Below are 144,179 nucleotides of genomic sequence, written 5' to 3' on the forward strand. Positions count from 1 at the left end.
GTTGGACAACCGTGGACCTCTGAAATTTATAGTGTTCTCTGATTGTGCATATTGCACCTCTGCTCTTCACTTATTCTATTCTGCATTTTCTTTCATATCGTTCACTCCAATACGTTGTTATTTCATTTTGCAGATTTGGGACCTGGCCCACCAGTATTTTCAACGTATATATTATTTGATATCCCTCTCGTTTCCTTTCTAATGAGTACATTTGGAGAGCTTTGAGACGATCCCAATAATTTAGGTGCTCTATTGCGTCTATGTATGCAGTTTATGTCCTCTGTATTCCCTCTATTTCAGCAATCTCTCCTGCTCTGTAGGGCAAAGTGAGCACTGAGTAATATTCAAGCTGGAACAGCACAAGTGATTTGAAGAGTACAACCATTGTGATTGGATCTCTGGATTTGAAAGTTCTCATAATTCCTAGTATAATATTTCTGGCTGATGGAATGTTTGCTTGGTTATGCTCCCTAAAGGTTAGGTCGTCAGACATCATTATTCCCAAATCCTTTACATTCTGTTTCCCTGCTATTATGCTTTAATACCCAGAATTATGTTTAAGGTCCTTATTTTTACTGTACCTGGAATTTATCACTGTTAAACATCGTGATATTGTCTGTTGCAAAGGCAAAAACTTTATTATTATTTGTTTGAAGTTTTTCAATGTTTTGAACAGAAGTACTGTTATTTTCATGCTGATTTTTGTGTCATCTGCAAAGGTTGATACGAAGCTATGACTTGTATTTGAGTCTATATCTGATATGAGAATAAGGAAAAGCAGTGGTGCAAGGACTCTATCCTGAGGAATAGGACTTTTAACTGCACTTGGACTTGATTTTATGTGGCTTACTTATACTTTTTGCGACAGAAAACTGAGTATCCAGCGTCCTGCTTTACCAGTTATTTCCATTGCCCTCATTTTGTGTGCTATCACTCTATGATCAAATTTATCAAATGCCTGTGGGAAGTCCGTGTATACCACATCTGCATTCTGTTTTTCTTCTAATACCTCAATGATTTTGTCGTAATATTCAAGTAGCTGTGAGAAGCATGATCTTCCTGCTATAAATCCATGTTGTCAGGGGCTGTGGAGGTCATTGGTTTCCATGAAACTAGTGACCTGACTCCTGATCACTTTCTCAAATACTTTAATAACAGTATGTGGGACGTTAGTGCAACTGGTCTATAAATCTTTGCCAATGCTTTGCTTCCTCCTTGGTGTAAGGGGGCTATATCTGCTGCTTTAAGCGCATCTGGTGTCTCCTCCGTGTCCAAGTTCTTCCTCCACAGTATACTGAGAGCCTGTGCTACTGGCACCTTGTATTTCTTTATAAAAATTGAATTCCATGAGTCTAGCCCAAGGGCTGAGTACATGAGCATGTTGCCAATTTCCCTTTCAAAATCTGCCACGCTCGTGTGATAAAAGATATATTTACAGGGGGCTTGTATATCACGCTTAGAGAAATTGTTTAGATCTTCCACTTTCATGCTGTGTTTTTGGAGTGCTAAACATGTCCCCATACTGTTTTTTTAGGATTTCGCTAATTTCTTTGTCATTCTCCAGGTAAGTCCACTATGGGCTAGCCATAACTCGCTCCTGTGCTAGGTAACTCCACTTACGGGCTCACCATAACCCGCTCCTGTGCCAGGGAAGTCCACTACGGGCTCACCCTGGCCCACTCCTGTGCCAGGTAATTCAAGTACGGTCTCACTATGGCCCGCTCCTGTGCCAGGTAAGTCTACTTGCGGTCTCCATGACAACCTGTCCTCTTAAAAAGAACGTCGCTTTTGGCCGTTTGCCTGTATGGCCGAATATGGACGCAATTTGAAAATGAAAAATAAATTTGAGATTCTTTTTTTTAACAACAGTAAGTTATGGGTCCTCTGATAGGTTAGGTGGGCAGGAAATTCTTATAAATCTTCAAAACGGTATGAAAAACGTCAATGTAAAGTTGCCTCTTCTACGATTGCCGAGTAAGCCGGAGGACTCAAACAGAAAACGGGACAGTACGTCACTTTTGTGAGTCGATTTCATTTCAAATTACGTCCAAATTTGACCATAGTGCGCATACGAGCCAAAAGTGACGTTATTTTTAAGAGGACGGGTTGCACCATAACTCGCTCTCGTGCCAGATAAGTCCACTATGGGCTCATCATAACCAGCTCCTGTACCAGGTAATTCCACTATGGGCTCACCATAACCTGCTCCTGTGCCAGGTAAGTCCACTACGGGCTCACCATACCCCGCTCCTGTGCAAGGTAAGTCCACTTACGGGCTCATTATAACCCGCTCCTGTGCCAGGTAAGTCCACTACGGGCTCACTATATCCCGCTCCTGTGCCAGGTAAGTCCACTACAGGCTCACCATAGCCCGCTCCTGTGCCAGATAAGTCCCCTACGGGCTCAGTATAGTAAGCTCCATTGTCCGGTAAGTCCGCTTCGGGCTCACCATAGTCCGCTCCTGTGCTAGGTAAGTCGACTACGGGCTCACCATAGTCCGCTCCTGTGCCAGTGCACTACAGGCTCCTTCTGTACAGAAGCATAGTCCGCTTCTGTACCACGTAAGTTCTCTATGGGCTCACTATAGCCAGCTCCTGTGCCAGGTAAATCCACTTACGGGCTCACCATGTCCTGCTCCTGTGTCATATAAGTTCACTACGGCTCACAATAACCCGCTCCTGTGCCAGGTAAGTCCACTACGGGCTCACCATATCCTGTGCCAGGTAAGTCCACTACGGGCTCACCGTATCCTGTGCAAGGTAAGTCCACTACAGGCTCACAATAGCCCACTCCTGTGCCAGGTAAGTCCACTATGGGCTCACTATAGCCCGCTCCTGTGCTAGGTAAGTCCACTACGGGCTCACAATAGTACGCTCCCCTGCTAGAAAAGGCCTTCTACGGGCTCACCATAGTTGCTATGCCTTCCCGACTTTGTGCCTTCTTTGATAATTACTTACTTACATAATCCGCTCCTGTGCTAGGTAATTCAACTACAGGCTCACAACAGCCCGCTCCTGTGCCAGGTAAGTCCACTACGGGATGACCATAGCCCGGTCCTGTGCCAGGTAAACCTACAAGGGGCTCACCATAGCCCGCTCCTGTGCCAAGTAAGTCCGGTCCGCTACAGCTTCACCACAGTCCGCTCCTGTGCCAGGTAAGTCCAATTTGGGTTCACCATAGCTCGCTCCTGTGCCAAATAAGTCCACTACAGGCTCACCATAGCCCGCTCCTGTGCCAGATAAGTCTCCTACGGGCCCACTATAGCAAGCTCCTGTGCCAGGGTAAGTACGCTAGAGGCTCACCATAGTCCGCTCCTGTGCCAGGAAAGTCGACAACGGGCTCACCATATCCAGCTCCTGTGCCAGGTAAGTCCAGTACAGGCTCACGATACCACGCTCCTGTGCCAGATAAGCCTACTACGGGCTCACTGTAGTAAACTCCTGTGCCAAATAAGTCCACTACGGGCTCACCAAAACCTGCTCCTGTCCCAAGTCCACTACTCGCTGACCATGGTCCGCTCCTGTGCCAGGTAAATCCACTACGGGCTCACCATGGCCCGCTACTGTGCCAGGTAAGTTCACTACGGGTTCACCATGGCCCGCTTCTGTGCCAGGTAAGTCCACTACAGGCTCACCATTGACCGCTCCTGTGCCAGGTAATTGCACTACGGGCTCACAATAGCCCGCTCTTGTGCCAGGTAAGTCCACTACAGGCTCACCATAACCCGGTCCGGTGCCAGCTAAATTCACTACGGGTTCACCATAGCCCGCTCCGGTGCCAGGTAATCCACTACGGGCTCACCATAGCCCGAGCTATTTGAAAGTTTTTGTTCCGAGTAGCTGAATCTTCAACAACTACAACATCAGGTCATATATACAGTTAGTGATAAACATTCTATAATGCTCATTAAGGTCAATTTATTTCTATGATATTCAGTTTGAATCCTTTTTCAGAACCTCATAATTGCACAATTAAATTTTATTTACATTTACAAACATAGGTACGAGGACATTTATGCAGCTACCCTAGACTACCTTAATATTCTCATCTATGTCAATGATGTATATGACAAAAATGGTAAGTCCCAAAATAGACCCTTATGGCACCCCAGTTATCACATTTCTAATTTCTAGAATACGTGAAGGGTTACATAGTTTGCCTCAAGAACAAACTACAGGACAGTTCCTCATGTAGCAGGATCATGTGAGCAGTAGTCTGCATTCCCAAACATTGCCGCTATTGTGAGCATATCCTAAAGAGCACGAATGTGGAAAGAGTAATTAAAGCTTCAGGGACCTCATACTGGGAGATCTGAAGGGTGTGATGACTGGACATTCAGTGATGTAGTGTGCGAGATTATGTCCCAGTTTCTTATCCCAGAGGGTGCACCTAGAATGCTCAGGATTGGGGGACGAGTCACTTGCCAATTGAAGAGGGGGAAACGAAAGAGGGGAAATGAAAAAGAGGGGACAGTAAAAATACGAGTAAACCGAGGGAGAAGGGATAGGGGACAGAGGGGAAAAAAGGGGGATAAAGAAGGGTTCCAAGGGACATTAGGCAGCGTGGTTCACGAGTCGTTGAGCAGAGGGAGACCTGGTTAATGACGGCGGGGCGAGCCCGACCCTCCAAACCGGTAGTCACGGGAGGCAGAGGGTGAGGGCCCTGAGTGACGTACCTAGGGTAAAGTTCGAGGGGCGAGGTCCCTAAGGTGAGATTATCAGCAACCATTTGAGGCGTCTTGGGGGTAGCCCCAATTACTCACTTTCGGTTGATAAACCACTTTTGGTGGCGGTAACACCAGTGGATGAGCTCAACACCACAATGAACGCGCTACACAGACACACACACAGCAGTGACGTGGTGAAGGCTGACTCCATACACAGTTTCAAATGTAGATATGATAGAGCCCAGTAGGCTCAGGAATCTGTACACCAGGAGATTGACGGTTGAGAGGCGGGACCAAAGAACTAGAGCTAAACCCCCGTAAGAACAACTAGACGAGTACACACACACACACACGAACTCAAGGTAGAACCGCGCGCCAGCTAGGTTCTCGTTGCTAAGATCCTGCAATACTTGCAACACTAACGGTGTCGGTGAAGGAACACATGTCAACATGTCCCGAGAGTGGGGTGGACTCTGCACATCACGGCCCAGTATGCGCGAGGGTTTTTGGTAATTATAAGCTACACACTGCCAGGATTACTGCATCAGGGAACACAATTAGGGGAGATTCCTCAAGGTTAATCCAGTCAGATCATGTCAACAACTCACACTTACTACCATTGAACACTTAGCGCGGTTCGCTGCTGGGCTCTAGACCTGTCGATTGTGGCGAGTACTGACCTGCAACTAGTAAGAACTATATATATATATATATATATATATATATATATATATATATATATATATATATATATATATATATATATATATATATATATATATACATATATATATACATATATATATATATATATATATATATATATATATATATATATATATATATATATATATATACATACATATATATATATATATATATATATATATATATATATATATATATATATATATATATATATATATATATATATATATATATATATATATATAGGAAGGGAGTACCACCTCTGGCTGGAAGAAGGGGGACCCATAGCCTCGGAGGAAACCACACATAACGCATTGGAGGGAATGTGGGTCCCCTCCAATACAGTTTCTGTGTGCTTTTCTCCTACCACCCCCTTCCCCTTTTTTTTTCCTTTATTGTGTATTTAAAGGTTACAAAACATACAAGACAAATGCCTAAAGGTTATGGATCTCTTGAAGCTCCTCCGCTTCTGGACAGGAACCGAGGACGCAGCAAGCATTTTCCTTCTGGATCGCCACACTGAGACGCTGAAATAAAAAACTGGAAGCCCTTGGGTCTCTGGTGACGTCAATGAGCTTGGACCCCAATTCCTTGAGAAATCCCAAGGCACTCTTGCCCCAGGGGCCATGCGTCTCAGACGCTATGGGAACAAAGAGGTATTGACCTTCCAGTCGCCTGTACTTGAGTGATTTTGCTGTTTCCCTGTGGTTGGCCGCCCCACCTGCTTGATCAGCTCCGAAGTGTACATAGGTGTCAGCCAGGGTGGATACACATGTGTAGTCCCACACCAACTGTCTACCCTCCTTCCATTAGTATATGGTGATGCCATCAGGGCGAAGTGCTGGGAAATCCGGGTTTTGGACCCCTAGGATGCGAGGTTCTCTCTCCGCTGGGCACCCAGCTGAGACGAGGCTTCTCTTGATGATGTCATTGACCTCGTTGTGTCTTGCATGCCAGCCCTTTGTGCTTCCGCAATGCAACCCATGCAGTCCGTATTGGTCTGCTTCCACCCTGTTGCAAATACACTTGTATATATATATATATTTATATATATATATATATATATATATATATATATATATATATATATATATATATATATATATATATATATATATATATATATATATATATATATGTTATATTTATATACTGTATGTGGCATATATGCCTGGAGACCGCAGGTATGTTGGCGACATTTTCACACAGGTACCTGATGTCAAACATCTGCAAGAGCTGAAAGAGGCATTTAAGCAGAATTCTGTGTTGCGTTTCACTTACGAGATGGAGAAGGATGGGAAGCTGCTCTCTCTAGATTTAACAGTCATAGAAAGGAGCGGAAGTTTCCATACTGCAGTCTACACTAAGGAAACAAACATAGAAATGTTCCTCAATGCCAACAGTGACTGCCCAGACAGGTTCAAGAGGAGTGTTGTTAACGCTTATGTCGACCGTGCTCTCAGCCACAGCTCAGGATGGAAGCAAGTCGATGAAGACCTCTGTAGGGTAGGGTTTCTCGTAGAAAAAGATCACCAGTACAACTTCGTCCCAATAGGATCTGAGGCCCTTGATCCATGGGGAGAGAGAGCGCAAGGAGGTTTTTTAAGGATTTTGGTTCCAGGCTCATTGACACTACCAGAGCCTTGTACAAGACTATGGGTTCTCCCCTAGGTGTCCTGTTAGCGAACTTCTACAAGAGTACCATCGAACAAAAGGTCTTAGTCGACATGAACTTGAAACTGGCCATATACTGCAGGTATGTTGACGACATTTTTACACAGGTACCTGAAGTCAGACATCTGCAGGAGCTGATGGAGGCATTTGAGCGGAATTCTGTGTTGCGTTTCACTTACGAGATGGAGAAGGATAGGAAGCTGCCCTTTCTAGATGTAACAGTCATGGAAAGGAGCGGAGGTTTCCACACTGCAGTCTACACTAAGGAAACAAACATAGGAATGTGCCTCAATGCCAACAGTGACTGCCCAGACAGGTACAAGAGGAATGCTGTTAACGCTTATGTCGACCGTTCTCTCAGTTACAGCTCAGGATGGAAGCAAGTCGATGAAGAACTCTGTAGGGCAAGGCAGGTCCTAGTCAACAACGGCGTCTCCAATGGTTTCGTTGAAGACATCATAAGAAGGAAGGTGAAACGCCATGCAACCTCTGAACAGACAACTAACACAACACCTGTACCCCCTATTAGACTATTTTACAGGAACTTCTTTTCCACAGCTCATAAAATGGACGAAAGGGTCCTGAAAGAAACGTTGTTGATAGAAACGTTATCCCTACAGACAAAAATCAGAAGATACAATTGACGATTTACTATAAAACCAAGAAAACGGCCAACCTACTCATGAGAAACTCTCCAGACACAAAGCAGAACGCTTTAAAAGAGACCAATGTCGTCTATGCCTTCAAATGCCTACTTGGGGACGGTAAGCCTCAAAGAACTCAGTATATAGGCAAGACAACAACATCTCTTTCCAGGCGATTAACGATGCATAAGCAACAGGGCTCCATTAAGGAACATATAATCTCTTCCCACAAGCAGACCATCACCAGAGAAGTCTTAACAAAAAGCACAGAAATCATCGATAGTTACAGCGATAGCAGGCGGCTTGATATCTGCGAGGCACTACACACTAAGAAGTCAACACCAGCAGTCAACAGTAAATTAATGCACAACTATATTCTACCCACTTCAAAACTCAGTACCAATATATAAGCATCAAGAAATATGGGCTAATAGACCCTTTGCATTTACTTCCATTCTTCTCCTTTAAATTTACCCAATATTACCCAATATTTCGTGTTCTATCTTGTGTTGAAAGTTTGTTTTCACTTCATCCAAATGCAGGTATATAAAATGAAAAGTCGTTTGAATTATAGCATAGTAGAACTCTGTTTAGTGTTTGCAGATTATAGTTGTGTGTGTGTAAACAAAAGTGTTTGAAAATGTAATATGTAATTATGAAACGCGTTCAAGTGTCGCGTCAGACTAGAAATAAAAATGAATTTTGGAGAATTGATTTTCCAATTACTATCGACAGTGAAAAGAAACATAAGAAATATTTAAAAAATTCGTGTTAGAATTATTAATCTTACTTTTTCGGTCATATTTAATAATATATATATATATATATATATATATATATATATATATATATATATATATATATATATATATATATATATATATATATATATATATATATATATATATATATATATATGTGTGTATATCACGAAAATAAACACGTGATTAAGAATGTGACAATGTCAGACCACGGAGGAAAATGAAACAGGAATTTCCTTAAGTACTTTCGTATATTAAATACATCTTCAGAAGGAATCTTCCTTCTGAAGATGTATTTAATATACGAAAGTACTTAAGGAAATTCCTGTTTCATTTTCCTCCGTGGTCTGACATTGTCATATATATGTCGTACCTAGTAGCCAGAACGCACTTCTCTGCCTACTATGCATGGCCCGATTTGCCTAATAAGCCATGTTTTCATGAATTAATTGTTTTTCGACTACCTAACCTACCTAACCTAACCTAACCTAACTTTTTCGGCTACCTAACCTAACCTAACCTATAAAGATTGATTAGGTTAGGTTAGGTAGGGTTGGTTAGGTTCGGTCATATATCTTCGTTAATTTTAACTCCAATAAAAAAAAATTATCTCATACATAATGAAATGGGTAGCTTTATCATTTCATAAGAAAAAAATTTGAGAAAATATATTAATTCAGGAAAACTTGGCTTATTAGGCAAATCGGGCCTTGAATAGTAGGCCGAGAAGTGCGTTCTGGCTACTAGGTACGACATATATATATATATATATATATATATATATATATATATATATATATATATATATATATATATATATATATATATATATATATATATATATATATATATATATATATATATATGTCGTACCTAGTAGCCAGAACTCACTTCTAAGCCTACTATTCAAGGCCCGATTTGCCTAATAAGCCAAGTTTTCCTGAATTAATATATTTACTATAATTGTTTTCTTATAAAATGATAAAGCTACCCTTTTCACTATGTATGAGGTCAATTTTTTTTTATTGGAGTTAAAATTAACGTAGATATATGACCAAACCTAACCAACCCTACCTAACCTAACCTAACCTATATTTATAGGTAAGGTTAGGTTAGGTAGCCAAAAAAAGCTTGGTTAGGTTAGGTTAGGTAGGTTAGGTAGACGAAAAAACATTAATTCATGGAAACTTGGCTTATTAGGCAAATCGGGCCTTGCATAGTAGGCTGAGAAGTGAGTTCTGGCTACTAGGTACGACATATATATATATATATATATATATATATATATATATATATATATATATATATATATATATATATATATATATATATATATATATATATATATATATATATATATTAGTATATTTTGGTAGCAGTCTTTCCTGTAGACATATATTATTAAATATGACCGAAAAAGTAAGATTAATAATTCTAACACGAATTTTCTCAATCTTTCGTACATTACGCTTCACTGTTGGAGGTAAATAAAAAATCACTTCTCCAAAATTCATTTTTATTTCTAGTCTGACGCGACACGGGCGCGTTTCGTAAAACTTATTACATTTTCAAAGACTTCACAAATACACAACTGATTAGAACTTACGTATCTCTGATTTTATATCTACATTTGAGTGAGGTGGGAGGGGTGATGTGGCATTAACACAAGACAGAACAAGAGGGGATATTAATAGGGTATTAAAAGTATCAACACAAGACAGAACAGAAACAATGGGTATTGAATAGAAGTGTTTGTAGAAAGCCTATTGGTCCATATTTCTTGATGCTTCTATATTGGAGCGGAGTCTTGAGGTGGGTAGAATATAGTTGTGCAATAATTGGCTGTTGATTGCTGGTGTTGACTTCTTGATGTGTAGTGCCTCGCAAACGTCAAGCCGCCTGCTATCGCTGTATCTATCGATAATTTCTGTGTTGTTTACTAGGATTTCTCTGGCGATGGTTTGGTTATGGGAAGAGATTATATGTTCCTTAATGGAGCCCTGTTGCTTATGCATCGTTAACATCGTTATGTTCCTTGCGCCTTCAGCCTGAAGTCTCCAAAGGAATTTGTGGACTTACTGCGGGGCACACGGGCCACAGGGATAAGAGCCTCGTTGGACGTAGAATCGCTGTTTACCAACGTACCTGTGGACGAGACAATCGGAATGATAGCCGACAGAGTGTATCGTGATCCAGCCTGTACTCCTCTTGACATGCCAGAAAGTATTCTGAGGAAACTACTCCAAGCTTGTACTAAAGAGGCACCCTTCTTGAGCCCGGATGGGCACATGTATAAGCAAGTAGATGGGGTCGCCATGGGTTCTCCCCTAGGTGTCCTGTTTGCAAACTTCTACATGGGTACCATCGAGCAAAAAGTCTTAGTCGACATGAACTTGAAACCGGCCATATACTGCAGGTATGTTGACGACATTTTTACACAGGTACCTGATGTCAGACATCTGCAGGAGCTGAAGGAGGCATTTGAGCAGAGTTCCGTGCTGCGTTTCACTTACGAGACGGAAAAGGATGGGAAGCTGCCTTTTCTAGATGTAACAGTCATGGAAAAGGGCGGAGGTTTCCACACTGCAGTCTACACTAAGGAAACAAACATAGGAATGTGCCTAAATGCCAACAGCAACTGCCCTGACAGGTACAAGAGGAGTGTTGTTAACGCATACGTCGACCGTGCTCTCAGCCACAGCTCAGAATGGAAGCAAGTCGACGAAGAACTCTGTAGGGTAAGGCAGGTCCTAGTCAATAACGGCTTCTCCAATGGTTTCATCGAAGACATCATAAGAAGGAAAGTGAAAAGCCATGCAACCTCTGAAGAGACAACTAACACAACACCTATACCCCCTATTAGACTATTTTACAGGAACTTCTTTTCCACAGCTCATAAAACGGAGGAAAGGGTCCTGAAAGATATTGTTAATAGAAACGTTATCCCTACAGACAAAAATCAGAGGATACAACTGACGATTTACTATAAAACCAGAAAAACGGCCAGCCTACTCATGAGAAACTCTCCAGACACAAAACAGAACACTTTAAAAGAGACTAACGTCGTCTATGCCTTCAAATGCCCTCTTGGGGACTGTAAGCTCCAAAAAACCCAGTATATAGGCAAGACAACAACATCTCTTTCTAGGCGTTTAACGATGCATAAGCAACAGGGCTCCATTAAGGAACATATAATCTCTTCCCATAACCAAACCATCGCCAGAGAAATCCTAGTAAACAACACAGAAATCATCGATAGATACAGCGATAGCAGGCGGCTTGACGTTTGCGAGGCACTACACATCAAGAAGTCAACACCAGCAATCAACAGCCAATTATTGCACAACTATATTCTACCCACCTCAAGACTCCGCTCCAATATAGAAGCATCAAGAAATATGGACCAATAGGCTTTCTACAAACACTTCTATTCAATACCCATTGTTTCTGTTCTGTCTTGTGTTGATACTTTTAATACCCTATTAATATCCCCTCTTGTTTTGTCTTGTGTTAATGCCACATCACCCCTCCCACCTCACTCAAATGTAGATTTAAAATCAGAGATACGTAAGTTCTAATCAGTTGTGTATTTGTGAAGTCTTTGAAAATGTAATAAGTTTTACGAAACGCGCCCGTGTCACGTCAGACTAGAAATAAGAATGAATTTTGGAGAAGTGATTTTTGATTTACCTCCAACAGTGAAGCGTAATGTACGAAAGATTGAGAAAATTCGTGTTAGAATTATTAATCTTACTTTTTCGGTCATATTTAATAATATATATATATATATATATATATATATATATATATATATATATATATATATATATATATGTGTCGTACCTAGTAGCCAGAACGTACTTCTCAGCCTACTATGCAAGGCCCAATTTGCCTAATAAGCCTAGTTTTCATGAATTAATGTTTTTTCGACTACCTAACCTACCTAACCTAACCTAACCTAACGTTTTCGGCTACCTAACCTAACCTAACCTATAAAGATAGGTTAGGTTAGGTTAGGTAGGGTTGGTTAGGTTCGGTCATATATCTACGTTAACTTTAACTCCAATAAAAATAAATTGACCTCATACATAATGAAATAGGTAGCTTTATCATTTCATAAGAAAAACATTAGAGAAAATATATTATTTCAGTAAAACTTGGCTTATTAGGCAAATCGGGCCTTGCATAGTAGGCTGAGAAGTGAGTTCTGGCTACTAGGTACGACATATATATATATATATATATATATATATATATATATATATATATATATATATATATATATGTCGTACCTAGTAGCCAGAACTCACTTCTCAGCCTACTATTCAAGGCCCGATTTGCCTAATAAGCCAAGTTTTCCTGAATTAATATATTTACTATAATTTTTTTCTTATGAAATGATAAAGCAACCCTTTTCTCTATGTATGAGGTCAATTTTTTTTTATTGGAGTTAAAATTAATGTAGATATATGACCGAACCTAACCAACCCTACCTAACCTAACCTAACCAATATTTATAGGTAAGGTTAGGTTAGGTAGCCAAAAAAAGCTAGGTTAGGTTAGGTTAGGTAGGTTAGGTAGACGAAAAAACATTAATTCATGAAAACTTGGCTTATTAGGCAAATCGGGTCTTGAATAGTAGGCTGAGAAGTGCGTTCTGGCTATTAGGTACGACATATATATATATATATATATGTATGTATATATATATATATATATATATATATATATATATATATATATATATATATATATATATATATATATATGTATGTATATATATATGTCGTACCTAGTAGCCAGAACTCACTTCTGAGCCTACTATGCAAGGCCCGATTTGCCTAATAAGCCAAGTTTTCATGAATTAATTGCTTTTCGACTACCTAACCTACCTAACCTAACCTAACCTAACGTTTTCGGCTACCTAACCAAACCTAACCTATAAAGATAGGTTAGGTTAGGTTAGGTAGGGTTGGTTAGGTTTGGTCATATATCTACGTTAATTTTAACTCCAATAAAAAATAATTGACCTCTTACATAATGATATGGGTTGCTTTATCATTTCATAAGAAAAAAATTAGAGAAAATATATTAATTCATGAGAACTTGGCTTATTAGGCAAATCGGGCCTTGCATTGTAGGCTGAAAAGTGAGTTCTGGCTACTAGGTACGACATATATATATATATATATATATATATATATATATATATATATATATATATATATGTATGTATATATATATATATATATATATATATATATATATATATATATATATGTATGTATATATATATATATATATATATATATATATATACATATATATATATATATATATATATATATATATATATATATATATATATATATATATATATATGTCGTACCTAGTAGTCAGAACTCACTTTTTGGCCTACTATGCATGGCCCGATTTGCCTAATAAGCCAAGTTTTCCTGAATTAATATATTTTTTCTAATTTTTTTCTTATGAAATGATAAAGCTACCCATTTCATTATGTATGAGGTCAATTTTTTTTTATTGGAGTTAAAATTAACGTAGATATATGACCGAACCTAACCAACCCTACCTAACCTAACCTAACCTATCTTTATAGGCTAGGTTTGGTTAGGTAGCCGAAAAAGTTAGGTTAGGTTAGGTTAGGTAGGTTAGGTAGTCGAAAAACAATTAATTCATGAAAACTTGGCTTATTAGGCAAATCGGGCCTTGCATAGTAGGCTGAGAAGTGCGTTCTGGCTACTAGGTACGACATATATATATATATATATATATATATATATATATATATATATATATATATATATATATATATATATATATATATGTCGTACCTAGTAGCCAGAACTCACTTCTCAGCCTACTATGCAAGGCCCGATTTGCCTAATAAGCCAAGTTTTCATGAATTAATGTTTTTTCGTCTACCTAACCTACCTAACCTAACCTAACCTAGCTTTTTTTGGCTACCTAACCTAACCTTACCTATATATATAGGTTAGGTTAGGTTAGGTAGGGTTGGTTAGGTTCGGTCATATATCTACGTTAATTTTAACTCCAATAAAAAAAAATTGACCTCATACATAGTGAAAAGGGTAGCTTTATCATTTCATAAGAAAAAAATTATAGTAAATATATTAATTCAGGAAAACTTGGCTTATTAGGCAAATCGGGCCTTGAATAGTAGGCTGAGAAGTGAGTTCTGGCTACTAGGTACGACATATATATATATATATATATATATATATATATATATATATATATATATATATATATATATATATATATATATATATATATATATATATATATATATATATATATATATATATTATTAAATATGACCGAAAAAGTAAGATTAATAATTCTAACACGAATTTTTTAAATATTTCTTATGTTATATATATATATATATATATATATATATGTCGTACCTAGTAGCCAGAACTCACTTCTCAGCCTACTATTCAAGGCCCGATTTGCCTAATAAGCCAAGTTTTCCTGAATTAATATATTTACTATAATTTTTTTCTTATGAAATGATAAAGCAACCCTTTTCTCTATGTATGAGGTCAATTTTTTTTTATTGGAGTTAAAATTAACGTAGATATATGACCGAACCTAACCAACCCAACCTAACCTAACCTAACCTATATTTATAGGTAAGGTTAGGTTAGGTTGCCAAAAAAAGCTAGGTTAGGTTAGGTTAGGTAGGTTAGGTAGACGAAGAAACATTAATTCAGGAAAACTTGGCTTATTAGGCAAATTGGGCCTTGCGTAGTAGGCTGAGAAGTGCGTTCTGGCTACTAGGTACGACATATATATATATATATATATATATATATATATATATGTCGTACCTAATACCCAGAACGCACTTCTCAGCCTACTATGCAAGGCCGGATTTGCCTAATAAGCCAAGTTTTCCTGAATTAATATATTTTCTCTAATTTTTTCTTGTGAAATGATAAAGCTACCCATTTCATTATGTATGAGGTCAATTTTTTTTTATTGGAGTTAAAATTAACGTAGATATATGTCAGAACCTAACCAACCCTACCTAACCTAACCTAACCTATCTCTATTGGTTAGGTTAGGTTAGGTAGCCGAAAAAGAAAGGTTAGGTTATGTTAGGTAGGTTAGGTTGTCGAAAAACAATTAATTCATGAAAACTTGGCTTATTAGGCAAATCGGGCCTTGCATAGTAGGCTGAGAAGTGCGTTCTGGCTACTAGGTACGACATATATATATATATATATATATATATATATATATATATATATATATATATATATATATATATATATATATATATATATATATATATGTTTCATTGAATATGACCGCATATTCTGTATTTATTATTTTCTGGTTTAGGGCTTCTATCCCTCTAACTATTTTCTTAGCATCAGGGCTTAATTGAAATAGGAGTTCTCCAAAACTCATTTTCGTACTTTTAAGGTGAAGAAAAGAGGTGATTTACTATAGTGTATTACACTTATTTGTATAATTTGCACGACGTTTCGAACCTCCATGGTTCATTCTCAAGTGAACAGATCTTGCAATACTAGTTGATTTTATACCCGCATTAGGTCAGGTGATAATACAATGAAGGTGAAAACTTGGGGGGATACATAAGGGATAAACATAGGGGCTGCAGAAGGCTTATTGGCCCATACGAGGCATCTCCTATCTAAACACAAAGATTAATCCAGTGTAATTGGCCTGTTATGTTCGACATTGTCTTCTGTGTTGGCATCGATATGTTCTTGTCTTGTCCTTACTCTCATGGTGGGTAGAGTAAATAGTTCCGTGATTTGGGTGTTCATGGTAGGTCGCTCTATTCTTATGTAAATTGCCTCAAGAATTTGTAATCTTCTTGAATCTTGGGTTTTGTCTATTATGCAAGTATTCTTGTTCAACATTTATCTTGTTAGATTAATGTCATGGGCTTGTCTCATGTGATTCCTAGGGGCACCAGATTGAAGATGGCATGTCAAACGCCTCGTCAGCTTGGTCGACGTCATACCTATGTACTTACATTGAAGGTTACATCCTTCGTGGGGGCAAGTGTACATGTATACAACGCTTGACTGCTGTAGAGGGTTCTCCGTCGGCTTCGGGCTGTTTTTGATAAGGAGTTCGGAAGTCTTCTTGGTTTTGTAGAATATTATCAGGTTTATGTTTTGGTTAGGAGTAGTGCTTTTTACTCCTTTACGGATTATTTCTTTCATTATTCTTTCCTCTTTTATATGTTCACTGTGCATGGTTGATTTGTAATATAATTTTATTGGGGGTGTTGTGGTTTCTGTTCTAGGTTCTGAATTATACCAACGGTCCAAGTGTCTTCTTATAGCAGCGTTTATTTCCGCGTTGCTATATCCGTTGTTCACCAATACCTGAGTTACTCTTTCAAACTCTCTACTCACGTTGCTCCATTCAGAGCAGTGGGTAAGCGCTCGACGAATATAAGCATTGAGAACACTGGCTTTGTATCTTTACTTTAACCTGACTTCTTATGATCTTACCCAGGACCAACGAGACCTCTTAAATCTTGGTCTAAATTGTCAATTCTTATCTAAACCAAAGGTGCATCAAAAACGCCTGGAAATCGAAATACTTCTGGACGATATCCATAAGCTAGAAGACAACAAAAAAGTCATCACCACTGACACACTTCAAGCTGAACTACTTGCAGAAGCAGGGAAAAAACGAGGAACATATTCATCTACAATCTTAACCCCACGACTCAAAGAAGCAGCGAAACAACTAAAAAATCTGAAAGACGTAACAATAAGAAAAGCCGACAAAACAGCAGCATATGTATTGATTCCTACCCATGAATACATGAACAAAATTAGCGACATCCTAAGTGACGACTCCAAATTTCAACGAATTACGAGGAACCCCGTAGAAGACCTTAAGCGGAAAGTAAACAAAACAATTACAGCAATCAACGCAAAGAAAGGTAGTGTGCATTTCAATAAACTTCAAGGCGACTATGGCTTAGGATATGCCTACAGCAATGTTAAGACGCATAAACCAGGTAACCCACTACGCCCTATAATCAGCCAAATACCAACCCCAACTTATCACCTGGCAAAGAAACTCAATGAACTCCTAACTCCATACACTCCAAGTAAGTTTAGTCTACAATCATCAGCAGATTTCCTAGAATTGATCAAATCTACCCAGCCCGATGGAATCATCGCTTCCCTGGACGTTGAATCCCTTTTTACCAACGTCCCAGTCGACACAACCATAGGAATGATACTGGACAGAGTATACAGAGTCGAGAGCACCCCCAAATTAGACATACCTGAGCCACACTTGAAAAGTCTTCTCGAAGCATGTACAAAGGAAGCCCCTTTCATCAGTCCACAAGGAGACATGTATTTACAAATAGACGGAGTAGCAATGGGCTCCCCCTTAGGAGTTTTATTTGCTAATTTTTATATGGGAACCATCGAAGATAGGGTCTTCAGTAGCAGACAAAAACCAACTGTATACTGCCGTTATGTAGATGACATATTCGTAATAGTAAAAGACTCAGATGAACTAATTGACCTAAAAAGACACCTAGAGAGAGAGTCAGTACTCCGATTTACACATGAAAATAGTGAAAATAACAGTCTGCCATTCTTGGATGTACTAATAACAAAAACAGGAACCTCTTTAAGCACCAACGTATATACCAAGCCCACCAACATAGGATTATGCCTGAACGGTAGAAGTGAGTGCCCCCAAAGATACAAAGCCAGTGTTCTCAGTGCTTATATTCGTCGAGCGCTTACCCACTGCTCTGAATGGAGCAACGTGAGTAGAGAGTTTGAAAGAGTAACTCAGGTATTGGTGAACAACGGATATAGCAACGCGGAAATAAACGCTGCTATAAGAAGACACTTGGACCGTTGGTATAATTCAGAACCTAGAACAGAAACCACAACACCCCCAATAAAATTATATTACAAATCAACCATGCACAGTGAACATATAAAAGAGGAAAGAATAATGAAAGAAATAATCCGTAAAGGAGTAAAAAGCACTACTCCTAACCAAAACATAAACCTGATAATATTCTACAAAACCAAGAAGACTTCCGAACTCCTTATCAAAAACAGCCCGAAGCCGACGGAGAACCCTCTACAGCAGTCAAGCGTTGTATACATGTACACTTGCCCCCACGAAGGATGTAACCTTCAATGTAAGTACATAGGTATGACGTCGACCAAGCTGACGAGGCGTTTGACATGCCATCTTCAATCTGGTGCCCCTAGGAATCACATGAGACAAGCCCATGACATTACTCTAACAAGAGAAATGTTGAACAAGAATACTTGCATAATAGACAAACCCCAAGATTCAAGAAGATTACAAATTCTTGAGGCAATTCACATAAGAATAGAGCGACCTACCATGAACACCCAAATCACGGAACTATTTACTCTACCCACCATGAGAGTAAGGACAAGACAAGAACATATCGATGCCAACACAGAAGACAATGTCGAACATAACAGGCCAATTACACTGGATTAATCTTGGTGTTTAGATAGGAGATGCCTCGTATGGGCCAATAAGCCTTCTGCAGCCCCTATGTTTATCCCTTATGTATCCCCCCATGTTTTCACCTTCATTGTATTATCACCTGACCTAATGCGGGTATAAAATCAACTAGTATTGCAAGATCTGTTCACTTGAGAATGAACCATGGAGGTTCGAAACGTCGTGCAAATTATACAAATAAGTGTAATACACTCTATAGTAAATCACCTCTTTTCTTCACCTTAAAAGTACGAAAATGAGTTTTGGAGAACTCCTATTTCAATTAAGCCCTGATGCTAAGAAAATAGTTAGAGGGATAGAAGCCCTAAACCAGAAAATAATAAATACAGAATATGCGGTCATATTCAATGAAACATATATATATATATATATATATATATATATATATATATATATATATATATATATGTATTGGAGGGGATCTAAACATTCCCTCTAATGCGTTATGCGTGGTTTCCTCCGAGGCTATGGGTCCCCCTTCTTCCAGCTAGAGGTGGTACCCACTATATATATATATATATATATATATATATATATATATATATATATATATATATATATATATATATATATATATATATATATATATGTCGTACCTAGTAGCCAGAATGCACTTCTCAGCCTACTATGCAAGGCCCAATTTGCCTAATAAGCCAAGTTTTCATGAATTAATGGTTTTTCGTCTCCCTAACCTACCTAACCTAACCTAACCTAACGTTTTCGGCTATCTAACCTAACCTAACCTATAAAGATAGGTTATGTAGGTTATATATATATATATATATATATATATATATATATATATATATATATATATATATATATATATATATATATATATATATATATATATATATATATATATATTAGGTAGGGTTGGTTAGATTCGGTCATATATCTACGTTAATTTTAACTCCAATAAAAAAAATTGACCTCATACATAATGAAATGGGTAGCTTTATCATGTCATAAGAAAAAAATTAGAGAAAATATATTAATTCAGGAAAACTTGGCTTATTAGGCAAATCGGGCCTTGCATAGTAGGCTGAGAAGTGCGTTCTGGCTACTAGGTACAACATATATATATATATATATATATATATATATATATATATATATATATATATATGTCGTACCTAGTAGCCAGAACGCACTTTTTGGCCTACTATGCAAGGCCCGATTTGCCTAATAAGCCAAATTTTCCTGAATTAATATATTTTCTCAAATTTTTTTCTTATGAAATGATAAAGCTACCCATTTCATTATGTATGAGGTCAATTTTTTTTATTGGAGTTAAAATTAACGTAGATATATGACCAAACCTAACCAACCCTACCTAACCTAACCTAACCTATCTCTATAGGTTAGGTTAGGTTAGGTAGCCAAAAAAGTTAGGTTAGGTTAGGTTAGGTAGGTTAGGTTGATGAAAAACAATTAATTCATGAAAACTTGGCTTATTAGGCAAATCGGGCCTTGAATAGTAGGCTGAGAAGTGCGTTCTGGCTACTAGGTACGACATATGTATATATATATATATATATATATATATATATATATATATATATATATATATATATATATATATATATATATATATATATATATATATATATATATATATATATATATATATATATATATATATATATATATATATATATATATATATGTCGTACCTAGTAGCCAGAACTCACTTCTCAGCCTACTATTCAAGGCCTGATTTGCCTAATAAGCCAAGTTTTCCTGAATTAATATATTTACTATAATTTTTTTCTTATGAAATGATAAAGCAACCCTTTTCTCTATGTATGAGGTCAATTTTTTTTTATTGGAGTTAAAATTAATGTAGATATATGACCGAACCTAACCAACCCTACCTAACCTAACCTAACCAATATTTATAGGTAAGGTTAGGTTAGGTAGCCAAAAAAAGCTAGGTTAGGTTAGGTTAGGTAGGTTAGGTAGACGAAAAAACATTAATTCATGAAAACTTGGCTTATTAGGCAAATCGGGTCTTGAATAGTAGGCTGAGAAGTGCGTTCTGGCTATTAGGTACGATATATATATATATATATATATATATATATATATATATGTATGTATATATATATATATATATATATATATATATATATATATATATATATATATATATATATATATATATATATGTATGTATATATATATGTCGTACCTAGTAGCCAGAACTCACTTCTGAGCCTACTATGCAAGGCCCGATTTGCCTAATAAGCCAAGTTTTCATGAATTAATTGCTTTTCGACTACCTAACCTACCTAACCTAACCTAACCTAACGTTTTCGGCTACCTAACCAAACCTAACCTATAAAGATAGGTTAGGTTAGGTTAGGTAGGGTTGGTTAGGTTTGGTCATATATCTACGTTAATTTTAACTCCAATAAAAAATAATTGACCTCTTACATAATGATATGGGTTGCTTTATCATTTCATAAGAAAAAAATTAGAGAAAATATATTAATTCATGAAAACTTGGCTTATTAGGCAAATCGGGCCTTGCATTGTAGGCTGAAAAGTGAGTTCTGGCTACTAGGTACGACATATATATATATATATATATATATATATATATATATATATATATATATATATATATATATGTATGTATATATATATATATATATATATATATATATATATATATATATATATATATATGTATGTATATATATATATATATATATATATATACATATATATATATATATATATATATATATATATATATATATATATATATATATATATATATATATATATATATATATATATATATATATGTCGTACCTAGTAGCCAGAACTCACTTCTCAGCCTACTATGCAAGGCCCGATTTGCCTAATAAGCCAAGTTTTCATGAATTAATGTTTTTTCGTCTACCTAACCTACCTAACCTAACCTAACCTAGCTTTTTTTGGCTACCTAACCTAACCTTACCTATATATATAGGTTAGGTTAGGTTAGGTAGGGTTGGTTAGGTTCGGTCATATATCTACGTTAATTTTAACTCCAATAAAAAAAAATTGACCTCATACATAGTGAAAAGGGTAGCTTTATCATTTCATAAGAAAAAAATTATAGTAAATATATTAATTCAGGAAAACTTGGCTTATTAGGCAAATCGGGCCTTGAATAGTAGGCTGAGAAGTGAGTTCTGGCTACTAGGTACGACATATATATATATATATATATATATATATATATATATATATATATATATATATATATATATATTATTAAATATGACCGAAAAAGTAAGATTAATAATTCTAACACGAATTTTTTAAATATTTCTTATGTTATATATATATATATATATATATATATATATATATATATATATATATATATATATATATATATATATATATATATATATATATATATATGTCGTACCTAATACCCAGAACGCACTTCTCAGCCTACTATGCAAGGCCGGATTTGCCTAATAAGCCAAGTTTTCCTGAATTAATATATTTTCTCTAATTTTTTCTTGTGAAATGATAAAGCTACCCATTTCATTATGTATGAGGTCAATTTTTTTTTATTGGAGTTAAAATTAACGTAGATATATGTCAGAACCTAACCAACCCTACCTAACCTAACCTAACCTATCTCTATTGGTTAGGTTAGGTTAGGTAGCCGAAAAAGAAAGGTTAGGTTATGTTAGGTAGGTTAGGTTGTCGAAAAACAATTAATTCATGAAAACTTGGCTTATTAGGCAAATCGGGCCTTGCATAGTAGGCTGAGAAGTGCGTTCTGGCTACTAGGTACGACATATATATATATATATATATATATATATATATATATATATATATATATATATATATATATATATATATATATATATATATATATATTTGTTTCATTGAATATGACCGCATATTCTGTATTTATTATTTTCTGGTTTAGGGCTTCTATCCCTCTAACTATTTTCTTAGCATCAGGGCTTAATTGAAATAGGAGTTCTCCAAAACTCATTTTCGTACTTTTAAGGTGAAGAAAAGAGGTGATTTACTATAGAGTGTATTACACTTATTTGTATAATTTGCACGACGTTTCGAACCTCCATGGTTCATTCTCAAGTGAACAGATCTTGCAATACTAGTTGATTTTATACCCGCATTAGGTCAGGTGATAATACAATGAAGGTGAAAACTTGGGGGGATACATAAGGGATAAACATAGGGGCTGCAGAAGGCTTATTGGCCCATACGAGGCATCTCCTATCTAAACACAAAGATTAATCCAGTGTAATTGGCCTGTTATGTTCGACATTGTCTTCTGTGTTGGCATCGATATGTTCTTGTCTTGTCCTTACTCTCATGGTGGGTAGAGTAAATAGTTCCGTGATTTGGGTGTTCATGGTAGGTCGCTCTATTCTTATGTAAATTGCCTCAAGAATTTGTAATCTTCTTGAATCTTGGGTTTTGTCTATTATGCAAGTATTCTTGTTCAACATTTATCTTGTTAGATTAATGTCATGGGCTTGTCTCATGTGATTCCTAGGGGCACCAGATTGAAGATGGCATGTCAAACGCCTCGTCAGCTTGGTCGACGTCATACCTATGTACTTACATTGAAGGTTACATCCTTCGTGGGGGCAAGTGTACATGTATACAACGCTTGACTGCTGTAGAGGGTTCTCCGTCGGCTTCGGGCTGTTTTTGATAAGGAGTTCGGAAGTCTTCTTGGTTTTGTAGAATATTATCAGGTTTATGTTTTGGTTAGGAGTAGTGCTTTTTACTCCTTTACGGATTATTTCTTTCATTATTCTTTCCTCTTTTATATGTTCACTGTGCATGGTTGATTTGTAATATAATTTTATTGGGGGTGTTGTGGTTTCTGTTCTAGGTTCTGAATTATACCAACGGTCCAAGTGTCTTCTTATAGCAGCGTTTATTTCCGCGTTGCTATATCCGTTGTTCACCAATACCTGAGTTACTCTTTCAAACTCTCTACTCACGTTGCTCCATTCAGAGCAGTGGGTAAGCGCTCGACGAATATAAGCATTGAGAACACTGGCTTTGTATCTTGTACGTTGTACTTTAACCTGACTTCTTATGATCTTACCCAGGACCAACGAGACCTCTTAAATCTTGGTCTAAATTGTCAATTCTTATCTAAACCAAAGGTGCATCAAAAACGCCTGGAAATCGAAATACTTCTGGACGATATCCATAAGCTAGAAGACAACAAAAAAGTCATCACCACTGACACACTTCAAGCTGAACTACTTGCAGAAGCAGGGAAAAAACGAGGAACATATTCATCTACAATCTTAACCCCACGACTCAAAGAAGCAGCGAAACAACTAAAAAATCTGAAAGACGTAACAATAAGAAAAGCCGACAAAACAGCAGCATATGTATTGATTCCTACCCATGAATACATGAACAAAATTAGCGACATCCTAAGTGACGACTCCAAATTTCAACGAATTACGAGGAACCCCGTAGAAGACCTTAAGCGGAAAGTAAACAAAACAATTACAGCAATCAACGCAAAGAAAGGTAGTGTGCATTTCAATAAACTTCAAGGCGACTATGGCTTAGGATATGCCTACAGCAATGTTAAGACGCATAAACCAGGTAACCCACTACGCCCTATAATCAGCCAAATACCAACCCCAACTTATCACCTGGCAAAGAAATTCAATGAACTCCTAACTCCATACACTCCAAGTAAGTTTAGTCTACAATCATCAGCAGATTTCCTAGAATTGATCAAATCTACCCAGCCCGATGGAATCATCGCTTCCCTGGACGTTGAATCCCTTTTTACCAACGTCCCAGTCGACACAACCATAGGAATGATACTGGACAGAGTATACAGAGTCGAGAGCACCCCCAAATTAGACATACCTGAGCCACACTTGAAAAGTCTTCTCGAAGCATGTACAAAGGAAGCCCCTTTCATCAGTCCACAAGGAGACATGTATTTACAAATAGACGGAGTAGCAATGGGCTCCCCCTTAGGAGTTTTATTTGCTAATTTTTATATGGGAACCATCGAAGATAGGGTCTTCAGTAGCAGACAAAAACCAACTGTATACTGCCGTTATGTAGATGACATATTCGTAATAGTAAAAGACTCAGATGAACTAATTGACCTAAAAAGACACCTAGAGAGAGAGTCAGTACTCCGATTTACACATGAAAATAGTGAAAATAACAGTCTGCCATTCTTGGATGTACTAATAACAAAAACAGGAACCTCTTTAAGCACCAACGTATATACCAAGCCCACCAACATAGGATTATGCCTGAACGGTAGAAGTGAGTGCCCCGAAAGATACAAAGCCAGTGTTCTCAATGCTTATATTCGTCGAGCGCTTACCCACTGCTCTGAATGGAGCAACGTGAGTAGAGAGTTTGAAAGAGTAACTCAGGTATTGGTGAACAACGGATATAGCAACGCGGAAATAAACGCTGCTATAAGAAGACACTTGGACCGTTGGTATAATTCAGAACCTAGAACAGAAACCACAACACCCCCAATAAAATTATATTACAAATCAACCATGCACAGTGAACATATAAAAGAGGAAAGAATAATGAAAGAAATAATCCGTAAAGGAGTAAAAAGCACTACTCCTAACCAAAACATAAACCTGATAATATTCTACAAAACCAAGAAGACTTCCGAACTCCTTATCAAAAACAGCCCGAAGCCGACGGAGAACCCTCTACAGCAGTCAAGCGTTGTATACATGTACACTTGCCCCCACGAAGGATGTAACCTTCAATGTAAGTACATAGGTATGACGTCGACCAAGCTGACGAGGCGTTTGACATGCCATCTTCAATCTGGTGCCCCTAGGAATCACATGAGACAAGCCCATGACATTACTCTAACAAGAGAAATGTTGAACAAGAATACTTGCATAATAGACAAACCCCAAGATTCAAGAAGATTACAAATTCTTGAGGCAATTCACATAAGAATAGAGCGACCTACCATGAACACCCAAATCACGGAACTATTTACTCTACCCACCATGAGAGTAAGGACAAGACAAGAACATATCGATGCCAACACAGAAGACAATGTCGAACATAACAGGCCAATTACACTGGATTAATCTTGGTGTTTAGATAGGAGATGCCTCGTATGGGCCAATAAGCCTTCTGCAGCCCCTATGTTTATCCCTTATGTATCCCCCCATGTTTTCACCTTCATTGTATTATCACCTGACCTAATGCGGGTATAAAATCAACTAGTATTGCAAGATCTGTTCACTTGAGAATGAACCATGGAGGTTCGAAACGTCGTGCAAATTATACAAATAAGTGTAATACACTCTATAGTAAATCACCTCTTTTCTTCACCTTAAAAGTACGAAAATGAGTTTTGGAGAACTCCTATTTCAATTAAGCCCTGATGCTAAGAAAATAGTTAGAGGGATAGAAGCCCTAAACCAGAAAATAATAAATACAGAATATGCGGTCATATTCAATGAAACATATATATATATATATATATATATATATATATATATGTATTGGAGGGGATCTAAACATTCCCTCTAATGCGTTATGCGTGGTTTCCTCCGAGGCTATGGGTCCCCCTTCTTCCAGCTAGAGGTGGTACCCACTATATATATATATATATATATATATATATATATATATATATATATATGTCGTACCTAGTAGCCAGAATGCACTTCTCAGCCTACTATGCAAGGCCCAATTTGCCTAATAAGCCAAGTTTTCATGAATTAATGGTTTTTCGTCTCCCTAACCTACCTAACCTAACCTAACCTAACGTTTTCGGCTATCTAACCTAACCTAACCTATAAAGATAGGTTATGTAGGTTATATATATATATATATATATATATATATATATATATATATATATATATATGTCGTACCTAGTAGCCAGAACTCACTTCTCAGCCTACTATGCAAGGCCCGATTTGCCTAATAAGCCAAGTTTTCATGAATTAATGTTTTTTCGTCTACCTAACCTACCTAACCTAACCTAACCTAGCTTTTTTTGGCTACCTAACCTAACCTTACCTATATATATAGGTTAGGTTAGGTTAGGTAGGGTTGGTTAGGTTCGGTCATATATCTACGTTCATTTTAACTCCAATAAAAAAAAATTGACCTCATACATAGTGAAAAGGGTAGCTTTATCATTTCATAAGAAAAAAATTATAGTAAATATATTATTTCAGGAAAACTTGGCTTATTAGGCAAATCGGGCCTTGAATAGTAGGCTGAGAAGTGAGTTCTGGCTACTAGGTACGACATATATATATATATATATATATATATATATATATATATATTAGGTAGGGTTGGTTAGATTCGGTCATATATCTACGTTAATTTTAACTCCAATAAAAAAAATTGACCTCATACATAATGAAATGGGTAGCTTTATCATGTCATAAGAAAAAAATTAGAGAAAATATATTAATTCAGGAAAACTTGGCTTATTAGGCAAATCGGGCCTTGCATAGTAGGCTGAGAAGTGCGTTCTGGCTACTAGGTACAACATATATATATATATATATATATATATATATATATATATATATATATATATATATATATATATATATATATATATATATATATATATATATATATATATATATATATATGTCGTACCTAGTAGCCAGAACGCACTTTTTGGCCTACTATGCAAGGCCCGATTTGCCTAATAAGCCAAATTTTCCTGAATTAATATATTTTCTCAAATTTTTTTCTTATGAAATGATAAAGCTACCCATTTCATTATGTATGAGGTCAATTTTTTTATTGGAGTTAAAATTAACGTAGATATATGACCAAACCTAACCAACCCTACCTAACCTAACCTAACCTATCTCTATAGGTTAGGTTAGGTTAGGTAGCCAAAAAAGTTAGGTTAGGTTAGGTTAGGTAGGTTAGGTTGATGAAAAACAATTAATTCATGAAAACTTGGCTTATTAGGCAAATCGGGCCTTGAATAGTAGGCTGAGAAGTGCGTTCTGGCTACTAGGTACGACACATATATATATATATATATATATATATATATATATATATATATATATATATATATATATATATATATATATATATATATATATATATAACTTTAGAACACTTTCCCACCAGGAGACTCGAACCCTAGCCAGCACAGAATCCTTCCAGCAACTGGCATAACAGGTACGCCTTAACCCGCTCCACCACCTGCTCAGACCGGGTTAAGGCGTACCTGTTATGCCAGTTGCTGGAAGGCTTCTGTGCTGGCTAGGGTTCGAGTCTCCTGGTGGGAAAGTGTTCTAAAGTTGTATACTTCACTCTCGTGTTTAGGAGGGTTGTGCCTTAAATATATATATATATATATATATATATATATATATATATATATATATATATATATATATATATATATATATATATATATATATATATATATATATATATATATATATATATATATGTCGTACCTAGTAGCCAGAACTCACTTCTCAGCCTACTATTCAAGGCCTGATTTGCCTAATAAGCCAAGTTTTCCTGAATTAATATATTTACTATAATTTTTTTCTTATGAAATGATAAAGCAACCCTTTTCTCTATGTATGAGGTCAATTTTTTTTTATTGGAGTTAAAATTAACGTAGATATATGACCGAACCTAACCAACCCTACCTAACCTAACCTAACCTATATTTATAGGTAAGGTTAGGTTAGGTAGCCAAAAAAAGCTAGGTTAGGTTAGGTTAGGTAGGTTAGGTAGACGAAAAAACATTAATTCATGAAAACTTGGCTTATTAGGCAAATCGGGCCTTGAATAGTAGGCTGAGTAGTGCGTTCTGGCTATTAGGTACGACATATATATATATATATATATATATATATATATATATATATATATATATATATATATATATATATATATATATATATATATATATATATGTCGTACCTAGTAGCCAGAAAGCAATTCTCAGCCTATTATGCAAGGCCCGATTTGCCTAATAAGCCAAGTTTTCCTAAATTAATTTATTTTCTTTAATATTTTTTCTTATGAAATGATAAAGCTACCCATTTCATTATGTACGAGGTCAATTTTTTTTTATTGGAGTTAAAATTAACGTAGATATATGACCGAACCTAACCAACCCTACCTAACCTAACCTAACCTATCCTTATAGGTTAGGTTAGGTATGGTAGCCGAAAAAATTAGGTTAAATTAGGTTAGGTAGTAGAAAAACAATTAATTCATGAAAACTTGGCCTATTAGGCAAATTGGGCCTTGCGTAGTAGGCTGACAAGTGCGTTCTGGCTACTAGGTACGACATATATATATATATATATATGTCGTACCTAGTAGCCAGAATTCACTTTTTGGCCTACTATTCAAGGCCCGATTTGCCTAATAAGCCAAGTTTTCCTGAATTAATATATTTTTTCTAATTTTTTTCTTATGAAATGATAAAGCTACCCATTTCATTATGTATGAGGTCAATTTTTTTTATTGGAGTTAAAATTAACGTAGATATATGACCGAACCTAACCAACCCTACCTAACCTAACCTAACCTATCTTCATAGGTTAGGTTTGGTTAGGTAGCCGAAAAAGTTAGGTTAGGTTAGGTAGTCGAAAAACAATTAATTCATGAAAACTTGGCTTATTAGGCAAATCGGGCCTTGCATAGTAGGCATAGAAGTGAGTTCTGGCTACTAGGTACGACATATATATATATATATATATATATATATATATATATATATATATATATATATATATATATATATATATATATATATATATGTATATATATATATATATATATATATATATATGTCGTACCTAATAGCCAGAACGCACTTCTCAGCATACTATGCAAGGCCCGATTTGCCTAATAAGCCAAGTTTTCATGAATTAATGTTTTTTTAGACTACCTAACCTACCTAACCTAACCTAACCTACCTTTTTCGGCAACCTAACCCAACCTAACCTATGAAGATAGGTTAGGTTAGGTTAGGTAGGGTTGGTTAGGTTCGGTCATATATCTACGTTAATTTTAACTACAATAAAAAAAATTTGACCTCATACATAATGAAATGGGTAGCTTTATCATTTCATAAGAAAAAAATTAGAAAAAATATATTAATTCAGGAAAACTTGGCTTATTAGGCAAATCGGGCCTTGAATAGTAGGCCAAAAAGTGAGTTCTGGCTACTAGGTACGACATATATATATATATATATATATATATATATATATATATATATATATATATATATATATATATATATATATATATATATATATATATATATATGTCGTACCTAGTAGCCAGAACTCACTTTTTCGCCTACTATTCAAGGCCCGATTTGCCTAATAAGCCAAGTTTTCCTGAATTAATATATTTTCTCTAATTTTTTTCTTATGAAATGATAAAGCTACCCATTTCATTATGTATGAGGTCAATTTTTTTTTATTGGAGTTAAAATTAACGTAGATATATGACCGAACCTAACCAACCCTACCTAACCTAACCTAACCTATCTTTATAGGTTAGGTTGGGTTAGGTAGCCGAAAAAGTTAGGTTAGGTTAGGTTAGGTAGGTTAGATAGTCGAAAAACAATTAATTCATGAAAACTTAGCTTATTAGGCAAATCGGGCCTTGCATAGTAGGCTGAGAAGTGAGTTCTGGCTACTAGGTACGACATATATATATATATATATATATATATATATATATATATATATGTCGTACCTAGTAGCCAGAACTCACTTCTCAGCCTACTATTCAAGGCCCGATTTGCCTAATAAGCCAAGTTTTCCTGAATAAATATATTTACTATAATTTTTTCCTTATGAAGTGATAAAGCTACCCATTTCACTATGTATGAGGTCAATTTTTTTTTATTGGAGTTAAAATTAACGTAGATATATGACCGAACCTAACCAACCCTACCTAACCTAACCTAACCTATATATATAGGTAAGGTTAGGTTAGGTAGCCAAAAAAAGCTAGGTTAGGTTAGGTTAGGTAGGTTAGGTAGACGAAAAAACATTAATTCATGAAAACTTGGCTTATTAGGCAAATCGGGCCTTGAATAGTAGGCTGAGAAGTGCGTTCTGGCTATTAGGTACGACATATATATATATATATATATATACACTAGGGGATTTAGGGTGTTGGCAGTGATTTAGAGTGTTGACAGTGATTTAGGGGGTTGGCAGTGATTTGAAGTGTTGGCAGTGATTTAAGGTGTTGGCAGTGATTTAGAGTTATTGACAGTGATTTAGGGCGTTGCAGTGATTTTGAGTGTTGGCAGTGATTTAGAGTTATTGACAGTGATTTAGGGCGTTGCAGTGATTTTGAGTGTTGGCAGGGATTTAGGGACTTGACAGTTATTTAGAGTGTTGGCAGTGATTTAGGGGTTGGCAGTGATATAGAATTTTGGTAGTGATTTAGAGTGTTGGCAATGATTTAGGGTGTTGGCAGTGACTTAGGCGGTTGGCAGTGATTTAGATGGTTGGCTGTGATTTAAAGTGTTGACAGTGATTTAGAGTGTTAGCAGTGATTTAGGAGGTTGGCAGTGATTTGAAGTGTTGGCAGTGATTTAGAGTGTTGACAGTGATTTAGTGTTGGCGGTGATTTAAGGTGTTGGCAGTGATTTAGAGTTATTGACAGTGATTTAGGGCGTTGCAGTGATTTAGAGTTATTGACAGTGATTTTGAGTGTTGGCAGTGATTTAGGGTGTTGCAATGATTTGGGGTATTGGAAGTGATTTAGGGTGTTGGCAGTGATTTAGAGTGTTGACAGTTATTTAGGGGGGTTGGAAGTGATTTAGGGGGTTGGCAGTGATTTAGAGTGTTGGCAGTGATTTAGTATGTTGGCAGTGATTTAGGGTGTTGACAGTGATTTAGAGGGTTGGCAGTGATTTAGAGTGTTGGCAGTGATTTAGGGGGTTAGCAATGATATACAGAACTGGTAGTGATTTAGAGTGTTGGTAATGATTTAGGGGGTTGGCAGTGATTTAGAGTGTTGGCAGTGATTTAGGGTGTTGGGAGTGATTTAGGGGGTTGGCAGTGATTTGGAATGTTGGCAGTGATTTAGGGGGGTTAACAGTGAATGAGAGTGTTGGCAGTGATTTGGTGTTAGCAGTGATTTATGGGGTTAACAGTGATTTAGAGTGTTGGCAGTGATTTAGAGGGTTAATAGTGATTTAGAGTGTTGCAGTGATTTAGGGGGTTGGCAGTGATTTAGGGAGTTGGTAGTGATTTAGAGTGTTGCTGTGGTTTAAGGTTTTGGCAGTGATTTAGGGTGTTGACTGTGATTTATGGGGTTTTTAGGTATTTAGGGAGTTGGCAATGATATAGAGTGTTGCAGTGATTTAGGGGGTTGGCAGTGATTTGGAGTGTTGGCAGTGATTTAGAGTGTTGGCAGTGATTTAGAGTGTTGCAGTGATTTAGGTTGTTGGCAGTGATTTAGGAGGTTGGACGTGATTTAGGGGGTTGGCAGTGATTTAGGGGGTTGGTAGCGATTTAGGGAGTTGTATTGATTTAGAGTGTTGCCGTGGTTTAGGGAGTTGACAGTGATTTAAGGGGTTGGCAGTGATTTAGGGAGTTGTAGTGAATTAGAGTGTTGCCGTGGTTTAGGGAGTTGACAGTGATTTAGGGGGTTGTGGGGAGTGTTAGTGAGGTCATGGAGGAGAAGGTGTGGTCTTGCTATAATAACCCCCGCGAGGGTTACACTCTCACGCAGTTCCGACTCACGACTCAGCCTGACTCACTTGACTCCCCTGACTCAGCCTGACTCACCTGACTCACCTGACTCAGCCTGACTCACCTGACTCACTTGGGTAAGTCTGACTAAGCATGACTCAGCCCCTTCACTGTCTTCCTCTGTAACTGGCAATCCCACACGCCCAGGTGAGGGGGAAGAACAAGAACAAGCCGCCGCAGTAGCACGAACACCACAACAAAGAACGCTGAAGAACAGTATGAACACGTCACTCCCGAACGCACAAAATCCTCTTCGGTTAAAAAATGTTTTTATTTTATTTAATTTATAATTTCTTTATGTGTTAATTATGAAGAAGTAATAAATAATCAAAAGGTAATTTCAGCCAGACATTCTCTCTAATTATAAAGTGATAACTATCAGTACAAGTCTTCAATTTTGATTCTGACTGCAGCCCTCATGCTCCATGCAGTGTCATGGCAGTGACGCAATATGTAACTGTTGTGTCATGGCAGTGACGCAATATGTAACTGTTGTGTCATGGCAGTGATGCAATATGTAACTGTTGTGTCATGACAGTGACGCAATATGTAACTGTTGTGTCATGACAGTGACGCAATAAGTAACTGTTGTGTCATGGCAGTGACGCAATATGTAACTGTTGTGTCATGACAGTGACGCAATATGTAACTGTTGTGTCATGACAGTGACGCAATAAGTAACTGTTGTGTCATGACAGTGACGCAATATGTAACTGTTGTGTCATGACAGTGACGCAATAAGTAACTGTTGTGTCATGACAGTGACGCAATATGTAACTGTTGTGTCATGACAGTGACGCAATATGTAACTGTTGTGTCATGACAGTGACGCAATATGTAACTGTTGTGTCATGACAGTGACGCAATAAGTAACTGTTGTGTCATGGCAGTGACGCAATATGTAACTGTTGTGTCATGGCAGTGAAGCAATATGTAACTGTTGTGTCATGGCAGTGACGCAATATGTAACTGTTGTGTCATGACAGTGACGCAATATGTAACTGTTGTGTCATGACAGTGACGCAATAAGTAACTGTTGTGTCGTGACAGTGACGCAATATGTAAATAGTAGGCATCCTTCGAACTCAGAAGAGTATGGAGTTGCGTTCTGGTTGTCAGTCCTGGTTACAGCGTCTGGTGTCACTGATGAGGCCAATCAGAGAATGGCAATCCATCCCAGACTACAAAATTCTCTACAAAAGTGATCATAGGGAGACATGATCACTACCTACAAAATTCTCAGAGGAATTGACAGAGTATCTTGAGAGGTTATCTTGAGATAATTTCGGGGCTTTAGTGTCCCCGCGGCCCGGTCCTCGACCAGGCCTCCACCCCCAGGAAGCAGCCCGTGACAGCTGACTAACACCCAGGTACCGATTTTACTGATAGGTAACAGGGGCATAGGGTGAAAGAAACTCTGCCCATTGTTTCTCGCCGGCGCCTGGGATTGAACCCAGGATCACAAGTCCAGCGTGCTGTCCGCTCGGCCGACCGGCTCCCCATCGGGTAGATAAGGATAAACATTTTAACATTGGTGAAACGCGAACAAAGGGACACAGGTGGAGACTGAGTCCCCAAATGAGCCACAGGGACGTTACAAAGAACTTTTTCACTGTCAGAGTAGTTAACAGATGGAATGCATTAGGCAGTGATGTGGTGGAGGCTGACTCCATACACAGTTTCAAGTGTAGATATGATAAAGCCCAGTAGGCTCAGGAACCTGTACACCAGTTGATTGACAGTTGAGAGGCGGGACCAAAGAGCCAGAGCTCAACCCCCGCAATCACAACTAGGTGAGTACACTGACCATCCCACACTGACCATCCCACACTGACCATCTCACACTGACCATCCCACACTGACCATCCCATACTGACCATCCCACACTGACCATCCCACACTGACCATCCCACACTGATCACCTCACACTGACCATCCCACACTGACCATCCCACACTGACCATCCCATACTGACCATCCCACACTGACCATCCCACACTGACCATCCCACATTGACCATCCCACACTGACCATCCCACACTGACCATCCCACATTGACCATCCCACACTGACCATCCCACATTGAGCATCCCACACTGACCATCCCATACTGACCATCCCACACTGACCATCCCACATTGGCCATCCCACACTGACCATCCCACACTAACCATCTCACACTGACCATCCCACACTGACCATCTCACACTGACCATCCCACACTGACCATCCCACACTGACCATCCCACACTGACCATTCCTCATTGACCATCCTACACTGACCAGCCCACACTGACCATCCTTCACTGAACACAAGCGAAGTCTGATCCTGGTATGTCTTCCTGACTATCGGCTTTTCTTTGTCTCAAAAACTTGTTGAGCGTCTTAAACCTCTCAAAACTCTTGTTGGCAAAGGATTTGACATTAACATAAAATATGCTCGTAGTTTATATATTGCCTTTATACGATCTGTTATTGATTATTATGCCTTGCATCTTCTTAATTTTTTCTCCTAAACAATTACATGGCCTAGATGTAGTCCAGTACGATGCCATGCGCATCATCCTGGGTTGTCCTAGAACTGTTAGAATTGTTAACATGAGAAAGGAACTAAAATTACCTTCCATTTATGAAAGAATAGTTCTATTTAGTACTGTTTTGCGCCAAAACTTTGAAAAATAATGTTCCCTCAGCTCTATTCCAATTAAATTGAGATCCATTCTAAACAATTCTGACTGTTCCCTCACTTCGCCGCAAAAAGCTCCTTACAGTGTGTGGCTCAGTTGTTGTGCCTATAATTTTCTGAAACTGAATATGTCTCTTAATCCTGATAAAACTGTTCACTATATTCCCCCTTGGAAAGATGTGCAGGTCTTTTTGCATTATACCCCCATCAGTGTAAAACAAATGTATAACTCTGAAACTATGAGATTTTAACATTAAAAGCCATTGACAGTCATCTTCAAAATCTCAAACTAACAGAATCCTATGCCTTTACTCTGTGCAGTTAAGCACTGGTAGAACAGGTTGTGCATGTGCAGTATATAAAGGGAATGGAATGATCATGTCTAGTACACAGAGATTGAACAACTGGGCAAGCACGACACGGACCGAGCTATTGGGTATTTATATAGCCACTGAATACCTTAAGCTCAATGGTGGTGGAGCGATATTCTGTGAATCTAAAAGTACTCTGCAGTCCTTAAATAACCCGTCACAATTTATATCTGGAGTAGCTTGAAATATTAAATGGAATGTAATTTTTGCCAATGATACTAACTATTGTATAAAATTTGTGTGGATCCCATCCCATGTTGGAGTTGAAAAACATGACTTTGTAGATCGATTGACCAATGAGGCTTGCAGGAAAGAAGGCACTGATTATGACTTTGGACTATCTAATGCAATTATTAGAAACATACAAATTAAAGAAATTAATTCAGATTTAGAAAAACTAAGAAATACACAGAAACCTGAAAGCTGCAGTATTAAAAGTTATGACAAGTTTTGTAATAATAGGTATTTGTATGGTCAGCACAGTAACCGGACCAGGCAATGTGATGTAGTCATTGCGCGAATTCGCCTTGGCTATAGACACATCTAGCAGGTTAGTGAGGCTGAGCAGAATACTCAGATTGAAAACTCTGTGATAAACCTTTAATGCATTCACTAGAACACTATATTGTTGAATGTGAAACCGTAAAAGATGTTAGACCTCCTGGCCTATTGTACCACCAACTGTGTAACTATTTCATTGAATATGGTGTTCTGGACGACATCCTAACAGTTTATCCAAAATTTGCTTGTCCATTTTAAAGAATGAAGAACAATTTTATTTATTTTACTTCTAAGCTGCATCACTTATGAACCCATCCCTGTGCATATGTGGCAGTGCACAATAGAAAGTTGTTTTTACATATTCATTGTAACCATGACAAATATGTTTTTCAGCCTATCGTTTAGACCTTTTGTCTTGTGTATGACCCTCTGTTCTGTGTGGGCAGTGAATACCAGCATTTTCCTCACTTTAATAAGACTTATTTGAAATCCTCAGATTAGGCAAAATTGCAATTAAATTTGTCAATAAAGATGTTAATCTATATAAATAAAAATGCAAATGTTCCTTTGCTCAAAATCGCTAATCTCCGAAAGTTCTTCAATGATTGCTCTGCAATTTTTCCACAAACGTTCCATTCGCATCCAAGCGGATTTTTATATACATACTAAATAGATGTCACGTCTGTGACAGGAAAAACATTCTTTAAAAAAAAACTGTATTTTTCTTGTGCTGTTCATGTGAGGGAAATCTTCGAAACCTCTTTACCGATTGCTTTGAAATATGGAAACAACGTTGCATTCGAATAGGCGCGTGTTTTCATATACCTACTATATGCATATCTCACCTGTGACGGGAAAAAACATGACTTTTTGTAAAACAGCGCCATCTGTATGACGTAAGAGCAACACACGCTGTAATTTCCGAAAATTCTTCACCGATTGCTTTGAAATTTTGACACAACGTTCCATATAAATGCGCGCATGTTTTTATATATCTACTATATAGATGCCACACCTGTGACAGGTAAAAACATTTTTTTTTTTTTAAATGGCAGCATCTGTTGCACGTAATAGCAACACACACTATATTAAAATGTTACAATTCCGTTTCAATGTTTCTGATTGCATTGATAAATGGAATTTTCATAGATTTTGATTGTTTTTCATTTTGATTATTTATTTTGTGTGACATTGCGTTGGAATTGAGCTGTGTTGTTTACCATACCATTCATTTCGTAAGTATAAGTATAGATGCCACACCTGTGACAGGTAAAACCACGCTTTTTTTAAGAAACAATGCCATCTGTTGCACGTAAGAGCAACACACGCTATATTAAATATGTTACAATTCCATTTCAATGTTTCTGATTCCATTGATAAATTGAATTTCCATAGATTTCGATTTATTTTCATTTTGATTTAATAATTTTGAGTGACGTTGCATTGGAATTTGGCTGTGTTGTTTACCATACCGTTCATTTTGTGAGTATTCTTTATTTTTTTTTATTTCTTCATTGTTTTTCAATTAGTTTTTTTAACTGTCCTTCTAATTTTTCAGTGATTGGGAACATCAGATCATTTGATGTTCCCAATTTTCTGATGGGAACAGCAGATAAATTGGGAATGCATCGGACAAGGGAGTAGGGAATGGTGGGGACGACAAGGAGAGAGGGGAGTTGGGGATAGTGGGGACGAGGGGAAAGGGGAATATAGAATGGTGGGGAGGACAAGGGGACAAGGGAGTGGGGGATGGCGAGGAGGTTTAGGGGACAGGGGAGGAGGGAATGGTAGGGAAGACGAGGGGATGGGGGGAGTGGGAGATGGTCGGTAGGACGAGGGGATGGTGGCGTGGAGAATAGTTGGGAGGACGAGGGGACGGTGGAGTGGGGGGATTGTGGGGAAGACAATGGGACGAGGAAGGAGTTAATGGTGAGGAGGACGAAGGGATGGGGGAATGGGAATGGTTGGGAGGACGAAGGGACGGGAGAGTAGGGAATGGTTTGGAGGACAAGGGGACGGGGGAGAGGGGAAAGGTGGGGAGGACTGGGGGATAGTGGAAGATTGCTGTGGCTCAGCAACGCACATGCATTGCTGAGCCACAGCAACGCGTGGCCGGGTACAGCTAGTAAAAAATAAATCTGTATCTTTGCCTCCGATTGCTTGTCTCCTCGAACCTGGAGAGACCTTTCTGAACAGACCACCTCTAGGCTGATCGGCCAAACTGTTGTTGTTGGGTGCATAGTTTGGTTTTCAACCTCCCCCCTCCCCCCCTCCGCACCCTGTGAGGTTAACGGGCCGATAAGGTTAACTGCCGTGACATTAACACCAGAGAGTTTGTTGGTTTACAATGTTTTAATTTGTAGAGCGTTTGTAGGTTTACAGCCTAATGTGAAGAAGGGTTTGTGAGTTTACATTGTATTATGTCCAAGAGAGTTTGGTGGGGTACAGTGTCTTATGTTAGAGATGACTGGTATACAGTGTATTTAGACAAGGGAGAGGAGAATCACACCAGATGCGTACCAACCCCCCCGGCACAGCCGCCCGAGGAAGCGTCGACTGTGCGGGGGTTCTCAAGTCACCGCAGGACCGGAAATATGACGCTGCGGTCGATAGTGTTACAATAGCTGGGGACATGGATTGTGAGGACAGGTTCCCCCAGCTGGGGTGTCCAGGTATCTTGGACATCCCAGCTGGCCATCCCTCATCCCGTAACACACATATGGAGCCTGATGAGTGGACAGCGCTCGGGATTCGTACTTTTAGGATCTGGGGATCGATCCCCAGCGGAGGCGGAAACAAATGGGCAGAGTTTCTTTCACCCTGATGCCTCTTTTCACCTGGCAGTATATAGGTACCTGGGGGTTAGACAGCTGCTGCGGACTGCTTCCTGCGGGTGTGTGCGCGTGTGTGGAAAAAAATGACAAATCAGTTGATTGACAGTTGAGAGGCGGGCCCAAAGAGCCAGAGCTCAACCCCACAAGCACAACTAGGTAAGTACACACATGCTCTTGTTTCTCTTCTCCATTTCTTTTCCCCTTTCATCATCCCTTTCATATTCCTTCTTCTATTTTCTCTTCCTGCTTGTCCTCTTTCCTTTCCCTCCGTCAGAGGCGACGCCTTCAGTGAATTAAACAGTGACCTTCGATTCCTGAGACCAGCCTAGAGTGGCCCCAGGGGGGGGGGGGTCTGGCCCCATGGGCATCTATTGGGGCTGGAGGGGATGTGTGGGTTGTGGATGGGGGTTTTGAGGCGGGAAAGTGTTATGGGGACTGGAAGGGAAGGTTTATGGGTGGTTGTTTACATATAATAATAATAATAATAATACTGTGGGAGGCACAGTATAGTGACGGGTCACTATATTCACCCCAGCACTGTGGTCTCTCAACCGTTGGCGCACACAACGAGTCCTGCCTTGGTAAACTAGAGGACGCCGGTTCGAGCCCCATTACATGCTGAGGAAATCAATACTGAACAGCAAACCCGTCTTGACATAATTTTTGCGTATGCAAATTTCTGGAGAGTTTTACAAGGCGGAGGACGTTGGAGGTGGATAGGATCTTTAAGTGTGGATGGACGCCGTTGATAGGGTGTGTTGCCGCTGGTAGATGGGGCGTAGATGGTAGGAGTAGAACAACTGTGGGTAGGGGTGTTATGGTGTGGATAGCTCTAGAGATGGAAGTTGGTGCTGGCCAGGAGGTTAACTGTGAAGGTCAAATGTGGTCAATGTTGGAGGTGCGTGGAGATTTTCTCATTCATACATCATGTAATTGCGATGTCATAGTACACACACACACACACACACACACACGTTGGTACCCCTCTCTGGTCAATTCTTCAGGTGTACAGAGGTAAAATATTAACAAATTCTTGTTCAGTATATCAGATACATTTGAAATATCAAAGGGGCTCCTTTTGGGTAGAGGTTGACATTTTACGGGACCCCCGTAACACACGCACGCACACACGCACGCACACGTACGTTTGCAAGCACACACGCACGCACACGTACGTTTGCAAGCACACACGCACGCACACGTACGTTTGCAAGCACACACACGTACGTTTGCAAGCACACATGCATGCAAGCACACACACGCACACGCAAAAACAAACACATGCACACACATATACGTCCAGTCAGGCTAGAAGGGATTAACACCTTTCGTGGAAGGGGGGATAAAACCTCACTCATAATCCACCCCCTCTCTTACCCCTTCTCTTACCCCCCTCTCTTTCCTGCCGTAATCTGAAGACAACACCTCGCCCACCTCCTCTTAAGGCCCATCACACGCGCACGCATGCACACACACACTTTCTCTCTGTTTTCTCTCTCTCTCTCTCTCTCTCTCTCTCTCTCTCTCTCTCTCTCTCTCTCTCTCTCTCTCTCTCTCTCTCTCTCTCTCTCTCTCTCTCTCTCTCTCTCTCTCTCTCTCTCTCTCTCTCTCTCTTGCTCTCTTTCTCTTGCTCTCTCTCTCTTGCTCTCTCTCTCTTGCTCTCTTGCTCTCTCTCTCTCTCTTGCTCTCTCTCTTGACAAGGGGACAAAATGGCAGGAGGACGCAACAAGGACACAGGGAACAGCCAAAGTGACCAAACGAAGGTAATGTTAACCCAAGTTCTGGAGAACTTCAGGAGAGAGATACATGAAATGAGGATTACAATTAACAACCTGCAAAGTGAGCTGACATCAGCAAGGGACGAGATCAAATCCCTCACAGAGAAAACTAAAGAGATCGAGCATCAGATTATCATCCAAAGGGAAGGTGGGAATGTTGCATTGGAAGGAAATGCCTCTGTACCTGAAACATTTGCGGAAAGACTGAAAAAGAGCTCAGAAGCAATGGACACAGTGAAGGAGGTAGCCATGCAAGCAGCTACCTCACAGGAAGCAGCAAGGTGCACCACTCAGCTGCTGGAGAGAAAAAGATTAGTGGTAGTTGTAGGCATCAAAGAACAGGAAGGATCCAACAGGCAAGAATGGAATAGCAAGGATAGAGAGGCAGTACATGGGCTACTGAAGGGGGTTACAGATGGAAGGGGCTGAACAAAACATTGAGAAGGTTTTCAGGTTGGGCTGGTACAACAAGGACAGAAACCGACTTATAAAGGTGGTGTTTACAAACGAAACCATGAAGAAGGATATTCTCGAAAGGAAGAGTCGTCTGCAGCATGTGGAGGGATACAAAAAAGTATTCCTGCAGAGGGACAGGACGAAGGAGGAGAGAGCCAGGGCAGCAGAGGCAAGGAGGAAGCGCAGGGAGAGAGGAGCAAACCAGGAAATCACAGCCTCCAACACAACAGTCCCAGAGACCGGAGGGGAACCCAAAACCAGCATCCCAGCAACACCAGAAGGGAGGGCAACACCACCACCCCCTTCTGCATAGAAACCCTCCCTTCCCCTCACCCTACCTGCCCCAACCCAACCCTAAATTCTGACCCTGTCACCCCTTCCCCATTCCCATCATGTCCCCCCTCCTACCTTTCCCCCCTTGTCCCCCCTCCCCCTTCATCCCATACCCTCCCTATCCTTCCTCCCCCCTCACCCCGTATCTTCCATGTCCCCCCCTATCTCCTTAACCCACTTATGGGACACGGTGCCAGACTTATGGGACTCGGTGCCATACTTATGGGACACGGTGCCATACTTAGACATCATGTACATAGCACACTTTATCCTGTGTCCTCACTGTATTAATGTATCATCATACACGATTCACCCATCAACACATGGCCCCATCTACCACACACACAACACATGGCCCCATCTACCACGCACACAACACATGGTCCCATCTACCACACACACAACACATAGTCCCATCTCCCACACACACAACACATGGTCCCATCTACCACACACGTCAACACATGGCCCCGTTTCCCACACACGTCAACACATGGCCCCGTATCCCAAACACATCAACACATGGCCCCGTCTCCCAAACACATCAACACATTGCCTTGTCTCCCAAACACATCAACACATGGCCCCGTCTCCCAAACACATCAACACATGGCCCCGTCTCCCAAACACATCAACACATGGCCCCGTCTCCCAAGCACATCAACACATGACCCCGTCTCCCAAACACATCAACACATGACCCCGTCTCCCACACACATCAACACATGACCCCGTCTCCCACACACATCAACACATGACCCCGTCTCCCAAACACATCAACACATGACCCCGTCTCCCACACACATCAACACATGACCCCGTCTCCCACACACATCAACACATGGTACCATCAATACGCACTATACATCACTGCGTGTCACCGCCCCATTAGGAATATCACTGCATATAACTACGCCACGCACATCATTCCATGCTTGTATTCAGTCATACATTTTATATATACATTTCATATACATATACTTGTATTCAGTATATACATTTTCTTCTGTCCTCCATGGACAGGATGAGAGATCTGTTAAAAATGTAGTTCGTGGACTTATTGAACAATCAACCACAGAAGGTGATCATAGTGCTTTTAAAATGCTAAGCTAACTTACAGACATAAATACATAGATACACAGATTTTCGTCTGCCCTACATAAAGTATTCAATGTGTCTTTTACATAGAGTCATTAATGTGCAATTTACAAATGTGAAATGCAATTCTGACCATCTTCTACATATCCTTAATACACTTACATACACACACACACACACACATACATTTATGTAACTGAAAACTCACACCCCAGAAGTGATTCGAACCCATACTGCCAGAAGCAATGCATCTGATGTACAGGATCCTTTAACCACTCGACCAATACGTTTTCAGTGGTTAAGGGATCAGTTCCATATATGCCTGGGGACCGTTCAGGCTTGTTCGCATACATTTATGTGTGTGAGACATACATTTATGTCCCTCCTACTCTGACAGGGTAAGGTAGCTGCTATATAAACTAGTGTGTTATTAAACACTTACCCACTGAATGTGATTAAGATGCTTTTACAAGCTCAGGTTATATAGTTACATCACATACATTGTATAACCGATACATTACATGGTCAATCTTCGTTACTTGTCCAGTATATCATAAAGTGTCCAAGTATTCATATAGTATTTACAGAGTTTAGCATACCTCATCCCAGGACACCGAAAGTTAGTCAATATGGGACATTGTACACTATAATGTTCAAGGGAGTGTATGTTTTCATGTTCACAAAGTTGACACATGGTGTATTCTACACTTTCACAGAGTTGACACATGGTGTATTGTAAGCTTTCACAAAGTTGACACATGGTGTATTGAACACTTTCACAAAGTTAACACATGGTGTATTTTACGCTTTCACAAAGTTAACACATGGTGTATTGTACACTTTCACAAAGTTGACACATGGTGTATTGAACACTTTCACAAATTTAACACATGGTGTATTTTACGCTTTTACAAAGTTATTACATGGTGTATTGTACACTTTCACAAAGTTGACACATGGTGTATTCGACATTTGAGTTTTGAGAAAGCTGCCAGATACGTCTATATCCTAGGCGTATTCTGGCCACTATAACATCACACTGCCGAGGTCTTGCTCTATTAGTTCCATATGTGAATGTCTCCTCACGATATTTATCATAATGATTAATGCTGCAACTTTCAGGCCTTTGTGAATTTGTTAGGTCAGGGAGATTTTCATTAAACATTTGTTTAATTTAAATATTATTAAGTATTCTCTTTGTCACTGCTAATGAAACCCCCATATCAATGTCTACCACTGTTTCTACAGGCTGTTCTTGCAAGCATATCAACAGTGTCATGCTTTAAGATGCCAACATGTGATCGACTGGAATATAATTTCAAATCTGTTTTCTTTAGCAGCTAAAACATTTATTCAAGGTAAGGGTGAGGAGGGTGTATGTGTTGCGTGCGCTGAGCCTCGGGCAAGGAGGTCGACCTCCGTAATTACTCCACCCTGGTGGTGGAGGACCACATCGATACGTGCTGGGTAGTTGTCTGCATTACTCCACACTACTGCTGCTGCTGCTGTGGGGGTAGGGGTACTGCTGCTGTGGTGGGGGTATGGGTACTGCTGCTGTGGTAGGGGTATGGGTATTGTTGCTGTGGTGGGGGTAAGGGTACTGCTGCTGTGGTGGGGTATGGGTACTGTTGCTGTGGTGCGGGTATGGGTACTGCTGCTGTGGTGGGGTATGGGTACTGTTGATGTGGTGGGGGTATGGGTACTGCTGCAGTGGTGGGGGTATGGGTACTGCTGCTGTGGTGGGGGTATGGGTACTTCTGCTGCTGTGGGGGTATGGGTACTGCTGCTGTGGTGGGGGTATGGGTACTGCTGCTGTGGTGGGGGTATGGGTACTGCTGCTGCTGTGGTGGGGGTATGGGTACTGTTGCTGTGGTGGGAGTATGGGTACTGTTGCTGTGGTGGGGGTATGGGTACTGCTGCTGTGGTGGGGGTATAGGTACTGCTGCTGTGGTGGGGGTATGGGTACTGCTGCTGTGGTGGGGTATAGGTACTGCTGCTGTGGTGGGGGTATGGGTACTGCTGCTGTGGTGGGGGTATAGGTACTGCTGCTGTGGTGGGGGTATGGGTACTGCTGCTGTGGTGGGGGTATGGGTACTGTTGCTGTGGTGGGGGTAGGGGTACTGCTGCTGTGGTGGGGGTATGGGTACTGCTGCTGTGGTGGGGGTATAGGTACTGCTGCTGTGGTGGGGGTATGGGTACTGCTGCTGTGGTGGGGGTATAGGTACTGCTGCTGTGGTGGGGGTATGGGTACTGCTGCTGTGGTGGGGGTATAGGTACTGCTGCTGTGGTGGGGGTATGGGTACTGCTGCTGTGGTGGGGGTATGGGTACTGTTGCTGTGGTGGGGGTATGGATACTGCTGCTGTGGTGGGGGTATGGGTACTGCTGCTGCTGCTGTGGGGGTATGGGTACTGCTGCTGTGGTGGGGCGTATGGGTACTGCTGCTGTGGGGGTATGGGTACTGCTGCTGTGGTGGGGGGTATGGGTACTGCTGCTGTGGTGGGGGTATGGGTACTGCTGCTGTGGTGGGGGTATGGGTACTGCTGCTGTGGTGGGGGGATGGGTACTGCTGCTGTGGTGGGGGTATGGGTACTGTTGCTGTGGTGGGGGTATGGGTACTGTTGCTGTGGTGGGGGTAGGGGTACTGTTGCTGTGGTGGGGGTATGGGTACTGCTGCTGCTGCTGTGGGGGTATGGGTACTGTTGCTGTGGTGGGGGTATGGGTACTGTTGCTGTGGTGGGGGTAGGGGTACTGTTGCTGTGGTAGGGGTAGGGGTACTGTTGTTGTGGTGGGGGTATGGGTACTGTTGCTGTGGTGGGAGTATGGGTACTGTTGCTGTGGTGGGAGTATGGGTACTGCTGCTGTGGTGGGGGGTATGGGTACTGCTGCTGTGGTGGGGGTATGGGTACTGCTGCTGTGGTGGGGGTATGTGTACTGCTGCTGTGGTGGGGGTATGGGTACTGTTGTTGTGGTGGGGGTAGGTGTACTGTTGCTGTGGTGGGGGTATGGGTACTGTTGCTGTGGTGGGGGTATGGGTACTGTTGCTGTGGTGGGGGGTATGGCTACTGCTGCTGTGGTGGGGGTATGGGTACTGTTGTTGTGGTGGGTGTAGGGGTACTGTTGCTGTGGTGGGGGTAGGGGTACTGTTGCTGTGGGGGGGGTATGGCTACTGCTGCTGTGGTGGGGGTATGGGTACTGCTGCTGTGGTGGGGGTATGGGTACTGCTGCTGTGGTGGGAGTATGGGTACTGTTGCTGTGGTGGGGGTATGGGTACTGCTGCTGTGGTGGGGGTATTGGTACTGCTGCTGTGGTGGGGGTATGGGTACTGCTGCTGTGGTGGGGGTATAGGTACTGCTGCTGTGGTGGGGGTATGGGTACTGCTGCTGTGGTGGGGTTATGGGTACTGCTGCTGTGGTGGGGGTATGGGTACTGCTGCTGTGGTGGGGGTATGGGTACTGTTGCTGTGGTGGGGGTATGGGTACTGCTGCTGTGGTGGGGGTATGGGTATTGCTGCTGTGGTGGGGGTATGGGTACTGCTGCTGTGGTGGGGGTATGGGTACTGTTGCTGTGGTGGGGGTATGGGTACTGTTGCTGTGGTGGGGGTATGGGTACGTACTGCTGCTGTGGTGGGGGTATTGGTACTGCTGCTGTGGTCAGGGTATGGGTACTGCTGCTGTGGTGGGGGTATGGGTACTGTTGCTGTGGTGGGGGTATGGGTACGTACTGCTGCTGTGGTGGGGGTATGGGTACTGCTGCTGTGGTGGGGGTATGGGTACTGCTGCTGTGGTGGGGGTATGGGTACTGCTGCTGTGGTGGGGGTATGGGTACTGCTGCTGTGGTGGGGGTATGGGTACTGTTGCTGTGGTGGGGGTATGGGTACTGCTGCTGTGGTCAGGGTATGGGTACTGTTGCTGTGGTGGGGGTAGGGGTACTGTTGCTGTGGTGGGGGTAGGGGTACTGTTGTTGTGGTGGGTGTAGGGGTACTATTGCTGTGGTGGGGGTAGGGGTACTGTTGCTGTGGTGGGGGTATGGCTACTGCTGCTGTGGTGGGGGTATGGGTACTGCTGCTGTGGTGGGGGTATGGGTACTGCTGCTGTGTCCTAGGTTACCCGTGTTAGTGTTCCACCCATGCTAAATAGATTGTCTCTGTCCACTCTGTTAATTCCTCTGAGAATTTCGTAGGTGGTGATCATGTCTCCCTTTCCTCTTCTGTCTTCCAGGGACGTGAGGTTTAGCGCCCGTAACATTTCTTTATAGCTCCTACCTCTAAACTATGGAACTTGTCTGGTAGCATACCTTTAAATCTTTTCTAAATTTGTCTTGTGTTTAAATTGGTATGGATAAAGGTTGAAGCTGCATACTCCAGGACTGGTCTGACATATGTGGTATATAAGGTTCTGAATGATTCATTGTGTGGTTGTGTCATGTCATTTTTCACGTAGAACCTTTGTAACAAAATATAATTTATTACCATTGTCGTGAGCTACACAACTATTGTAAAGAAATATACAACAATAAATAGAACAATAGACTAAAGGCCGCCACAGACAACAGTCAGAGCCTACACAGCTGGCCGCCACAGACAACAGTCAGGGCCGACACAGCTGGCCGCCACAGACAACAGTCAGAGCCTACACAGCTGGCCGCCACAGACAACAGTCAGGGCCGACACAGCTGGCCGCCACAGACAACAGTCAGAGCCTACACAGCTGGCCGCCACAGACAACAGTCAGGGCCGACACAGCTGGCCGCCACAGACAACAGTCAGGGCCGACACAGCTGGCCGCCACAGACAACAGTCAGGGCCGACACAGCTGGCCGCCACAGACAACAGTCAGGGCCGACACATCTGGCCACCACAGACAACAGTCAGGGCCGACACAGCTGGCCGCCACAGACAACAGTCAGGGCCGACACAGACAACAGTCAGGGCCGACACATCTGGCCACCACAGACAACAGTCAGGGCCGACACAGCTGGCCGCCACAGACAACAGTCAGGGCCGACACAGCTGGCCGCCACAGACAACAGTCAGGGCCAACACAGCTGGCCACCACAGACAACAGTCAGAGCCGACACATCTGGCCACCACAGACAACAGTCAGGGCCGACACAGACAACAGTCAGGGCCGACACAGCTGGCCGCCACAGACAACAGTCTAGTCACCGGCCTTAGTGGTGGTATCTCACGGCCTGTGAATGTTTCTCCTTCATGCCTGGTTCTTGAAGGTATACTTCTCCTTCATGCCTGGTCCTTGAAGGTATACTTCTTTTTCATGCCTGGTCCTTGAAGGTATACCTCTCCTTCATGCCTGGTCCTTGAAGGTATACCTCTCCTTCATGCCTGGTCCTTGAAGGTATACCTCTCATCTGGCGTGTTGTGCTGGTAATTCCCTTTTTGAGGTTACCAACAGTTTTTGCCTCCTTGTCTTGAGTGGTTCCCGGGGCTCACTTAATTTCCAATAAATTTCCAAATGGTGTTCTTCCACCCATGATGAAGAGCTTTGTCTTCCTCCAGTGGGCCACTGTACCTTCTCATTTAGTAGTCAGCTGTAATTACTACTAGCACGATCTTCCCCAACTCTCACTAATTAACACTCGTTCTCATATAACCTGAATGTTTACCTTGGGATTTATATGTACAAATATAGATAATTGTAACAAATGGAACACGTACGGCGTCCATCGCCAACCCTTATTAATGGTTAATAACATGATGCAAGAAATTAGGGTCAGATGTCCACGTGGTCACACCAAGACCACCAGCCTGGCAATTCCAGCCTGGCACTACCAGCCTGGCAGTACTGCCGCTCCTGCTGTCTCGTGAGGGATATAAGACTGTGAGTGCCATGTTCTAGACACCTTCCTCTTACTCACACCCCAAACCTACTCACCCATGCTCAAATATGGATGTCTGCTTTAATTACCATTAAGCTCTATCAGGCACACAGTGTAAGCTTCAACAGCTGTGGGGAGACCTTCATGTGAAGCCCAGACGGAACTTGGAGTATACCTGGAGTATACCGGAGTATACCTGGAGTATACTGTGGAAGAAACGTACACGAAAGACTACATGGACAGTGAAATATGGATCCCAAATTATAATCTATATAGATGTGACAGAGTAATTAGCTCAAGTGGAGGAGTAGGTCTGTATATTAAAGAGGAACTGACATGCACAGAGCTCCTGAACTCGATCAATGAGGTGGTAGAGGTACTTGGAATCAGGGTAGAAAATACAAATTTAATTATTATTCTAATACACAAACCGCCAGATGCAACAGATGAGGAATTCACTGAACAGATCCACAAAATAGAGAATATCCTTGATAACCTCGCAAGCCCATTACTAGATATTGTCTTCCTTGGAGACTTCAATCTACTCAGTTTAAAATGGGGAATATTAAATAATACCATTATAGCAGATTCCGTGATAAATTCTCGCTCAATCAGCACATTATAGAACCAACTAGGTACGAAAACACGCTGGACCTGATATTCAGAAACAATGATGAGATAATCAGAGATATTATAATCTCAGACACTACGTACTCGGACCATAAGATCATTCAAGTGCAAACTAACATTAATAACGGTAGTAGGTCCAAGACAAACAACAAGCGAGAAGGGTTATTCAGCAAATTCAATTTTAATAATAAAAGGATAGACTGGGAGAAAATAAACAGGGAACTTACAAACATTCAATGGGAAACTGTTCTAAGTAATAAAAATCCTATACAAGGAATAGAAAAACTGACTTCTGAAGCATATGAAGTCTGTCTGAATCATGTTCCTTTGAGGAAAGGTCAGAAAGAGGTCCATCGTAGAAAGAGAACGCAGACGACACTGCAAAAGAAGAAAATAAATAACAGAAATGCTTAAGCAGACACGATTTTCAATACAAAAAAAGAATAATTTAAAGAGGGAGATTGAAGAAATCGAACAGAGACTGAAGCATTCATTATCAGATTGAAGAAAGGCAACCAGAATAGAAAGCAAGTCAAGAAATAAAGAAAAACCCAAAATAATTTCTCCCGACGCCTTTGATTTGCTAAATCAAAAGCAAAAATCACTGTCAGTATTGGACCTATTCGTACAAGTGAAGGTTTATACACGGAGGATGATAAAGAAATTAGTGAAGTTCTAAAAAAGCAGTATGAGGACATGTTTAACACTAAAAAAACAGCATGAAAGTGGAAGATCCGGAAAACTTCTTTATGCGTGATATCCAAGCCCCCTGTAAATATAACTGATATCAACACGAGCGTGCCAGATTTTTAAAGGGAAATTGACAATATGCCCATGCACTCAGCCACGGAACCAGGCTCATGGAATTCAATATTTATAAAGAAATGCAAAGTGCCAGTAGCTCATGCACTTAGTATAGTGTGGAGGAAGAACTTGGAGACGGAGAAGATACCAGATGCGCTTAAATCAGCAGACATAGCCCCTCTACACAAGGGAGGCAGAAAAACATTGGCAAAGAATAATAGACCAGTTGCACTTACGTCCCACATAATAAAAGTATTTGAGAGAGTGATCAGGAGTCAGGTCACTAGTTTCACAGAAACCAATGACCTCCACTACCTAGGCTAACATGGATTTAGACCGGGAAGATCATGCATCTCACATTGTAATTTTAAGGTGTGAAGGATAGTTGTAATTGTTAATGTAATTATCGCCGTTGAGATCTGATAAAGACCTTTTGTGCACTCTGCAATATTTTTGCGCTACCACTCACAGGATGGGTATGGGGTACATAATAAACCATATGTCTCCGGCGGCAACAATCAAAATCAATCTCACAGCTACTTGACCATTGACCACTACGACATAATCATTGACGCATTAGAAGAAAAACAGAATGCAGATGTGGTCTACTCGGATTTCGCAAAGACATTCTATAAATGTAACCATGGAGTGATAGCACACAAAATGAGGTCAATGGGAATAACTGGTAAAGAAGGACGGTGGCTACTCAGTTTCTGTCGAACAGAACACAAAGAGTAAGTCAACCGTATTGTTACGGTATCGACACCGTCGCTGGAGTATGGAGTGGCGATTTCAACACCATCTATTGGTCTGCACTCCAACGGCTACAATTTACAATTTTAATTCCCCGGTGGAAGGGTGTTATCCAAGAGTCACCCAGTATACTGTCTGTCTAGCTAATGACGATTTATGTCCACTGAGGTGACATATAAAGGCAATTGTGCTGTGGAGGGCAGTTCACCTTGGGAATCCAAGAACTCTTGACTTGGTCCTGTGAGAGGACAAAGTGGCTGCCGTCGGTTACAGCAGTGTGTTAGCTGCAAGTTTATGCAGTGTTGAATGGGCCGACCTACCCAAGATTGGCCAGGAAGAGTCACGCGACGACTGTGGTGCGTCTGTTGAGAAGTGCTGCTAGCGAACTGCTAGAGACTTCTGCTAGGGTGTTAGCTACCCCTGTATGTGATTGTTAGAGACCACTGTCAGCATGTTTTGAAACCCTCTGCCAGTGTGAATCTGGAGAGTGGAGGTGGGGTGTTGGCTCATCGTGAATATACGATGTGTGGACTGGCCAATGATGCAGAAGGTGAACTTGCCGGTGTTTACCATTAGGAGTGGACGACGTATACCTGGAAAGTGGATTCACCGGGATTGATGAACACTGCCGAAGTATTGTGTCCTGAGTGAAAGAGACACTTTGTAAATACGTGTAGTAATACTTTAATATTATATTTATAGTGGTGAAGGTGTTAATATATTGGTGAAGGTGGAATAGTGTATTGTTTACCCCCCCTTTTTTATTCATTGCACTACTACTTGCCACAGCCACAGCTTGAAAGCTTAACACCGACTTGCGGTTGGATATAGAAGAAGAGGTTATAACAGCAAGAACCAGGTTACTGGCCCAAAGTGGCTGTAACCATTATAAAATCGAGTCCAAGCACAGTTTAAAGCTCTGTACCTCAGGGCACAGTCCTTGCATCACTGCTTTCCTTATTCTCATATCAGATATAGACTCAAATACAAGTCACAGCTTCGTATCATCCTTTGTAGATGACACAAAAATCAGCACGAAAATTACCTCTGTTGAAGACATTGAAAAACCACAAGCAGATATTATTAATGTTTTCGAGTGGGCAGCAGAAAATAACATGATGTTTAACAGTGATAAATTCCAGGTACTCAGGTACGGTAAAAATGAGGACCTTAAACATAATACAGGGTACAAAACACAATCAAATGTGCCCATAGTAGGAAAACAGCATGTAAAGGATTTGGGAATAATGATGTCTGACAACCTAACGTTTAGGGAGCATAACCAAGCAAGTATTGCGTCAGCCAGAAAAATGATCGGATGGATTACGAGAACTTTCAAATCCACGGATCCCATCACAATGGTTGTACTCTTCAAATCACTTGTGCTGTTCCGTCTTGAGTACTGCTCAGTGCTCACTTCCCCCTTCAGAGCAGGAGAGATTGTTGAAATAGAGGGCGTACAGAGAACACATGCGACATACATAGACGCAATAGAGCACCTAAATTATTGGGATGGTCTCAAAGCTCTCCAAATGTACTCGCTAGTAAGGAGACGAGAGAGATATAAAATAATATACACATGGAAAATACTGGAGGGGACATGTCCCAAATCTACGCAGTAAAATAATAACATACTGGAGTGAACGATATGGAAGAAAATGCAGAATAGAACCAGTGAAGAGCAGAGGTGCCATAGGCACGATCAGAGAGCACTGTATAAACATCAGAAGTCCGCGGTGGTTTAATTAACATCATCCCAGCGAGCATAAGAAATATTGCGGGAACAATTATGGACATCTTCAAGAGAAAACCCAGATAGTTTTCTTCAAGGAATGCCGGACCAACCGGGCTGTGGTGGATACGTGGGCCTGCGGCACGCTTCAACTAATAGCCTGGTGGACCAAGCTCTCTCAAATCAAGCCTGGCCTCGGGCCGGGCATGGGGAATAGAAGACCTCCCAGAACCCCATCAAGCAGGTATACCTGGAGTAAACCTAGAGAATATCTGGAAAGGGTTCTGGAAGTTCTTCTAATCCTCAAACCCGGCCCCGGGTCTGGCTTGTCTTGTCCTCAAAGCAACACGTCCAACAGGCTGTGGCATGGAGCGGCCCGCAGGCCCACATCTCCACCACGATCCGTATAGTCCGGAACATCTTGCAGGAACTTGTCTAACTTTGTCTTGAAGGAGTCTGCTTTTATTCCGGTAATATTAATTATGCTTCCTGAGAGGATATCAAACAGCTGTGGATCTCTGATGCTCAGACAGTGTTCTATGATTGTATCTGTGGCACCTTTACTCTACAGTGTTGTGTCAGTGGCACCTTTACTCTACAGTGTTGTGTCAGTGGCACCTTTACTCTACAGTGTTGTGTCAGTGGCACCTTTACTCTACAGTATTGTGTCTATTGCACCTCTACATTACAGTATTGTGCCTATGGCACCTCTACTCTACAGTGTTGTGTCTATGGCACCTCTACTCTACAGTGTTGTGTCTATGGCACCTCTACTCTATAGTATTGTGTCCATGGCATTTCTACTCTATAGTATTGTGTCTATGGTACCTCTACTCTATAGTATTGTGTCTATGGTAGCTCTACATTACAGTATTGTGTCTATGGTACCTCTACTCTATAGTATTGTGTCTATGGCACCTCTACTCTACAGTGTTGTGTCTATGGCACCTCTACTCTACAGTATTGTGTCAGTGGCACCTCTACTCTGCAGTATTGTGTCTATGGCACCTCTACTCTACAGTATTGTGTCAGTGGCACCTCTACTCTGCAGTATTGTGTCTATGGCTCCTCTACTCTACAGTATTGTGTCAGTGGCACCTCTACTCTGCAGTATTGTGTCTATGGCACCTCTACTCTACAGTATTGTGTCAGTGGCACCTCTACTCTGCAGTATTGTGTCTATTGCACCTCTACTCTACAGTATTGTGTCAGTGGCACCTCTACTCTGCAGTATTGTGTCTATGGCACCTCTACTCTAAAGTGTTGTGTCAGTGGCACCTCTACTCTGCAGTATTGTGTCTATGGCACCTCTACTCTACAGTATTGTGTCTAAGGCACCTCTACAGTATTGTGTCTATGTCACCTCTACTCTACAGTGTTGTGTCAGTGGCACCTCTACTCTACAGTGTTGTGTCTATGGCACCTCTACTCTACAGTATTGTGTCTATGGCACCTCTAATATACAGTATTGTGTCTATGGCTCCTCTACTCTACAGTGTTGTGTCTATGGCACCTATGCTCTACAGTGTTGTGTCTATGGCACCTATGCTCTACAGTGTTGTGTCTATGGCACCTCTAATATACAGTATTGTGTCTATGGCACCTCTACATTACATTATTGTGTCTATGGCACCTCTACTCTATAGTATTGTGTCTATGGCACCTCTACTCTATAGTATTGTGTCTGTGGCACCTCTACTCTATAGTATTGTGTCTATGGCACCTCTACATTACAGTACTGTGTCTATGGCACCTCTACTCTGCACTATTGTGTCTATGGCACCTCTACTCCATAGTATTGTGTCTATGGAACCTCTAATCTACAGTATTGTGTCTATGGCCCCTCTACTCTACAGTATTGTGTCTATGACACCTCTACTCTACATTATTGTGTCTATGGCACCTTTACTCTACAGTGTTGTGTCTATGGCACCTCTACTCTACAGTGTTGTGTCTATGGCACCTCTGCTCTATAGTATTGTGTCTATGGCACCTCTACTCTATAGTATTGTGTCTATGGCACCTCTACACAACAGTATTGCGTCTATGGCACCTCTACTCTATAGTATTGTGTCTATGGCACCTCTACTCTACAGTGTTGTGTCTATGGCACCTTTACTCTACAGTGTTGTGTCTATGGCACCTCTACTCTACAGTGTTGTGTCTATGGCACCTCTACTCTACAGTATTGTGTCTATGGCACCTCTTCAATAAAGTATTGTGTCTATGGCACCTCTACTCTACAGTATTGTGTCTATTGCACCTTTGCTCTATAGTATTGTGTCTATGTCACCTCTACTATATAGTATTGTGTCTATGGCACCTCTACTCTATAGTATTGTGTCTATGGCACCTCTACATTACAGTATTTTGTCTATGGCACCTCTATATTACAGTATTGTGTGTATGGCACCTCTACTCTGCAGTGTTGTGTCTATGGCACCTCTACTCTATAGTATTGCATCTATGGCACCTCTTCTCTACAGTATAGTGTCTATGGCACCTCTACTCTATAATATTGTGTCTATGGCACCTCTACATTACAGTATTGTGTCTATGGTACCTCTACTCTACAGTATTGTGTCTATGGCACCTCTACTCTATAATATTGTGTCTATGGCACTTCTACTCTATAGTATTATGTCTATGGCCCCTCTACTCTACAGTATTGGGTCTATGGCACCTCTACATTACAGTATTGTGTCTATGGCACCTATATATTACAGTATTGTGTCTATGGCACCTCTACTCTGCAGTATTGTGTCTATGGCACCTCTACTCTGCAGTATTGTGTCTATGGCACATCTACTATGCAGCACTGTGTCTATGGCACCTCTACTCTACAGTATTGTGTCTATGGCATCTCTCCTCTGTAGTATTGTGTCTATGGCACCTCTACTCTGCAGTATTGTCTATGGCACCTCTACTCTGCAGTATTGTGTCTATGGCACCTCTACTCTGCAGTATTGTGTCTATGGCATCTCTCCTCTGCAGTATTGTGTCTATGGCACATCTACTCTGCAGCACTGTGTCTATGGCATCTCTACTCTACAGTATTGTGTCTATGGCACCTCTACATTACAGTATTGTGTCTATGGCACCTCTACTCTGCAGTATTGTGTCTATGGCACCTCTACTCTTCAGTACTGTCTATGGCATCTCTACCCTACAGCACTGTGTCTATGGCACCTCTACTCTGCAGTATTGTGTCTATAGCACCTCTGATCTACAGTACTGTTCATGGCACCTCTACTCTACAGTATTGTGTCTATGGCACTTCTGCTCTACAGTACTGTCTATGGCACCTCTACTCTACAGTATTGTGTCTATGGCACCTCTACAATATTTTCTGACACCTCTACTCTACAGTATTGTGTCTATGGCACCTCTACAGTATTGTGTCAATGGCACCTCTACAGTATTGTGTCTATGGCACCTCTACAGTATTGTGTCTATGGCACCTCTACAGTATTGTGTCAATGGCACCTCTACAGTATTGTGTCTATGGCACCTCTACAGTATTGTGTCTATGGCACCTCTACTCTACGGTATTGTGTCTATGGCACCTCTACAGTATTGTGTCTATGGCACCTTTACTCTACAGTATTGTGTCTATGGCACCTCTACATTACAGTATTGTGTCTATGGCACCTCTACTCTACAGTATTGTGTGTATGGCACCTCTACTCTACAGTATTGTGTCTATGGCACCTCTACTCTACAGTAGCCATATTCCGCATTTTCTAGCATATCTTTCTCTCCAGTATGTTGTTATTTTACTGTTTAAATTTGGGACCAGGCCATACAGTATCTTCCAGGTATATATTATGTGACAACTCTTTCGTCTCTTTTTCTAGAGGACAATTTGAGAGCTTTGTGAATTTAAGTGCTTATCGTCTCTGCGTGCTGTATACGTTGTCTGTATTCCCTCCATTTCAGAAATGTCTCCTGCTCTGAAGGGAGAAGAGAGTACCGAGCAGTACTCATGGCGGGATATCACCAGTGATTTGAGTAGTACTAACATTCAGGGATCCTTGGATTTGAAAGGCCGGCCGTGCTATGCCTCTGTGTGGGACATCTGGGGCCTCTGATGTTCATAGAGTTCTCTCTCAAAGTACCTGTTGCACCTCTGCTTTTCAACGGGAGTATTCTGCACATCCTGCCATGCCTCCTGGTCTCATGAAATGTTATTTACCTCTGCAGATTTGGGATCAACCCCTCTAATATTTTCAAAAGTGTAAATTATTATGTATCTCTGCCGCCTGCGCTTTAGAGAATACAGATTAAAAAATGGTAATCGGATCCAATAATTTAGACGTTTTATCGAGTGGATTCTTTCAGTTAATTATTATTATTATTATTATTATTATTATTATTATTATTATTATTATTATTATTATTATTATTATTATTATTATTATTATTATTATATTATTTTCTATCACATATATGGTAACACATTTGATGCTATCAGTAAAGGCTCTCTGCACGCTCTCCAGGTCAACAGTTTCTCCAGCTGTGAAATTGACTGTTAGTGAGTGAAACAATATTCCACTCCAGAGAGCACTTGTGTTTTGAAACCAAACCCTGATATGGCACCCCTTATTTGAAAGGTTTTCATTATCAAATCTGTCCTTTTTCTTGCAATTATGACAGCTACTTTATTGTGTTCTTTAAAGGTAAAGTCTTTCGACATGATGACGACCAGTTTTCTTACACTTATTAAATGCCTTTGCTGTCTAGGTATACAATATCTCCATTCCGTTTATATCTTAATGTTTCGTGATATGTCATGGTGGTTGGGTAATTGCGAAAGGCTGGATCTTCCCGATATAAGTCCATGATGACTTGGGTTGTGAAGGTCATTGTTATCCATGAAACTGGTGATCTGAGTCCTAATCACTCTTTCAAATCTTGTACTATATGTGATGTTAGTGTCACTGGTCTATAGATTTTAGCTAATGCTTTGCTACTTGTGTCATGGAGCTAAAGCTGCCGCATGAAGTGCTTCTCGTAACTCGCCTCTATCAAAAGCTTTTTCTCCAAACTACACTGAGCGCTTGTGCTACCGATACTTCACATTTCTCTATGGATATGGAATTTCAGGAATCTGGATCCAGGACTGAGGGGCTATAACCCTTACCCTGTCAAAGTAGGAGAAACATAAATGTATCTGTATGTGTGTATATATATATATATATATATATATATATATATATATATATATATATATATATATATATATATATATATATATACATATATATATATATATATATATATATATATATATATATATATATATATATATATATATATATATATATATATACATATATATATATATATATATATATATATATATATATATATATATATATATATATATATATATATATATATATATGTATATATGTGTGTATGTATGTATGTGTATTGAGGATATGTGGAAGCTGGTCAGAATTGTATTTCCCCCTTTGTAAACGGACATAAGTGACATCATGTAAAACGACACATCGAACATTGTTTATGTAGGGCAGATGTAAATCTGTGTATTTATGTATCTCTGTATGTAGGTTATATTAATATTTTATAAGCACTATAATCACCCTCTGCAGTTGATTGTTCAATAAATCACTAAATTATATGTTTAATGACTTTAACCATCCCCATGGAGGACAGAAGAAAATGTATATATGCTGGTTAGCATGGTAAATGTGTGGCCACGTCTGTGGAAGGAAATAATAATAATAATAATAACAATAAAAACAAAACTCCCTGACCTTACCAGTGGCCCTTGTTCCCCCTCCCCCGTCCATTTACCCATAGCTCCGGTCCTTCCCCCCCGGAACATTTACCCATGATCACTGTCTCCTGTCCTTTGACCTCTTACCCGTAACCCTAACCTCCCCTCCCCTTGACCTTTAACCCGTGGCGCCGACCCCTTTCTAGGAAAGGTGACAACACCGTTACTGCGTCACCTGGTCACCCTGAGCCCGTCTCCTGGGCTGTCACCTGAGCCGTGATAGTGGTGGTGGTGACACAAGGCCCTGGGAGCCTGTGTGTGGATATTACCATTGAGAAATATCATTTGAGGCAATGAGGTGACCTGGCACTAATACCTTGGCACCATTACCACTAATGGCACGGCGGAGAGCGAGGCGAACATGCAAGGTAGTCAGGGTTAAGGATCACAGTACTCACACCTGTACCAACTACCACCCGTCTTGTTAAGCGGGGCAACGCTTGCACGGGACACAAGTATTGCATGTCCACTACCAAACATACACAGCTTATATAAACATTGCAAGATCTTTAACACAGACAGTATAGACAAGTGTCGCATAGCCAAACACAAACCGTGTATTTAAGTAGTGCATGACCTAAAACAAACATACACAGTATACATGAATACTGCATGGCCTTAGCCTAAAAGCAAAATAGTAGTAAAGAGTTATGTTTTAAAACAAGTCGTAAAAATTCTAAGATGATAGATAGCGGCGCTGCTGTCTATCATCTGTGAAGACGACCACAAATTATCTGCTTCTGTCTCAACTGCTGACATTGACAGTCATGTGTACACACGTGTGTCAGCAGGGGGACCTTGACAGTCAGTTGTACACACGTGTGTCAGTAGGGGGACCTTGACAGTCAGATGTAGACACGTGTGTCAGTAGGGGGACCTTGACAGTCAGATGTACACACGTGTGTCAGCAGGGGGACCTTCACAGTCAGATGTACACACGTGTGTCAGCAGGGGGACCTTGACAGTCAGATGTACACACGTGTGTCAGCAGGGGGACCTTGACAGTCAGGTGTAGACACGTGTGTCAGTAGGGGGACCTTGACAGTCAGATGTACACACGTGTGTCAGCAGGGGGACCTTGACAGTCAGATGTACACACGTGTGTCAGCAGGGGGACCTTGACAGTCAGGTGTACACACGTGTGTCAGCAGGGGGACCTTGCCAGTCAGATGTACACACGTGTGTCAGCAGGGGGACCTTGACAGTCAGATGTACACACGTGTGTCAGCAGGGGGACCTTGACAGTCAGGTGTACACACGTGTGTCAGCAGGGGGACCTTGACAGTCAGGTGTACACACGTGTGTCAGCAGGGGGACCTTGACAGTCAGATGTAGACACGTGTGTCAGTAGGGGGACCTTGACAGTCAGATGTAGACACGTGTGTCAGTAGGGGGACCTTGACAGTCAGATGTAGACACGTGTGTCAGTAGGGGGACCTTGACAGTCAGATGTAGACACGTGTGTCAGTAGGGGGACCTTGACAGTCAGATGTAGACACGTGTGTCAGTAGGGGGACCTTGACAGTCAGATGTACACACGTGTGTTAGTAGGGGGACCTTGACAGTCAGGTGTACACACGTGTGTCAGCAGGGGGACCTTGACAGTCAGATGTACACACGAGTGTCAGTAGGGGGACCTTGACAGTCAGGTGTACACACGTGTGTCAGTAGGGGGACCTTGACAGTCAGATGTACACACGTGTGTCAGTAGGGGGACCTTGACAGTCAGATGTACACACGTGTGTCAGTAGGGGGACCTTGACAGTCAGGTGTACACACGTGTGTCAGTAGGGGGACCTTGACAGTCAGGTGTACACACGTGTGTCAGTAGGGGGACCTTGACAGTCAGGTTTTCACACGTGTGTCAGCAGGGGGACCTTGACAGTCAGGTGTAGACAAGTGTGTCAGTAGGGGGACCTTGACAGTCAGGTGTACACACGTGTGTCAGTAGGGGGACCTTGACAGTCAGGTTTTCACACGTGTGTCAATAGGGGGACCTTGACAGTCAGGTGTAGACAAGTGTGTCAGTAGGGGGACCTTGACAGTCAGGTGTACACACACACATGTTTGAGTACCAGGCCCCACGTAAGTGCCTGGAGCCAGGTACTGGAACCGATTAGGCTATTCAGTGCTTTGTGTGTGTGTGTACGAATATATCTATGTATGCATGCATGCATGTATGTATGTATGTATATTTGTATAAATGTGTATTAGCGTGACCCAAGGTTAACAAGGACGTAACAACAGGACTTGATCCCGCTTTCGTCTAACACATGTAGATGGAGTGGGAGTGTATTGACTTAGTTGCGCTTGCGGGGGTTGAGCTCTGGCTCTTTCGGCCCGCCACTCAACTGTCAATCAATCAACTTATTTTTTTTTCTACACACGCACACAGGAAACAATCCGTAACAGTTGTCTAACAACCAGGTACCTATTTACTGCTAGGTAACATGGGCCTCAGGGTGAAAGAAACCCCTGCCCATTTGTTTCCACCATCACCGGGGATCGAGCCACGGTCTACAGAACCACGTACCCCGAGTGCAGTCCACTCAGCCACCAGGTGCTCCTCCAGTGTTTTGACCTATCACTGACTACAGACAAGTGTTGCTGAAGTGGAAGTGTACTGACCTATCACTGACTACAGGCAAGTGTTACTGATTAGTCGTTGTGTCTGTATAATGGGGGTCAATATGATGTCTCTTGCTATTGTGATCTTACTGTTGATGATCTCATTAATTCACAAATAATAATAATCATCAATATCAGTATTACTTATAACATCTCCTCATAGGCCAGTTGATCACAAGGGAACACTGGCAGAGAACAGTAGAACTCGTCCACAGGTAATGCACAGGACATAACTGATGCTACACAGTTATCCCTAAACAGTCAAACTGTCCGCCTGGGACCCTAGGGTGTGTAGATAGTCAGCCATGGTGGCTACCACACCTTATGCTAAGACTAGCCACTGTAACTGTTGACAAATGACTACTACCACCTCACCGCCTTTATGTTACATCACACTGATTGCAGTATCATCCGTCCACAAGGTATATTGGCCACGGTTCAACAGCATTTGATACATGACGAATGATAACTTTATCTTTTGTTTCTCACCTTATGAGATACATGAATACTTTCTGTAACGGAACCACTGTGAGTCGTTAATCAACACGGTTTTCTATAATCGTGTGCAGTATTACTCCTTTAATACCTCGTAGGCGGCTCAATGACATATTATTTTTATTTTTATATTTACACTAGCTGCACCCGGCCACGCGTTGCTGTGGCTCAGCAACGCATGTGCGTTACTGAGCCACAACAACCTTCCCCCTGTCACCCAGTCCTCCCCACAATTCCCCCCTCCTCTGTCCCCTCGTCCTCCCAACCACTCCTCACTTCCCCATCCCCTCGTCCTCCCAACCATTCCCCATTTCCCCATCTAATCATCCTCCCCACCATTCCCACTCCCTCCCCCATCACCTCGTCCTCCCCAAAATCCCCCCACTCCCCTGTCCCCTTCTCCTCCCCACCATTCCTCATTCCCTCGTCCGATGCATTCCCAAATGATCTGATGTTCCCATCAGAAAATTGGGAACATCAAATGATCTGATGTTCCTATAACATATAAATAAAAACATAATGAAATATAAGAAAAACAGTTAAAAAAAAATGACAAAAAATATAAAATAAACAAATAAATTATACTCACAAAATGAACGGTGTGGTAAACAACAGAGCTCAATTCCTATGCAGTGTCACACAAAAATAATCAATCAAAGTGAAATAAATCGATATCTATGAAAATTAAATTTATCAATGAAATCGCAAACATTGAAATGAAATCATAACATATTTAGTATAGCAAGTATTGCTCTTACGTGTAACAGATGGCGCTATTTTTTAGAAAAAAACATGTTTTTACTTGTCACAATTGTGGCATCTAAACTTATACTCATGAAATGAACGGTATGGCAAACAACACAGCTCAATTCCAACGCAATGTCACACAAAATAGTTAAATTAAATGAAAATAAATCGAAATCTATGAAAATTCAATAGTGTGTGCTGCTATTACGTGCAACAGATGGTACTGTCTTTGAAAGAAATTATGTTTTCACCTGTCACAGGTATGGCATCAATATAGTAGGTATATAAAAACACGTGCGTATTCAAATGGAACGTTGTCAAAATTTCAAAACAATTGGAGAAGAACTTTAAGAGAATACAGCGTGTGTTGCTCTTACATCCAACAGATCGCAGTTTGTTTTTTTAAATCATGTTTCTTCCTGTCACAGGTGAGGTATGTATATAGTAGCAAATAAAAACACGTTCCTATTTGAATGCAATGTTCTTTCAAAATTTCAAACCAATCGGTAAAGAGGTTTCGAAGATTTCCCCTCACATGAAACACAGTTTTTCAAAAAACATGTTTTTCTCGTCACAGGCGTAACATCTATATAGTATGTATATAAAAACCCGCTCGGATGCGAGTGCAACCATGTGTGAAAATTTCAAAGCAATCTGTGAAGAACTATCGGAGATTAGCGATTTTCAATAAATGAACAATTACATTTTTATTTATATAGATGACAATGGCATACGAATAAATTACAATTAAAGAGCGCACTAAAGCACCACTACAAAACAAAATACTGTACAATGGACACATTACAGAATACACCACAAACACAAGAACATACTCAACAACACGGGAAATATCCAAAAGACAGACAGAGCAATCATCAAACATTCAAGACAAGCAAACAACACAAGACACGGAACCGGCCAGGAGCCGGAACCAATACATAAAAAGCACAGAAGAACCCGGTCTTTCCGAGTCCGACTGTATTAATATGTACATATTCGCTGTACATATTAGGAAATTTGGTATCGTCTGGTGCATCCTTTCCTAGGATGCACCAGACGATGCCGCTTCCACATAGCCCATTCCTCTGGAGAAGGGGAGAATACCCTTAAAGTCTCTGGGACGACGCATAAAGTACGGAAGGCCCTGCAAATCCAAAAAGTCCTTCGGGCGAGCGTCCGCTCGTCCTTCCGGAGGACCACCACCATGTCTCTGCTCACCACACTTGACACAGCAGGAGTAACAACCCCTACTCTAGGGAGCCTTCAGCCGAGGCGGTATGAGGGGTAGGGCACCCACACCAGCATCCCTTCCGCCGCATGTACATCTGCCTCCACTACCAGGCACCCCAACAGCCTCAGGCAAACTCTTGTCGTCCGAAGACAGGTAGCAGCAAAATTCCACTCATCTGCCTAGTTGGGACCCTCTGGGGGCAGATCAGTCGAAGAACACCTCGAGTGCTTAGGGTCGGGCCGCAGGTCATCCGAACTGTCCACCGCCAATGTATCAGAATCCCTAGAAATGCAGGGAAGCCGTGCCCGGTCACGTGAGCCAAAGGCATATAAGACCTCAGCAGCAATGACGACATAGGGGACCGGCCCATGCACAACAGGAGGCAGCGACCCCCTACAACCCACCAGCACGGCAGGCAGGGAAGCCGGGCAATCAGTAATGGGAGCCAAAAGAGAACTGTCCTCAACAGCTGCAGAAAGGGTAGATAGAGGCTTCGAGCACGCCGAAACCGGATCAACTGAAGAAGTGTCCACATCAGCTGCAAAAGTGGGTGGCGGGGGAGGAACTACCCGTTGCACCACACCCACACGGGCAACACACGGCTGCTGCAGAACTAAAAAACGACGATCGCACAGCAACCGGCGAGCGACCCCCACCAGCCGCATCCTCAACAGCAGGTTCCCGCAGAGACTCGATATCCACGGACACACCCATATCCACACCTCCAGAAGCCTCGGCAACAACCAGCAGAGGACTCAGCCTGGTGCCCCGGCATTCCGCAACAGAAGCAGGTCCGCGGCTGCCGGGGATAATACACAAGTAGATAATATTCCATCACCTTGATGGACGATGAGATGTCAGACCGAAGCCGCTTTTCCAGCGTTCGAATTCCATTTTGAACGCCCCTCAAGCGACTGGAGGAAATAACATGCATTATCAAGGACAACATCTCCCAAACTGGCCAAAGTACCATCATAACAACACCTCCGGAAACTCGATAGGGGCACCGTGGACACTGATGTAAGTAGAGGCGCCATACCTTGTGGCAGTAATACCTATCTCTAGTTCATTGGTTACGCTTTTATTTCATTCTCGCGTATTGGTACCATAATTTAACTCAGTATATGTTGCCACGAGGACTACGTTGTATGGGGTGACCTAACTACTATTTACGTCACTTGACTATAATACGCTGCAGGTGATTTTCGGGCCAAGAGGAGACAACGGAGGGTCAGGCACACAGCTGGAACGTCTAGCTGTCATGGGGCGCCGTATGGCTTAGCAAGGACCTCTATTACAGGTGTTAGACCTTAATCAATAAAAGTGTGCAGGTGTTTGCAAAAGTTGTGTGGCCTGCCCATAAGTGTAGGCAAGATAAATATATTTAATGATGTTCTCAGCGTGTGATATTGCGCTATGAAAAAAGTTGAAGTTCATACATAAAAACTAAGCTTCATAAAAAAGTACCAGCTAATACACATTTGCCATTTTTCTAGGAAGCTGTCAACTGTCAGGGCAACAACAACCATTCATCAACAACTTGGGTCATAACCAGTTACCACAACCTTGTGACCAACCACACTGTGTTACCTGGCACGGGTTAGACTCTAGCTCCTGTCCAACCCGGCCTCTTAACTAGCATCTCTCACTTTGCTCACTTTGCACGCCTTGCTCCCTGACGTACAAATTACAATGATCTAAGAAAAGTGGCGTCTCACAAGCATCCACGTTATCGATGCATCGACAGATTAGGTGAGGAGGGTTGCTTGGGTTCGTATGTTTCTGCTCAGGTTAGCACATTGTATTATGTACGTTGTGGCAAGTCAAGAGAACGGGTCTAGACGGCACCAACCAACCTGAGGCCACCTGTCCTCACACTTTACGCACCATCACTCTGAAGCCGTCGACCAGAGCGTTAAAATCCCGGGGGTTTAGTGACCTCAGAGGCACCACTATACTGAGGCTGACCCCGACGACCCCACCTCTGGTTACACACACCCGCTTCATATATTATGTCTGAAAGATACTGAGAACATCGTCTTAGAGACGCACCAATGCCAGGCACAGTGACAGGTGGGAGGTCAACGCATACGTCAGGGCTCTAGAGATGACGCATACGTCAGGGCTTATGAGACGACGCATACGTCAGGGCTCTAGAGAAGATGCATACGTCAGGGCTCTAGAGAAGATGCATACGTCAGGGCTCTAGAGAAGATGCATACGTCAGGGCTCTAGAGAAGATGCATACGTCAGGGCTCTAGAGAAGATGCATACGTCAGGGCTCTAGAGAAGATGCATACGTCAGGGCTGTAGAGACGACTCATACGTCAGGGCTCTAGAGACGACTCATACGTCAGGGCTTATGAGACGACGCATACGTCAGGGCTCTAAAGAAGATGCATTCGTCAGGGCTCTAGAGACGACGCATACGTCAGGGCTCTAGAGATGACGCATACGTCAGGGCTCTAGAGACGACGCATACGTCAGGGCTCTAGAGACGACGCATACGTCAGGGCTCTAGAGACGACGCATACTTCAGGGCTCTAGAGACGACGCATACGTCAGGGCTCTAGAGACGACGCATACGTCAGGGCTCTAGAGACGACGCATACTTCAGGGCTCTAGAGACGACGCAAACATCGGTGCTCTAGAGACGACGTATACGACAGGACTGACTGCATGGGGTCACACTCAGCTACCTCCATCACCCCCGGCAAAGAGATTCTTCTCATACTTTCATGAGAGGCAATGACAGAATGAGGAGGAAGGAAGAGAATGGGCCGGGATGCGAGGACGGGTTGAGGGATCTATGCACAGCCACCTGCACTATCCCGGATCGAACGACGACCCTGCAAGAAGCATAGTGTCATGTATCCCTAACCTTTAAACTAAATAACCCAGTGGGCAGTGTACCCGTTGGTAGGTGTATTGTGTCCGCTGGTGTGTGTGTGTATTGTGTCCGCTGGTGTGTGTGTGTATTGTGTCCGCTGGTGTGTGTGTGTATTGTGTCCGCTGGTGTGTGTGTGTATTGTGTCCGCTGGTGTGTGTGTGTGTATTGTGTCCGCTGGTGTGTGTGTGTATTGTGTCCGCTGGTGTGTGTGTGTATATTGTGTCCGCTGGTGTGTGTGTGTATATTGTGTCCGCTGGTGTGTGTGTTGTGTCCGCTGGTGTGTGTATTGTGTCCGCTGGTGTGTGTATTGTTCACGTGAAGCCCTAATTTATACTGAGGTGATAACCTCACACAGAGGTTATCACAGCTGGTGATAGCCTTGTAGGGGCTGGGAGGGGGAAGAGAAAGGGACGAAATGGAAAGAAAATGAATAATGAAATAATGAGTGAGGGTTTGGGATGAGGGAGGTAGAGAGGTGGAAGGGAGGTGGGAGGAGGAGTGGAGTCTGGGAGTAGTGAGAAGTGGTGAGGTAGAGAGATAAGAAGGAGGGGTAAGGCAGGAGTGATCAGGGTATAGGGAAAGTTAGAGGGAGGAAGAGAATGGGTCACTAAAGTAACTCCCAGGTCACTCAACTTTAACGACTAAGCTTATATCAGGTTGATTTTCAGCTTAAGTCAGGTGTTTACCAGGTGTCAGCTTGAGGGGGTGCACAAGGGCGCTCCTCCCCCCCCCCCCCCTCCTCTTCCTGACAACAGTAAGGTGGCAGTGTTTTGGTGACTCAGAAATGTTTGACCGGAAGCAATCTTCTTAACCATAGAGGTCGATATGCGCAGCGGACGTCAATATTACCGTAGTTTAATTATAACTAATACGTCCCATTTCTAGCAGATTGATTCCATTGAAAAGGTGAGGTTGTAGAGTGTTGTTGCATAGATGGCGGAGAGAAAGAGCGGGAGGTGGTGAGGCAACTGTACGTGGGACCATGCTATCGTCTTTACCCTCCCACCGCCCCTCCCTTCCACGGCCCTCTCTCCCACGGCCCTCCTTCCCACGGTCCCTCCCTCTCACGACCCAGGCAGGTGTCTGCCAACCCCAGGTCCACCTCACCTCTCCGCCATGACCATCACTGCTCCAATGTTTATAAGCTCACTGAGGCACCGGAATCTGCGGGAGACATCTCCCGTCCACGAGGCTAACCATAGCCCGTGCTTCTTGCCCCGCTCCTGTGCCAGGTAAGTTACGGGCTCACCATAGTCCGTGCTACTGGAACTTATTGTTCTGAGTAGCGAATCTTAAACAACAACACCGGAATCTGTTCGCTGTGGGCGATAGCGTCTCTATAAACTAGTTTAGTAACTCGTGGTCACATTTTATAACAATTCCATACTTCTAATACAGTATATCTCGACCTTTTTTCCCCTATCCCCACTCTTGTTATTTTGTAAACTTTATATAAATCAATCGTCCCCAGATTAGTCGTATTGAAGTTAAAAAGACATTTGACTTTGTTAATATTTATTCACTGTGAGCCTTTGACAAGATTTTATTGACTGTACTAAAGTCACATTCAACCAAATATGAAGTATGAGAACACTAGAGCACTACTGCACTACAGCACTACAGCACTTTAGCCATTGCGGACCAAGTATTTGTATACAACTTCTTGGTTGTATTTGACAACCAGAGTTTAGACATTCCAGATTTTTCAAATTTGTTTTTGCATTCCTCATTGCATTTTAGTTCAATAAGCTTTTCGTGGATGTTTTCACTCACAGATTCTGCATTACAGCCAAAATGATCCAACGTTCATTGCTTAACTTCACTAAACTATTTTATCTGCAAATTGGCTATTCAATTCTTCTTTCAGTGACAAATAATCTTGTCAATAAATTTTTAAGATCTTTACCTGAGAGATGTCCAATTATTTGTGTTAACCAGGACATGCTGCTAGAGTGCTTCTTTTGTAAATTGGTTCGAAAAATGCTTTTGTTTTCAGTTTAGGCTTCCAGACCATATTGACATCCTAGCAACGTATATCATTTACCTTCAAGCCAAAGTGAATCTTCAATGAGTTTTCGACCAGTCCGCAGCATACAGCAGATGTTACATCTATGGTTCTTGATGTTCTCTGCCAAGTCAGATTCTGCCACTTCCCAAGAAAATAAATATCGTATGAAATAGGCTTACAACTATGGCTAGGCAGTTTCCTTTTGAAAACCATCGAACTTGTGTGTGCTTTCAGAATGCGTCACGGCATTCTGGAGAACGCCCGAAGCCTCCAGGAACAGCATTCGGCCACCAGAACCCAGCAGGGGAACACGCTGTGCCATCGAGCTTCGGGCGAGCCAGTTCCACCGAAGTCAGGAGGTACAGTACCATTTGTAACCAAGAAACAGCAAGATACCGAAGTTCTGGTGAACCTTAGCTGTGTAGTAGGAGTTTACATCGTACTGGAAGTTACTTACGACGCAATGACGATACTAGGACAAGCCAGACAACGTGTTTCGACTGTAGCAATGAGGGATCCAGTCAGGTGTAAGATGACTAGCAGTGAGGGATCCAGATGTGTGGAGTCAGGTGTAAGGTGACTAGCAGTGAGGGATCCCGGTGTGTGGAGTCAGGTGTAAAGTGATGAGCAGTGAGGGGAAGGAAGGATTCTCCAATGGTTTCGTTGAAGACATCATAAGAAGGAAGGTGAAACGCCATGCAACCCTCTGAAGAGACAACTAACACAACACCTGTACCCCCTATTAGACTATTTTACAGGAACTTCTTTTCCACAGCTCATAAAACGGAGGAAAGAGTCCTGAAAGATATTGTTAATAGAAACGTTATCCCTACAGATAAAAATCAGAAGATACAATTGACGATTTACTATAAAATAAAAAAAAACGGCCAACCTACTCATGAGGAACTCTCCAGACACAAAGCAGAACGCTTTAAAAGAGACCAATGTCGTCTATGCCTTCAAATGCCCACTTGGGGACTGTAAGCCTCAAAGAATTCAGTATATAGGCAAGACAACAACATCTCTTTCCAGGCGATTAACGATGCATAAGCAACAGGACTCCATTAAGGAACATATAATCTCTTCCCAAACCAGACCATCACCAGAGAAGTCTTAACAAACAACACAGAAATCATCGATAGATACAGCGATAGCAGGCGGCTTGACATCTGCGAGGCACTACACATCAAGAAGTCAACACCAGCAATCAACAGCCAATTAAGGCACAACTATATTCTACCCACTTCAAGACTCCGCACCAATATAGAAGCATCAAGAGGAAGTATGGGCCAATAGGCGCTATGCAGTTACTTCCATTCTTCCCTCTCATTTATCCAATTTATACCCATTGTTCCGTGTTCTGTCTTGTGTTGTAAGTTTGTTCACCTCATCCAAAACTGTTGCAACATATCACCTCACCCAAATGCGAGTATATAAGACAAGCTGTTCAGTGTTAGCATAAGTAGCACTCTGTTTAGTGTTCTCAGGTTACAGGTGTGTGTGTGTAAACTAAAGTCTTTGAAAATGTAATAAGTTATTACGAAACGCGTTCAAGCGTTGCGTCAGACTAGAAATAAAAATGAATTTTGGAGAATTGATTTTTCAATTACCATCGGCAGTAAAAAGAAACATAAGAAATATTGAGAAAATTCGTGTTAAAATTATTAATCTTACTTTTTCGGTCATATTTAACAACGTAATCTTATACTTGACTAGATATGGACTCCACGCTGGAGCTGCATACTCCAGGATTGGTCTGACATATGTGGTATAGAATGTTCTGAATGATTCCTTACTCAAGTTTCTAAATGCCGTTCGTATGTTGGTAAACCTGGCGTATGCCGCTGATGTTATCCTCATGATATGAGCCTCAGGGGACAGGTCTGGCGTGATATCAACCCCCAAGTCTTTCACTCTCTCTGACTCTTGTAGAATTTCATCTCCCAAATAATTCCTTGTATCTGGTCTCCTGCTCCCTACCCCTATCTTCATTACATTACATTTGCTTGGATTAAATTTTAACAACCACTTGTTCGACCATTCCTTCAGTTTGTCTAGGTCTTCTTAAAGCCTCAAGCAGTCCTCCTCTGTCTTAATTCTTTTCATAATTTTGACATCGTCAGCAAACATTGAGAGGAATGAGTCTATACCCTCCGGAAGATCATTAACGTATATCAGAAACAAGATAGGACCGAGTACAGAGCTCTGTGGGACTCCACTGGTGACTTCACGCCAATCTGAGGTCTCACCCCTCACTGTAACTCTGTGCTTCCTATTGCTTCGGAACTCCCTTATCCACTGGAGCACCTTACCAGTCACTTCTGCCTGTCTCTCCAGATTATGTACCAGCCTCTTATGGGGGACTGTGTCAAAGGTTTTCCGACAGTCCAAGAAAATGCAGTCCGCCCAGCCATCTCTTTCTTGCTTAATCTTTGTCACCTGGTCGTAGAACTCTATAAAGCCAGAAGGCAAGATTTACCCTCCCTGAACCCAAGTTGGCGATGTTTCACGAAGTCCCTTCTCTCCAGATGTGTTACTAGGTTTTTTCTCACGATCTTCTTCATCACCTTGCATCGTAATACAAGTCAAGTACTCACCTAGTACACACACACACACACACACACACACACACACACACACACACACACACACACACACACACACACACACACACACACACACACACACACACACACACACACACACCTGACAGATGAATAATTTGACCACAAAATACCATGGGACACAGACCTCAGAGCTAAGTCTGAACAAGACATGATGGACTATGTCACCCAAAAGTGTCAGGAGGCAGTAGGTGCTGTGTGTGTGTGTGTGTGTGTGTGTGTGTGTGTGTGTGTGTGTGTGTGTGTGTGTGTGTGTGTGTGTGTGTGTGTGTGTGTGTGTGTGTGTGTGTGTGTGTGTGTGTGTACTCACCTAGTTGTGCTTGCGGGGTTGAGCTCTGACTCTTTGGTCCCGTCAATCAACAGGTGTACAGGTTCCTGAGCCTATTAGGCTCTATCATATCTACACTTGAAACTGTGTATGGAGTCAGCCTCCACCACATCACTTCCTAATGCATTCCATTTGTCAACCACTCTGACACTAAAAAAGTTCTTTCTAATATCTCTGTGGCTCATTTGGGCACTCAGTTTCCACCTGTGTCCCCTAGTGCGTGTGCCCCTTGTGTTAAACAGCCTGTCTTTATCAACCCTGTCGATTCCCTTGAGAATCTTGAATGTGGTGATCATGTTCCCCCTAACTCTTCTGTCTTCCAACGAAGTGAGGTTTAATTCCCGTAGTCTCTCCTCGTAGCTCATACCTCTCAGGTCGAGTACTAGTCTGGTGGCAAACCTTCGAACCTTTTCCAGTTTAGTCTTATGCTTGACTAGATATAGACTCAATGCTGGAGCCGCATACTCCAGGATTGGTCTGACATATGTGGTATATAATGTTCTGAAAGATTCCTTACACAAGTTTCTAAAGGTCGTTCTTATGTTAGCCAGCCTGGCATATGCTGCTGATGTTATCCTCTTGATATGAGCTTCAAGGAACAGGTCTGGCGTGATATCAACCTCCAGGTCTTTCTCTCTCTCTGACTCTTGAAGTATTTCATCTCCCAAATGGTACCGTGTATCTGGTCTCCTGCTGCCTACCCCTATCTTCATTACATTACATTTGCTTGGGTTAAACTCTAACAGTCATTTGTTCGACCATTTCTGCAGCTTGTCCATTTCTTCTTGAAGCCTCAAGCTGTCCTCCTCTGTCCTAATCCTTCTCATAATTTTGGCGTCGTCAGCAAACATTGAGAGGAATGAGTCCATACCCTCTGGGAGATCATTTACGTATATCAGAAACAGGATAGGTCCAAGTACAGAGCCCTGTGGGACTCCACTGGTGACTTCACGCCAGTCTGAGGTCTCACCCCTCACTGTAACTCTCTGCTTCCTATTGCTTAGGTACTCCCTTATCCACTGGAGCCCCCTACCAGTTACTCCTGCCTGTTTCTCCAGCTTATGCATGAACCTTTTATGGGGTACTGTGTCAAAGTCTTTCCGACAGTCCAAAAAAATGCAGTCCCCCACCCCTCTCTTTCTTGCTTAATCTCTGTCACCTGATCGTAGAATTCTATCAAACCTGTAAGGCATGTGTGTGTGTGTGTGTGTGTGTGTGTGTGTGTGTGTGTGTGTGTGTGTGTGTGTGTGTGTGTGTGTGTGTGTGTGTGTGTGTGTGTGTGTGTGTGTGTGTGTGTGTGTGTGTGTGTGTGTGTATGTGTGTGTGTGTGAACAATATATTATATAACACACTGAGATATAGGACTGTTTACCATCTGATACAGAAAGTGTTGAGAGATTACTTACTACGGTCGTCTTGGTGACACGTAAGGTGGTGTAGTTATATTTATATTATATTTTTATTGTTTGATTATTGTGTTGTGTTGTAGTGTCAAGTGACACCTTGTTATTGTTTCGTATGTGTCATAAAACGATACCAAGGTATTATAATTATTTAAGTGTTTATTATCATTGTCTTTGACTGGTAACTGTCTGCGTGACATTGAGATTAACCTAAATTAATTAAGTGAGTGTTGACTGTCTGAGTGAGAGAGGAATATAACGTATATAAATTGAGTTTCAATTAATTAATTGTGATTTAATGTCTTGGTGACATTGTTATATTAAAGTAATTAATTGTTGTTGTTGTGACTGTCTTGGTGACAGTGTTCTTTTGTATTTATTTACGTGTGCGTGAACTTGTTGAGTTGGTGAAGTGTTGTGACACTGCCAGTGGCGACGAGTGCAGTAATTGCCAAGAGTGTTCATGAAGTGTTCAGGTTAGTTCACTATTGTTCATGACCTGTCCAGTGTGTCAAAGGGTCGAGACGGTTGTGTCTCTCACACCTGTCAGAGTGGTGGTAACGGAGTCCTGCTACGAGCAGGTGTTTTGACAGTTGTTGAGGTGACACTCTTGAGTAACGTAACTAGTAGGGGTAACTGTGTATTAGGTAGTTGTTGAATATACCTATTTTTGCTAAGACACGCGCCGTGATTCATCATTCTGCAGCACTGCCTTCCCCCCCCCCCCACCCGTCCCCATTTTTCATCACCTGCTACTTGACATTGTCATTAATTTGTGTTGGCTCAGGATCCAGCCCAGAGCATATGGTGGTGGGTATGTGGGCCTGCGGGTTGCTCCAAGCAACAACCTGCTGGACCAAACTCTCACAAGTCAAGCCTGGCCTCGGGCCGGGCTTGGGGAGTAGAAGAACTCCCAGAACCCCATCAACCAGGAGCCTCAAACACTGAATATAAAATTAGTTGTGATGACCCATCCGCTACCTGCTAGATGTGTTTGCAAGCAAGTTGCAGAGAGAACCGCCTAAGTGTGGAATGTCTAGTATTGCTTGTGGAATTGAACACTGCCCTGACCCTCATCTCCACCTGAAGTACTTGAATCTTTGGCGTCTTACTCACGCCTCCGGAGTGTATTCAGTTGTTTGTCGAAGGTAAACAAATTAATCAACATCCCAATAACCAGTAAATCTCCCATCTGGCAGCCCAGGGTGGTGCTAAACTTGTGTGGGGGAAATTAATCATTTCACACCTGAGGGCAAATGTGGGGGCTAAGAAGTGTATAAGGGAAAAAGGGAATATATTTTTACACTATTCTACTTGAACCTTTCACTAGAAATTATCTTATTAAATTATCAGGGTTTTCTTTACGTTACGGAATCTGGTGGACTCCTGGGTTATACTCACCGTTCTGACCTCTACTCACTTAACCTTCCAATTACTCACTCCTCTTATTTATTTACTTATTTATTGTTTTATATATATACAAGAAGGAACATTGGGTTGAAAGAATACATAACACTGGAGTTATGTAACACTGGTGTTATGTAACACTGGTGTTATGTAACACTGGTGTTATGTAACACTGGTGTTATGTAACACTGGTGTTATGTAACACTGGTGTTATGTAACACTGGTGTTATGTAACACTGGTGTTATGTGACACTGGTGTTATGTAACACTGGTGTTATGTAACACTGGTGTTATGTGACACTGGTGTTATGTAACACTGGTGTTATGTAACACTGGTGTTATGGAGGAAGAGAAGAAATTTACTCTGTGTTGGAATAAGTAAAGATACTCAAACGTGGCTTGATCACTCCGTAGAGGTGTCCGGTATATTTCCATATAAAATTAATGCAGATGTACCTAATGTGTTAATAAAAAAAAAAAATATATTTCTGCTGCACAAATTCTAAATATGTTAATAAAATAATGTTTGTTTACACAAATTCCTACAGAGGCGTGAGGTGTGCGAGTGAAGAGTGAGCCTCTGGCACCAGGATAACTATGACGGCCTGCACCGCGTAGTCCAGTATTAACCTGCGTACTCTAATTACTGCTGTTCGCTAGTCACTGGGGACACAACACACCACTACAAGTTCACCAAGTATCCACGGTTGACAATTAAATTGTTCGTAGGACTTGCCTGACTGTTAGTGCAGTGTTCCAGCATCAACCACGATGTCGCTGCTGGTCTCTTAGGTGTAAACTGCCCTACACTCTACAGTACACGTTATAGAGTACAGTTACTCCAGTCACTCCACGTTGGTCGTTGGTACACCTCCCACAGGAGACACTCTGGGCCTCTGGAGTTACAGTCACCGGCCCCTGCTTGCCACCACTCCCCCCCTCCCCCATCAACCCTCCACTAAATTATAAACTTATAAACTGTCAAGTTATAATAGAGGTTCGTAAAGACTGACACAAACAATTATGACTAATAACTACATTCAAGGCTGTAACATTCCATCAGTACTTGTCGACCAGCTGATGATTAATGGATTGATTCAGTGAATCAATGGATTGAGGACTGTTGGATTGATTTATAAATCAAAACTTATATCACAAATCCAGTTCCAAGCGAGATCTTGCCCGCTTGTCCCGCTCCACTGCCAGGCATAACCCATTGACCGAGTGTACTAAGAAATGTATTACATTGTGAATTATTGTATTCAAGCACTAGCAAGCGCCGAGGCACATGTCACGTATGGTCCCTGCGACTCTCCTCTCGTGAGGGACTGTAACATTCTGGGCCAAGACACTCCGGGTTGGAGCTGGATTTGGAAATAATGGGATAAAAATATCTCTATTAGGGATGAACTTCGAAATCCTGCAATCGAAAAAGTACTGTAACTTCTGAACCTTTATATCCTGGTAGGGCAAAGGGTAACCTAACCTATGTTAGCCTAACCTAACCTATGTTAACCTAACGAAGCCTATGTTAGCCTAACCTAACCTATGTTAACCTAGTTAACCTAACCTAACCAATGTTACCCAAACCTAATCAATGCTGACTAAACCTACTAAATTCTAACCCTAATCAATGTAATTGGACAGAACCGCTATTCAACACTATTGAAAGCAACATCAATGTAAAAGAACAAATCCACAGGGGCCGTGACGAGGATTCGAACCTGCGTCCGGGAGCATCCCAGACACTGCCACTGAATGACACTGACACTGTCTGGGATGAATGCCACTGGCAGTATCTGGGATGCTCCCGGACGCAGGTTCGAATCCTCGTCACGGCCCTTGTCGATTTATTCATTTGATGCATCACGTTAGTGTGATCTCTGTGCGTGATCAATGTAAAAGATTTAGGAGTAATCATGCCGTAAGTCCTTACTTCCAGGGAACTAGACAAAATTTCTATCACAGCATCAAGAAAAATTACAGGTTGGATAACAAGGACCTTCCACACCAGAGATGCCTCGCCAATGACGATACTGTTCTCTAGAGTGTAATATAGTTGCACACTAAGAGTCCCATTCACTGGAGACATTGCTGACCTAGAGAGTGTGCAAAGATCTTTTACTGCTAGAATCCATTCAATAAAACATCTAAATTATTGGTATCGTTTAAAAATGTTAAATCTGTATTCTCTTGAACGCAGGCGGGAGAGATACATAATTATTTATACGTGGAAAATAGTAGAGGGGCTGGTCCCAAACCTGCACACAGAAATAACATCACATGAGACCAGAAGGCATGGCAGGATGTGCAGAATACCCCCGTTGAAGAGCAGAGGTGCAACAGGTACTCTTAGAGAGAACCCTATCAACATCAGAGGGCCCGAGACTGTTCAACACGCTTCCACTACACATTAGGGGCATAACTGGCCGACCTCTCACAGTATACAAGAGAGAACTATCAACATCAGAGGCCCGAGACTGTTCAACACGCTTCCGCTACACATAAGGGACATAACTGGCCGACCCCTCACAGTGTTCAAGAGAGAACTATCAACATCAGAGGCCCGAGACTGTTCAACATGCTTCCACTACACATAAGGGGCATGACTGGCCGACCCCTCACAGTGTTCAAGAGAGAACTATCAACATCAGAGGCCCGAGACTGTTCAACACGCTTCCGCTACACATAAGGGACATAACTGGCTGACCTTTCACAGTGTTCAAGAGAGAACTATCAACATCAGAGGCCCGAGACTGTTCAACACGCTTCCACTACACATAAGGGACATAACTGGCCGACCCCTCACAGTGTTCAAGAGAGAACTATCAACATCAGAGGCCCGAGACTGTTCAACACGCTTCCGCTACACATAAGGGACATAACTGGCCGACCCCTCACAGTGTTCAAGAGAGAACTATCAACATCAGAGGCCCGAGACTGTTCAACACGCTTCCGCTACACATAAGGGACATAACTGGCCGACCCCTCACAGTGTTCAAGAGAGAACTATCAACATCAGAGGCCCGAGACTGTTCAACACGCTTCCGCTACACATAAGGGACATAACTGGCCGACCCCTCACATTGTTCAAGAGAGAACTCCACAAACACCTTTAAAGTAAACATATACATGTATATATATATCTATCACATACTATCACTATCACACCTGTGACACTTAGCACTATAACACCTGTGACACCTGACACACCTGTGACACTGATGACATAATAAATAACAAACTTTAATGAGTAATTTGGCAACACCTGGAGTTTAGGAAGACGCACTTGGGCAGAGTGGGGAGACGCACTTGGGCAGAGTGGGGAGACGCACTTGGGCAGAGTGGGGAGACGCACTTGGGCAGAGTGGGGAGACGCACTTGGGCAGAGTGGGGAGACACTCTTGGGCAGAGTGTGAAGAGACACTTACAAACTGGAGGGGACAAATGATTGCAGTTCACAAACACCTGTACAGGTGTCTACCATAAATTACAGCTCAAATATCAAGCTTTTGTTACCATAACTGAAAACTACTTTATTAGGAAAGTAATTTGCTTTTATGTGTACACAAAGCAGGTGTTGAGAGGTGTAGGCTACGCAGGTGTTTAAGTATATTGACTAAGCAGGTGTTTACATGTGCACACTTGACAGGTGTTTTAACAACAATCACAGCCAGAGTACTTACCGGAGTATTCATATTTTATTACAAATTAACATCATGAAGCAGAAGACTCCTAGATGGCCATACAACAACAACAACAACAACAACAACAACAACAACAACAACAACAATAGGGGATGTATTGCGTCCACCCCTGAGAGAGAGTCAGCTCTCTCTCGTCTCCATGAGCGGCGAGAGTGGTGGCAGCCGCGCACAGCTGGGATCAAGTCTATTGTATTTGTATGTAATGTCGCTCATGATGATGCCCACCAGGGCCACACTACCCACCAGGGCCACACTGGCCACCAGGGCCACACTGGCCACCAGGGCCACACTGGCCACCAGGGCCACACTGCCCACCAGGGCCACACTGCCCACCAGGGCCACACTGGCCACCAGGGCCACACTGCCCACTAGGGCCACACTACCCACCAGGGCCACACTGCCCACCAGGGCCACACTGGCCACCAGGGCCACACTGGCCACCAGGGCCACACTGCCCACCAGGGCCACACTGCCCACCAGGGCCACACTGCCCACCAGGGCCACACTGGCCACCAGGGCCACACTGCCCACTAGGGCCACACTACCCACCAGGGCCACACTGTCCACCAGGGCCACACTGGCCACCAGGGCCACACTGGCCACACTGGCCACCAGGGCCACACTGCCCACCAGGGCCACACTACCCACCAGGGCCACACTGCCCACCAGGGCCACACTGGCCACCACGGCCACACTGGCCACCAGGGCCACACTGGCCACCAGGGCCACACTGACCACCGGGGCCACACTGACCACCAGGGCCACACTGGCCACCAGGGCCACACTCTACTGGGACAGTCTCTGCATTAATAATAACGTTATATAATCCTCTAACTCGTAATTTATAATCAAAAGGTTTATAGAGACGTACGTGTGTGTGTGTGTGTGTGTGTGTGTGTGTGTGTGTGTGTGTGTGTGTGTGTGTGTGTGTGTGTGTGTGTGTGTGTGTGTGTGTGTGTGTGTACAGAGGCGGTAAGAGAACATGACCACTTACTCTGGTGACGTTGAATGTGGCGTTGTAGCTGAAGGTGAGGTGGACGAAGGAGGCGAAGGCTTCCTTGTAGGTGATAGTGAAGTCCTCGGGAGGCGGGGGTGGGGTGGAGGGGGTGGTGGTGGGGCCGGTGAAGATGTGCGCCTCTGTAGTCAGTCCCGAGGGTATGGCAGCAGCACACCACACCCCTGGCACGCAGCACGCCCACACCCACGCCCACACCCACGCCCACGACACACTCACGGCTCGACGAGGCTTGTACATGGTGAGGGTAGCTTTAGCCAGCATGAGGTCAGATGAGGCTTGGCTATAGGCGAGTGATGAGGTGAGCATTAAGCCTACACAAGTCGCACATTACTCCACCAGTAGCCTGTCGCACCTTCTCTACCACGCTGCCTTCTCCAGCAGGTAGTCTCTCATCTCTCACTCTGGCTCTCATGTCTACAAGTAGCCAGGTGGTCAGCCAGGCTTGAGCAAAATAGCCATACGACTGTTCGAGCCCCTGGAAGGGTCCTAGGCAGCTCTTACAAGTAGCAGGTTTATATGTTTACACAGTAGGTCTGTGGACTCTGTACTCCAGAGCCTGCCTCGTGTCACAGACAGTTACTGAAGTAGTATATGCCCCACACACTCTGGACAGTTACTGAAGCGGTATATGCCCCACACACTCTGGACAGTTAATGAAGTGGTATATGCCCCACACACTCTGGACAGTTACTGAAGCGGTATATGCCCCACACACTCTGGACAGTTACTGAAGCGGTATATGCCCCACACACTCTGGACAGTAATGAAGTGGTATATGCCCCACACACTTTGGACAGTTAATGAAGCGGTATATGCCCCACACACTCTAGACAGTTACTGAAGCGGTATATGCCTCACACACTCTGGACAGTTACTGAAGCGGTATATGCCTCACACACTCTGGACAGTTACTGAAGCAGTATATGCCCCACACACTCTGGACAGTTACTGAAGCGGTGGACTCTGGACAGCCGCGATGGAAAGATCCTCTTGTCGCAAGTCCAGCTTGAAGACAGGTGTTGGGTGTTCATATCCTGGTTAACTTGCGTACCCCGACACGCGCTCCAGGTGGGCAGGTGTGGGGAGGGGGCGCTGAGGGCACCACAAGTGTGAGGGGGGCACTCGGGGCACCACAAGCGTGAGGAAGTCAAGGAGCCAGAGCTCAGACCTGCACCAGCAACGCTCAAGCACTGACCCACACCACGCTATAACCTGCCTCGCAGCCTCGCCCCCTACCCGCCCTCCACCCCCCCCCCCACCCACACCCGCCACCAGCCCTACCACCGCCCCCCCCCACACACACACCCAGTGTTTCCACAGGACTACTGTGTTGTGAGGAAAGAGAGAGAAGGAAGAGGAGGTGGTGGTGTAGCTCTGCTAGTAAGAAAAGGCTGGAATTTTGAAGAGATGGTTATTCAGGGCTGTGAAGGTTTCAGTAACTACATAACTGGTACCATAGCAATTGGAGGACTAAAACGTATAGTCGTTATGTATAACCCCCCACCAAATGACAGAAGACCCAGCCATTAATATGATAGAAACAACATGGCCACGATTAACATAATAGAGAGAGCAGCTTCTGTCGCTAGCAGGAATGGATCTGGACTACTAATCATGGGAGACTTCAACCATGGGAAGATAGATTGAAAGATCAGAGATCCACGTGGAGGACCAGACACATGGAGACCTAAGCTGCTGGACGTGGCAACAAGAATCTTTCTAAGCCAACACATCAAGGGACCAACAAGAATGAGAGGGGGAGATGAACCATCCATGCTTGTTCTGATATTTACCCTAAATGAGTCGGATATAAGGGAAGTTAAATTGGAAGCAAGCTTGGGAATGAGTGATCACCGTGTATTTATCTGAGTACCTGGTAAAACTAGGATTTATCTCCCCCAAATAAGAACTAGGAAACAAAAGGCTGGCGTTCCAAAACGGGAATTATGAGGATATGAGAAGTTTCCTAAGGGATATACCAAGGGACACAGACCTCAGAGCTAAGTCCATACAAGACATGATGGACTATGTCACCCAAAAGTGTCCGGAGGCAATAAACAGGTTCATCCCGGCCCAAAAGGAAAAATCCGAGAATCAAAAGAAGAATCCATGGTTTAGCAAGGCATGTATGGAAGAAAAGGGACTGAACAAAAAGGCGTGGAGGAACTTCCGAAATAACGGAACACCAGAAGGTAGAGAGAGAGATACCAGAGAACCAGGAATGAATATGTTAAGTGTGAGAAGAGAAGCTGAGAAAAATTATGAAAATGATATAGCAAACAAAGCCAAGACCGAACCAAAGCTACTCCACAGTCACTTCAGGAGAAAACAACAGAGAAAGAAAAGGTGAGGACACTTAGAATGTGTGAATGTGTTACGGCCCTCTCGGGACGCAACGGGGTTCTTACTCTGATGTAGTTAGAGAAAGATATATATCCGGCCCCAAGCCAGTAGAGGCTATCAAGGGATGCGATCCGTGACGCAAGTAACTTAAAGGGAGTAGGGAAAGAAAGGTAAGAACTTAATATAATATAATATAACCTTCACCATTTAAATATATAAAAGTAAAACGTACACAAGGGGGAAGGGTATTAACACTTTACAAGGGGATCGTGCACAATCTAGTCTTCTGCTGGAGACTATGGATCCTCGAAGCTAGGTGCTGAGTCCGCGGTGCTTTCTTCGTGGCCTCAAGACGTGTCCTCTGAGAACGCCGAGTCTACCCTGGCCACAGGTCAGCCACAACACAGGTCCACTGGGGGCACCGTCGTGGAGGCCGTCAACCACACGTCCAGCAGGTCTGCTGGCAGGTACTGAGCCACCAAGGCTGGTACGGCCACTCCACGAACGATATAAGGGGTACGCCCTAGACAGGAGTCTCGTGTGATATCACCAATCACCCTCCTGTCCTCAATACCCCAGTGGATTATCGTCTCCAACCGTCGGTCCCGGGTAAATCCTTCCACTGCCACTCCACTGGCAGGCTTAACACACCACAGTGTTCTTCCGGGGGGACGACGTCACGACAGCTGCAGCAAACTTCACTGTATGGAGACTGGCTGCCTCGGGTAGACTGACTACACCTTCAACACAGTGGTCCCAGGTCGGCTCTGTAAGCAGACACGTCATTAATAACTGGGACACTAATACACCACACTCACAGGCTCAGATACAAACGCCCGACATATCCACTCCATAGATGGCGTTGTCTTCGGAGCACCACCTCACCAGAGGTCAGGAGCGGCGGTGTTGAGCGCTGAACCAGACTGGAAACTGGTCCTCGAGGCCAGTACACGCTGTCCTCACTAGGTGTCGTCGTTCGTTTGGCGGGGGTTTCGGGAGCTGACCCACAGATGGCGTGTTTGTCACTGCTCCAGGCTAGGACGCTGGATCCGGGTTCGTAACACCTCCCCACCAAAAAGAATTTGGTTTGGGGTTCTATAAAAAACACAAACCAAATTAGCAGGGCGACACAACTCCAAATGGACTTACTTATACTATGAACTGGAGTGATGAGGTTGTCTTGTCCACAGAACTTTTCTACTAGCCATTTCCGGCACAACGGGAGCTTGCAGATAGAAGGCAATGATCTGCCCGACGTAATCTTCCACGTCTCCCACGTCTCCACTGCGATGTCAAGCAGGGGCATCATCTCACCTCTCTCGAGTACGGATTGGTTTCGACACGATCTGGGGTGACTCGACACTTCCCTATGTCGTGGCACCGATGATGGCTGACCCCAGACGGCATTTCTGGTGCCGGTCCGATGGTCCTTCAGGGAGATAGGAACCTGGAATACAGGGGTCTGATAATTCAGAGTGATCGCGACAGTGGGTAAGTCAATACTTACAGCATACCCTACTAGGTTCACACCTAGTCCCAACAGGGCTGCTTGTACGTCGCAGATGGCATTCACTCTGCCACCGTCAGGTCGACCAACGTTCCGCATAACGCTGTGTTGAGGCTCAGCAATCACGCGGGGGGTGTCCACCTGTCGGAAACAGTCACTCATATTATTACATGTCGTACCTCCTGTATCAATTATCACCTTCCAGGTCCCTCCTTCAACTGCGACACCTGCAGTACAAATCTCCAATCCCTGGGACCTCTTCACGATGTTCATGGGAGCCATCATTCCTCGGGTCGTCCACCGGTCCTCACTGAGAGCACAAACAAGAACACATACGAAAAACAAACAAAATACCGATAGGAAACATTTGGTAAGTCGAGGGATAAGTTCCCTGAGCTTGTCATGTCCATAGCCGGCACCATCCACTAGCCTGGCTTGGACCAAAGAGGGCATTAGACCTTTTGAACACACCTCACATACCTCTGACGTCTGGGGAATCCCTGGCTGGTCCACTACACGCTGTAACTTGCCATACTGCAAGCACACCTCAGCCTTCGCTCCAGACTCGTTGGTATCCGTAGGTGTCTGCACACAAGGCCTCTTTTCTAGCTCAGGTACTTCTGCCATCGTAACCTCATGTTCCCTGTCGAGAGAAGAATCAGGAGACACTGCTAGATAACTGTCGATCTGCGGGGGAGAGGACAAATTAGACATGTTCAAATCCGGGTCTGTCTTTACCTGGACATTACCATTGCCTGTTACCTCAGACTGTGTTGTTCCGGTAGACTCGTCCGCAACCTTGGGATGATTGATGCTCCAATCTGTCACCAAGTCGTTGGCTAGTACCACGTCAATCCCAGCCACAGGGAGGGTATCGACTACTGCCAACTCACATGTGCCGCTGAAATAAGGCGAGTCGAGATGTACTGGCACTAAGGGGGCGATGTACTGCGTCCTTGGAAACCCAACCAGGACAACCTCTTGTCTCCCGTCCACACTTACTCCCTCGGGTACCGAGCTCTTCATGATCAGGGACTGGGCTGCTCCACTATCTCTGAGCACTACTACAGATCTACCAGTATGATCACTCGTTACATACCCGGTTGAAGTGTGAGGGGTCAACAAACTTGGTCCTTCATGCGTCGTCGTCGACTGGCTTCCTGCTGGTGATGTTCCACAGCTCATCAACATCACCTCCCTTCGTGCACTGCCACCTCTTCTGCCTCGGCACCTAGCAGCTATGTGCCCTTTCTGCCCACAAGTCCAGCACACCATATTCCTCCTTGGACTACGGTGTTTCGGACTACTAGGACTTGTTCTTCGGGGGCTACTTGGGGGCGTCTTCTTAGCGCTTCGTGGGACGGGAGTCTCTTCATCTTCGTCGTGAGGTCTGTCAAACCGGCGCTGGTAATTCCTCGGGACGTACTTAGCAGACGGCCTATGAGTCAGGATATACTCTTCAGCCATGGTGGCTGCTGCACTCAAGGTCTCCACCTGCTGTTCCTCTAAGTACGTCTTGAGGTCTCCAGATAAACAATCCTTGAAGTCCTCAAGCAGAATCAGCTGCTCGAGGTCTTCCCTGGTCTCCACCTTCCGAGAGGCACACCATTCCTGGAAAAGTCGCTCCTTGATCGTGGCGAATTCGGTGAAAGTGTGCTCTGAGGTCTTCTTCAGGTTTCTGAACTTTTGCCTATAAGCCTCAGGTACCAATTGGTACGCCATGAGCACAACCTTCTTCACCTTGTCATAATCGCTGGAGTCGTCAAGGGATAACGTAGAGTAGGCGATTTGGGCCTTCCCAGTCAAGACTGACTGTATCATGATGGCCCAATTCTCCCTTGGCCACTCCAAAGAGGCAGCGACTTTCTCGAAGGCTGCAAAGAATTTTGACACTTCCTTCTCATGGAATTTGGGGACCATTTTGATGTTGCGTACCGGATCGAAGCTACTGGTGTCCGTTGTTTGCCTCCGACCACCGCCTAATCGCAAAACTTCTAGTTCATGTTGTCTCTCTCTTTCCTCTTTGTCTTGTCGTTCTTGCCTGTCTCGTTCTTCTCTCTCTCTTTCTCGTTCTTCCCTTTCTCGTCTCTCTTCTCTTTCTCGTTCTTCTCTCTCTCGTTTCTCTTCTCTTTCTCTCTCTGCTTTCCTTTCTTCTAATTCTAAACGTCTCATCTCTAATTCTTTATCTTGTCTCTCTCGTTTCTCTTCTCTTTCTAATTCTAAACGCCTCATCGCCAATTCTTTTTCTTTCATCTCCATTTCTTTATCTTTTAATTCTCGTTCCATTTCTAACTTCTTCCATTCAATTTCCCGATTAATTTCCAGGGCACGCATCTTGACTGTTAGGAAGCTGATATTAAGCTCACCTGCATCACTGTCAACGTCACTGCCCTTATCTTCCTTTTCCGTGGAAGCTATTTCCTCACCTTCCCTTGTACTAGGAGTCTCGCTTCCCTGTTTCTCTTCTGCCTTCAGGTGCCGGTGAACCTTGGACAAGATCTCCACACGGGAATCACTGGCACGGATCTTTATCTCCAGGTAGGCGCTCACTAGTACAAGCTCTGGTTTACTCAGATATTTTAATCTGGCAAGACAATCTTCTCTGTTCAGAAAAGCCTGAACCTCGTCCAGATCATCGATGGTAGCTTTGTCTGCCATTGTCACAGATGGAACACTTAGCACTTAACACACTGCTTACACGTTAGCACTTAACGCACCGAGCACTGTTCTACGCCAATATTGCACTTTATCGCACCAAACACTGCACTTGCCAATATTGCACGTAATCACTTCGGGCACCGCACTACCCAATATTGCACTGAGTCCAAGCGAACACTTCGCTCTACAATATTGCACTGAATCACTAAGCACCGCACTAGTCAATATTGCACTTAATCGCTTAATCACAGCGAGCACCGCACTGCACAATATCGCACTTAGTCACTCTGAGCACCGCACAGGACGTATAACGTCACACTCAGGGGGAATTATTTACAGGGATTACGCCACTTCACCACCCCTGTCAAACATACTTAACAAGGGGACGGATCCCGCTGGTGATGCCAATTATGTTACGGCCCTCTCGGGACGCAACGGGGTTCTTACTCTGATGTAGTTAGAGAAAGATATATATCCGGCCCCAAGCCAGTAGAGGCTATCAAGGGATGCGATCCGTGACGCAAGTAACTTAAAGGGAGTAGGGAAAGAAAGGTAAGAACTTAATATAATATAATATAACCTTCACCATTTAAATATATAAAAGTAAAACGTACACAAGGGGGAAGGGTATTAACACTTTACAAGGGGATCGTGCACAATCTAGTCTTCTGCTGGAGACTATGGATCCTCGAAGCTAGGTGCTGAGTCCGCGGTGCTTTCTTCGTGGCCTCAAGACGTGTCCTCTGAGAACGCCGAGTCTACCCTGGCCACAGGTCAGCCACAACACAGGTCCACTGGGGGCACCGTCGTGGAGGCCGTCAACCACACGTCCAGCAGGTCTGCTGGCAGGTACTGAGCCACCAAGGCTGGTACGGCCACTCCACGAACGATATAAGGGGTACGCCCTAGACAGGAGTCTCGTGTGATATCACCAATCACCCTCCTGTCCTCAATACCCCAGTGGATTATCGTCTCCAACCGTCGGTCCCGGGTAAATCCTTCCACTGCCACTCCACTGGCAGGCTTAACACACCACAGTGTTCTTCCGGGGGGACGACGTCACGACAGCTGCAGCAAACTTCACTGTATGGAGACTGGCTGCCTCGGGTAGACTGACTACACCTTCAACACAGTGGTCCCAGGTCGGCTCTGTAAGCAGACACGTCATTAATAACTGGGACACTAATACACCACACTCACAGGCTCAGATACAAACGCCCGACATATCCACTCCATAGATGGCGTTGTCTTCGGAGCACCACCTCACCAGAGGTCAGGAGCGGCGGTGTTGAGCGCTGAACCAGACTGGAAACTGGTCCTCGAGGCCAGTACACGCTGTCCTCACTAGGTGTCGTCGTTCGTTTGGCGGGGGTTTCGGGAGCTGACCCACAGATGGCGTGTTTGTCACTGCTCCAGGCTAGGACGCTGGATCCGGGTTCGTAACAGACAGGTAATCAGAGAATGAAAAAGAGGTGTATGAAGAACTCGAAAAGAAGTTCCAGGAGGTATTCACAACAGAACGAGGTGAGGTCACGGCGCTAGGAGAGGTGGTAGAAAACCAGGCGGCCTTGGAAGGGTTCGAAATTTCAAGAGATGAGGTCAAGAGACACCTGTTGCATCTGGATGTGAGAAAGGCTGTTTGTCCAGACGGAATCTCACCATGGGTATTGAAAGAGTATGCAGAGGCACTTTGCTTGCCACTTTCCGTAGTGTATAGTAGGTCACTGGAGACGGGAGACCTACCAGAAATATGGAAGATGGTTAATGTAGTCCCAATAAACAAAACGATTGACAGACAAGAGGCACTGAACTACAGGCCTGTGTCCTTGACTTGTATACCATGCAAAGTGATGGAGAAGATTGTGAGAAAAAACCTATTAACACATCTGTAGAGAAGGGACTTCGTGACAAATCGCCAACATGGGTTCAGGGAGGGTAAATCTTGCCATACTTGTTAAAAAGAATTCTACGACCAGGTGACAAAGATTAAGCAAGAAAGAGAAGGCTGGGTGGGACTGCATTTTCTTGAACTGTCGGAAAGGCTTTGACACACTACCTCATGAGAGGCGCTCCAGTGGTTAAGGGAGTATCTAAGTAGGGCGCTCCAGTGGTTAAGGGAGTATCTAAGCAATAAGAAGCAGAGAGTTACAGTGAGGGGTGACACCTCAGAATGGCGTGAAGTCACCAATGGAGTCCCACAGGGCTCTGTACTCGAACCAATCCTGTTTCTGATATACGTAAATGATCTCCCAAAGGGTAGAAGAATTTAGACAGAGGAGGACAGCTTGAGGCTTCAAGAAGTTCTGGACAAACTGAAGGAATGGTCGTTAGAGTTTAACCCAAGCAAATGTAATGTAATGAAGAAAGGCGTAGGGAGCAGGAGACCAGATACAAGGTATCATTTGGGAGATGAAATACTTCAAGAGTCAGAGAGAGAGAGAAAGACCTGGGGGTTGATATCACGCCAGACCTGTTCCCTGAAGCTCATATCAAGAGGATATCATCAGCGGCATATGCCATGTTGGCTATCTTCTTGAGGTTATCTTGAGATGATTTCGAGGCTTTTTAGTGTCCCCGCGGCCCGGTCCTCGACCAGACCTCCACCCCCAGGAAGCAGCCCGTGACAGCTGACTAACACCCAGGTACCTATTTTACTGCTAGGTAACAGGGGCATAGGGTGAAAGAAACTCTGCCCATTGTTTCTCGCCGGCGCCTGGGATCGATTGGCTAACATAAGAACGGCCTTTAGAAACTTGTGTAAGGAATCTTTCAGAACATTATATACCACATATGTCAGAACAATCCTGGAGTATGCGGCTCCAGCATTGAGACCATATTTAGTCAAGCATAAGACTAAACTGGAAAAGGTTCAAAGGTTTGCCACCAGACTAGTATCCGAGCTGAGAGGTATGAGCTAGGAGGAGAGGCTACGGGAATTAAACCTCACTTCGTTGGAAGACAGCAGAGTTAGGGGGGGACATGATCACCACATTCAAGATCCTCAAGGGAATCGATAGGGTAGATAAAGACAGGCTATTTAAAACAAGGGGCACACGCACTAGGGAACACAGGTGGAAACTGAGTGCCCAAATGAGCCACAGAGATATTAGAAAGAACTTTTTTAGTGTCAGAGTGGTTGACAAATGGAATGCATTAGGAAGTGATGTGTTGGAGGCTGACTCCATACACAGTTTCAAGTGTAGATATGATAGAGCCCAATAGGCTCAGGAACCTGTACACCTGTTAATTGACGGTTGAGAGGAGGGACCAAAAAGCCAGAGCTCAACCCCCGCAAGCACAACTAGGTGAGTACACACACACACACACACACACACACACACACACACACACACACACACACACACACACACACACACACACACACACACACACACACACACTGCTTACCTCTCACTGAATCGCGTGGGAGGGTCGAGGGGTTGCGGCTCCGGGCATTTTAGGTTTACAGTGATTGATCACGGATCTGGGATATCGCAAAGTGAATAACAGCACATAGAAAAAATAACACACTAGAACTTTTGTGTTAAACATAATAATCACAGCTCCAGGCCACGTAGGGAGCACGGGGCCACGAGGCCTATATTTACACATTTACATAGAGTGAACAGTTATACAGTAAATTAGTGAACGGTAACACAGCAGGCGAAAGGATACAGCATACTGAAACAACCAGCAGCACCGAGCCACTGGCACTCAGTGGAGGAGTGGGACTCCACACCACGTGGAGAGACGACGAATCCACCGAGGTCCTCGACATAAGGACATCATTATAAACTCACCTGTTTGTGTAAGCGGGATGGTTTTGGCCGGTGAGTACTGCCTGCTCCTGTTAGTTATCTGATGTACAGTGGGGTCAATTATAAGAGAAGTCTGGTTCAGTTTATCATATATATTTAGACTCTCAAAGTGGCTCATTCCGGGTAGAAATGTGACACAAAGGGACCCTCGTGACACCCACACTCACAAGCAAACACATACACAAGCAAACCCATACACAAGCAAACAAACCTAGTGGAGGCTGACTCCATACACAGCTTCAAGTGTAGATATGATTGAGCCCAGTAGACTCAGAAACCTGTACATTAGTTGATTGAGAGTTGAGAGGCGGGACCAAAGAGCCAGAGCTCAATTAGGTAAGTACACACACACACACACACAGTAAAGGGATGGAGTAAATCAAAATACGAAACTTTTTTAATTATGAGAAACATCAGGCCAGTCACAGGATAACCCCCCCACTATCCCCCATCTTTCCCAAAACGCTCCCCCCCATCCCCCTGCATGGGAACCGTCCAGATAGGGGCCTTTGACACTTAGCTGACAACTGACCATCTACGAAAGATATAATCTTCATAGGAACATGCTACCAACCACCAAGACGTCCTTACCTTCCCCTTGCCGACATCATGCAACTTACCAGAAGGAACAGACCTGCCTACTTTCTGGGTGATCTGAACGCCAAGCACAGAACACTGGGACATGGAAAGAACAACCAAGCAGGAGAAGCCATCCACAATATGATAAGGTACGGAAATCTAACCCACCTGGGCCCAGACTTCCCAACTTACGTCAGACAAGGCCACAGTGGTAAACCAGACATAATACTGTCCAACAACCACCACTTCCTAAACACCCACATAGAAAGGGGCCCTGTGAGCACAAGCGACCACCTACCAATAATAATGACGCTGTCAACTAACCCCATTCAGAAACCCTCAACACCAAGACTTCAATACACTAAAACTGACTGGGAAGCGTTCAAGAGCAGTGCACAGGAAATTAATGTCACAGATTTTAATGGAAAGGAAATATCATGCATAACCGCCGAGTTAAATACATGGATTAGCACCATAGAAAAATGCATGATTGATCACATTCCCGTAGCTCACCACATAACGCTCCCACACCCCCCAGCCACTGAGGCACTCAGGACACTGCAAACCAGATATAACAATCTTCTACAACTCATAACACAACACGGGTGGACGGATGAGCGCAAAAGACTACAAAGGGAACTTCAAGATGAGCTGCAAGATCTGTGCAAAACAGAGTACACCAAACAATGGGATGACCTAATAAGCAAAATCCAAGTCGACTACAGAAACCCGGGAAAGTTCTGGAAAAAAGTAAAGACCCTGATGAGAAGCTCTTCTGAGGAAACACCCTACATCATAGACGCCTCAGGAAATAAACTCTATGAGGAGAGAGAACAAGAGCAGGAATTCAGAAAGTTTTGGGAAAAAATATTCAGGATAAACCCGGAAGACAATTTAAATTTTTGCCCAATTAATGAAAGGGAAATTACAACTCAAGTCGATAACAGAGCTGCAGCACTACTCCCGACGCAAACAATAGACCTTAACAACATACGCGATGACTGCCACCTTATGAAACACATAACCATTGCAGAGGTCCATAAAACAATTATAGTTTTCAAAAACAAGGCGCCGGGCAACAGCAAAATAAATAAGATGGTATTATCCAACCTACCAGTGATTGCACTCCATCAATACACATGTATCTTAAATGCAGCTCTTGCATCTGGACTATTCCCCACATACTTCAAGAATGCCACAATAAGATTAATCCCCAAGCCAGGTAAACCCCCAACCCAAACTGAAAACTACAGGCCAATTTCCCTCCTCGAAGTACCAGGTAAAATATTCGAAAAAATTATCAGAGACTTGTGAAGTACATAGAAGAGGAAGGGAAGTATAACACCAGGCAGCATGGGTTTAGAAACCTCAGAGGGGCCCATACAGCTATAGCCTTGATCTACGAGCATATAGCCAACGCAGTGTCGAAAAAAGATCAGCGTAATATAGTGCTTAGAGACGTCTCGAAAGCCTTCGACAAAGTGTGGCACACAGGCCTAAAATATAAGATATCTAAACTAGGACTTCCTGAGAGATTTACTGCTACTCTCTGCAGCTTTATAGACAATAGAACTGCTAGGCTTAATATCGGCAGCTACTTGGGTGACGTAATAGAACTGAAAAGTGGAGTACCACAAGGAAGCTGCCTCTCCCCCACTCTATTCAACATATATACAGCTGACCTACCCCAACCCCAACATGGAGAATACATCACATACGCTGACGATGTCACCCAAATAATTTGCCAACCGGGCCCATCAAAGCCGCTACTAGCCGACAAGACCAAGACAGCAATTGAACTCATAAACAACTTTGAGAAGCAATGGAAAATTAGCACTAACAAACAAAAGTTTCAGATAATACACATTGCGAAAAGAAACCCGGACCCCATCCTCCTTGACAACCATCCGATCCAATATGCGGAGGTAGGCAGAATACTGGGACTTATGATAAATAGAACAGGGATACAAATTCATGTAAGGGACCGACTAAACAAAGCCAAAGCAGCATTAGGAAAACTGAGAAGATTCCGAAGCCTCAGTACTAACATTCAGATCCACCTATATAAGGCTCTAGTTCGGCCGCATCTAGAGTATCCCCCAGTACCACTGCACACCATAAAGAAAACTAACATGCAGAAACTGCAAGCAGTACAAAATAAGGCGCTTAGGAGAGCAGCAAAACACCGTCCACCATATGATCAGACAATCCAGGAGCTCCACGAACTCCTGAACATACAGCCACTAAACATCAGACTGCAGAACCAAGCCATCAGGGTGTGGAACACCATCGAAATGTTAGAGGACCCAATGTTTGAAAGATTGCTCCAAGATGAGACGCCCCGCTCCCACAGCTGGTGGCCCAAGAGCCTCGATTCTCTGGATGAAAACCCCGCCCCACAGTATATAATCCCCAGATGAGTTATATATGTGTATATATGAACAGTTCATATATGTGTATGTATGAACAACTCGATAAATAATATGTATGTATGTATGAACAACTCGATAAATAATAATAATAAAATAAAGAGCCTTAAACAGAATAACATGTGTGGAAGCATCGGAGTGTGTATATATGAATGCTACACAGTATTCATCTATGGACATCCATATATGGTGAAACACATGTGAAGAACCTCTCACACACTCACAGCTCCCTGACAAGAGGGAGCCAGCTTAGCTTAGCTGCCAACACCCACACATCGTGTCAGCAAGGCGGACAGCCCACCTGCTTTCATACCTCTCACTGTATTTCCCACTTCTATACTTCCCTTCACCTATGCCTCTCCTTCCTCTTTACTCCCCCCCCCCCCAAAAAAAAAAAATCCAATCTCTCACCCTCCTCCTTCTTCCCCTAAGCATACATAAATAGATCTCTTCCGGGCCTCTACCCCTTTCTCCCATTATCTCTCCCTGTAACCTCACCATACACACACATACACGCCCTCGCACCCGCTCTCTCCCTCTCTCCATCTTTCCCCCTCTCCCTCTCTCTCCCTCCCTTTCCCCCTCTCTCCCCCTCTCGCTCTCTCTCTCCTCTCTTCTCACCTCAGTGAGAGGATCGTGATCGCCCCCACCCATCCATCATACACACACACACACACACACACACACACACACACACACACACACACACACACACACACACACACACACACACACACACACACACACACACACACACACACACGCACACACACACACACACACACACACACACACACACACACACACACACACACACACACACACACACACACACACACACACACACACACACACACACACACACACACACACACACATACACACACACACACACATACACACACACACACACACACACACACACACACACACACACACACACACACACACACACACACACACACACACACACACACACACACACACACACACACACACACACACACACACACATACACACGGGACCAAAGAGCCAAAGCTCAACCCCCACAAGCACAAATAGGTGAGTACACACATACACACACACACACACACACACACACACACACACACACACACACACACACACACACACACACACACACACACACACACACACACACACACACACACACACACACACACACACTCAACCTATATATTATGTGAGAAATCATTAAAGAATTCCGATAAAGAAAGAGATCTAGGGGGTGGTTCTAGATAGAGGACTATCACCTGAGGACCACATAAAGAATATTGTGCGAGGAGCCTATGCCACACTTTCTAACTTCAGAATTGCTTTTAAATACATGGATGGCGATATACTAAAGAAATTGTTCACGACTTTTGTTAGGTCAAAGCTAGAATATGCAGCGGTTGTGTGGTGCCCATATCTTAAGAAGCACATCAACAAACTGGAAAAGGTGCAAAGACATGCTACTAAGTGGCTCCCAGAACGGAAGGGCAAGAGCTACGAGGAGAGGTTAGAGGCATTAAATATGACAAAACTTGAAGACAGAAGAAAAAGAGGTGATATGATCACTACGTACAAAATAGTAACAGGAATTGATAAAATCGACAGGGAAGACTTCCTGAGACCTGGAACTTCAAGAACAAGAGGCCATAGATTTAAACTAGCTAAACACAGATGCCGAAGAAATATAAGAAAATTCACCTTCGCAAATAGAGTGGTAGACGGTTGGAACAAGTTAAGTGAGAAGGTGGTGGAGGCCAAGACCGTCAGTAGTTTCAAAGCGTTATATGACAAAGAGTGCTGGGAAGACGGGACACCACGAGCGTAGCTCTCATCCTGTAACTACACTTAGGTAATTACACTTAGGTAATTACACTTAGGTAATTACACTTAGGTAATTACACATAAATCTCGTCCTGATAACCTTTCTGATGAATCCTCCATTAAAACTAAACCACTAAAAATCCTCCGCCAATTGCAGCAAAACATAACCCACTTCCAGGCCAGCTCGCCGCATTAATCAAAGTTATAACGAAGTTTTCAACAAACTCCTCGATGAAACAATTTCCGGCCCGTGTGCCACATTCTCTCCTGGAAATTACTCGCTGTATCTCTAATATTTCCTCACACGAAGTAATTAAACTTTACAATGGGGAAGTTTGACTCAATTTCCCCAAGAAAAATATCCTTGGTCTGTATGGAGCTTATCTCTACGAGTCCATAATGAAAAAACTATTTCTTTTAAAATCATACAATTTTTCTTAATGGATTATTTGCAAATATTCCATTGTAATACGACATTATTGCATTGTTTTATTAATGCAATAGTGTATTTATTAGATTATTATTATTGCTATAACAATATTGCATTAATTTTCATTCTAAAATACACGGCAACAGTTCCGTTACACATGGCAACAGTTCCGTTACACATGGCAACAGTTCCGTTACACATGGCAACAGTTCCGTTACACATGGCAACAGTTCCGTTACACATGGCAACAGTTCCGTTACACATGGCAACAGTTCCGTTACACATGGCAACAGTTCCGTTACACATGGCAACAGTTCCGTTACACATGGCAACAGTTCCGTTACACACGTATGGAGTAAAAGACTAAATTACCGAAGAGGAAAATATGACGAGATGAGGAACTTCCTAATGGGAATACCATGGGAAACAGAACTCAGAGAAAAGACTGTACAGGATATGATGGATTATGTCACTCAGAAGTGTCATGAAGCTGCAGACAGGTTTATCCTAGTCCAAAAAGTGAAAAATGAAAAGCAACAGAAGAATCCATGTTTCAACCAAGAATGTGCGGCAGCAAAGCAATTGAGTAAAAGAACATGGCGAAACTACAGGAACAGCAAAACACCAGAGGGCCAGAAATGAGTACATCAGAGTGAGGAGGGAAGCAAAGAGACAGTATGAAAATGACATCGCGAGTAAAGCTAAGACCCAACCAAAACTCCAACAAAAACAACCCAACTGCTCCACAGCCACATCAGGAGGAAAACAGCAGTGAAGGAACAAGTGATGAAACTGAGAAAAGGGGAGAACAGATACACAGAGAATGACAAAGAGGTGTGTGAAGAACTCAACAAGAGATTCCAGGAGGTCTTCACAATAGAACAAGGAGAGGTACCTGCACTAAATGAGGAGGCAAACTGAACAACCTTGGAGAAAATTTACCTCACCAGTGATGAGGTCAAAAGGAATCTGTTGGAGCTGAATGTGTCAAAGGCTATTGGGCCTGACAGAATCTCACCGTGGATTCTAAAAGAAGGTGCAGAAGCACTAAGTGTGCCACTCTCTATGGTGTATAACAGGTCACTGGAAACGGGAGACCTTCCGGAAAGCTGGAAGACAGCTAATGTAGTCCCAATTTACAAAAAGGGTGACAGGCAAGAGGCACTGAACTACAGGCCAGTTTCCCTAACTTGTATACCATGCAAGGTGATGGAGAAGATTGTGAGGAAAAGGCTCGTAGAGCATCTGGAGGGAAACAGCTTTATAACACACCACCAGCATGGGTTCAGAGATGGTAAATCATGCCTCACAGTCCTAATAGAATTCTATGACCAAGCAGCACAAATTAGGAAGGAAAGAGAATGGTAGGCAGACTACATTTTCTTGGACTGCCAGAAAGCCTTTGACACAGTACCTCACAAAAGGCTGTTACAAAAGTTGGAGCAGCAGGCAGGAGTAAAAGGTAAGGTGCTCCAGTGGATAAGGGAGTATCTAAGCAATAGGAAACAGCAAGTAACGGTGAGGGGAAGAGGCATCAGAGTGGCGAGATGTCACCAGCGGGGTTCCACAGGGCTCTGTACTCTGACCCATCCTGTTTCTAGTATATGTAAACGACCTTCCAGAGAGTATAGACTCATTCCTCTCAATGTTTGCTAACGATGCAAAAATTATGAGAAGAATCAAACCAGATGAAGAAAGACAGAGACTACAGGACGACCTGGACAAACTGGAGGAATGGTCTAGAAAATGGCTGCTAAAGTTCAACTCAGGAAAGTGTAAAGTAATGAAATTAGGCGAAGGGAGCAGACGGCTGAACACAAGGTACCATCTGGGAGGTGAAATCCCACAAGAGTCAAACAGAGAGAAAGATCTGGGGTCGATATCACACCGAACCTGCCCCCAGAGGCCCACATCAAAACGATATCATCAGCGGCATATGCTAGACTGGCCAATATAAGAACTGCCTTTAGAAACTTGTGTAAGGAATCGTTCAGGACCCTGTATACCACTTATGTAAGACCAATCCTGGAGTATGCAGCTCCAGCCTGGAGTCCATACCTAGTTAAACACAAGACGAAGTTAGAGAAGATTCAGAGGTATGCCACCAGACTGGTTCCGGAACTGAGAGGAATGAGTTACGAGGAAAGGCTAAGGGAGCTGAACCTCACAACCCTGGAAAACAGAAGAGTAAGGGGAGACATGATAACCACCTACAAAATTCTCAGGGGAATTGACAGGGTGGACAAAGACAAACTCTTTAGCACGGGTGGAACACGAACAAAAGTTCACAGGTGGAAACTTAGTACCCAGATGAGCCACAGAGACGTTAGAAAGATTTTTTTCAGAGTCAGGGTAGTTAACAAATGGAATGCATTAGGAAGTGATGTGGTGGAGGCTGACTCCATACACAGTTTCAAATGTAGATATGATAGAGCCCAGTAGGCTCAGGAATCTGTACACCAGTTGATTGACAGTTGAGAGGCGGGACCAAAGAGCCAAAGCTCAACCCCCGCAAGCACAGCTAGGTGAGTACACGGCAACAGTTCCGTTACACATGGCAACAGTTCCGTTACACATGGCAACAGTTCCGTTACACATGGCAACAGTTCCGTTACACACGGCAACAGTTCCGTTACACACGGCAACAGTTCCGTTACACACGGCAACAGTTCCGTTACACACGGCAACAGTTCCGTTACACATGGCAACAGTTCCGTTACACACGGCAACAGTTCCGTTACACACGGCAACAGTTCCGTTACACACGGCAACAGTTCCGTTACACACGGCAACAGTTCCGTTACACACGGCATCAGTTCCGTTACACACGGCAACAGTTCCGTTACACATGGCAACAGTTCCGTTACACATGGCAACAGTTCCGTTACACATGGCAACAGTTCCGTTACACACGGCAACAGTTCCGTTACACACGGCAACAGTTCCGTTACACACGGCAACAGTTCCGTTACACACGGCAACAGTTCCGTTACACACGGCAACAGTTCCGTTACACACGGCAACAGTTCCGTTACACACGGCAACAGTTCCGTTACACACGGCAACAGTTCCGTTACACATGGCAACAGTTCCGTTACACACGGCATCAGTTCCGTTACACACGGCAACAGTTCCGTTATACATGGCAACAGTTCCGTTATACATAGCAACAATTCCGTTATACATGGCAACAGTTCCGTTATACATGGCAACAGTTCCATTATACATAGCAACAATTCCGTTACACACGGTAACAGCTCCGTTATACATGGCAACAGTTCCGTTATACATAGCAACAATTCCGGTATACATGGCAACAGTTCCGGTATACATAGCAACAATTCCGTTATACATGGCAACAGTTCCGTTACACACGGCAACAGTTCCGTTACACATGGCAACAGTTCCGTTACACACGGCAACAGTTCCGTTACACACGGCAACAGTTCCGTTACACACGGCAACAGTTCCGTTACACATGGCAACAGTTCCGTTACACACGGCATCAGTTCCGTTACACACGGCAACAGTTCCGTTATACATGGCAACAGTTCCATTATACATAGCAACAATTCCGTTATACATGGCAACAGTTCCGTTATACATGGCAACAGTTCCATTATACATAGCAACAATTCCGTTACACACGGTAACAGCTCCGTTATACATGGCAACAGTTCCGTTATACATAGCAACAATTCCGGTATACATGGCAACAGTTCCGGTATACATAGCAACAATTCCGTTATACATGGCAACAGTTCCGTTATACATGGCAACAGTTCCATTATACATAGCAACAATTCCGTTACACACGGTAACAGCTCCGTTACACACGGTAACAGCTCCGTTATACATGGCAACAATTCCGGTATACATGACAACACTTGCAACACATAGTGTAACGTAATAGGCCCAACCCCACTATAACACTGAGAAAATCTGTAGTAGCTGTGATGAGGATTCGAACCTGTTTATGGTGTAAGCTTGGGAGTGCCCAGTGAGCAGGGCCGAACCCCTGTCTTCTACTGATTTTTACTGATACATAACGTTAATGGGACTTATTTGTGTTCTACAACATTGATGCTGGAACACTTTATTCTGCTTCATCTCTGGACACTGGAACACTTTGTTCTGCTTCATCTCTGGACACTGGAACACTTTGTTCTGCTTCATCTCTGGACACTGGAACACTTTGTTCTGCTTCATCTCTGGACACTGGAACACTTTGTTCTGCTTCATCTCTGGACACTGGAACACTTTATTCTGCTTCATCTCTGGACACTGGAACACTTTGTTCTGCTTCATCTCTGGACACTGGAACACTTTGCTCTGCTTCATCTCTGGACACTGGAACACTTTATTCTGCTTCATCTCTGGACACTGGAACACTTTGTTCTGCTTCATCTCTGGACACTGGAACACTTTGTTCTGCTTCATCTCTGGACACTGGAACACTTTGTTCTGCTTCATCTCTGGACACTGGAACACTTTGATCTGCTTCATCTCTGGACATTGGAACACTTTGTTCTCCACCATCTTTGGACACTGGAACACTTTGATCTGCTTCATCTTTGGACACTGGAACACTTTGATCTGCTTCATCTCTGGACACTGGAACACTTTGATCTACTTCATCTCTGGACACTGGAACACTTTGATCTGCATCATCTCTGGACATTGGAACACTTTGTTCTGCTTCATCTCTGGACACTGGAACACTTTGATCTGCTTCATCTCTGGACACTGGAACACTTTGATCTGCTTCATCTCTGGACACTGGAACACTTTGATCTGCTTCATCTCTGGACACTGGAACACTTTGATCTGCTTCATCTCTGGACATTGGAACACTTTGTTCTCCACCATCTTTGGACACTGGAACACTTTGATCTGCTTCATCTCTGGACACTGGAACACTTTGTTCTGCTTCATCTCTGGACACTGGAACACTTTGTTCTGCTTCATCTCTGGACACTGGAACATACTAGTTTAGCTCACACAGTGACTCGTACACATGTATATGATATTATGTACACATCTTCTATATCCTATGTATTCTGTATGTATACTCGAACCAGTGAGTGAATGTAATATTCATATATTTGCATTTTGTTTCTGCAATGCTATAAAGATTGTATTTGATAATTTTGTAAAGACTGCCTAGTTTCCGTAGCATCGTTGTGATTATCACTGATGTTACTAGTTTGTCATCAATCAATGCATAAAAGACTTAGCCATGTGTCTATGTGCAAGCTGGATCACCTCATTGCTCCTGCTGCTTCTCGGTGGTACTTGACAAGGGTGAACATCGTGGGAATTATGTTTGTTCAGGAAGCCACGTGCTGAACCTGCCAACCACAGCAGTCAAGAAACTAACAGCACCTGAGCCTCATCCTCTACCTATTATCTACCTCGATACAGAAGAGGACGTAGAGCGTTATATGAAGCACAAATTCGCTCCCATCTAGAGTTTACACCGCTGTCCTGGATGGCCTAGTCCATCATTTATCCTAAAGGTATGATTGGATGAGTCAATACACTCAACACCTTCAACACGTCGGTGGTCTTAGTGCTATGTGGAGGCCAGTGTTGACACTCACAATAATGGAGCTGAACAACACACAGCCAACTAACACATCTAAGAATAAACTAATTGACGAAGTTAGGGTTCGTCTTGAGCCATTATCAAGTCGTATAATTAAGAAAGACTGGTTAGAGTAAGTCAAAATATAAGGTACGAGAGCAAGACGACAGGCGAGGAGGTTGGAGAAGAGTAAGGTAAGATATAGATTGGACGTGTAGGAATAAGTTTAAAATATGAGAATAAAAAAAATTTCAGGAAGAATAAATAAATTTATAAACAAGGTAAAAATGTAAGAGAAGAGAAAAGCCCTTTCCTGTAGTTCTGACTTGCTTCTTATCAGACTTCATTATCATTCCCTAGCGGACATGTTTGCTTAACATGCAGATTTACGTGAAATCAAACCAGTCGACCATGTGAAGACTCTTGACCAAAGAAGTAGGATCGTGTGGGAATCTATACCTATAAATAATATTTATTCCCAACAAAAAACTAGTAACCATCATGGAGATCGGTTTCAAGGGTCAGGTTTCAATTAAGCTGATACAGGATAACCAGCGATAGCTTGCAGCTTCACTCAATACATCAGACGTAAGCCTGTGTTGCCACACTCATACATCAGACATCAGCCTGTGGTGCCACACTCACACATCAGACCCCAGCCTGTGGTGCCACACTCAACACATCAGACCTCAGCCTGTGGTGCCACACTCAGCACATCAGACCCCAGCCTGTGGTGCCACACTCACACATCAGACCCCAGCCTGTGTTGCCACACTCAACACATCAGACCTCAGCCTGTGGTGCCACACTCACACATCAGACCCCAGCCTGTGGTGCCACACTCATACATCAGACCCCAGCCTGTGGTGCCACACTCAGCACATCAGACCCCAGCCTGTGGTGCCACACTCAACACATCAGACCCCAGCCTGTGGTGCCACACTCAACACATCAGACCTCAGTCTGTGGTGCCACGCTCAGCACATCAGACCCCAGCCTGTGGTGCCACACTCAACACATCAGACCCCAGCCTGTGGTGCCACACTCAGCACATCAGACCCCAGCCTGTGGTGCCACACTCAACACATCAGACCCCAGCCTGTGGTGCCACACTCAGCACATCAGACCCCAGCCTGTGGTGCCACACTCAACACATCAGACCTCAGTCTGTGGTGCCACAATCACACATCAGACCCCAGCCTGTGGTGCCACACTCAACACATCAGACCCCAGCCTGTGGTGCCACACTCAGCACATCAGACCTCAGTCTGTGGTGCCACACTCACACATCAGACCCCAGCCTGTGGTGCCACACTCCCACAGGTCCTGCCAACCCACCTCACCTGTCTGTATGACCTTAGCTGCTGTATACGCACTCTCTACGCTCATCTCTCGCTGTTTGTTATCTATAACTTCCTTTACGTCATATTAAGTTTTAGTTACATGGAAGGACTGGAAGCAGAGTAATACACACGAAATAGAACTTGATGTTTCATAGCGAGGTTTTCTCCCCAGTCACAAGCCAGTTGAGAGCGCCCTTAGGAGGCAGTGTTTGCTTCATATTCAATATACGGAGGCTTGTAGGGTATAACTATAACACACCGGATTGTAAATATTCAACAGTTTTAAACGTAATTTCCATTCAAGTGAAGAGGAAGTGCTTCACTCAGTTGACGGTAGTGACAAGACAAGGTTGGTCGTAAGCGCTTCCGAGTCCATGAGCCTGGTGAGGGCACCTTCACTGAGGCCGCCTTCATCATGACACTTGCTCCCCATACAGCTTGTACACTTGCTCCATACATACAGCTTGCTCTACAGCTGCTGACAGCACCAGTTGAGGTTCATAACTCACCGTGAGAGTTGCTTCTTGACACATGTTCTGGGTGTTAACATTGACATGTCTTCGTAAGCATTTTTTGGTGCTAGTGGGGCCCTAGGCCTGGCCCCTAGGCACACACCTCAAGCCGCCTGGGTGACAGCGGCTGGGGCACCAGACGACGGTGGCGCCCCATGTAGGGCGCGGCACTCTCACTCACTACAAGCTTCACTACACAAATGTCACCTGAAGCTTAAGGCGGCCATGATACTTAACTTCCGCTGCTTCCCCGATACACACAAAACCTCAATATTACTCTGCTTTAATAGTTATTAATAAGTTGCTTTTTAACGGAGTGATTCCCTTAACAATGCGACCTGTTAGGTGGGAGGACAGTCTGCTCCAGCGTCATTCTCAGGCTGGGCGGCGGCGTCCCCCAGACCGGGCTGACCTTGTTCCTGCTGTGCTCCAGTGTTCTCGTGACAGGTGTCCGCTGTGCTCCTGTGTTCTCGTGACAGGTGTCCGCTGTGCTCCGGTGTTCTCGTGACAGGTGTCCACTGTGCTCCGGTGTTCTCGTGACAGGTGTCCGCTGTGCTCCGGTGTTCTCGTGACAGGTGTCCACTGTGCTCCGGTGTTCTCGTGACAGGTGTCCGCTGTGCTCCGGTGTTCTCGTGACAGGTGTCCACTGTGCTCCGGTGTTCTCGTGACAGGTGTCCGCTGTGCTCCGGTGTTCTCGTGACAGGTGTCCACTGTGCTCCGGTGTTCTCGGGACAGGTGTCCACTGTGCTCCGGTGTTTTCGTGACAGGTGTCCGCTGTGCTCCGGTGTTCTCGTGACAGGTGTCCACTGTGCTCCGGTGTTCTCGTGACAGGTGTCCGCTGTGCTCCGGTGTTCTCGTGACAGGTGTCCGCTGTGCTCCGGTGTTCTCGTGACAGGTGTCCGCTGTGCTCCAGTGTTCTCGTGACAGGTGTCCTCACAAACGTCTCGTCGTATTGACTTGACTCATAAAACAACTTTTGTGTGATGCCAAAAATGTTGTTGTTACCGCAGTGAGCAACGTTGTCACATCTCATCGTTCCTGCACCATGATTAAACCTCTTAGTATTGATCTGAGCTGGTCACTGTGCAACACTGTTACGTTCCTCTCAGTACTCGACACAGTAGCCTTGGGGAGGGGGGGGGGGCGTTTGAAAGACGGTTCATAATATTGTTGGCTTTGATAACAGCAATAGCTCTCTTGATCAAATGAGATTATAACATGCTAGTTACGTATCGTGTTTTGGTTGCGTAGTTAGACGCGGCTGTTCCCTGATAGAGTCGTTATAATCTTAGAAATAAGCATTTACACTCTCTATAATTTACCAGTTGACAAAGCATTTTTATTGTGCCCCGCATTTCATGTCTACCTATTTACTCAAATAATTGGTCAGTGGTGATCACCTGCTGGTCAATAGTGAGGAGTGACCCTCATAATGGTGATGTGTGAGGGTGAAGGTGCACCGCGGCGTCTCACTTTTACAAGGAAACTTGAGCAGCCTTGACCTCTGACCTTTCCTCCGGGAGGTTTGGCAGACTCCTACGTGACCCTGGGGCTCAAATATTCATCCATCCAAAACATTCATCCGCGGTGTCATCCACTCGCTTCAATCCACCATCCTGTCCAACTATCCATGTCTTTATCCACCCACAAGTCAAAGCGCCCCGATGTTTCTGACGATCAGTTCGTGTACTTGCTTCCCCGCGCCACAGTCAACCCTTCCATCCATCCTAGTGGCTCAACCAAGGTGGATGACGGAGGGCAGGTGTCCCCCCGGGGCCCAGGACTATCTTCCAGGGCTCAGGACTGTCCCCCGGGCCCCAGGACTGTCCCCCGGGCCCCAGGGCTCTCCCCCAGGCCCCAGGACTGTCCCCCGGGCTCCAGGGATGTCCCCCGGACCGCAGGACTGTCCCCCAGGCCCCAGGACTGTCCCCGGGTCCCAGGACTGTCCCCCGGGCCCCAGGGCTGTCCCCCGGACCCCAGGACTGTCCCCCAGGCCCCAGGACTATTCCCCGGGCCCCAGGGCTGTCCCCCGGGCCCCAGGACTGTCCCCGGGCCTCAGGGCTGTCCCCCGGGCCCCAGGGCTGTCCCCCGGGTCCCAGGACTGTCCCCCGGGACCCAGGACTGTCCCCGGGCCCCAGGACTGTCCCCCGGGTCCCAGGACTGTCCCCGGGCCCCAGGACTGTCCCCCGGGTCCCAGGACTGTCCCCCGGGTCTCAGGACTGTCCCCGGGTCCCAGGACTGTCCCCCGGGACCCAGGACTGTCCCCCGGGTCCCAGGACTGTCCCCCAGGCCCCAGGGCTGTCCCCCGGTCCCCAGGACTGTACCCCAGGCCCCAGGACTATTCCCCGGGCCCCAGGGCTGTCCCCCGGGTCCCAGGACTGTCCCCCGGGTCCCAGGACTGTCCCCCGGGTCCCAGGACTGTCCCCGGGCCCCAGGGCTGTCCCCCGGACCCCAGGACTGTCCCCCAGGCCCCAGGACTATTCTCCGGGCCCCAGGGCTGTCCCCCGGGCCCCAGGACTGTCTCCGGGCCCCAGGGCTGTCCCCCGGGCCCCAGGGCTGTCCCCCGGGTCCCAGGACTGTCCCCCGGGTCCCAGGACTGTCCCCCGGGCCCCAGGACTGTCCCCGGGTCCCAGGACTGTCCCCGGGCCCCAGGACTGTCCCCCGGGTCCCAGGACTGTCCCCCGGGTCCCAGGACTGTCCCCCGGGTCCCAGGACTGTCCCCGGGCCCCAGGACTGTCCCCCGGGTCCCAGGACTGTCCCTCGGGTCCCAGGACTGTCCCCCGGGTCCCAGGACTGTCCCCCGGGCCCCAGGACTGTCCCCGGGTCCCAGGACTGTCCCCAGGCCCCAGGACTGTCCCTCGGGTCCCAGGACTGTCCCCCGGGTCCCAGGACTGTCCCCCGGGTCCCAGGACTGTCCCCCGGGTCCCAGGACTGTCCCCCGGGCTGGTGGTCGTGGATCAATAACACAGCCTCGTCATTATGAGGGCCAGTAGCCTTCACCTGGCTCTTACCTTACTCATTAACCCGGTGTTCCACGGATCACCCGCGGCCAACCCGATGTGCGTGCCGGTAGACTTCCGTAACTTACGTATTAAAAATAAAGTTAAATATTTCACTCCGTAATCAAGTAACGAACAATGGAAGAACAAACACATCAGGCGACCTGTGGAGACTGGCCGCAGATAACACGACTTGTCTGCTCTTCCACACAACAAGTCGCTGACAACACCATTTACACAATTTATTAGTTTTCACAAATCTGACTAATTATTAAGATATATAATTCATATAATCCTGGGCTTATATTACACAATTCACTGCTTTTAATACAAGAAGATTCCTTTACGTTTCTTTCAATGACATACTCCCATTCAATAATTTTCTATGTATTAATACAGTCAACTTAATGATCTGGTTCTTTTAAAGAACCAAATAATGTACAGAAATTACAAGAAATTTTGTATTCACTGCTTACAGTTACTAGGAAAATTATTAATCTGAGATTTTTAATGTCAAGACTACTAAATGACACATTATTACAAATTGTGAGTAATTTAGTCATTTCATTAAACTTTTCAAAAACCGAAAGAATTAGTTCACCTTACTATATTTTTGGCGGGAGGTTACCGGCTGGCTTGTGTGGGGAGTCGGGTTGTACTCAGGCAGTGGAACACTGCTCCTGAGTGCACAGCTAGAGTGGACAAGACCACTAATTGTCAATCAAGGGCGGAGACCTATGCTATTGGGTATCTAGTGATAGCTCTAGTTGTCTAGTGATAGCTCTAGTTGTCTAGTGCAAAGTTACTGCACAGAGGGGGCTGTGTGCCTTACGACATCATCAATGGGTTCGAGATCGACCAAAAGTACAGGTTCTAAATTAAGCAACTGACATATGTGGAGAGCTAGTGTCACAATTGATATGTTTGTCCTGCACACCGCCCCCCATCCAGTGGGCAGCGGTGGATAGGTTACAATTACTCAGTTACTACCTACAGTTAGCAGCGAATATAAAGCTTGGGACCCCCCCCCCCCCGCAAGGAAGTGGAACTTGGGACCCCCCAAGGAGGAGGACCTTGGGACCCCCCCCCCCAAGGAGGTGGAGCTTGGAACACCATAAGGAGTGTTAAGTCCCATACTATTTAACAGCTTATAAAAGCCATGGCTAATGATCAACTTCCGGAAGGAACACAACAAGTGGAACATGCAGATAATGTCCTAATACAGGACCCACCTTTGGAAAGGTAAACAGTCCATTCAACTCCTTAGCAGGAAATGTTCGGAACTGGGTTATATCTCCACAAATAAGAACAGAATGCTCTCATCACAAGAGGACAGAAAACGAAGAACTGGAAATTAATAGCGAAATACCCGAGTGGGTATTTCTTTTTATTTTATAATATATATATATATATAAATAAATATATATATAAATAAATATATATATATATATATATATATATATATATATATATATATATATATATATATATATATATATATATATATATATATATATATATATATATATATATTTTTTTTTTTTTTTCTTTTTTTTTTTTTTAGTAAAAAAGGGTACTACCTCTGGTGCCAATGTGGGGACCCATAGCCTCGGAGAAGAAAATAAAAAGTATTCAGAGAAGACCTTGTGGTTTCTCACTGAACACTAATATTATCTTCTCCTACCACCCCAATTCTTTTGTATGTACACATATATATTTACTTTATTTGAACTTTGTTACAAAAAAGGAGTTACATATGGGTTACAAAGATGGTTATCATAGGTTGTCGAGTTCCTCTAGCTCCTCAGATGGCGGGCAGGAACCCTGGATGCAGTGCGCATTTCCCCTCTGTATCGCCACACTGAGGCGCTGGAAAAGAAAGCTTGCAGCTCTTGGGTCCCTTGTTGTTTCAATGAGCCTAGAACCCAGTTCCTTCAAAAAACTGGTAGCACTTTTACCCCAGGCGCCGAGTGTCTCAGAAGCAATGGGGACAAAATTGTAGTGATGATCTAGTTCTCAATACTTACGGGATTTGGCTGCTTCCCTGTGGGTGGCAGCGCCACCTGGTTGTGCAACACTGAGGTTAATGTAGGTGTTAGCCAGGGTTGATACGCACGTGTAGTCCCATACCAACTGCTTGCCATTCTTCCAGGGGGTTCACTGTGATACCATCCGGGCGACCAATAAGAGCATCAGAGTTACGGGGCGTTAGGTAACGGGGCTCTCTTTCAGCTGGGCATCCAGCTGTGGTGAGGCTCCTCTTGATGATGTCGTTAACTTCACTGTGCCTCGAGTGCCATCCCCCTCTGCTTTGGCAGAGTAGGCCAAAGATGAAGAAGAACGACGAAGAACTCTGTAGGGTAAGGCAGGTCCTAGTCAACAACGGCTTCTCCAATGGTTTCGTCGAAGACATCATAAGAAGGAAAGTGAAACGCCATGCAACCTCTGAAGAGACAACTAACACAACACCTATACCCCCTATTAGACTATTTTACAGGAACTTCTTTTCCACAGCTCATAAAACGGAGGAAAGGGTCCTGAAAGATATTGTTAATAGAAACGTTATCCCTACAGACAAAAATCAGAGGATACAACTGACGATTTACTATAAAACCAGAAAAACGGCCAGCCTACTCATGAGAAACGCTCCAGACACAAAGCAGAACGCTTTTAATGAGACCAACGTCGTCTATGCCTTCAAATGCCCTCTTGGGGACTGTAAGCTCCAAAAAAACCAGTATATAGGCAAGACAACAACATCTCTTTCTAGGCGTTTAACGATGCATAAGCAACAGGGCTCCATTAAGGAACATATAATCTCTTCCCACAACCAAACCATCGCCAGAGAAATCCTAGTAAACAACACAGAAATCATCGATAGATACAGCGATAGCAGGCGGCTTGACGTTTGCGAGGCACTACACATTAAAAAGTCAACACCAGCAATCAACAGCCAATTAATGCACAACTATATTCTACCCACCTCAAGACTCCGCTCCAATATAGAAGCATCAAGAAATATGGACCAATAGGCTTTCTGCAATCACTTCCATTCAATACCCATTGTTTCGTGTTCTGTCTTGTGTTGATGAAATTAATACCCTATTAATGCCACCTCACCCCATCCACCTCACTCAAATGTAGATATAAACAAATCGGAGATGTGTAAGTTCTATTCAGTTGTGTATGTGTAAACTAAAGTCTTTAAAAATGTAATAAGTTTTACGAAACGCGCTCAAGTGTCGCGTCAGACTAGAAATAAAAATGAATTTTGGAGAATTGATTTTTGAATTACCACCAACAGTGAAAAGAAATGTACGAAAGACAGAAAATTCGTGTTAGAATTATTAATCTTACTTTTTCGGTCGTATTTAATAATATATGTCTACAGGAAAGACTGCTACCAAAATATACTAATATATATATATATATATATATATATATATATATATATATATATATATATATATATATATATATATATAAATATATATATATATATATATATATCTATATATATATATATATATATATATATATATATGGCACAACTCTCCTAAACACGAGAGTGAAGTATACAACTTTAGAACACTTTCCCACCAGGAGACTCGAACCCTAGCCAGCACAGAAGCCTTCCAGGAAAGGAAGAAAGAAAGGAAAGGAAAGGGAAGAAAGGAAAGATTTCCTTCCAGGAAATAAATGGATGTTAAGGCGTACCTGTTATGCCAGTTGCTGGAAGGCTTCTGTGCTGGCTAGGGTTCGAGTCTCCTGGTGGGAAAGTGTTCTAAAGTTGTATATATATATATATATATATATATATATATATATATATATATATATATATATATATATATATATATATATATATATATATATATATATATATATATATGTCATACCTAGTAGCCAGAACGCACTTCTCAGCCTACTATGCAAGGCCCGATTTGCCTAATAAGCCAAGTTTTCATGAATTAATGTTTTTTCGTCTACCTAACCTACCTAACCTAACCTAACCTAGCTTTTTTTGGCTACCTAACCTAACCTTACCTATATATATAGGTTAGGTTAGGTTAGGTAGGGTTGGTTAGGTTCGGTCATATATCTACGTTAATTTTAACTCTAATAAAAAAAAATTGACCTCATACATAGTGAAAAGGGTAGCTTTATCATTTCATAAGAAAAAAATTATAGTAAATATATTAATTCAGGAAAACTTGGCTTATTAGGCAAATCGGGCCTTGAATAGTAGGCTGAGAAGTGTGTTCTGGCTACTAGGTACGACATATATATATATATATATATATATATATGTCGTACCTAGTAGCCAGAACGCACTTCTCAGCCTACTATGCAAGGCCCGATTTGCCTAATAAGCCAAGTTTTCATGAATTAATTGTTTTTCGACAACCTAACCTACCTAACCTAACCTAACCTAACTTTTTCGGCTACCTAACCTAACCTAACCTATAAAGATAGGTTAGGTTAGGTTAGGTAGGGTTGGTTAGGTTCGGTCATATATCTACGTTAATTTTAACTCAAATAAAAAGAAATTGACCTCATGCATAATGAAATGGGTAACTTTATCATTTCATAAGAAAAAAATTGGAGAAAATATATTAATTCAGGAAAACTTGGCTTATTAGGCAAATCGGGCCATGCATAGTAGGCTGAAAAGTGCGTTCTGGCTACTAGGTACGACATATATATATATATATATATATATATATATATATATATATATATATATATATATATATATATATATATATTGGGTATTATACACTATCCGTATATTGGTATCGCTGACTGTTCTAACAAGAGAAAGAATGAGGGTGGGGGCTTAAATAATCCATAGGAACATGTCACAGTTGTCTCAGGGGCCCTGGAAGCTATGACCTGTGATGGGCATGGGGGTCTCTAGTGCCGTGTTAATAATGATGCACACAGCCTACGTACGCTCCGTCATAGACTATGCCGCACCAGTCTTGTGCACCTACTCCCAAAGTGATATGAAAAGGCATGAAAGCACACAGAATGAAGCCATAACAATAATTTTTGAAGTCCCAAAATCTGCTGAAACATGGATTCTATAAGAAGAGCTGTGTTTCCCAGAGATAAAAGCAGCGTTAAGGACCTGATTACCAAGCTTGCAATTAAGATAGCCAGAGACGCTAATTATAGTGATATTGCCAAGAAAAGACTGAGTTCTGTGCTACTAACAAGTGACATTAATAAGGGGCTAAATATGACAATACAAAAATGTCAAGAATATGTTGAAGCAATGGTTACAAATGGGATAATTTTAGACCTAACTAAATTCTGGTTTGGAAATAGTTTCCGAAGACCCAGAGACCCCAACACTGTTGCACAATAACATCGATTGAGCAGTCGGAGGGTTAAGCTCGTTGTCGAAAGTCAAACTTTGTGTATAAATGGATAGTTGTTAACATTTGATAGTTGCCGTCTAAAATCTAAACCATTCAAATCACATGAGATTTTATAACATATATCGACGTGGTGTACTAAAATTTAGGTGTGGTTTAAGACTTTGAGGTTTGATACACAGGATGGTACAGATGGTACACAGGATGGTACACAGGATGGTACACAGGATGGTACACAGGATGGTACACAGGATGGTACACAGGGCGGTACAGGCGTGGACCAGACATACTCCTACTACCAGCATAATAACTTTACCGTCTCATAACTCACGCTAATCCACACCCTGCTAGTTCCCCCCTAGAACATGACCCACCAGCCGGTTTATAACCAGGTCCCCCATTACTGCTGGGTAACAATGGGTGGACAGTTGAGGAGCGGAGCCCAATCAACCCTAACTACCCCAGGGCTCAAACCCGGTAGTGGCCTATAATTTAAGACTCGAGGCAATTGTCCTCGGGGTTGTGAATGAAGACGTACTAGGTGTGGCCAACAACCCCGGGGTTGTGAATGAAGAGGTACTGGTTGTGGCCAACAACCCCGGAGTTGTGAATGAAGAGGTACTGGTTGTGGCCAACAACCTCGGGGTTGTGAATGAAGAGGTACTGGTTGTGGCCAACAACCTCGGGGTTGTGAATGAAGAGGTACTGGTTGTGGCCAACAACCCCGGGGTTGTGAATGAAGAGGTACTGGTTGTGGCCAACAACCCCGGGGTTGTGAATGAAGAGGTAGTGGTTGTGGCCAACAACCTCGGGGTTGTGAATGAAGAGGTACTGGTTGTGGCCAACAACCCCGGGGTTGTGAATGAAGAGGTACTGGTTGTGGCCAACAACCCCGGGGTTGTGAATGAAGAGGTACTGGTTGTGGCCAACAACCCCGGGGTTGTGAATGAAGAGGTAGTGGTTGTGGCCAACAACCTCGGGGTTGTGAATGAAGAGGTAGTGGTTGTGGCCAACAACCCCGGGGTTGTGAATGAAGAGGTACTGGTTGTGGCCAACAACCTCGGGGTTGTGAATGAAGAGGTACTGGTTGTGGCCAACAACCCCGGGGTTGTGAATGAAGAGGTAGTGGTTGTAGCCAACAACCCCGGGGTTGTGAATGAAGAGGTAGTGGTTGTGGCCAACAACCCCGGGGGTTGTGAATGAAGAGGTAGTGGTTGTGGCCAACAACCCCGGGGTTGTGAATGAAGACGTAGTGGTTGTGGCCAACAACCTCGGGGTTGTGAATGAAGAGGTAGTGGTTGTGGCCAACAACCCCGGGGTTGTGAATGAAGACGTAGTGGTTGTGGCCAACAACCCCGGGGTTGTGAATGAAGAGGTAGTGGTTGTGATGTATAATTGGAGCAGGAAGCAAGAGAACATTTACGAGCCGCGCGGTACTAGAGTGGGGTCCGCTGGAGCCGCTCCGTCAATACTCCCCTGGCCATCATTACTATGTTACCCGGCCCTTCATTACACTCAAATTAAACTTCGATTCTCGAAGACTTCTATGCCAGTGTTTTGATTCTGTTTGTAAACATACCGAGTCGATTTTAGGCTACCATGAGGATGATTCGATTTTAAGGATGACGGAAAACGGGAATTACGAATGTGTGTTGGGCTGAATGTCCTTCAGACTGAGCAAGAACAAGTGTTGCATCACAACATGGAAAGAAACACATGTTAGGTATAAAACAAAAATTTGCTGCATCACTTTGAAGTCACATCATATATATATATATATATATATATATATATATATATATATATATATATATATATATATATATATATATATATATATATATATATATATATATATATGCGAACAAGCCTGAATGGTCCCCAGGACATATGCAACTGAAAACTCACACCCCAGAAGTGACTCGAACCCATACTCCCAGAAGCAACGCAACTGGTATGTACAAGACGCCTTAATCCACTTGACCATCACGACCGGACATAATGAGGTGATAGCCGAGGCTATTTGAACCACCCCACCGCCGGCACTCGGATAGTTATCTTGGGCATAGCATTTTACCAAATCACCTCATTCTTTGGGGCAACACGTGAGGAACACAAATGCGAACAAGCCTGAATGGTCCCCAGGACATATGCAACTGAAAACTCACACCCCAGAAGTGACTCGAACCCATACTCCCAGAAGCAACGCAACTGGTATGTACAAGACGCCTTAATCCACTTGACCATCACGACCTCATTATGTCCGGTCGTGATGGTCAAGTGGATTAAGGCGTCTTGTACATACCAGTTGCGTTGCTTCTGGGAGTATGGGTTCGAGTCACTTCTGGGGTGTGAGTTTTCAGTTGCATATGTCCTGGGGACCATTCAGGCTTGTTCGCATTTGTGTTCCTCACGTGTTGCCCCAAAGAATGAGGTGATTTGGTAAAATGCTATGCCCAAGATAACTATCCGAGTGCCGGCGGTGGGGTGGTTCAAATAGCCTCGGCTATCACCTCATTATGTCCGGTCGTGATGGTCAAGTGGATTAAGGCGTCTTGTACATACCAGTTGCGTTGCTTCTGGGAGTATGGGTTCGAGTCACTTCTGGGGTGTGAGTTTTCAGTTGCATATGTCCTGGGGACCATTCAGGCTTGTTCGCATTTGTGTTCCTCACGTGTTGCCCCAAAGAATGAGGTGATTTGGTAAAATGCTATGCCCAAGATAACTATCCGAGTGCCGGCGGTGGGGTGGTTCAAATAGCCTCGGCTATCACCTCATTATGTCCGGTCGTGATGGTCAAGTGGATTAAGGCGTCTTGTACATACCAGTTGCGTTGCTTCTGGGAGTATGGGTTCGAGTCACTTCTGGGGTGTGAGTTTTCAGTTGCATATGTCCTGGGGACCATTCAGGCTTGTTCGCATTTGTGTTCCTCACGTGTTGCCCCAAAGAATGAGGTGATTTGGTAAAATGCTATGCCCAAGATAACTATCCGAGTGCCGGCGGTGGGGTGGTTCAAATAGCCTCGGCTATCACCTCATTATGTCCGGTCGTGATGGTCAAGTGGATTAAGGCGTCTTGTACATACCAGTTGCGTTGCTTCTGGGAGTATGGGTTCGAGTCACTTCTGGGGTGTGAGTTTTCAGTTGCATATGTCCTGGGGACCATTCAGGCTTGTTCGCATTTGTGTTCCTCACGTGTTGCCCCAAAGAATGAGGTGATTTGGTAAAATGCTATGCCCAAGATAACTATCCGAGTGCCGGCGGTGGGGTGGTTCAAATAGCCTCGGCTATCACCTCATTATGTCCGGTCGTGATGGTCAAGTGGATTAAGGCGTCTTGTACATACCAGTTGCGTTGCTTCTGGGAGTATGGGTTCGAGTCACTTCTGGGGTGTGAGTTTTCAGTTGCATATGTCCTGGGGACCATTCAGGCTTGTTCGCATTTGTGTTCCTCACGTGTTGCCCCAAAGAATGAGGTGATTTGGTAAAATGCTATGCCCAAGATAACTATCCGAGTGCCGGCGGTGGGGTGGTTCAAATAGCCTCGGCTATCACCTCATTATGTCCGGTCGTGATGGTCAAGTGGATTAAGGCGTCTTGTACATACCAGTTGCGTTGCTTCTGGGAGTATGGGTTCGAGTCACTTCTGGGGTGTGAGTTTTCAGTTATATATATATATATATATATATATATATATATATATATATATATATATATATATATATATATATATATATATATATATATATATATATATATATATATATATATATATATGTCGTACCTAATAGCCAGAACGCACTTCTCAGCCTACTATGCAAGGCCCGATTTGCCTAATAAGCCAATTTTTCATGAATTAATTTTTTTTCGACTACCTAACCTACCTAACCTAACCTAACCTAACTTTTTCGGCTACCTAACCTAATCTAACCTCTAAAGATAGGTTAGGTTAGGTTAGGTAGGGTTGGTTAGGTTCGGTCATATATCTACGTTAATTTTAACTCCAACAAAAAAAAAATTGACCTCATACATAATGAAACGGGTAGCTTTATCATTTCATAAGAAAAACATTTGAGAAAATTTATTAATTCATGAAAACTTGGCTTATTAGGCAAATCGGGCCTTGCATAGTAGGCTGAGAAGTGTGTTCTGGCTACTAGGTACGACATATATATATATATATATATATATATATATATATATATAACTGAAAACTCACACCCCAGAAGTGACTCGAACCCATACTGCCAGGAGCAACGCAACTGGTATGTACAGGGACGCCTTAATCCGCTTGACCATCACGACCAGACAAAAGGAAGTGATAGCCGAAGCTATTTGAACCACTTCCCCGCCGGCACTCGGATGGTAATCTTGGGCATAGCATTTTATCAAATCACCTCATTCTTTGGGGCACACGTGAGGCTATCACACAGCACACGCTTCGGCTATCACTTCCTTTTGTCCGGTCGTGATGGTCAAGCGGATTAAGGCGTCCCTGTACATACCAGTTGCGTTGCTCCTGGCAGTATGGGTTCGAGTCACTTCTGGGGTGTGAGTTTTCAGTTGTATATAGTCCTGGGGACCATTCAGGCTTGTTTGCATTTGTGTTCCTCACGTGTGCCCCAAAGAATGAGGTGATTTGATAAAATGCTATGCCCAAGATTACCATCCGAGTGCCGGCGGGGAAGTGGTTCAAATAGCTTCGGCTATCACTTCCTTTTGTCCGGTCGTGATGGTCAAGCGGATTAAGGCGTCCCTGTACATACCAGTTGCGTTGCTCCTGGCAGTATGGGTTCGAGTCACTTCTGGGGTGTGAGTTTTCAGTTGTATATAGTCCTGGGGACCATTCAGGCTTGTTTGCATATATATATATATATATATATATATATATATATATATATATATATATATATATATATATATATATATATATATATATATATATATATATATATATATATATTTTCAAAGACTTCACAAATACACAACTGATTAGAACTTGCATTTCCCTGATTTTATATCTACATTTGAGTGAGGTGGGAAGGGTGATGTGGCATTACATTTGAGTGAGGTGGGAAGGATGATGTGGCATTAACACAAGACAGAACACTAGAGGATATTAATAGGGTATTAAAAGTATCAACACAAGACAGAACAGAAACAATGGGTATTGAATAGAAGTGTTTGTAGAAAGCCTATTGGTCCATATTTCTTGATGCTTCTATATTGGAGCGGAGTCTTGAGGTGGGTAGAATATAGTTGTGCAATAATTGGCTGTTGATTGCTGGTGTTGACTTCTTGATGTGTAGTGCCTCGCAAACGTCTTGACGTTTGACGATGCAGGCGGCTTGACGTTTGCGAGGCACTACACATCAAGAAGTCAACACCAGCAATCAACAGCCAATTATTGCACAACTATATTCTACCCACCTCAAGACTCCGCTCCAATATAGAAGCATCAAGAAATATGGACCAATAGGCTTTCTACAAACACTTCTATTCAATACCCATTGTTTCTGTTCTGTCTTGTGTTGATACTTTTAATACCCTATTAATATCCTCTAGTGTTCTGTCTTGTGTTAATGCCACATCATCCTTCCCACCTCACTCAAATGTAATGCCACATCACCCTTCCCACCTCACTCAAATGTAGATATATATATATATATATATATATATGACAATGTCAGACCACGGAGGAAAATGAAACAGGAATTTCCTTAAGGACTTTCGTATATTAAATACATCTTCAGAAAGAAGATGTATTCCTTCTGAAGATGTATTTAATATACGAAAGTACTTAAGGAAATTCCTGTTTCATTTTCCTCCGTGGTCTGACATTGTCACATTCTTAATCACGTGTTTATGTTCGTGATATACACACATATATATATATATATATATATATATATATATATATATATATATATATATATATATATATATATATATATATATATATATATATATATGGCACAACTCTCCTAAACACGAGAGTTAAGTATACAACTTTAGAACACTTTCCCACCAGGAGACTCGAACCCTAGCCAGCACAGAAGCCTTCAAGCAACTGGCATAACAGGTACGCCTTAACCCGCTCCACCACCAGCTCAGACCCTTAAAAGAGATGGTAATTTCGGAGTATTTAAATACACCAAAGATCACCACCTCCCAAGAGCACTAGAGCAAGTGAGGGGTCATTTAGACGTTAAATTCATCAAGTCCCTGTTAATATGGGAAGACACAGTGTCTATGCTTAAGGCATAACTCTCCTAAACACGAGAGTTAAGTATACAACTTTAGAACACTTTCCCACCAGGAGACTCAAACCCTAGCCAGCACAGAAGCCTTCATGCAACTGGCATAACAGGTACGCCTTAACCCGCTCCACCACCAGCTCAGACCCTTAAAAGAGATGGTAATTTCGGAGTATTTAAATACACCAAAGATCACCACCTCCCAAGAGCACTAGAGCAAGTGAGGGGTCATTTAGACGTTAATTTCAGTGAAGACACTGTGTCTTCCCATATTAACAGGGACTTGATGAAATTAACGTCTAAATGACCCCTCACTTGCTCTAGTGCTCTTGGGAGGTGGTGATCTTTGGTGTATTTAAATACTCCGAAATTACCATCTCTTTTAAGGGTCTGAGCTGGTGGTGGAGCGGGTTAAGGCGTACCTGTTATGCCAGTTGCTTGAAGGCTTCTGTGCTGGCTAGGGTTCGAGTCTCCTGGTGGGAAAGTGTTCTAAAGTTGTATACTTAACTCTCGTGTTTAGGAGAGTTGTGCCTTAAGCATAGACACTGTGTCTTCCCATATTAACAGGGACTTGATGAAATTAACGTCTAAATGACCCCTCACTTGCTCTAGTGCTCTTGGGAGGTGGTGATCTTTGGTGTATTTAAATACTCCGAAATTACCATCTCTTTTAAGGGTCTGAGCTGGTGGTGGAGCGGGTTAAGGCGTACCTGTTATGCCAGTTGCTTGAAGGCTTCTGTGCTGGCTAGGGTTCGAGTCTCCTGGTGGGAAAGTGTTCTAAAGTTGTATACTTAACTCTCGTGTTTAGGAGAGTTGTGCCTTAAGCATAGACACTGTGTCTTCCCATATTAACAGGGACTTGATGAAATTAATGTCTAAATGACCCCTCACTTGCTCTAGTGCTCTTGGGAGGTGGTGATCTTTGGTGTATTTAAATACTCCGAAATTACCATCTCTTTTAAGGGTCTGAGCTGGTGGTGGAGCGGGTTAAGGCGTACCTGTTATGCCAGTTGCTTGAAGGCTTCTGTGCTAGCTAAGGTTCGAGTCTCCTGGTGGGAAAGTGTTCTAAAGTTGTATACTTAACTCTCGTGTTTAGGAGAGTTGTGCCTTAAGCATAGACACTGTGTCTTCCCATATTAACAGGGACTTGATGAAATTAACGACTAAATGACCCCTCACTTGCTCTAGTGCTCTTGGGAGGTGGTGATCTTTGGTGTATTTAAATACTCCGAAATTACCATCTCTTTTAAGGGTCTGAGCTGGTGGTGGAGCGGGTTAAGGCGTACCTGTTATGCCAGTTGCTTGAAGGTTTCTGTGCTGGCTAGGGTTCGAGTCTCCTGGTGGGAAAGTGTTCTAAAGTTGTGTACTTAACTCTCGTGTTTAGGAGAGTTGTGCCTTAAGCATAGACACTGTGTCTTCCCATATTAACAGGGACTTGATGAAATTAACGTCTAAATGACCCCTCACTTGCTCTACTGCTCTTGGGAGGTGGTTATCTTTGGTGTATTTAAATACTCCGAAATTACCATCTCTTTTAAGGGTCTGAGCTGGTGGTGGAGCGGGTTAAGGCGTACCTGTTATGCCAGTTGCTTGAAGGCTTCTGTGCTGGCTAGGGTTCGAGTCTCCTGGTGGGAAAGTGTTCTAAAGTTGTATACTTAACTCTCGTGTTTAGGAGAGTTGTGCCTTAAGCATAGACACTGTGTCTTCCCATATTAACAGGGACTTGATGAAATTAACGTCTAAATGTCCCCTCACTTGCTCTAGTGCTCTTGGGAGGTGGTGATCTTTGGTGTATTTAAATACTCCGAAATTACCATCTCTTTTAAGGGTCTGAGATGGTGGTGGAATGAGTAAAGGCGTACCTGTATGCCAGTTGCTTGAAGGCTTCTGTGCTGGCTAGGGTTCGAGTCTCCTGGTGGGAAAGTGTTCTAAAGTTGTATACTTAACTCTCGTGTTTAGGAGAGTTGTGCCTTAAGCATAGACACTGTGTCTTCCCATATTAACAGGGACTTGATGAAATTAACGTCTAAATGACCCCTCACTTGCTCTAGTGCTCTTGGGAGGTGGTGATCTTTGGTGTATTTAAATACTCCGAAATTACCATCTCTTTTAAGGGTCTGAGCTGGTGGTGGAGCCGGTTAAGGCGTACCTGTTATGCCAGTTGCTTGAAGGCTTCTGTGCTGGCTAGGGTTCGAGTCTCCTGGTGGGAAAGTGTTCTAAAGTTGTATACTTAACTCTCGTGTTTAGGAGAGTTGTGCCTTAAGCATAGACACTGTGTCTTCCCATATTAACAGGGACTTGATGAAATTAACGTCTAAATGACCCCTCACTTGCTCTAGTGCTCTTGGGAGGTGGTGATCTTTGGTGTATTTAAATACTCCGAAATTACCATCTCTTTTAAGGGTCTGAGCTGGTGGTGGAGCGGGTTAAGGCGTACCTGTTATGCCAGTTGCTTGAAGGCTTCTGTGCTGGCTAGGGTTCGAGTCTCCTGGTGGGAAAGTGTTCTAAAGTTGTATACTTAACTCTCGTGTTTAGGAGAGTTGTGCCCTAAGCATAGACACTGTGTCTTCCCATATTAACAGGGACTTGATGAAATTAACGTCTAAATGACCCCTCACTTGCTCTAGTGCTCTTGGGAGGTGGTGATCTTTGGTGTATTTAAATACTCCGAAATTATCATCTCTTTTAAGGGTCTGAGCTGGTGGTGGAGCGGGTTAAGGCGTACCTGTTATGCCAGTTGCTTGAAGGCTTCTGTGCTGGCTAGGGTTCGAGTCTCCTGGTGGGAAAGTGTTCTAAAGTTGTATATATATATATATATATATATATATATATATATATATATATATATATATATATATATATATATATATATATATATATATATATATATATATATATATCTAAATTTCGAATTTCCATCCTATTAACGATCTGAGGCGTGGCCTAATGGTTTGACCTCTGGCCAGGCAACTAGCTGGCCCATGGTTCGATTCTCTCATATGGGGAAGTGTTCTGTTAAAATTCCTTGCGAGTTCATGCAAGTGTATGATATACTCAAGACACGAGTTTTCCCTAGTGGGGAGGGAGGCAAGGAGCGGCGAGGGGGCTGGTTGGGTCTCCAGTCTCCAGTGTGAAGGCTGAGGTGGACAGTAGGGGACATGTCCGACTGGTACCACTGGGACGTCACGTACATACAATTAGGTGAGGAGTAACAAGTAAAAGACATTGGTCAATAACCTATTCATACAATTAGGAGAGGAGTAAGGTTAGAGCACGGATCAATAACCAATTCCTTCAAAGATTAGTCAGGTGTAGTGGGCATGGCGTTTAGGGCAGCGACGCCATCGTTGGGATCCTGGCGTCCCGGTCTTGTCCTCACTCCCAGTGGTATAACCTCATATGTCCCTTACAGTCTCCTCACTTGAGAATATATATATACGAACTTAGTGACTAGCATGAAACCTATTACATACCCAACGATCATTAGTATATTAGGACAATGACCAACACCCACACCTGTAGACCAGACATACACAACACTGCTCCCTCAGATAGTGACCAACACCCACACCTGTAGACCACACATACACAACACTGCTCCCCCAGACAGGGACCAACACCCACACCTGTAGACCACACATACACAACACTGCTCCCCCAGATAGTGACCAACACCCACACCTGTAGACCACACATACACAACACTGCTCCCCCAGACAGGGACCAACACCCACACCTGTAGACCACACATACACAACACTGCTCCCCCAGATAGTGACCAACACCCACACCTGTAGACCACACATACACAACACTGCTCCCCCAGACAGGGACCAACACCCACACCTGTAGACCAGACATACACAACACTGCTCCCCCAGATAGTGACCAACACCCACACCTGTAGACCACACATACACAACACTGCTCCCCCACACCTGTAGCCACTGCGTGTCAAGGCAGGCATACCGTGACAAGCCAACAGTGAAGGACAGTCAAGGACACGACCCGCTTCGCCGTACATGATTCAAGCGCCTCAAATATTTATATACTGTGAAAGGACTCTATTGTACTGTGCCAGACTAAGTCCCAGTTCACCTGGCTCATACTGGAGGTCCCAGTTCACCAGGTACATACTGGAGGTCCCAGTTCACCAGGTACATTCTGGAGGTCCCAGTTTACCAGGTACATACTGGAGGTCCCAGTTCACCAGGTACATTCTGGAGGTCCCAGTTCACCAGGTACATTCTGGAGGTCCCAGTTCACCAGGTACATACTAGAGGTCCCAGTTCACCAGGTACATACTGGAGGTCCCAGTTCACCAGGTACATTCTGGAGGTCCCAGTTCACCAGGTACATTCTGGAGGTCCCAGTTCTCCAGGTACATACTGGAGGTCCCAGTTCTCCAGGTACATACCGGAGGTCCCAGTTCTCCAGGTACATACTGGAGGTCCCAGTTCACCAGGTACATTCTGGAGGTCCCAGTTCTCCAGGTACATACTGGAGGTCCCAGTTCACCAGGTACATACCGGAGATCAAGTCCAGTATCGGCCAAGTGAGTTTCAAGAATTTAAACATTGTTATTGAATTAGATCTAAGCTTTCGTACCCAGTACGCATTTTGGAAGCTTGTCGTAACAAACACATATTATTACGTTTGACCGCCGTAAAGGAACAACAGACAGAGAACCCTTTACAGCAGTCAAGCGTTGTATACATGTACACTTGCCCCCACGAAGGATGTAACCTTCAATCTAAGTACATAGGTATGACGTCGACCAAGCTGGCGAGGCGTTTGACCTGTCATCTTCAATCAGGTGCCCTAAACATCACTTGAGACAAGCCCATGACATCACCCTAACAAGAAAATGCTGAATAAAAACACTTGTATAATAGACAATACCCAAAATGTAAGAAGATTACAAATTCTTGAAGCAATCCACATAAGAATAGAACAACCCACCATGAATACCCAACTTATGGAACTATTCACTCTACCCACCATGAGAGTAAGAACAAGACCTGAACATGAAGATGCCAACATAGAAGACACTGTTCAATATGTCACGCCCACTACACCTGAATAATCTTTGTATGTGATTTGTACCCTTTTTTAACCTTATTCTTCACACTTTTACGCCTTATCTCTTCACTCCTTTACGCCTTCCTCTTCGTCTATTTGTATTTGTCTGCACCTGACCTCCTAAATGATATAAATCCAATATGCCCTGTACTGTATCATCACCTGAGAATGATCCATGTAGGTTCGAAACGTTGTGTAAATTTATAATAAGTGTCATACACTCTACAGTTACTTATTTTCTTCACCTTGAACGAAGATGACTTTACAGGAGAAATCTTCCAATTAAACCAAGATGCAAGAGCACTAGTCAGAGGGATAGAAGCCCTAAACAAGAAAATAATCAATAAAGAAAAAAATGCAGTAATATTCAACGAAACATGTAAAAAATAAAACCTGCTGCCAATATACACCAAAAATATATATATATATATATATATATATATATATATATATATATATATATATATATATATATATATATATATATATATATATATATATATATATATATATATATATATATATATATAACTGAAAACTCACACCCCAGTGACTCGAACCCATACTGCCAGAAGCAATGCATCTGATGCACAGGATCCCTTAACTACTCGACCAACACGACCGGACAAAAGAGGATGGTAGCCGATGCTAATTCCCATCCCCCCGCCGGCACTCTGTTGTTAATCTTAGGCACGGTATTTTATCAAATCACCTCATTCTTTGGGGCACACGTGAAGAACACAAATGCGAACAAGCCTGAACGGTCTCCAGACATATATGCAACTGAAAACTCACACCCCAGAAGTGACTCGAACCCATACTGCAAGAAGCAATGCATCTGATGTACAGGATCCCTTAACCACTCGACCAACACGACCGGACAAAAAAGTGTGAGTGGGTGTTCTGGGGTGTGAGTTTTCAGTTGCATATATGTCTGGAGACCGTTAAGGCTTGTTCGCATTTTTGTTCCTCACGTGTGCCCCAAAGAATGAGGTGATTTGAAACAATGAGCATATTGCGTGTTTTATCTTGTTGCTTATATGCTGGTTCGGGGTCTTGAAGTGGGTAGAATGTAATTATGTTTTCCTCTTCTCCTCCTTTCTCACTCTCTGCCTCTCTCATCTGTTCTTTCTGCCTCTCTGCATCTCTCTCTCTCTCTCTCTCTCTCTCTCTCTCTCTCTCTCTCTCTCTCTCTCTCTCTCTCTCTCTCTCTCTCTCTCTCTCTCTCTCTCTCTCTCTCTCTCTCTCTCTCTCTCTCTCTCTCTCTCTCTCTCTCTCTCTCTCTCTCCCTCTCTCTCTCTCTCTCTCTCTCTCTCTCTCTCTCTCTCTCTCTCTCTCTCTCTCTCTCTCTCTCTCTCTCTCTCTCTCTCTCTCTCTCTCTCTCTCTCTCTCCCTTCATAGCTCCCTTTCATTCTCTTTCCCAGCGGGCCAAAGATACTCGAGTAACATTCAACGTTATCGACGTTGAGTCCACGTTATCGTCGTTTATTTAACGTCGATAACATTTTTTTTTAATATATGAGGTACATCTGCATTTGTGCAGCTGCCCTAGACTATATGAAGGGGAGTACAATGTGTCAAAAAGCTAGCAACGTGATGCTAAAAAATCCCCATCACACAGGATGGTTAGTCATACAGAGGCATGTGATAAGCTGTCTGCACTGGTAGACTCCGGATGCATTTTGAGGATATCATCAACACATGAGTGAATAAGGTAGCAGTGGTAATGAAAGTCCCATCTCGCAGGATGGTTAGTCATACAGGGCCATATGTTTAGTAGCCGGCACTGGCAAATTTTGGGTACACTGTGAGGATATCTTCAAGAATACAAGAGTGAATAAAGTAATTGCAAAGCTCCAGGTACCTCATGCCAACTTGTCTGAAAGGTCTAATAACTGGGCATTCGGTGATGTAGTGTGGGAGATCATGCCGTAGTTCCTGCTCACAGAGTTTGCAACTGGAGTGCTCAGGATTGGGAGATCCGTCACCTGTAGCCACCTGCCACAGGTAACGGTAACCCAACCTGATCCTTGCAACCACTGTGTCGCACAGTCTGGTCGACGTTTTGTGCTGCCCATAGATATAGGTTTCAGATCTGAACAAATCATAGCTTTTTATACTAGTACTTTCAGGTCGTTGGGAGTCAGTAATTTCTTTCCTATCAGATCTGAGTGTTTGGACCAATACAGTTTTGACAGCAGAGATGGGGATACCTAGATCTAATTCAACGTCATCCTTGTTACACGCTAATTTGGCTGCACTGTCTGTCTCATTATGATGGGTTATATTTATGTGTGATGGTATCCATACAAAGGAGATTCGAGACCCTTTACTCTGTGCAGCGATTAGGTCATTTATAATTGGAAGTACGAGGTTCTTGCTGTCGATCTTCCAAAAGTTTTCGGTTCGTTTTCGAGTAGAGAACAGGAGAAAAGCTTCTTGTAGCACTCACTGGACACTGTACAACATGGACACTCAAGCCCACATTTTAATACTTCATTGGATTTAATACGATAAGATTCGGAAGATCGGCCGATCTTTCTTAAAAACGGGCCTGGGGGTCGACCCCAACCATCCTATGACAATCAGTATACAATCACAGATCACCCTGCAAAGTTTGTAGAGGCTAGCTCACGCATCTGTTCCCTAACCTCGAAGAGACATCCAATATATACTATATATACACATAGAGTGGGGGAGTAACAGTAGAACTGTTCAGGGTTACATATTATTAAACTGGCTTGTATAGACGCGCGTGTGTGCGCCCGCACAACAAGTAGCAACTCAAGTGTTAACTTTTGACTAGGTAAGACAGGAAGAGTTATCCTCCATGGTCCAAGGGATTAGTGGCAGAGTTAGACAAGATGGCCGGCGTCCACCTTGTGCTTAAATTCATCAGTTTAGAGGAATTCAGTTATTAAAGTAATGGGAATTAATGACGTCTTTTGATAAGTAATTATATTAATTGGTCATCAATTTAGAGTAAAGAGTGACTTGGTGAACTAAAACGCTAACCAGGACACGGGGCTAGTGCAGCTCCCCCCCCCCAACCACCAAGCCTGCATCTCACCCCCCCCCCAACCACCAAGCCTGCATCTTAACCCCCCCAACCATCAAGCCTGCATCTCACCCCACCCAACCACCAAGCCTGCATCTCACCCCCCCCCACCAACCACCAAGCCTGCATCTAACCCACCCCCCCAACCACCAAGCCTGCATCTCACCCCCCCAACCACCAAGCCTGCATCACATCCCCCCAACCACCAAGCCAGCATCTCACCCCCCCCACCACCAAGCCTTCATTTCACCCCCCAACCACCAAGCCTGCATCTCACCCCCCCCCCAACCACCAAGCCTGCATCACATCCCCCCAACTACCAAGCCTGCATCTCACCCCCCAACCACCAAGCCTGCATCTCACCCCCCCCAACCACCAAGCCTGCATCACATCCCCCCAACCACCAAGCCTGCATCTCACCCCCCCCACCACCAAGCTTTCATCTCACCCCCCAACCACCAAGCCTGCATCACATCCCCCCAACCACCAAGCCTGCATCTCACCCCCCCAACCACCAAGCCTGCATCACATCCACCCAACCAGCAAGCCTTCATCACACCCCCCCACCACCAAGCCTACATCATAACCCCCCCAACCACCAAGCCTGCATCTTAACCCCCCCACCACCAAGCCTGCATCTTAACCCCCCCCACCACCAAGCCTGCATCTTAACCCCCCAACCACCAAGCCTGCATCTCACCTCCCCCTCCCAACCACCAAGCCTGCATCTCAACCCCCCCCAACCACCAAGCCTGCATCTTAACCCCCCCAACCATCAAGCCTGCATCTCACCCACCCAACCACCAAGCCTGCATCTAACCCCCCCCCCAACCACCAAGCCTGCATCTCACCCCCCCAACCACCAAGCCTTCATCTCACCCCCCCAACCACCAAGCCTGCATCTCACCCCCCCAACCACTAAGCCTGCATCACATCCCCAACCACCAAGCCTGCATCACACCCCCCCCCCCACCACCAAGCCTTCATCTCACCCCCAACCACCAAGCCTGCATCTCACCCCCCCCCACCACCAAGCCTGCATCTCACCCCCCAAAACCACCAAGCCTGCATCTCACCCCCCAACCACCAAGCCTGCATCACATCCCCCCAACCACCAAGCCTGCATCTCACCCCCAACCACGAAGCCTGCATCTCACCCGCCAACCACCAAGCCTGCATCACATCCCCCCAAACACCAAGCCTGCATCTCATCCCCCAACCACCAAGCCTGCATCTCACCCCCCAACCACCAAGCCTGCATCTCACCCCCCAAAACCACCAAGCCTGCATCTCACCCCCCAAAACCACCAAGCCTGCATCTCACCCCCCAAAACCACCAAGCCTGCATCTCACCCCGCCCCCCCCCCCCCCACCACCACCTTCCCCCTTCCCCTCCTCCCAGACGCCATCTTAGTTGATTTATCATGTGTTAGATTATTACTTAGCTTTGAGAACATTATATATCTGAGACAGGGATCAAAGTATACAGTAAGGAAGGAAACACTAAAGGGGAGGCAGGGGAGAGGACAGAAGGGGCAGGGGAGAGGACCGTAGGGGCAGGGGAGAGGACAGAGGGGCAGGGGAGAGGACAGAGTGGGCAGAGGGGGCATGGGAGAGGACAGAGGGGGCAGGGGAGAGGACAGAGGGGGCAGGGGAGAGGACAGAGGGGGCAGGGGAGAGGACAGAGGGGGCAGGGGAGAGGACAGAGTAGGCAGAGGGGGCAGGGGAAAGGACAGAGGGGGCAGAGGGGGCAGGGGAGAGGGCAGAGGGGGCAGAGGGGGCAGGGGAGATTGCAGAGGGGGCATGGGAGAGAACAGAGGGGGCAGGAGAGAGGACAGATGGGGCAGGGGAGAGGACAGAGGGGGCAGAGGGTCCAAGGGAAGGGTCAGAGGGGGCCGGGGAGTGGGCAGAGGTTCAGGTCAAGAACACCAGCCGCAGGACGACCAACAACAGCTCACCTGAGAACCACAAACTGAGAGCACAGATCACCAGGAAAATAGAATAGGGCAATACCACAGGTGCCATCAGAATCATAACCAGAGATGACACTATTGCCCCTATGAGCGCCACGACAGTACGGGCTCTACAAGACAAACACCCACCCAGAGCCCGAGACAGTAGCAGGGATCTCCAGGAAAACAATACTGGAATAGAACCCTTGACTGTTCGAGAATCTGAGGTGTACAAAACAGCATTGTCTTTCCCAACAGGTTCAGCAGGGGGGCTTTACAGGCCTAAGACCCCAGCACATCAAACAAATGCTGAACCCGGTGCTTGGAGATGCTGCAAAGGACCTTCTAGTGGAACTTACCAGATTATCCAATAATTGTTTGACTGGCAGCATCCCTGAGGACATCAGGCCTCTTTTTTATGGAGCTGCACTCAGTGCTCTAAGGAAGAAGGATAAGGGAATCAGGCCCATTGCCGTTGGCAACACCCTCCGACGCCTCGTAGCTAAGGCTGCAGTGAGATCTATCAGCCAGGAAGCAGCCACCTTGCTGAAACCTTAATCAGCTCGGGTTTGGGATCCCCCTAGGCTGTGAAGCTGCAGCACATGCAGCACGGGCTTACATTGCTGATCTCCCGGACCAGAAGGCACAAGTAAAGCTTATTATGTATTAACGACAAGACCTACCATTAATGTATGATGACTTACTGTAAATATGTAGCTCTTGTAATAGCACTTTCTCTGTAACTAGCTGACATTGTAACTATAAGGTGTGAAGGATAGATGAAATTGTTTATGTAATAATCTAAGATGAGGTCTGATAAAGACCTTTTGTGCCCTCTGTAATGCTTTTGCGCTACCGCTCACAGGATGAGTATGGGGTGCACAATAAACTAGCCGCCTTCGGCGGCAACAATCAATCAATCAAGTAAAGCTTGACTTTAAAAATGCCTTCAATCAAGTCAGAAGAGACACTGTCCTCAGGGCTGTACACAACTATTTCCGTCCCCTCTACCCATTCATCCGATCGTGCTACAGTGGGGACTCTAAGCTTCTTTTTGGTGAGCATGAAATAGACTCCTGTGAAGGTGTCCAACAAGGTGATCCCTTGGCCCCCTCCTTTTCTGCCTAGCTATCAAAGAGGTCACTGATAGACTGACAAGCGAGCTGAACATCTGGTACCTGGATGATGGCACTTTCGCCGGAACCCCGGATACCATATAAGGAAAATCCAGAGCAAAGAGCAGCCTTGAGCCTCATTCTCAATGCATCCAAATGCGAAATAGTCTCCCGCAACCCAGACATCACTGGCCAAATAAAAAAAGGTTCTTCCTGATATTCTTGTTGTCGAGCCACCTGACTACACCATTCTGGGGGCCCCAATAGGCCTGCAAGCAATCGAGGCCAAAATCACTGACCTAAGGAGAATGCTGGACAGGATTGACAAAATTAATGCACATGATTCTCTCCTTCCCCTCACAAGATGCTTATCTCTCCCTAAGTAGACTTACTTTCTGAGGTATTTTCCATCCTACAACAGCCCTAAATTAAATGTGTATGACACCCTTCTGAGGCCTATGCTGGTGAAATTCCTGAACCTGCCATTGGACGACTCTCAGTGGGAGCTAGCAACCCTCCCTGTAAGACTCGGTGGCCTTGGTGTCCGCACAGCCTCCCAGATTGCTCCTCGGTTCCTGTCCGGAAGCGGGGGAGCTTCAAGAGATCCATAACCTTTAAGCACCCTTTGTATCAACCATTGTATATCTTGTAACCATGAAATATATAATAAAGCACCAAAAACACAAAATGAAGTAGTAATAGGTGAAAACACATGGAAACTGTATTGGAGATGACCTAAACATTCCCTCTAACGTGTTATGTGTCGTTTCCTCCGAGGCTAAGGGTCCCCCTTTCTTCCAGCCAGAGGTGGTACTCCCTACCTACTTAAATATATATATATATATATATATATATATATATATATATATATATATATATATATATATATATATATATATATATATATATATATATATATATATATATATATATATATATATATATATATATATATATAACTGAAAACTCACACCCCAGAAGTGACTCGAACCCATACTCCCGAGTATGGGTTCACTCGGATAACCCATACTCCCGAGTAGCCGGCACTCGGATTACTATCCGAGTGCCGGCGGTGGGGTGGTTCAAATAGCCTCGGCTATCACCTCATTTTGTCCGGTCGTGATGGTCAAGTGGATTAAGGCGTCTTGTACATACCAGTTGCGTTGCTCCTGGGAGTATGGGTTCGAGTCACTTCTGGGGTGTGAGTTTTCAGTTGCATATTGTCCTGGGGACCATTCAGGCTTGTTCGCATATATATATATATATATATATATATATATATATATATATATATATATATATATATATATATATATATATATATATATATACACACACGCAGACGGACAGACATATATCACTAGCCCCCCTGACAACAAGAACTACACCACACTTTTCTCTCCGTGACATAATACAACAGTCCTTTCCCCCCCCCCCCCTCACTCCCCCACCACAATATCGACGCGACGACTAAGAAAAAAAACACAATTTATCACCAAGTGTTGCCATCCTTACACGGTTATCACACGAGTGTTGCAATTTACGTTTCCGCAACACACAGTTCTGGTAAAGCTTACCTATACTTTTGTTGCAATATAAGCGACTGGTGTACGCACTTGTATTTCTTGGCGAGAGTTCCAACAAGTGGATGAGGAAGTGTTTGTGGATGGTGTTTCTAAGTGGCTCTGGGGCGTGTGTGCACAATATTGTGTAACATGTGATCTATTCTCTTTAAGTGACCTTGGGCTAGAGAGCTCATTGATAAAGTACTCCCACACACACACACACAATACCCTTTACTCCCCCCTGATACAGCTGCCCTTGTTTGTTGTTGCTGTAACTGCTGCCCTTGTTTGTTGTTGCTGTAACTGTTGTCCTTGTTAATTGTTGCTGTAACTGTTGCCCTTGTTTGTTGTTGCTGTAACTGTTGTCCTTGTTAATTGTTGCTGTAACTGCTGCCCTTGTTTGTTGTTGTTGTAACTGTTGTCCTTGTTAATTGTTGCTGTAACTGCTGCCCTTGTTTGTTGTTGCTGTAACTGTTGTCCTTGTTAATTGTTGCTGTAACTGTTGCCCTTGTTTATTGTTGCTGTAACTGTTGCCCTTGTTAATTGTTGTTGTAACTGCTGCCCTTGTTTATTGTTGTTGTAACTGCTGCCCTTGTTTATTGTTGTTGTAACTGCTGCCCTTGTTTATTGTTGCTGTAACTGTTGCCCTTGTTTATTGTTGCTGTAACTGCTGCCCTTGTTTATTGTTGCTGTAACTGCTGCCCTTGTTTGTTGTTGTTGCTGTAACTGTTGCCCTTGTTTATTGTTGCTGTAACTGCTGCCCTTGTTTATTGTTGCTGTAACTGCTGCCCTTGTTTGTTGTTGTTGCTGTAACTGTTGCCCTTGTTTATTGTTGCTGTAACTGCTGCCCTTGTTTATTGTTGCTGTAACTGTTGTCCTTGTTTATTGTTGCTGTAACTGCTGCCCTTGTTTATTGTTGCTGTAACTGCTGCCCTTGTTTATTGTTGTTGCTGTAACTGCTGCCCTTGTGTGTTGTTGTTGCTGTAACTGCTGCCCTTGTTTATTGTTGCTGTAACTGCTGCCCTTGTTTATTGTTGTTGCTGTAACTGCTGCCCTTGTTTATTGTTGCTGTAACTGCTGCCCTTGTTTATTGTTGCTGTAACTGCTGCCCTTGTTTATTGTTGTTGCTGTAACTGCTGCCCTTGTTTATTGTTGTTGCTGTAACTGCTGCCCTTGTTTATTGTTGCTGTAACTGCTGCCCTTGTTTATTGTTGCTGTAACTGTTGTCCTTGTTTATTGTTGCTGTAACTGCTGCCCTTGTTTATTGTTGCTGTAACTGCTGCCCTTGTTTATTGTTGCTGTAACTGCTGCCCTTGTTTATTGTTGTTGCTGTAACTGCTGCCCTTGTTTATTGTTGCTGTAACTGTTGTCCTTGTTTATTGTTGCTGTAACTGCTGCCCTTGTTTATTGTTGTTGCTGTAACTGTTGTCCTTGTTTATTGTTGCTGTAACTGCTGCCCTTGTTTATTGTTGTTGCTGTAACTGTTGCCCTTGTTTGTTGTTGTTGCTGTAACTGCTGTCCTTGTGTGTTGTTGTTAAGAACATAAGAACAAAGGTAACTGCAGAAGGCCTATTGGCCCATACGAGGCAGCTCCTATTCTATAACCACCCAATCCCACTCATATACATGTCCACCCCGCGCTTGAAACAATCGAGGGACCCCACCTCCAGCACGTCACGCGGCAATTGGTTCTACAAATCAACAACCCTGTTACCGAACCAGTATTTACCCAAGTCTTTCCTAAATCTAAATTTATCCAATTTAAATCAATTGTTTCGTGTTCTGTCTAGTATTGATACTTTTAATACCCTATTAATATCCCCTTTGTTGTGTCCATTCATCTACTTGAAAACCTCTATCATGTCACCCCTAACTCTTCGCCTTTCCAGTGAATGCAATTTAAGCTTTGTTAATCTTTCTTCATATGAAAGATTTCTAATTTGGGGAATTAACTTAGTCATCCTACGCTTGGCACGTTCAAGTGAATTTATATCCATTCTATAGTACGGCGACCAAAACTGAACTGCATAATCTAAAAAGGCCTAACCAGAGCAAGATATAGCTGAAGAACAACACCAGGTGTCTTGTTACTAACGCTGCGATTAATAAATCTCAGTGTCCTATTTGCCTTATTACGAACATTCATGCATTGATCTCTTTGTTTTAAATTCTTACTTATCATAACTCCCAGATCCCTTTCGCAATCCGATTTCGCAATCTCAACACCATCTAGCTCGTATCTTGTAACTCTATCATCATTACCTAGCCTCAGAACTTTACATTATCAGCGTTAAACTGCATCTGAAAATCTTTTGATCATTTCAAAACCCTATCTAGCTCAACTTGAAGTGATAGTGAGTCTTCTTACGTGTTAATTTCCCTACCGATTTTTGTATCATCTGCAAATTTGCAGATGTTGCTACTCAAACCTGAATCTAAATCATTTATGTATATTATAAACAACAGAGGTCCCAGGACAGAGCCTTGAGACACTTCACTAACAACATTATCCCACTCTGACTTAACCCCATTTATACTAACTCTCTGTTTCCTTTGGAATAGCCATGCCAACTTAATATAGCACCCCCAATATTATGAGCCTCTATTTTTTTAATCAGTCTTTCATGTGGCACTGTATCAAAAGCTTTGCTAAAGTCAAGGTACACAACATCACAATCCTTACCACTATCAACTGCCTCAACTATGCTGGAATAAAAAGATAGCAAATTTGTTAAACATGAACGGCCATTTGTAAAACCATGTTGCGACTCATTTATTAATTTATGTTTTTCAAGATGAAGACGAATTGTATTTGCAATTATCGATTCAAGTAATTTTCCCACAATAGACGTTAGGCTAATTGCCCGATAGTTTGAGGCAAGTGATCTATCCCCTTTCTTAAATATCGGTACCACATTAGTTACCTTCCATGACTCTGGCACTCTACCTAACTCTATTGAATTATTAAATATGGTAGACAGTGGCTCGGAAAGCTCCTCTTTGCATTCTTTAAGCACCCTGGCAAACACTTCATCTGGCCCTGGGGATTTGTTTGGTTTTAGTTTTACTATTTGTTTAATTACATCCTCCCTGGTAACTGCTAAACTAGTCAACCTGTCCTCATCCCCACCCACATAGACTTGTTCGGCTGAAGGCATATTGTTAAGTTCTTCTTTAGTAAATACAGATATAAAATATTTGTTAAAAATACTACTCATCTCTTTGTCATTATCCGTTATTTGACCTGTCTCAGATTTTAATGGACCTATCCTTTCCCTAGTCTTAGTTCGATATAACTGAAAAAACCCTTTAGGATTTGACTTTGCTTGCTCTGCTATGCGAACTTCATAGTTTCTTTTTGCTTTCCTAATCTCTTTTTTAACATTTCTAACCAGTTGTATGAATTCCTGTTCTAACCTGACTTCCCCATTCTTAATCCTTTTGTACCAAGCTCTCTTTTTACCTATAAGGTTCTTTAAATTATTTGTTATCCACTTTGGGTCATTAGTATTCGATCTATTCAATTTGTATGTTATACTACGTTCCTGTGCTTTGTTTAGAACATTCTTAAATAAGTTATATATTAAATCCACATCGAAATCCCCTTTTACGTCACCTATCACTGGGTTCATGTCTCGCTCTAAGACCGGCCCACACCCCATACCCAAGAGTTTCCAATCTATTTGACCCAAAAAATTTCTTAGGCTATTAAAATCAGCTTTTCGAAAATCTGGCACTTTAACAGAATTTTCTCCTACAGGTCTATTCCATTCTATGCTAAATCTGATTACTTTGTGATCACTGTTCCCTAGCTCACTCCCTATTTCGATGTCATTAATTTGTGTTTCCCTGTTAGTTAACACTAAATCTAAAATATTATTTTCCCGCGTTGGTTCCTTAATGTGTTGCGTAAGAAAGCAATCGTCAATTCATTCTAGAAAATCTTCTGCTTCACTATTCCCTGTTTTGTTCACCCAGTTTATTCCACTAAAATTAAAGTCACCCATGACATAAATACTGTTAGATCTAGATGCTCTAGATATTTCATCCCATAGATGCTTTGCTTCCATTCTGTCTAAATTTGGTGGCCTATATATAACTCCTATTATAATATTATTTGCTTTTTCGTATAATTCTATCCAAATAGTTTCTGTGTGTGGCTCAGTTTTGATTCCCTCTTTGAGACTACATTTCAAATTGTCCCTAACATATATGGCTACTCCCCATCCTCGTCTAATATATCTATCTGTGTGAAATAGTTTAAATCCATTTATCTGACATTCAGCTAATAGTTCTCTATTTTCTACATTCATCCACGTTTCGGTAAGTGCAATAATATCTATTTTTTCTGTGCAGACAAGAGCATTTAATTCATTAATTTTATTTCTTAGACTTCTACTGTTAGTGTAATATATCCTAAGTGAATTGTTATTTTGAGGCCCTTTTCTTTCCCTGATCATTTTGCCAATTCTTTTCTCCCACGAACACATACTTTTATTACCTCCTTCCTCCAAATCAATTCCCATACCACTATCTACTAACAGTTTAAACCCAAACAAACACCTCTAACCACTGGTTCCAACGAGTTCGCAACAGCAACAACCCCAGCCCTCGATAGATGCACTCCATCACGAGCATACATTTCATTTCTTCCATAGAAGCGTTCCCAGTTGTCTATGAAAGATATTGCATTTGATTTGCAATATCTTTCCAGCCGGCAATTGACACCAAGTGCTCTCGACATCCATTCATTTCCCACTCCCTTTCTTGGAAGAATGCCACATATGATCGGGATTCCTCCCTTGCTCCTAACTAATTCAATGGCTGTCCTAAATCTCTGTATTAGTTCCTCACTCCTAACTCGCCCAACATCATTACCCCCTGCACTAATACAAATAATGAGTTTGTTCCCATTTCCCGTCATAATATCATTCATGTTTTCAACAATATCACCAATTCCAGCTCCCGGATAGCAAACCCTTAATCTGTTCCCCCTATCTCTGGCACAAAACGTTCTGTCTAAATACCTCACCTGGGAATCTCCCACAACCAAAATTCGCTTCTGTACCGCCTTAACTTTCTGAGCAGCCTGAGGGGCCTGCGCTCCGCCGTTCCTCGCTGATTTCCTTGCTGCAGGCGCACTACAGCCCTCTACCACCGCGTAAGGTGGTAGAGGGGGACCCTTCATTGTTTCAAGCTCGGGTTGGACAAGTATATGAGTGGGATTGGGTGGTTATAGATAGGAGCTGCCTCGTATGGGCCAATAGGCCTTCTGCAGTTACCTTTGTTCTTATGTTCTTATGTGATTCTTCAGCTATATCTTGCTCTGGTTAGGCCCCATTTAGATTATGCAGTTCAGTTTTGGTCGCCGTACTATAGAATGGATATAAATTCACTTGAACGTGTCCAGCGTAGGATGACAAAGTTAATTCCCCAAATTAGAAGTCTTTCATATGAAGAAAGATTAACAAAGCTTAAATTACATTCACTGGAAAGACGAAGAGTTAGGGGTGACATGATAAAAGTTTACAAATGGATGAATGGACATAACAAAGGGGATATTAATAGGGTATTAAAAGTATCAACTCAAGACAGAACACGAAACAATGGGTTTAAATTGGATAAGTTTAGATTTAGGAAAGACTTGGGTAAATACTGGTTTGGTAACAGGGTTGTTGATTTGTGGAACCAATTACCGCGTAACGTGGTGGAGGTGGGGTCCCTCGATTGTTTCAAGCGCGGGGTGGACATGTACATGAGTGGGATTGGGTGGTTATAGATAGGAGCTGCCTCGTATGGGCCAATAGGCCTTCTGCAGTTACCTTTGTTCTTATATTCTTATGTTCTTGTTTGTTGTTGCTGTAACTGTTGCCCTTGTTTGTTGCTGTTGTTATAACTGTTGCCCTAGTTTATTGTTGTTGCTTTAACTGTTGCCCTTGTTTGTTGTTTTTGTTGTAACTGCTGCACTTGTGTGTTGTTAGTGTGAGGGGACTGGGCCAGGTATTGACAACAATCCCAACTAGCATTTATGTTAGAGCAGCTGGGATAAGACCGTATGTATGCTGTTGCAACAATTGTTATCACGTCATCCATGAAAAACAAAATTGATTTACAAGATTCAATAGTAACGAAAATATGGATGAAATGTCATTACATGATCTTTAATATTATGATACAGTTTATTTACTTAAAAATAAATTATTTATAAGTAGGAAACGTTGAGTTTATCTTGATCTTGAGTAACGTGAAGGCGGGAGTGCGGGTGTGGTGGTGGGCCGCTCACACACGCCGCTTAAACTGAAATCGATGGCGCTCGCTGATGATAGCATCAACCTTCCCTACTTCACTTTCCTGACCCTGTATTCTCCCTGGCCCTGCCCGCACCCTGGCCCTGCCCGCTCCCTGGCCCAGCCCGCTCCCTGGCCCTGCTCGCTCCCTGGTCCTGCCCGCTCCCTGGCCCTGCCCGCTCCCTGGCCCAGCCCGCTTCCTGGCCCTGCCCGCTCCTGGCCCTGCCCGCTCCCTGGTCCTGCCCGCTCCCTGGCCCTGCCTGCTCCCTGGCCCTGTCCGCTCCCTGGCCCTGCCCGCTCCCTGGCCCTGCCCGCTCCCTCTCCCTGCCCGCTCCCTCTCCCTGGCCCTGTCCGCTCCCTGGCCCTGCCCGCTCCCTGGCCCTGCCCGCTCCCTGGCCCTGCCTGCTCCCTGTCCCTGCCCGCTCCCTTGCCCGGCCCGCTCCCTGGCCCGGCCCGCTCCTGGCCCTGCCCGCTCCCTTGCCTGGCCCGCTCCCTGGCCCGGCCGGTCCCTGGCCCTGCTCGCTCCCTGGCCCTGCCCGCGCTCCCTGGCCCTGCCCGCTCTCTGGCCCAGCCTGCTCCCTGGCCCGGCCCACTCCTGGCCCTGCCCGTTCCGTGGCCCGGCCCGCTTCCTGGCCCGGCCTGCTCCCTGGCCCGGCCCGCTCCCTGGCCCTGCCTGCTCCCTGGCCCTGCCCGCTCCCTTGCCTGGCCCGCTCCCTGGCCCGGCCTGCTCCCTGGCCCGGCCCGCTCCCTGGCCCTGCCCGCTCCCTGGCCCTGCCCGCTCCCTTGCCTGGCCCGCTCCCTGGCCCTGCCGGCTCCTGGCCCTGCCCGCTCCCTGGCCCTGCCTGCTACCTGGCCCTGCCCGCTCCTGGCCCGGCCCGCTCCCTGGCCTGCCCGCTCCCTGGCCCGGCCCGCTCCCTGGCTCTGCCCGCTCCCTGGCCCTGCCTGCTACCTGGCCCTGCCCGCTCCTGGCCCTGCCCACTTTCTAACTCAATAGCTCGGTCGATAGAGCTTTGGCCTCACGTGGGAGGTTCGAGTCTGCTAGCGCCAAGGTGAATGAAATACAACAATTTGGCTTATTCAGTAAACTTACCTGTAGTACAGAAGGAGCTTTCATTAAGGTAATGAAGAGCGTCCCTTGCATAAGGCTAAAGAGAACATGCACACAGCAGGACATGTTCCCACAGTGCTAGTATACTGACACACTCTTCCCTCTTGCTTGGGAACAATGTGAACTGACTGAACATTGGTGAACACACTGATATCAGCTTCACACCACACTGGCCGTAACAAGGGATATTGATCAGAGTTATAACTGCACACTCGTGTAAGAATCAACACATAACATTAACATAGGCAGTCAAGGGCACATAAGGTTATGCACAGTAATTATCTCACAATGATTAATGACAAATCACACAGTTACAAATAATTCCTGAAAGAGATTTGAATTCACTGAGACAATGATAATCAATATTATCAACACTGCTCACTCACGCCGTATTTACCCCATCGAATAACACACAAGTCATTGAGAGATGAATTAAGCAAATACTTTGTGGTATCCTGCCAGACAGAGAAGAGTGATGCTACTTGGTGACTGTATGGGTGAATATATATATATATATATATATATATATATATATATATATATATATATATATATATATATATATATATATATATATATATATATATATATATATATATATATATATACATACATACATACAATATATGTAAGGCAGGAATATATTTTCACATATTAACCTAATATATCGAATATATATATATATATATATATATATATATATATATATATATATATATATATATATATATATATATATATATATATATATATATATATATATATATATATATATATATATATATATATATATATATAGTTTGATTTCGAGGTAAGGAGGGGGGGGGGAGTGTCTAAAATACCCAGTTATGGGTCATGCGATGGAAAATTGGGATTATGTTGATTGTATATAGTAAATCATATCTATTTCAGAAAAATATGATGTAAAATGGAGATCATATCCAGGTATATAAGATTAGGTTAAGGATTGTTAAGTTGAACTGAAGATGAGAAAATGTCCATTAATAACACATTTACCAAGGTCATAGAGGATAGGGTGGGATGGGTTGGTTGTATTTATGTGAAAACAATGCAAAAAAAAAAAAAAGCGTGGAATGTAATGCAACGCCATTTTCTGGGTGAGACCCGGAGACTTCTCGGAGCTATCCAAGCTAATATGGATATAATAGTTTTCTGGCATCAGTCAATGTGCATGGAGTTCTTGACTACCAGGGACCACGAGCCAGAACCTGGCCCCTTCAGAAAGGCACATGGAGCAATGACCTATAGAAACCCCTTGTGGTTGGGAGCATTCTATGTCTGCCATCGACCAGGTCTGGTACCCAGAAAGGAAAGCGCCCCTAAATTAAATATTCAAATCCCAGGGTAAGAGATTGAAAATCTAAACAAGTACAGTGCTGCAAGGTGCGAGAAAATTACAGCGTACAATTACCAACATCTCAAGTTAATGCAACACTCGGAAGGCGCCCCTAACAAACCCCTATATACCGCCAGGAACTCCACAATCTTCGTTTGTGGAGTTCTGTCCACTTGTTTGGCTTTCGGTAGCAATATTTTCACCTGAATAGGAAGGCGCCCCTAACAAACCCCCTATTCTGGGGAAAATATTGCTACCGAAAGCCAAAGGAATGGACAGAACTCCACAGACGAAAATTAGCAAACGAGCATGACGTTATCACGTTGCAGTGCTGCTGTCTGCACAACCCCCCTCCCCCCCCCCTTCCCTATGAGGAGGAAGGGTCTCATCCCAGAAAACTGCGTTTCATTACATTCAACGCTGGGGTACTGGGGGGAGCCCCGTCGGCTTCACGGAGCTATCTCACCAAAGATAAGGAAAAAGAGGGAAGGACCCAGGAGGCGGACGCCACGTGCCCAAAACTCAAAATCAAGACAACTGGTAAAACCGAAGGACCCTTAGGACGACTTGGGAGACCCGAACCCTGGGTCAGGAATGAAGGAAGGGAACCCAGGTAACCCAGAGCGCGTCCACAGCCACAGAGGCCATGACGCACAGATAACATCAGTGAGCCGCAATCGAACACAACACATGATGCACCCAGGGCCTGATCAACTAAGCATCAACAACCTAAGGACCCCTCCAAAAAGCAGCAGACCCCATTCATCACCAGAAAAGAAGGAGAAGGCTGCAAACGAACAACCCTACCATCAGGACCAAACGAGCAAAAAAAAAACCAGCGCCGGAGAAGAGCAGGAAGCTCCCCAACCCGACCTCCAGAGGCAAATGCCAACAAGAAAACAGCCTTAGAAAAACAAACCTGAACCGAAAGGGCCACCGAGGAGAAGAGAAAAAAGAGAGCACCCGGCCCAATGACCAGGACGACTCAGGCAGTGCATGAGCAGGCCGGAGGGAAAACAACACATGAGACAGCTTGCGGAATGGAACAGAAGTAACATCAATACCAAATGTAAACTGCAGCGGCTCCGTCAGTGCCGCATGATACGAGGCGATAGTATTTGGCATTAGATGACGGTCCTGGACCAACCACGAAAGGAAGGACAAGACAACCTTATCAGAGACTGAAGTACACCTACACAGTGATAGGAAAAACCGGAAGGATCGCAAGGAAACTTCATACCGCCGCCGAGACGAAGCACACAGGTGAGCGACCAACAACGAAGCCACCTGCACACCACATAAATGATGATAGACCAGAGTCAGAAACTCCATATGCGAAGACTCGAGGAGAAGAACAAACCAGCCTCATACAGGGCTGTGTGGGACATTTGGGGCTTGACTCTAATTATTTAAATATTAATATAGTAAAATTAATTACGAAGGACCACCCACTTTTATAGTAAAAGAGGGAAACTGAGAAAATATGATCATTGGAAAATTCTAGATGAACCAGTAACTATGGATAAAATACTAGAGAATATGATCATTGAAATAATTAATGGGCTGTATAATTAAATGAATCAAAGCCTCAAACACCTACATTGGGGGGTTATTACTGGAACTCAGTACGTCCAGGAACTAGTGTGGTTCGTTCACTAATCCAATGTATAATAATCTAATCCTATGAATACTTATGAAATCATTATCGTTATCATTAAGGGGAACATAGATTATGAATATGTATAATAATAAAATGTACGTTTACACACAATTAAGGGAAGGCAGCTACACCATTAAGGGAAGGCAGCTACACCATTAAGGGAAGGCAGCTACACCATTAAGGGAAGGCAGCTACACCATTAAGGGAAGGCAGCTACACCATTAAGGGAGGGCAGCTACACCATTAAGGGAAGGCAGCTACACCATTAGGGGAAGGCAGCTACACCATGAAGGGAGGGCAGCTACACCATTAAGGGAGGGCAGCTACACCATTAAGGGAAGGCAGCTACACCATTAAGGGAAGGCAGCTACACCATTAAGGGAGGGCAGTTACACCATTAGGGGAAGGCAGCTACACCATTAAGGGAGGGCAGCTACACCATTAAGGGAAGGCAGCTACACCATTAGGGGAAGGCAGCTACACCATTAAGGGAGGGCAGCTACACCATTAAGGGAAGGCAGCTACACCATTAAGGGAGGGCAGCTACATCATTAAGGGAAGGCAGCTACACCATTAGGGGAAGGCAGCTATACCATTAGGGGAAGGCAGCTACACCATTAGGGGAAGGCAGCTACACCATTAAGGGAGGGCAGCTACACCATTAGGGGAAGGCAGCTACACCATTAGGGGAAGGCAGCTACACCATTAGGGGAAGGCAGCTACACCATTAAGGGAAGGCAGCTACACCATTAGGGGAAGGCAGCTACACCATTAAGGGAAGGCAGCTACACCATTAGGGGAAGGCAGCTACACCATTAAGGGAAGGCAGCTACACCATTAAGGGAGGGCAGCTACACCATTAAGGGAAGGCAGCTACACCATTAAGGGAAGGCAGCTACACCATTAAGGGAAGGCAGCTACACCATTAGGGGAAGGCCGCTACACCATTAAGGGAAGGCAGCTACACCATTAAGGGAAGGCAGCTACACCATTAAGGGAAGGCAGCTACACCATTAAGGGAAGGCAGCTACACCATTAAGGGAAGGCAGCTACACCATTAAGGGAAGGCAGCTACACCATTAAGGGAGGGCAGCTACACCATTAGGGGAAGGCAGCTACACCATTAGGGGAAGGCAGCTACACCATTAAGGGAAGGCAGCTACACCATTAAGGGAAGGCAGCTACACCATTAAGGGAGGGCAGCCACACCATTAAGGGAGGGCAGCTACACCATTAGGGGAAGGCAGCTACACCATTAAGGGAAGGCAGCTACACCATTAAGGGAGGGCAGCTACACCATTAAGGGAGGGCAGCTACACCATTAAGGGAAGGCAGCTACACCATTAAGGGAAGGCAGCTACACCATTAGGGGAAGGCAGCTACACCATTAAGGGAAGGCAGCTACACCATTAGGGGAAGGCAGCTATACCATTAAGGGAAGGCAGCTACACCATTAAGGGAAGGCAGCTACACCATTAAGGGAAGGCAGCTACACCATTAGGGGAAGGCAGCTACACCATTAAGGGAAGGCAGCTACACCATTAAGGGAAGGCAGCTACACCATTAAGGGAAGGCAGCTACACCATTAGGGGAAGGCAGCTACACCATTAAGGGAAGGCAGCTACACCATTAAGGGAAGGCAGCTACACCATTAGGGGAAGGCAGCTACACCATTAAGGGAAGGCAGCTACACCATTAAGGGAAGGCAGCTACACCATTAAGGGAAGGCAGCTACACGATTAAGGGAAGGCAGCTACACCATTAAGGAAAGGCAGCTACACCATTAGGGGAAGACAACTACAGGAATTAAAAAAAAGGTTTCATCATATTAGTTATTAATATCACATAATATTAGGAGTCAGTAAAAGAGAAAGATCTGGGAGGGAATATAGTGCCAACACTCCCACCAGCGGCACACATAAACAGGATAACATCGCTGACATATGGGACGCTGGCACATATAAGATCGTCATTTAGAAACCTAAATCACCCTCATTCAAGGCACTCTCCACAAGATGTGTTAGACCAATACTGAGCTTATGCAGCACCTTGTGAATCACAAAACCAAAATTGAAAAGTACAGAGGTTTGCAACAAACTTGGTGTTTGTTGCAACGAGCTAAGAGGGTCAACCTATGAGAACAGGCTAATGGAACTAAATCTCACAACCCTAGACGATAGAACGAACAGAGGGGTTATGATCACAACATACAAGATTCTGGGGAATAGATAAGGAGGATGAGAAGTATACCCTCTTCAAATTGAGAAAAAATAGGACGAGAGAACACAAGTTGAAGCTGGAATTTGATCGAAGGAATGTAAGGAAGTACTTGAACCCTGTACGGGCGGTTAACAAGTGGAATGCTCTGAAAGAAGAAGTGATGGAAGCCACCTCCATCCATAACTATTATGGTCAGACTCGACAAAGAATTTGAACGTCAGAAAAGTTAAACTGTAACGCAACGGGTACAACAAGGGCAGCAGGCGGGCCTCGGGAGCTACATCCCACGTCCCCGTAGACACTGTTAGGTAAGTAGCAACGGAATGAGGGAGAACTGTGTGAGGAAGTGACAGTAATGACAGCAACACTCAGCGTCAACAGACAGTAATGACAACAACACTCAGCGTCAACAGACAGTAATGACAACAACACTCAGCGTCAACAGACAGTAATGACAACAACACTCAGCGTCAACAGACAGTAATGACAACAACACTCAGCGTCAACAGACAGTAATGACAACAACACTCAGCGTCAACAGACAGTAATGACAACAACACCCAGCGTCAACAGACAGTAATGACAGCAACACGCAGCATCAACAGACAGTAATGACAGCAACACGCAGCGTCAACAGACAGTAATGACAGCAACACCCAGCGTCAACAGACAGTAATGACAACAACAGCGTCAACAGAGAGTGGGCGGAACAAACACATAACTTCTCATATACATAATATCTTGCATGTTAATAACATCATTAATATAAACGATTATTACAACAATTCACTATTTATGACGAACTCTCAAAATAGTACAATTAAGTTACATTTAAAACTAAATTAATAATTGAAGAACACTGAGGCCCACAGAAGTGTTATTGAGAGTTAAGAACATTCACTCTACAGGAGCAGCAGGTGTCAAAGTCTCACTCACAGGAGCAGCAGGTGTCAACATCTTACCCTACAGGAGCAGCAGGTGTCAACATCTTACCCTACAGGAGCAGCAGGTGTCAAACTCTCCCTCTACAGGAGCAGCAGGTGTCAACATCTCACCCTACAGGAGCAGCAGGTGTCAAACTCTCACTCTACAGGAGCAGCAGGTGTTATCTTATCTTGATTATCTTGATTATCTTGAGTTATCTTGAGATGATTTCGGGGCTTTAGTGTCCCCGCGGCCCAGTCCTCGACCAGGCCTCCACCCCCAGGAAGCAGCCCTTGACAGCTGACTAACACCCAGGTACGTATTTTACTGCTAGGTAACAGGAGCATAGGGTGAAAGAAACTCTGCCCATTGTTTCTCGCCGGCGCCCGGGATCGACCATGATACCACATGATCACAAGTCCAGCGTGCTGTCCGCTCTGCCGACCGGCTCCCTCTCACTCTACCGGAGCAGCAGGTGTCAAACTCTCACTCTACAGGAGCAGCAGGTGTCAAACTCTCACTTTACAGGAGCAGCAGGTGTCAAACTCTCACTCTACAGGAGAAGCAGGTGTCAAACTCTCAGTGTACTTCAGTATTGACACCCCTCAGTGTACTTCAGTATTGACATCCTCAATGTAACTTCAGTATTCACACCCTCAGTATTCTTCACGATATATATCGTCACTGTATACGAGAAGCAAGCAGAAAGCACTTTAACCCACATCAGTCTGGACAGTCATATTTTATATCTGGAATTTTCAGTGGTAAAATAAAAATATAATACCGGGCTCCATCAACATGATGCCAACAGTTTACATATAAGCATTTTTGTGTAAATGACCCTCGTAGTATTTTTCAACGGAGCAACACCACTTCTCCTACATAGCGCCCCTGAGATTGGTCATTAGTGGCGTCTAAATTCCCAAGAAGAGAGAACAATTGCCGATATGGATACTGAAGACGTGGCAACGCATTGTTTACATCGTGGCAGGGGAGACAAACATTACATATGTAACGCGCGTGTTCATAACACTATTTTACCGTAATGTTGGCAGTCATTCCCTGTTCCTGAGTACACGTAGATGTTTTATGGCGTGCAGTAGATCCGAGGGAAGATATCATGTGGGTAAATAGATCACTTACCTCGTACTACGGCGAATTAATTTAACTTATTTAGTTAGTAAAGTGCTTAGTATTAAAGCAAAAACCAGTTGCATTTTGGAAAACGTATTAATAAAGGGTTCT

General features: G+C 43.6%; 1 long non-coding RNA gene across 1 annotated transcript; it reads left to right on the forward strand.

Annotated features, from left to right (window-relative positions):
- Positions 1-30,017: 30,017 nt before the first annotated feature.
- Positions 30,018-114,417, forward strand: LOC138349971 (uncharacterized). Its single transcript, XR_011221943.1, has 2 exons — positions 30,018-30,050; positions 114,298-114,417. It is a non-coding gene; the product is annotated as an uncharacterized lncRNA (long non-coding RNA).
- Positions 114,418-144,179: the final 29,762 nt, after the last annotated feature.

Source organism: Procambarus clarkii, chromosome 43 (genome assembly GCF_040958095.1).
Source record: "Procambarus clarkii isolate CNS0578487 chromosome 43, FALCON_Pclarkii_2.0, whole genome shotgun sequence".
Taxonomy (NCBI): domain Eukaryota; kingdom Metazoa; phylum Arthropoda; class Malacostraca; order Decapoda; family Cambaridae; genus Procambarus; species Procambarus clarkii.